Source organism: Somniosus microcephalus, chromosome 4, assembly GCF_052327205.1.
Source record: "Somniosus microcephalus isolate GS21.2 chromosome 4, FLI_Smic_1.0, whole genome shotgun sequence".
NCBI lineage: Eukaryota > Metazoa > Chordata > Chondrichthyes > Squaliformes > Somniosidae > Somniosus > Somniosus microcephalus.
The window spans coordinates 74815903-74960081 of record NC_140990.1 but is presented as its reverse complement, the minus strand read 5'-3'; the positions used below and the strand labels follow the sequence as shown (position 1 = coordinate 74960081).

The 144179-nt window shown below is 49.1% G+C and overlaps 1 pseudogene across 1 annotated transcript; it reads right to left on the bottom strand.

Annotated features, from left to right (window-relative positions):
* Positions 1 to 25266: 25266 nt before the first annotated feature.
* LOC147119246 (uncharacterized) lies at positions 25267 to 127650 on the bottom strand (annotated as a pseudogene). The gene is made up of 3 exons (XR_015077878.1): positions 127553 to 127650; positions 121674 to 122052; positions 25267 to 27330 (listed from the first exon to the last, which is right to left on the bottom strand). The product of XR_015077878.1 is annotated as an uncharacterized LOC147119246 (transcript).
* Between the last annotated feature and the right edge of the window lie 16529 nt (positions 127651 to 144179).

Sequence of the window (144179 nt, the reverse complement as noted above, 5' to 3'; positions counted from 1 at the left end):
GATCGGGTGATGCGAGGAGACGGATCACGGGTGTCAGACGCACCACCTGAGCTCCTACCTTACCTGTCGAGGGAAGGAGTTGTCTGTCACATCAGGTTGCCTGCTTTGGGGCATGCGAGTGATCATACCACCAAAGCTGCGGAAACATGTCCTGAACGAGCTGCACTCAGGACATTGTGGTATTGTCTGGATGAAGGAGCTGGCACGAAGCTACTTCTGGTGGCCCGGTGTGGATCATGAAATTGAAGTTGAAGCAAAATCATGCCCATCATGCGAGACAACCAGGGATACGCCAAGAGCAGCGCCACTGCATCCATGGGAATGGCCGGCAACACCGTGGCAACGGATCCATCTGGACTTCACGGGACTAGTGGAAGGAGCGATGTTCCTGGTCACGGTGGACTCTCATTCCAAATGGCCGGAGGTTGCAGTAATGTCCACTACCACTACGGAGAAAACCATTGAGACTCTGAGAGAGATGTTTGGGCGATTTGGTCTGCCGGAGCAGATCGTAACCGGCAATGGAACACAGTTCACATCCCAGGAGATGGAGGAGTTCCTCAAGAGCACACGTTCTCCGCGCCTTATCATCCATCCACGAATGGATTGGCGGAGAGATTTGTCAGAACGCTGAAACGCGCGTTGAAAGCGGCAAGAAGTGATGCTCCTCCTAAAGCAGTGCCTGAATGCTTTCTTGCTGAAATACCGAAACACGCCTCATGCTACGACTGGAGCATCTCCTGCTTACCTACTCATGGGAAGGCAGCTATGGACATGCCTTGACCTGCTGAGGCCAACATCCACAGAAGCAGTGGTGCACGCCAATCAGCAGGATCAAGTCAGCAGACGAGCTCAGAGGTCCAAAGAACGTCACTTTATGGTGGGGGGCAAAGTCCTCGCGCATAACTACACCACCCCGGAACGGTGGGTCCTGGCTACCGTCATTCAAAAGACAGGCCCCGTTTCATACCGAGTCCGCACCGGAGACGACCGAACATGGAGACGGCATGTAGACCAGTTACTGCCAAGACAGTCACCACAGGTAACCCAAGAAACAGAGGATCAAGGACCTGCTGGGGGCTCCAGCAGGGACTGGTCGTCCGACCCTGAGATGGTGGCACCATCTACTCTTGTGCCATCGAGGGAGGAAGCCACGCCTGCAGGGTCACGGGAGAGCCAGCCAGAGCCTGCTCCTGAGACTAGGCGTTACCCCCAAAGAGAAAGGTAGCCTCCAGAGTGCCTTAGTTACAGTTAGTGCTAACCTGTGTGCATGGGGCAGAATAATCCCCAGGGTTAGCGGAATGTAGAGGCAGTCTACCCTCTTCCAAAGTTATAGTCATTTTCAGTTATTCTGTTTTGTGGACATTCTATTTTAAGGGGGAGGAAATATGTTGTGTATTTTGAATGTGTATTAGAATTGTCCCACATGGGATACCGTAGTGGTGATTTGCAGTGCACTATGGGAAATGTAGTGCATTGAGTGAAGAAGCACATTGTAAATAAAATGGCCATTAACTGAACTCTCCACCCCGGAGTCCTCCTTAATTGTTATATAGGTAAGGGTATAAAACCCCTTGAGACACAATAGGGACTCTCGATTCTCCACCAATTCCCATTCCCCTTTAGTCTGGTGGATAATGGAGGTGCCACTGTGTGTAATGTGCAAGTCAGTAAGAATTGTCAGCGAGGATTAATCAGCACTTTCTAATTGGAGATGTTAATCAGCGGAACCTTTCAGACACTGAATTGTACCAAAGATTAATTTAGGATTGAAGTAAAATGTATAATTTTATTGTGAACTAATTTCTAATGAGAGTCCCTGAATGAAGCGGAAGGATTGCAGAGAGCGGTTCTTAAAGGGACACTGCAGTCCCGAGAACACAATCAGCTATATATCCAGAATATTAAACTCCAGCCCAGTTATAGGGGTTATTAACATCAGCAGAAACAAACCCCACTGTCAGAATAAACATGGTTCAGTCCTGGATGTCATTAACACCAGGAAAAGCAGCAGAATCCAACCTCTGCAGTCACTTGTGAACACGCTGGTGTCTCAGCAGGTGGGATGACCGAGTGAATCCCTTCTCACACACTGGGCAGGTGAACGGCCTCTCCCCAGTGTGAACTCGCTGGTGTCTCAGCAGAGTGGTTGACTTACTGAATCCCTTCTCACACATGGAACAGGTGAATGGCTTCTCCCCAGTGTGAACTTGCTGGTGTGCAATGAGGTTTGATGAACACCTGAACCTCTTACCACAGTGAGAGCAACTGAACGGCCTCTCATCAGTGTGAAATCTCTGGTGTGACTGAAGGCAGAATGACTGAGTGAATCCCTTCCCACACTCAGCAGGTGAACAGCCTCTCCCCGGTGTGACTCCGCCTATGATTTTCCAGCTGGGACAGGTAATTGAATCCCTTCCCACAGTCCCCACATTTCCACAGTTTCTCCATGGCGCGGGTGTCCTTGTGTCTCTCCAGGTTGGACACTCGGTTGAAGCCTCGTCCACACACACAACACGTGTACGGTTTCTCCCCGCTGTGAATGGTGCGATGTTTTTCAGGCTGTGTAACTAGTCAAAGCTCTTTCCACAGTCAGCGCACTGGAACACACTCACTCGGGTGTGGGTGTCTCGGTGCTGTTCCAGTCACACTGATGTTTGAAATCTTTTCCCACAAACACAACAGACAAACCTTTCTCCTTACACATTCAAAGGCTGATGATATTCGGGTCCTGATGAATGGAGAGACTGTGTCAGATCTTGCTGTGATGTTTGGTTTGAGTTTGCGGTGTGTAAATGCTGCCCTTGTCACAGCCTGTAAAAGGAGTTTACAAAAGCCATCACTGTGAGTCCAGGATAGAAATTGACAAGATTCTCTCCTCCTGGTTCCTGGCCAAGGGGGCCGTGCATGCGCCCTGCTGCCCCCAGAGCCTCTCAAGATGGTGGTTATTAACCCGGGCCTGTCACCGGGAGAAAGCCCTGCAGCTGCCACCCTGCTCGGGGCAAATGCCTGGCCAGGAGGCTCTTGTTCGGGGTCTGAGGCCCACCCCGGGTGTTTATAAAGCCTCCCCGCCGGTTCCATTGCTCCCCCGCGTTCCGCCATCTCCTCCCCGCTCCAGAATCTTCTCTCCACCTTCCGCCGCCATCACCCGACTGGCGGCACTGCGCACGCGCGGGACCCGCCCCGCACCGAGCCCTCCCCACGCCTGTGCACACCAGCCCCTGCAGCATTGATAGGGCCTATTCTCGCACGAGGAGTGTTCTGGGTAACAACCATCGCCATTTTAGGTCAACAACAAGGTGGCAGAAAAGTGAGTGGACTAGCTGAAGACATAAATTTGGAGGAGGGACTAGGAGGAGGATGAGCTGTGTGGCACAGAGCTGGAGAAGCTACTTAATGGAGTGGCTTGCTGAACAGGGTGGTAAGGGGAATTTGGTGATAATGGGAATTGGATGCTGAGGGGGAAGGAGGTGCTCAGTAATTTAAACCAAGGAGCAACAGTAAATAAATAATCGCACTGGAGGACACTGAAAAAGTGACGTTATAATCAACACACATCAGTGCAAATTAACATAAGTATATTGGTAAGTGCATCGATATACATTTGTGTGTTTAGTCTCTTTAATGGTTAGTGTTAAGCTTGAGTTAGTAAAGATTTATTCGTGCAACTAAGTCTAAGTCAAAGGAAAGCAATGTAAGTGACCACTTACGTTGTGACACCAAATCCTATAAATGGAAATCAGAGAGCCTCAGTATAGAGAGTGGTCATGGTGGTGAAAAGTGCTCTAGTGAGGGCGAAAGGCGGGTAATAGATGAAGATATGATGGTGGAATCAGATGGTGACAGGTTATTTTCAGAAGCCCATTTCAGACAGGCTGATGATTGGATGTAACCAGCCCAACACCTGGATCCGCCTGATCTTGTCCGCAAATCCCAAAGTATAATGTCCCTGATAGAAAGATAGGAGCAGGAGTAGGCCATTTGGCCCCTCGAATCTGTTCCGCCATTTAATGAGATCATGGCTGATCATTCAAATCCTGTACCCTGTCCCTGCTTTCTCCCCATATCCCTTGATTCCTTTAGCCTTAAGAAATATATCTAACGCCTTCTTGAATATATTTAAGATCCCCTCTCATTCTTCTAAACTCTAGCGAATATAAGCCTAATCGATCCAATCTCTCCTCATACGTCATTCCTGCCATCCCAGGTATCAGTCTGGTCAATCTTCGCTGCAATTTCTCCATGGCAAGAACATCCTTCCTCAGATAAGGCTACCAAAACTGCACACAATACTCAAGGTGTGGTCTCACCAAGGCCCTGTACAACTGCAGCAAGACATCCTTGCTCCTGTACTCGAATCCTCTCACTATGAAGGCCAACATACGATTTGCCTTCTTAACCACCTGTTGCACCTGCATGCTTACCTTAAGCAACTGGTGAACAAGGACACCCAGGTCTCGTTGCACTTCCCCTTTTCCCAATCAATTGCCGTTCAGATAATAATCTGTCTTCCTGTTTTTGCCACTGAAGTGGATAACCTCGCATTTATCCACATTGGGCAGATGCATGGCAGATGCAGTATAATCACCCAACCTGTCCAAATCATACTGAAGTTTCTCTGCATCCTCCTCACAGCACACACGCCCACCCAGCTTTGTGTCATCTGCAAACTTGGAGATATTACATCTAGTTCCCTCATTTAGATCATTTATATATATTGTGACTAGCTGGGGTCCTAGCACGATCCCTACGGTACCCCACTAGTCACTGCCTTCCACTCGGAAAAAGACCCGTTTATTCCAACTCTTTGCTTCCTGTCTGCCAACCAGTTCTTTATCCAAGTCAATACCTTGCCCCCAATCCCATGTGCCTTAACTTTACACGCTAATCTCTTATGCGGGACCTTATCGAAAGCCTTCTGAAAGTCCAAATACACCACATCCACTGGTTCTCCCTTATCTATTTTACCAGTTACATCCTCAAAAAATTCCAGTAGATTAGTCAAGCACGATTTACCTTTTGTAAATCCATGTTGACTTTGTCCAATCCCGTCACTGTTTTCCAAGTGCTCTGCCATTACATCTTTTATAATGGACTCCAGCATTTTCCCCACGACCGATGTCAGGCTTACCGGTCTATAATTCCCCGTTTTCTCTCTACCACCTTTTTTGAATAGTGGGGTAACATTAGCTACCCTCCAATCCATGGGAACTGTTCCAGAGTCTATAGAATTTTGGAAGATGACCAGCAGTGCATCTACTATTTCTAGGGCCACTTCCGTAAGTACCCTAGGATGCAGATTATCAGGCCCTGGGGATTTATCGGCCTTCAATCCCGTCAATTTCCCTAACACCATTTCCCTACAAATACTGATTTCACTCAGTTCCACCCTCTCATTAGACCCTATGTTCCCCAACATCTCTGGGAGGTTATTTGTGTCCTCCTTTATGAAGACCGAACCAAAGTATGTATTTAATTGGTCTGCCATTTCTTTGTTCCCCATTATAAATTCCCCTGATTCTGACTGCAAGGGACCTACGCTTGACTTCACCAATCTTTTTCTCTTCACATATCAATAAAAGCTTTTACAGTCAGCTTTTATGTTCCCTAAAAGCTTACTCTCATACTCTATTTTCCCCCTCTTAATTAATCCCTTTGTCCTCCTTTGCTGAATCCTAAACTGCTCCCAATCCTCAGCTTTACTGCTTTTTCTGGCCAATTTATATGTCCTCTCCTTGGATCTTATGCTATCCCTAATTTCCCTTGTTAGCCACGGTTGAGTCACCTTTTTTGTTTTATTTTTATGCCAAACAGGGATGAACAAATTCTGTAGTTCATCCATGTGATCTTTGAATGTTTGCCATTGCCTATCCACCGTCAACCCTTTGAGTAACATTCCCCCATCAATACTACCCAACTCGCACCTCATACCATCGTAGTTTTCTTTATTTAAATTCAGGACCCTAGTCTCTGAGTCAACTACTTCACTCTCTATCATAATGAAGAATTCTATCATATTTTGATCGCTCCGCACCAAGGGTCCTCGCACAAGATTGCTAATCAATCCTTTCTCATTACATAATACCCAGTCTAAGATGGCCTGGTCTCTAGTTGGTTCCTCGAGATATTGGTCCCGGAAACCATCCCATATACACTCCAGGAATTCCTCCTCCACAGTATTGTTACGAATTTGGTTAGCCCAATCTATATGTAGATTAAAGTCACACATGATAACTGTTGTGCCCTTATTGCACGCATCTCTAATTCCCCATTTAATGCCATCTTCAACCTCTGCATTACTGTTTGGGGGTCTGTATACCACTCCCACTAACGTTTTCTGCCCCTTGGTATTTCTCAGTTCCACACATACAGATTCCACATCATCAGAGCTAATATCCTTCCTTATTCAGAGTCAGCACTTTCAGGGGAGGAGAGGGAGGGGAACCACTGAGTGTAGAACTGAACCCAGCCAGAGTCAGCACCTTCAGGGGAGGAGAGAGAGGGGAACCAGTGAGTGTAGAACTGAACCCAGCCAGAGTCAGCACCTTCAGGGGAGGAGAGGGAGAGGAACCAGTGAGTGTAGAACTGAACCCAGCCACAGTCAGCACCTTCAGGGGAGGAGAGGGAGAGGAACCAGTGAGTGTAGAACTGAACCCAGCCACAGTCAGCACCTTCAGGGTAGGAGAGGGAGGGGAACCAGTGAGTGTAGAACTGAACCCAGCCAGTGTCAGTGTAGTGTATGTGTCTTTAAATCAGAACTACTTTTACAGCTCCTGTATACTGTAGTACCGGCAGTGACCACACCTGTATATAAGCTTTGCGCAAGGCTCTGTACCCCCAGTCTTGAGACTACCCTCCTCCAGTAACGACCTGTTTATTGTTAAGTTACAGCATCCATGTGATTATTGTATAACAGTATATCCTCAGAGTCACGGATCTAACAGTGGCGACGAGTGTCGATTCGATTCTACCTGCAACAAAAAAAAAGTCGAGGCCAGGAATACGGGCGTCGACCACGAGCAACCGCCCAGTCGTCAGGCAGAGCGTGAACATCGCAGTGGAGGCTGTGGAGAGCCGGGCTTGGTTCCCCAGCCATGACGATCAGCAAGAGACTGACGACAGGTCCAGCGCAGACCCTTCCCAAGCAGCGGCGGCTGGAGCCAACCGATGGTGGAGAGAAAGCCGAGCAGCATCGACGGGGTAAGACAGGGGGTGAAGTGCGCAGGGCGCAGCCGGGGGTTGAACACCGAGCGGCGTCGAGAAAAAGAAAATAACCGGAGAGAGAGAGGGTAAAGAAACAACCGGGTTCAAGACCGAGCGGCGTCGAATATAAAGAAAAACAAAGAACACGCAGAGCACAGCCAGGGCTCACGGGCTGAACAGGGTCCGCGGGGAGAAGAAGGGAGAGCGCGAGAGACGCCGTTGAGCTGCGGAGAAGAAGGAAGAGCGCGGGTGACGCCATTTTTAGAAGCCGCAGCGGAGAAGAAGGGCGAGCGCGGGAAGGAAGGAAAGCGCGGGAGACGCCATTTTGTGCCAGCGGAGAAGAAGGGGAAGCGCGGGAGATGCCATTTTTGACAGTTAACTCACACCCAGGGATGCCGAAGAGTGGCAGTATCTCTACGTTCGACAATGAAGTCGAAGATTGGGCAACATATGTGGAACGTATTGAATTGTACTGCAGGGCGAATGAAGTGCCGGATGCTAATAAAGCACTGGTTTTGTTAAATTCCATGGGTGCAAAAACTTATGGGTTACTGCGAAATCTAATAACCCCAGAGAAGCCGGTGAACAAGAATTTTGAAAGCATAGTAGAAATCCTACAGGACCACTTAAACCCCACACCGCTGCTGATAGCAAAATGATTTAAGTTCCATAAAAGGAACCAACACAAAGACGAAAGCAATGCTGAGTACCTAACGGAACTGCGCAAGCTATCGAAACATTGCCAGTTTGGAGCGGGACTAGCAGATACGTTAAGGGACAAGTTTGTGTGTGGGCTACAAAGTGAAGGAACACAGAAACGGCTTCTATCAGAAAAGGATCTTACGCTGGACAAAGCTTTCAGTATGGCAGTATCACTCGAAGCAGCCGCACGGGGCGCTGCAGAGATACAACGGAGACCACAAGAATATGGCACCAATGAAATGTCCTATGGAACAGGGAAGTGCTATTGCTGCGGCAGAACAACACATGACCAGAAAGATTGTTGGTTCAAGGACCAAGTGTGCAGACAGTGTGGGAAAGCAGGACACATAGCAAGAGTCTGCAGGTCTGGGAAGAAAACCAACAGTAAGAAATCTCCACAGGAGAAGTACAAAAAAGATACACCAGGTGATGGACAGTGGTTCAGACGAACAGAAAAGTGACACAGACTCCGGAAGCAAGGAGCTGGGTTGTCTGAAACTACATAAGGTAACCGAAATGGAGGATCACCAGACTATCTGGGTTACACTCAAGATAGACGGAGTCCAAGTGAAAATGGAATTGGACACAGGATCAGCCCTAACAGTCATAAATCAAAGGGACTACAAGCGGCTATTTTCACATATACCCTTGAAAGCTACAGAGATTGTCTTGAAGACGTATACGGGGCAAAAGTCTACCCCAAAGGATAAATAAGGGTGAAAGTGATATATAAAGGCCAGGAAATACCTAAAATGGATATATATGTATTGCCAGATGGAGGACCACCACTGCTAGGACGTGAATGGATCCGGAAGATACAATTAGATTGGCATTCCATACAGGCACTGAAGGTTGAGGCCAAAAAGGATGACGACGTCACACCTGGACGACTGTCAAAAATGCTAACTGACACAAAAGAAGTGTTCCAGGAGGGACTAGGAACACTAAAAGGCATAACAGCAACGATTAAAATAGAGGAAAATGCAAGCCCAAAGTTTCTTAAGGCCAGACCAGTGCCTTATGCGATCAGACCAGCTGTTGAAGCAGAGCTGGAAGGGTTGGAATGTTCAGGAGTACTGTCCAAAGTGGACTGGAGCGAGTGGGCTACACCCATCGTTCCTGTAATGAAGAGGTCGTTGAGTAATACGCCTGGGGAACCAAAGAAGGTCCGCATCTGTGGGGATTTTAAGGTGACAGTGAACCCAGTCCTTCACACGGTACAATATCCGCTTCCACGAATTGAGGATATTTTCGCCTCGCTATCTGGAGGTAAATGCTTCACCAAAATCGATCTAGCCCAGGCGTACTTGCAAATGGAGGTAGAAGAAGCTTCGAAACAATACCTTACGATTAACACTCATAAAGGCCTCTATCAATACAATCGGCTGGTGTTCGGAGTAGCCTCGGCTCCGGCTATCTGGCAAAGGGCGATGGATCAGGTCCTGCAAGGGATTCCAGGGACCCAGTGTTATTTGGATGACATCTTGGTCACGGGCGAAAATGACAGTGATCACCTCGCCAACTTGGAGAAGGTGCTCACCAGATTAAAGGAGTATGGGCTACAAGCTAATCACCACAAGTGTGAGTTTTTCCAGAAACAGATCTCTCATTGTGGCCACGTCATCGATGAAGAGGGGTTACATAAGTCCCCTGACAAGATTGAGGCAGTAGTCAAGGCTCCAGCACCGGGAAATGTGTCACAACTCGGGCTGGTAAACTACTACCATAAGTTCTTACCAAATTTGTCCACGGTATTACACCCACTGAACACCCTACTGCAAACAGGGATACCGTGGAAGTGGGATGATGAACGTAGACGAGCTTTCCAGAAGTGTAAAGAATTGATCACATCAGAAGAGGTGTTGGCCCATTTCAACCCAGCACTACCAATTCGTTTGGCATGTGATGCATCACCCTATGGTATTGGAGCGGTGCTGTCGCACAAATTCCCAGACGGGTTGGAGAGGCCAGTAGCCTTTGCGTCTCGGTCACTAACCTCAGCCGAGCGCAACTACGCCCAGATTGACAGGGAAGCCCTCAGCCTAGTATGGGGAGTAAAAAAATTCAACCACTATCTGCATGGGCAGAAGTTCACCTTGCTGACTGACCACCAACCACTTGTCTCCATCTTTAATCCTAAGAAGGGTGTTCCAGTAATGACAGCACAGCGGTTACAAAGATGGTCCCTGTTTCTAGGGGTGAATCAATATGAAATAGAATATAAAGGCACGAAACAGCATGGGAACGCTGATGGGCTATCGCGCCTGCCACTGCCTACTGTGGAGGAAGCACCAGCAGTGGACCCTATCGAGATATTTTATTCGTCAATAATTGAACAATTGCCAGTAATGAACGCGGATGTAGAGAAGGAGACCCGCAATGATCCGACGCTGTATCGGGTATATGATTTGACGGTGAGGGGATGGCCAACACATGGCGACTCACTGTTGCCAGCATTCTCATCCAGAAGAGAACAGCTGTCAGTATGCCAGGGGACAGTGATGTGTGGATCCAGAGTGGTGATTCCACCCAAGTTAAGGGAGAGAGTGCTAAATGAGCTACATGAAAGTCATCTGGGGGGAGTGAAAATGAAAAGCCTTGCTTGGGCTTATGTTTGGTGGCCGGGAATCGATAAACAAATCGAAGACCTAACTAAGAGCTGCTTAGGATGCCAGAAGGTCCAAAATGCACCACCACATGCCCCTCTACACCCGTGGGAGTGGCCCTCCTCTCCATGGCAACGGGTGCATATTGATTTTGCTGGTCCATTCATGGACTCAATGTTCTTAATAGCAGTGGATGCTCATTCAAAGTGGCCTGAGGTGATAAAAATGTCCTCAACCACTACAGAGAGAACGATTGCAGCCCTACGGACCATATTTGCCGGAAACGGTTTGCCAGAGCAGATTTGCTCTGATAATGGACCACAGTTTGTGTCCGACGAGTTTCAAAAATTTATGAGAAGGAATGGGGTAAGGCATTACACATCCGCCCCGTATCATCCAGCCACAAATGGATTGGCTGAGAGGTTCGTACAAACCTTTAAGAAGGCGATAAAGGCCATGTGCAACGATGAAATTCCACTACAGCATAAGATGGACAATTTCTTATTAGCCTACCGAAATGCGACACATGCAGTTACCAACCAGACCCCGGCCATGATGTTCTTTAACCGTAGGTTGAGATCTCGTCTGGACTTGCTCAGACGAAATGTGCGAAGAAATGTTGAGGACAAACAATTCCAGCACATCAATGAGAAGCCGACAAGGAGCTTCAATGTAGGGCAACCAGTCTTGGCCCGTGACTATCGAACAGAGAAATGGCAACCCGGAACGATATGCACAAGGCAGGGGCCATTAATGTACACAGTGGATGTCAGGGAGAACATTGTGAGATGCCACGTTGATCAGATCTTAGCGTCACAGGAACGCGTCAACCCCATGTCTCAAGTACCTGGGGATGAACCCGACATACCGGTAGCATCTACCTCAGAACCAGTAGCAGTGGAACCCGATGAACTACCCGATGAAAAGGGGTCAGAATCGCCACTGCACCAAGAACAAGAACCTCCGGAAAGGCGCTATCCCGAAAGGGTCAGGAAGCCGCCCCAAAGACTGAATCTATAAATGGACTATTGTTGTTTAATGTACATGTTAAAGTGTTAATTGTTATTTGAATATTAGGGGTACTGCTAATCTAAAAGGGGAGGAATTGTAGTGTATGTGCCTTTAAGTCAGAACTACTTTTGCAGCTCCTGTATACTGTAGAACCGGCAGTGACCACACCTGTATATAAGCTTTGCGCATGCCTCTGTACCCCAAGTCTTGAGACTACCCTCCTCCAGTAAAGACCTGTTTATTGTTAAGTTACAGCATCCGTGTGATTATTGTATAACAGTATATCCTCAGAGTCACGGATCTAACAGTCAGCACCTTCAGGGGAGGAGAGGGAGGGGAACCAGTGAGTGGAGAACTGAACCCAGCCAGAGTCAGCACCTTCAGGGGAGGAGAGGGAGGGGAACCAGTGAGTGTAGAACTGAACCCAGCCAGAGTCAGCACCTTCAGGGGAGGAGAGGGAGGGGAACCAGTGAGTGTAGAACTGAACCCAGCCAGAGTCAGCACCTTCAGGGGAGGAGAGGGAGGGGAACCAGTGAGTGGAGAACTGAACCCAGCCGGAGTCAGCACCTTCAGGGGAGGAGAGGGAGGAGAACCAGTGAGTGTAGAACTGAACCCAGCCAGAGTCAGCACCTTCAGGGGAGGAGAGGGAGGGGAACCAATGAGTGTAGAACTGAACCCAGCCAGAGTCAGTACCTTCAGGAGATGGAGAGAAGTTGACTGAAAGGAAAAATGTTGGAGATGGGTTTGGATTTCAGCACAGGGAGGAGGGAGAGTGTGTGGGACGGGGATTTACAGTCTGTTCTGAATTTCTATCCTGTTCTTAGCGATGACTTTAGCACACTCCTTTTACAGGGTATTAGAAGGGGAGGATTTGCAGATGGGAAACTCAAACCAATCATCAGTTCAAAATCTGACAGAGTCACTTCATTCATCTGGACCTGACTATCATCGGAAGGAGAAATGTTTGTCTGTTCTGTCTGTGGGAAAAGATTTCAAACATCAGTGTGACTGGAAAAGCACTGAGACACACACACCTGAGTGAGAGTGTTCCAGTGCACTGACTGTGGAAAGAGCTTTAACCAGTTACACAGCCTGAAAAAACATCGCACTGTTCACAGCGGGGAGAAACCGTACATGTGTTCTGTGTGTGGACGAGGTTTCAACTGATCATCCAACCTGGAGAGACACAAGGACACCCGCACCACAGAGAAACCGTGGAAATGTGGGGACTGTGGGAAAGGATTCAATTACCCGTCCCAGCTGGAAACTCATCGGCGCATTCACACTGGGGAGAGGCCGTTCACCTGCTCCGTATGTGAGAAGGGCTTCACTAAGTTGAGATACCAAAAATAGTGGGAAACCAAGGGGCTTAATGAGAGTGAGAAACTTAAAGTAATTAATATCAGTCACGAAAAAGTACTTGAGAAAGTAATGGGACTAAAAGCCGACAAATCCCCTGGACCTGACGGCCTACATCCGAGGGTTCTAAAAGAGGTGGCTGCAGCGATAGCGGATGTATTGGCCGTGATCTTCCAAAATTCACTAGATTCTGGAAAGGTCCTAGTGGAAGAGGGTAGAGTGGATACTGAGAGAATGATTCCACTTGTGGGGAAGAGCATAACTAGAGGCCATCAATATAAGATAGTCACCAAGAAATCCAATAGGGAATTCAGAAGAAACTTCTTCACCCAGAGAGTGGTGAGAATGTGGAACTCAGTACCATAGGGAGTGGTTGAAGCGAACAGTATCGATGCATTTAAGGGGAGGCTGGGAGAAAGGAATAGAGGGTTATGCTGATAGATTTAGATGAGGAAAGACGGTACGAGGCTCGTGTGGAGCATAAAGGCCGGCATGGACTGGTTGGGCCGAGTGGCCTGTTTCTGTGCCGTATATCCTATGTAATCCTGTGTAATTCTAACAATCTCAGTTTTGCAATTTTCAATTCACTATTCCCTGTAAACCGATTGTTAAAATCTGAGCCAGTGTGTTGTGAGACAAAGAGCCTTGTGTCCAATAAAGGGAATAAAGGCCACTGACCAGTCACCATTTCTCCTCCATTTACAGATGCTCCCTGACCAGTTCCCATTTCTCCTCCATTTCCAGACGCTCCCTGACCAGTCACCATTTTTCCTTCATTTACAAATGCTCCCTGACCAGTCCCCATTTCTCCTTCATTTACAGACGCTCCCTGACCAGTCCCCATTTCTCCTCCATTTACAGACGATCCCTGACTTCCTGTCTGTCCCGGAGTTTGGTGCGGGGCTCCTTTGCTGAGGGCGCAGGCGGGTGGATAATGTTCACTGTTTTTGTAATCGGGCCTGGGGCTGCACTCGGTGCAGTGAGGGAGGAAATGCAGTGGGTGTTGTGGAGATGGATTGTCAAAAGGTGTTTGATAAGGTGACGGACGGTAGGCTTGTTGATCAAATTAAGGCTCACGGTATTAAAGGGAGTGGGGCAGTGTGGATAGGAAGTTGGGTAAAGGGCAGAAAACAGAGAGTAGTGGTTAATGGATGTTCTTCAGACTGGAGATGTGTGAGGTAATAGATTTAGGAGGAAGAAAAACATAGGAAATGTACATGAAATGGTAAAACTTTGAAAGGAGTGGAGGAGCAGAGAGACTTAGGGTGTAAGATTCTAGCTAATGCCTCGTCTTGTTAACTTGCGGGTTCAAACACTCCCAGGGCAGGTACAGAACGGGTTAGATACAGAGTAAAGCTCCCTCTTCACTGTCTTATCAAACACCCCCAGAGCAGGTACAGCACGGGTTAGATACAGAGTAAAGCTCTCTCTACACTGTCCCATCAATCACTCCCAGGGAAGGTACAGCACGGGTTAGATACAGAGTAAAGCTCCCTCTTCACTGTCTTATCAAACACCCCCAGAGCAGGTACAGCACGGGTTAGATAGAGAGTAAAGCTCCCTCTACATTGTCCCATCAATCACTCCCAGGGAAGGTACAGCACGGGTTAGATACAGAGTAAAGCTCCCTCTACACTGTCCCATCAAACACTCCCAGGGCAGGTACAGCACGGGTTAGATACAGAGTAAAGCTCCCTCTACACTGTCCCATCAAACACTCCCAGGGCAGGTACAGCGCGGGTTACAGTCCGAGTAAAGATCCCTCTGTGATTCTGCAATTATTTACACAGGAGATCCCCAGTACCCACATTCCTGATTATCCAGCAGAATTTTCACAGGGATAAACCCTGCAAGAGACTTCACTGCATTGACACTAATCTCCTGTGTGATATACTCGCTGGAGTTTAGAAGAATGAGAGGTGATCTCATTGAAACATACAAGATTCTGATGGGGATTGAAAGGGTAGATGCTGAGAGGTTGTTGCCCCTGGCTGGACTGTCTAGAACTAGGAGTCATAGTCTCAGTATAAAGGGTCGGCCATTTAAGACTGAGATGTGGAGGAATTTCTTCACTCAGAGGGTTGTGAATCTTTGGAATTCTCTGCCCCAGAGGGCTGTGAATGCTGAGTCTTTGAGTATATTCAAGGCTGAGATCGATAGATTTTTGGACTCATGGGGAATCAAGGGATATGGAGATTCGGCAGGAAAGTGGAGTTAGAAATATAGAAACATAGAAGATAGGAGCAGGAGTAGGCTATTCGGCTCCTCGAACCTGCTCCACCATTCAATGAGATCATGGCTGATCATCCAAACTCAGTACCCTGTCCCTGCCTTCTCCCCATACCCCTTGATCCTTTTAGCCTTAAGCAATATATCGAACTCCTTCTTGAATATATTTAATGAATTGGCTTCTGTGGTAGAGAATTCCACAGGTTCACCACTCTCTGGGTGAAGAAATTCCTCCTCATCCCTGTCCTAAATGGCTTACCCCTTATCTTTAGACTGTGACCCCTGGTTCTGGACTCCCCCGCCATCGGGAACATCCTTCCTGCATCTAGTCTGTCTAGTCCTGTTAGAATTTTATAAGTTTCAATGAGATCCCCTCTCATTCTTCTAAACTCCAGCGAGTATAAGCCCAATCGACCCAATTTCTCCTCATACTTCATTCCTGCCATCCCAGGTATCAGCCTGGTGAATCTTCGCTGCACTCCCTCCATGGCAAGAACATCCTTCCTCAGATAAGGCGACCAAAACTGCACACAATACTCAAGGTGTTGTCTCACCAAGGCCCTGTACAATTGCAGCAAGGCATCCTTGTTCCTGTACTCAAACCCTCTCGCTACGAAGGCCAACATACCATTGGCCTTCTTAACCGTCTGCTGCACCTGCATGTTTACCTTCAGCGACTGGTGCACAAGGACACCCAGGTCTCATTGCACTTTCCCTTCTCCCAATCTATTGCTGTTCAGATAATCTGCCTTCCTGTTTTTGCCACCAAAGTGGATAACCTCGCATTTATCCACATTATACTGCATCTGCCATGCATCTGCCCAATCTCCTAACCTGTCCAAATCATACTGGAGTTTCTCGGCATCCTCCTCACAGCACACACGCCCACCCAGCTTTGTGTCGCCTGCAAACTTGGAGATATTACATCTAATTCCCTCGTCTAGATCATTAATATATATTGTGACGAGCTGGGGTCCTAGGACCAATCCCTGTGGTACCCCACTAGTCACTGCCTGCCACTCAGAAAAAGACCTGTTTATTCCAACACTTTGCTTCCTGTCTGCTAACCAGTTCTCTATCCAAGTCAGTACCTTGCCCCCAAGCCCATGTGCCTTAACTTTACGCGCTAATCTCTTATGCGGGACCTTATCGAAAGCTTTCTGAAAGTCCAAATACACCACATCCACTGGTTCTCCCTTATCTATTCTACCAGTTACATCCTCAAAAAATTCCAGATTAGCCAAGCACGAGTTGAGGTCGATGATCAGCCATGCTCTTATTGAAGGCTTGAGGGGCCCAATGACCCACTTCTGCTCCTATTTCTTATGTTCTTAACCCCACAGTCACTGACACCAATCTCCTCCTGTCTGATATAAACCAACCCCACAGTCACTGACACCAATCTCCTCCTGTCTGATATAAACCAACCCCACAGTCACTGACACCAATCTCCTCCTGTCTGATATAAACCAACCCCACAGTCACTGACACCAATCTGCTCCTGTCTGATATAAACCAACCCCACAGTCACTGACACCAATCTCCTCCTGTCTGATATAAACCAACCCCACAGTTACTGACACCAATCTCCTCCTGTCTGATATAAACCAGCCCCACAGTCACTGACACCAATCTCCAGTGTATGTCAGACTGAAGTTGTTTACAATCCTGATGAGCTTTTACGCTATTCCTAGTTGAGTTCGAGATCTCCAATGAAACACTCCACACCTTAATCATCCTGAGCACAGGCTTTATTTTTAATATGTAGATTCTACAGTAATACAACTCCTATACTAAATGAGTGCAAAATATTTACATGGGAGATTCTACAAAGGAATATTTATTGTAATATTTACAATATTATAGTTATATAGTAAGACTCATAATCTAACAAGCTGTGTCCAGCACGGTGGCATAGTGGTTAGCACTGTTGCCTCACAGCGCCAGGGACCCGGGTTCAAATCCGGCCTCGGGTGACTGTCTGTGTGGAGTTTACACATTCTCCCCGTGTTTGCGTGGGTTTCCTCTGGGTGCTCCGGTTTCCTCCCACAGTCCAAAAGATGTGCGGGTTAGGTTGATTGGCCTTGATAAAAAAATTTAAAAAATTGGCCCTTAGTGTTAGGGGGGATTAAATACGCGGGGTTACGGGGATAGGGCTTGGGTGGGATGGCTGTCGGTGTAGGGACCGGGTGCTAGGGTTTGGATGATCAGCCATGATCTCATTGAATGGCAGAGCAGGCTCGAAGGGCCGAATGGCCTACTCCTGCTCCTATCTTCTATGTTTCTATGTAACTCAGACTTTGATCATTGCCAAGCCTGAGAGGCACAAAAGGATGTTCGACTCTTTTAAAAGGCCAATTACACAGAATCACACAGAAACCCCACAGTGCAGATAGAGGCCATTTCGGCCCATCGAGCCTGCACCGACACATATCCCACCCGATCCCCGTAACTCCTACATATCCCACCCTATCCCCATAACCCCACGTATTTAATCCCCCTAACACTAAGGGTCAATTTATCATAGCCAATCAACCTAACTCGCACATCTTTGGACTGTGGGAGGAAACCGGAGCACCCGGAGAAAACCCACGCAAACACGGGGAGAATGTGCAAACTCCTGTAGAAGTGCCTTACTTCTTAGCTCTGGGTAATGACTCAATACACACTTGGATTCGTCAGACGGACAGGCCTTTTATTTAACTTGCAAGGGGAATCAGTACCTCCACTCAAGGGGTGAGGCTACTATTCCAATGATACAGCGTAAGCGTTCCATATTTATACAGTGTAACAAACAAGTTTAATTGACATTCCTTTGTTCCTCTATCAGGATACATTTTAGATTAATCATCAGGTATTAATGACATATTGACAGAAGGATCCTGGACACATAAGTCAACGGTTAAGATATAACAGGATATGAATCGTGTAACCGGAGGTCCTCCTTAATCTTAATCATGTATAAGTTATTAAGTCACTGGGTACTTCAAATGAAACCCATTGTTTCACTTCTACATTCTCATTAGGTGGGCAGACATCTGTTCTTGGCTGTAATACAAGTACGTGCAATAGCTCTAGTTACACATCGACTCTTGACCGGTGTCAAGTCTGAAAACTTTTACCTAGCAAGCACCTGAAATTAACCCCTTATATCATGTACATTTCCTCATTCCCCCCTTTTGTCCTTTCTAAGGACAATCTATTTCGCTAAGTTTAAGAAATTCTACATCAAAGGTCTCACCCTTAATATCCTCATATTCAGATATCATTGGTACTGGAGGAGTTGACGTTAATGAGGAAAGGACTTTTGTACACAATAATTTTAAACAACCAATCAATAAACTAATTAAAATTATAATCATCACAATCGCAATTAAGACTTCCAAAATTTGCTTTCCTAATGCTCCTCCCCCATCCTGAAATCCAATCCCACATGGACCACGGTTCAGGTTGACGTAGTTTCTCTACAGCCTCCTTTATGTGGTTTACCAGATTGGTGATATTTTCTGAGCTATCTGGGGTATAAGTGCAACATTCGGTTTTTATGATTGCACATGTGCCCCCTTCTTTTGCCAACAAATAGTCCAGAGCCATGCGGTTTTGTAAAGCAACAGTGCGCAAAGCCACCATTTCTGCGTTTACATCACTAAGAGCATCAGCAGTATCATTGGCTATTTGTTCCAACACTGCTGCCATGTTTATAGATTCTCTTGCTAGCTTCCCTGTTCCATACCAGGGAAATGCTATAGCAAAGAACCTTTCAGTTTCTGTAATGGCTCGTTTTACTCGTGTCCCAAGGTGGCTATCCAAAGATGAAATATGATGTATATAGGGCACTACATATCCCAAATAACATGACCCAGTCCAATTTTGTGGTAACCAAGGGTATGCACTAATAGACTCTCTGGATTCCTTCGATTATCATATTGGGGATGAAACCACCCTTCAAATTTTATAAGGTTGTATCCTGCATCTTTCTATTCATTTTCCAACTGATCTGGGTTTAAACTATTTTGAGTCTGAAATGTACTGGCTGCCTCCTTATTCCAGGTGGTATTAGACTGTAATAACCACCCTACCATCTCTTCTATTTCGAAGGGAATGGGCCTTAGAGGTATTCCACCCTCTGCATGCACAGGGATGTGGCTGCATATCCAGCATTTGGCAAGGTTCTGTCTTTTAGCGTACAGATAACTTGATGATAGTTATGAAAAGGATTATCACAAAACATTGACTTAGCTGTCAGGGCCAGTCCTCCCCTTGAATTACCATTGCAGATAACCCCTCCATTCGCAGTTTTGTCACTTGGTAATACAGTATCACGGCATGTGACCCATAGCTTATCAAGCTTCTGTCCACTATCTTCTTCTACTATCTTATTCTGCCTAATCCTAAGACTCGGGGTTGATACGGGGGTACCTGCATAGTGTGATCCTGAAGCTGAACCTTCATAGTCTCGTTATAGCATATAATATAAAAGAAATCACTGTTTAAAAGTACACATTCTTCTATGCATGGTTTGCCCTTCAGGGGATCTGATAAATCAATATGGCAGTTTCAATTATCGTTAACAAAGGGGACAGTCTTATTAGAGTCCAAATCCAGTTCATCTTGGCAGTGTATCGTCTTCAACTGATGCCTTCTTACAATGGGACACGTGTATCCATGTTGGTCGCTCCTTTACTTTTACAGCGGTGTTTGTGGTCAGGAGTACTTGGAAGGGTCCCTCAAATCTGGGTTGAAGGCCATTCTTTCGCTTGAAGATTTTTATGTAGACGTTATCTCCTGGCTCGAAAGTATGGCACTTTCCTTCAGCGGGATCGACCTGGGCTTCCTTCACCTGTTGATGGAAACTAGAAATGCATTTGGTTAGTGCAATGCAATAACTCAACATATCTTCCTCCATTTTATGAATGTCCATTTATTTAGCTGTTAAAGGTGCCGAAAAGGGCAATCTTTGTGGTCTTCCCATGACGATCTCGTGAGGCGACAATCCTGTAGTTCTGTTGGTAGCAGACCGCATTGTCATTAAAGCTATGGGTAACAAATCAACCCATTTAAGTCCAGTTTCTTTACACAGTTTTGCAAGCTTGTTTTTCAGCATCCCGTTATATCTTTCCACTAGTCCAGCCGACTGTGGATGATAACTGCAATGGAGGTGCTGGTTAATCTGTAAGGCTTTGCATAGTTCCTTAATCACTGTTCCCATAAAATGGGACCCATTGTCACTTGACAGTTTTGCTGGTATCCCAAAGCGCGGTACAATGTCCTTCAATAAACATTTAGCAACAGTAGTGGCGTCACTCTTTCTACAAGGAAACGCTTCAATCCATCTTGAAAACATATCAACAATAACTAATACATATTTAAAGCTCATACACAAAGGTAGTTCAATAAAATCCATTTGCAAGTGTACAAAAGGACCCATGGGGTGTGGATGGGATGCGGGCTGTACCTTCTTTATTTTTTTTCCTGCATTCATGGTCTGGCAGATAATACAATTTTCACATATTTGTTTTGCCAACTTTGAGATTCCTGGTGCATACCAGGTCTTGAGGATATAGTCCGCCATCCTCCTTTTGCCCGCATGGGTGAATTTATGAACACATCGGGCAATTGGTGATAGTAATGATTTGGGTGCCACCATGCGGCCGTCATGATGAACCCATAAGCCGTCAGTGTTTTTTAAAACAATGATTAACAACCCATTCCTTTACTTCATCAGAACTGGCCCTATCTTGATGGGTCAGCACATCATCTAAGGACGGGGGCTGCGGTATCTCTGGCTTTTCCCTAACAGGGAAGGCTGAAACTTGTCGTTCAGTACTTGATATAGCTACTGACTTAGCAGCGCTTTCTGCAGCAGCGTTTCCAAGCGCAACCTTGTCCAAATGCCCCGTGTGCGCTTGGCACTTAATAATTGCAATCTGTTTACGTCTCTGAATAGCTAGTAAAAGATTTTGCACTTCTTGTGCATTTTTAATCTGGGTTCCCGAGGAAGTCAGGTAACCGCGAATTTTCCAAATTTGTCATGCTCATGTCTGGTTATTTCTGAATAGTTCAATATCCATTGTCTACAATAGCCAGTCATTCCTAGAAAATGCTTCATTTCTCTTTTAGTTTTTGGCAACGATGTGTTGCAAACGACCTTTATTCTATCCGGCGTTAACTCCCTGTTTTAACAATGATTCCATCACTGGCTCAATTCCTTTTTCTGCTTTCTCTGACAATGGATACTGTGACCTTTTGGGTAATGGTGCAGCTGGATTAATTGTAACTTTATAGGGCTGTGCAGTCTAATAGTTAGGAGGTATTTTAAATTAAAAAACGGCTGATAATCTTGTCCTGTTTTGTCATAGCAGGCCGTGCAGTGCAATTTTGGATGCCATTTCCCTAGTTTCAGGGATTCCTGGTATTGTTTTATGGAGCTTGTAATGAATCCCCACGCTCCTAACAGACTGACAAGTTTGGGACTCAAACTTGGGTCGGCAATTTCCCATGCGTAAAGAACAGGGTGTTTTATTTCTGTTACTGGGTACGCATATGCCTTATCTACTGGGATTTCTACCATTACTCCTGATGCGGAGCAAATGATTGTCGCATTCATTTTGCACAGCAAGTCTCTTCCACATAAATTCATAGAGACATCTCCTGATAACAGAAAGGAGTGTTCTTCCTCAAATTCTTCTACTTTTACTGTGAGGGGAGTCGATTGATTCAAGCGTTGTAGTATTCCAGGCAATCCAGCTATCGGGGTCTTTTTCCCATTAATAGGCATTCCTTCAGAATATCCTTTCCCTAACACCGAAAAGGTTGCTCCTGTATCTACTAAAATGACATAGGTCTCCCAGCTATTTGCATTTTAATTTCAGGTTCACTGCGTGAATTTAAAGAAACAACGGGCATTTGGTGGTCTGTGGCGCCTGGGGCTGCTGGTGTCAGTCAGTAATTCTGATCTCTATTTCTCCTAAATCCCTGTCCGTTTGTAGGGTAACCTCCTGACTGGTCCGAAAAAGGGTTATGGACAGTGAAATTAGGACCTTTATTCTCTAACGGAGTTCCATTATTGGAGGTTTTGTTCTGACGATTTTTCGCAGGGCATTGGTTTGCCCAATGTCCGGGTTGTCCGCAATTGTAACAATTACCAGATCGTCCATACCCTCTTACTCTACCACGTCTTCCTCTATATTCCCCTCTATTCATCCTTCTATAGTTACCTTGTTATCCTACCATAATAGAGGAGAAAGGTGTTTCTTCGGGGTAATTTTTTTTTTCTGACTCAACAAACATAGAGGCAGTCTTTTTATCTGGCTGTTCTCTATTTCTCTCTTGTCCGTTAAACATTTCTCGAGGCAAGTAATTCTTTCTATGTTAAATGACTATCTGAGGGAAAGGGTCTAGTCTTATTTACAGTCCATTTGGACCAATTTGGTAGGTGATCAATGGATGATTGACCAGTTCTTTAACATAAAGGCTGCTGGCGTGCCTTTCTTGGGTGGCTTACTGGCGCTAGCACTCATTTTAGCAGCTTAAATGGTTCACTTAAAACAATCTAAACTCCCGTGACAATCCATGATCTGCGTTGTACGCCCCTACAGATCAGATTAATAAACTATACATACGTATAAAACTCGAGGGTTCTCAACCCTCGTGGAAGGTATTTCTAACTGGGGAAAATACTGAATCCACAATAGCTTAGTGGATCATGTAAAAGACATCACTATTTTCTCAACCATACATTCCGCCGCAGGACTCACTTCCCCGGCTTGGGTCTTTTCCAACCCCTTCTGCAGTTTTTTTTTCAGCTTAAATATTTTAGTTAAAACATACAACAATTCCGTAACACTCTATGATCTGCGTGGGACGCCTCTACAGATCAGACATGACTAAACATTAATACATATAACAATAAACAATAAACAATACACTTGTTAAACAACAACCAAAGTGTTACTAAATCCCCAACCTATGCAGCCTTACTGGACAAAGCTGCTAAGTTGATTGATAATAACAAGTAGTTAAATACTCACTCTCATAAACATTAAACATTAACACTGTGTTTCAGACAACCGCCCACTCTTCTCTCTTTTTTTTACCCTATTCCCTTTAGCCAAATCTTTAGCAAAAAGGGCCTTCAATTTGTCCCAGCTAACTTCAAGCTGGAACCTTGCTAGTTCAATTTCCAATAGATCGCTAGCTCCTTAGTTAATCAAATTCCTGACTTAACCTTCTCTCTCAGCAAGCTGGAACCTTGCTAGTTCAATTTCCAATAAATCGCTAGCTCCTTAGTTAATCAAATTCCTGACTTAACCTTCTCTCTCAGCAGGCTGGAACCTTGCTAGTTCAATTTCCAATAAATCGCTAGCTCCTTAGTTAATCAAATTCCTGACTTAACCTTCTCTCTCTGGTACCTTTATACAGTCCTTTTCTGCACGATCCTGTTCGCGGGGCGTCAGCGCCTCATGGCTGGTCCTCTGTTCCGTTTCTGAAAGGGAAGCAGTCACAACGGCAGTTTAACCTCCGAACCTTGTGAGTCAATTACCCGATGGCAGTACTGTCCAATGGAATAAACAGACTATGCGCAGCTATGCTTCTGGCAGGGAAAGTCCCAAAAATGTGGCAAAACACCACCTTCGGCCGATGGGATTTTCCCAACCGAGCAACGTACTCGGCGTCTGTTAACTCACCAATTGGTACAGCAAGCCATCTCGGTGGAACCTCCAAATTGTAGAAGTGCCTTACTTCTTAGCTCTGGGTAATGACTCAATACACACTTGGATTCGTCAGACGGACAGGCCTTTTATTTAACTTGCAAGGGGAATCAGTACCTCCACTCAAGGGGTGAGGCTACTATTCCAATGATACAGCGTAAGCGTTCCATATTTATACAGTGTAACAAACAAGTTTAATTGACATTCCTTTGTTCCTCTATCAGGATACATTTTAGATTAATCATCAGGTATTAATGACATATTGACAGAAGGATCCTGGACACATAAGTCAACGGTTAAGATATAACAGGATATGAATCGTGTAACCGGAGGTCCTCCTTAATCTTAATCATGTACAAGTTATTAAGTCACTGGGTACTTCAAATGAAACCCATTGTTTCACTTCTACATTCTCATTAGGTGGGCAGACATCTGTTCTTGGCTGTAATCCAAGTACGTGCAATAGCTCTAGTTACACATCGACTCTTGACCGGTGTCAAGTCTGAAAACTTTTACCTAGCAAGCACCTGAAATTAACCCCTTATAATATGTAGATTTCCTCACTCCACACAGACAGTCGCCCGAGGCCGGATTCGAACCCGGGTCCCTGGCGCTGTGAGGCAACAGTGCTAACCACTATGCCACCGTGCTGCCACTTTGTCATCAATCGATGTCACATTACCGAGAGAGCCCCCTGTTTAAAGGGGCACAAACAATCAACTCCCAATTATAATTAAATCAGACCCGAATACTGTTGCTGGTGTTGACAATTGACTCCAGTCCCTCCGGTGCCCACCGGTCACGGAAGGCCTCCAGCGTCCCGGCGGACACCGCGTGCTCCCTCTCCAGGGACAGCCCGAAGGATGTTCCACCTTGGCTGTAGCCGTCAGCTTTCTTCTTCCCGGGGTGCTCTCTGACCTGAGCTGCAAACTGTTCCTGTATTTAAAGCCCAATCAGGTACAGCCCATGTGACCCTGGTTACCGCGGCCAATCAAATCATTGAGCTGAAAGACATTTATCAAACAAAGCATTCCATTGGATGGCTGTTTAGGGTTCATCGAGTAACCGCTTCCTGTTCATTGGAGCTACGAGGAATCTGCGAGTCAGAACAATGTCAGAGTTTGCTTTTACTGGGGCATTTCAAGAAACAAATGGCCTTCACAGTTTGGCTGTCCACACAGGCAGAGTTCGCAGCTCTGCTGGTTCTGTTCACACGAGGTCTGTTTCAGCTTAAAAGGGATAATTAGAGCCTCTTCTGTCTGAGGTGATTACAAGCTAATAGTTCATTAGACACGGGTCTTTAATACAAAGTTTACTCATATTAAACATACATGTACATAAAACTAGGAAGACTTTACTTTTATGACTCTATTTCATATTAAATCTAATCTTCTAATAAAACCCAGCTTTCTTACCGTCCACTCCTGGAGGCCCCACTCCCTGAGCCTACAACCTTCAGCAGGGTCAGTGGTGGAGTTCCACAGCGGGAGTGATCCTAGAGTAACTGTCGGGATCGCACCCCCATGGATGCTCTGGTCATGTATTTTTAGTTATCCTGGTGTCTAACACACACACATCAATAAAACAGGGAATTCCTGGAAACACGCTGCAGGTCCTTCTTTATCTGGAGATTAAATGTCTGTTGTATAATTGTACCAGCAGTTAACAGGCTCCTGTGAACTCCTCCATCTGCTATTTTAATGTAGGCTTTAACCAATTTATTTTAAACGGGTTTATATTAAATGGGTTAATGCGTGCCTTAAAATGGTAGACTCAGGACTGTCACACAATCATGTTAAATCTTCGTGGAATAATTACCTGTGATTTTTAGACTAGAAACTTAAACCTGCCGTGTCACTTTCAGTCAGGAGCAGATCGCAGTTTTACACTAATCTCTGATTTGACAGCACGTTTCCAGCGTTCACCGTTGTTCTTCCTGACTCTTGTAAAGGGGCCTTCTGTTCCACGCCTAGGAGCTCTGAACCATGGAAGGGAGCGGCTGGGACACATTTCTTACAGGCCTCAAGATTAACTCACATGGGGACTTTGCTGTCAGTGAAGAGAGACAAGAAAGGCCAAAGTGCCGTTTGCCCCTCTCAGTGTGGCCCTGAAGGACTGTGTCCAGGCTGAAGTTCTGCTCCCGCCGTACGATCCTCCCCCAGATTGTCCTTTCTGAGCTCCAGCCAGGTGATACTAAACACACAGGTGGGAAAGAAGAAAATCTACAACAATGTGTTTTAAATAAAGCTGATTATTTGACAATTATAAAAGAAAGACTTGCATTTCTATAGCGCTTTTCACGACCTCAGGACATCCCAAAGCACTCACAGGCAATGAAGTACTTTTGAAGTGGAGTCACTGTTGTAATGTGGCAGCCAATTTGCATACAACAAGCTCCCACAAACAGCAACATGATGACGACCAGGTAATCTTATTTTTTTTGTTATGTTGATTGAAGGATAAATATTGACCAGGACACCGGGGATAACTCCCCTGCTCTTCTTCAAAATAGTGCCATGGGATATTTTACATCCACCTGAGAGCGCAGACGGGGCCTCAGTTTAATGTCTCCAGAATATTATCCAGAATATTAAATTCCAGCCCAGTTATAGGGGTTATTAACATCAGCAGAAACAAAACCCAACTGTCAGAATGAACACGGTTCAGTCCTGGGTGTGATTAACAGCAGCAATAACAGCAGAATCCAACCTCTGCAGTCACATGTGAATTCGCTGGTGTCTCAGCAGGTTGGATGAATCAGTGAATCTCTTCCCACACACAGAGCAGGTGAACGGCCTCTCCCCAGTGTGAACATGCTGGTGTTTCAGTAGTTGGGATGAATGGGCGAATCCTTTCCCACACATGGAGCAGGTGAACGGTCTCTCCCCAGTGTGAACTCACTGGTGTGTCAGCAGATCCTTTTTGCTTTTAAAGCACTTCTCGCAGTCAGAACATTTAAAAGGTCTCTCATCAGTGTGAACAAGCTGGTGTTTAGTAAGCTGGGATGACTGAGTGAATCCCTTCCCACACACGGAGCAGGTGAATGGCCTCTCCCCAGTGTGGGTGCGCTGGTGTACAGTGAGGTCAGATGATCGCCTGAACCCAGTCCCACAGTGAGAGCACCTGAACGGTCTCTCGTCAGTGTGAACATGTTGATGACACGTCAGTTCCCTGGAACTTTGATAGCACTTCGCACAGTCCGGGCATTTAAAAGGTCTCTTGTCAGTGTGAACTCGCCGGTGTTTCAGCAGGGCAGAGGAATGAGTGCATCCCTTCCCACACTCGGGGCAGGTGAACAGTGTCTCCCCGGTGTGACTGCGTCGATGAATTTCCAGCTCAAACGGGTAATTGAATCCTTTCCCACAGTCTCCACATTTACACGGTTTCTCCCCAGTGTGACTGCGCTTGTGTCTCGACAGGCCAGATGATCGACTGAAGCCTCGTCCACATTGAGGACACGTGTACGGTTTCTCCCCACTGTGAACGGTGCTTTTTGCTTCCATGCTCAAATCTGATGATATTCAGGTCCCAATGAATCAAGTGACTCTGTCAGATCTTGATGTGATGTTTTGTTTGAGTTTCCCGTCTTCAAATCCTCCCCTTCTAATACCCTGTAAAATGAATTTAAAACAGGAAAAAGGGAGCGTGAGAGAGAACACACAAAAACACAAAGGCAGGTTGTGATGAAATATTTCCATTCATCACTGCCTGTGACTGAGATCGGTTTCAGTGTCATTTCCCTTCCCCCAGACCTCATTGTATTGTGTACTGGAATGTGCTGTATTGTATACTGGAATGTGTTGTGTGTAGGGCTCCGCCCATACCTGGCCCCGTTTGTAAGCTAGCTTTCAGTCTAGCCCCAGTCTCCAGAAGGACGACATCTCTCTCGCTTACGTGTTTCGTTCTAAGTTAATAAAAGCCTTGTTTTGTTCTGCTACCTTCGAGTCTCGGAATTATTGAGGCACATCAATTTTATTGACTTATTTTCAACACTATGGATCAACTCCTGAAACCCGAACGTTTGGATTTGGATCAACATGCTCCGGACGCATCAGCACGCTTCGGACACTGGTTTGAGTGTATGGAATTCTTCCTGGACAATTCCGCAGCCGTCAAAGACGCTACGGACGCTGCAAGGATGAGACTCGGAATTCTGCGGAATTGGGTAAGCCACCGGGTTTACCCCCTCATCCAAGACGCCGAGACGTACCTGGCCGCCTGCGACATCTTAAAGGCGCATTACCAGCAGCCTACGAATGAGGTGTATGCTAGGCACCTGGGGAATCGGTGGAGGAGTTCCTAAGCACCCTGAAAATGCTTGGCAAAGACTGCAAGTGCCGAGATGTAAAAGCCGCAGTGTACACTGACGAGCTTGTTCGCGATGCCTTCATCACAGGCCTCAGCTCCACTTACATCCGGCAAAGGCTGCTGGAAAAAACGGGGTTGGACCTGAAACAGGCTGCGGACACCGCGCGATCCCTGGATGTGGCCCAGAGAAACTCGGACGCCTACTCTTCAGCCCGCGACATCCACGCCGCCACGTGTGCACCGAGGGCGCCGCCATCTTGGAAGGCATCTTCCCCGCCCGACAGCCCGACACCGGCTGGGCCCCGCTCTCCCCCCAGAAGCCCTACGACAGCCGCGACGCGTCAGGGACCCAACTGCTACTTCTGCGGGCAGCCAAAGCACACCAGAAACCTGTGCCCGGCGAAAGGCACCACCTGCTTTAAGTGCGGTAAGAAGGGGCACTTCGGGAAGGTGTGCAGAGGGAACCCCGCCGGAAAACCAACCGCCGGAAAACCCGCCACCGCCGCGTGTGCGCCGTGGGAGCGGCCATCTTGGACGCCATCTTGCCCGACCTCGTGGGGTCCGCCATCTTGTGAGCAGACAGCGTGGACGCCATCTTGTATCGATCAGGGCCCTACAGTGGCATCGGTCACAGTGGACCAGACCAGGCCGCACCCGCTATCCAGATCAATGGTGGACATCGAGGTAAACGGGTGCCGGGTTAAATGCTTAATTGACAGTGGAAGCACGGAGAGCTTTATCCACCCAGAACTGGCACAACAACTCTCCCTAAAGGTGGTCCCTACTCAGGGTACCATCTCTATGGCTGACAAAACCCAGACATCGACCATTCTGGGTTACTGCACGGTACAATTGTGCATTAACGGAACTGTATATGATCATTTTAAAGTATTAATCATGAAGAACCTATGTGCGAGCGTGATCTTGGGCCTGGATTTCCAGTGCAACCACCAAAGCATCACGCTCAAGTACGGTGGGTCCCAGCCGCCCCTCACAGTGTGCGGTCTGGCTACCCTGAAGATAAAGCCGCCTTCGCTATTCGCGAACCTTACCCCTAACTGCCGGCCAATAGCGACCAAAAGCAGGAGGTACAGCTGGGAGGACAGGCGGTTTATCGCGACCGAGGTAGACAGGCTCCTGAAAGAGCGCATTATTGAACGCAGCAACAGCCCGTGGCGCGCCCAAGTGGTAGTGGTAAGGGGTAGCGAGAAGAAACGGATGGTGATCGACGATAGTCAAACGATCAACAGGTACACCCAACTAGACGCCTACCCGCTACCCCGCATATCAGAAATGGTGAACCAAATCGCCCAATACCGGGTGTTCTCCACCATCGACCTCAAGTCAGCGTACCACCAGCTCCCTATCAGACCAGAGGACCGCCCATACACCGCCTTCGAGGCGAACGGACGCCTCTACCAATTCCTCAGAGTCCCCTTTGGGGTGACGAATGGGGTCTCGGTCCTCCAGAGGGAGATGGACCGCATGGTCGATGACCACCACTTGCAGGCAACCTTCCCCTACCTCGACAACGTCACCATCTGCGGTCACAACCAGCAGGATCACGACTCGAACCTCGAGAAGTTCCTGAAAACCGCACAAAAACTCAACCTCACTTACAACGAGGACAAGTGCGTTTACAACACCACGCGTCTCTGCATACTAGGCAGCGTGGTGGAGAATGGGGAAATCGGACCAGACCCCGACCGATTGCGCCCCCTACGGGAGCTGCCCCTGCCCAACACTCCCAAAGCCCTGAAAAGGTGCCTGGGGTTATTTTCTTATTATTCCCAATGGGTCCCCAACTACTCCGACAAAGCCCGCCCCCTTTTGAAAGCATCCTCTTTCCCGCTCTCTGCTGAGGCCCACGCCGCCTTCAAAAGCATTAAGCAGGATATTGAGCGGGCCACGCTACAGGCAGTGGATGAGAACACTCCATTTCAAGTGGAAAGTGATGCGTCTGACTTCGCCTTGGCGACCACCCTCAACCAGGCGGGGCGGCCCGTAGCTTTCTTCTCGAGAACCCTCCAAGGGCCCGAGATCAGACACTCCTCCGTGGAAAAGGAGGCCCAAGCCATCGTGGAGGCAGTGCGCCACTGGCGCCACTACCTAGCCGGCAAACGCTTCACCCTACTTACCGACCAGCGGTCGGTAGCGTTTATGTTCAATAATAAACAGAGGGGGAAGATTAAAAATGATAAGATTCTTAGGTGGCGGATCGAGCTCTCCACCTTCGAGTACGACATCATTTACCGGCCAGGGGCCCTTAACGAATCCCCTGACGCCCTCTCACGAGGGATGTGTGCCAGCACCACCGGGGATCGGCTACAGACCCTCCACAACGACCTCTGCCACCCAGGGGTCACGCGGCTGTTCCACTTCATAAAGTCCCGTAACTTACCCTACTCGATTGAGGAAGTTCGGTCCCTGACCAGGAACTGCCGCACTTGCGCTGAGTGCAAGCCTCGGTTCTACCGCCCAGATAGAGCCCACTTAATCAAAGCTACACGGCCCTTTGAGCGGCTCAGCTTAGATTTCAAGGGCCCCCTCCCGTCCGTCGACCGCAATGTTTACTTCCTGAACATTGTGGACGAATACTCCCGGTTCCCATTCGCCTTCCCCTGCCCAGACATGACCAGCGCCACGGTCATTAAATGCCTCAACAGCCTGTTCTGCCTGTTCGGTATGCCGAGCTACATCCATACGGATAGGGGGGCGTCCTTCATGAGTGAAGAGCTACGCCAGTACATGCTGTCCAGGGGGATCGCCACGAGCCGTACCACCAGCTACAACCCCCGGGGTAACGGCCAAGTGGAGCGAGAGAACGGGACAGTATGGAAAGCAGTCACTCTAGCTCTAAGGACCAAGGGCCTCCCTATCTCCCGCTGGCAGGAAGTCCTCTCGGATGTGCTCCATTCGATACGGTCGCTATTGTGTACGGCCACTAATACCACGCCTCATGAACGAATGTTTGTCTTTCCCCGGAAATCCACCTCAGGCGTATCCATGCCGTCATGGCTCTCCACCCCAGGTCCGGTACTCGTGCGAAGGCATGTGAGGGGCCACAAGACGGACCCTCTCGTGGAGCCAGTACACCTACTCCACGCCAACCCCCAATACGCATATGTCCGGCACGCCGACGGAAGGGAGGACACCGTGTCCATAAAAGACGTCGCCCCAGCCGGTATCGACAACAACCACGGCAATAGCGGCAACGACGATCACAGCAACTCTTACCCACCCACTACTCTTTCATCACCCCCGGAAGAACACCGACCAACGGCACCCCCACCAACTACCCCTTCAACAACCCTGGCGGCACCCCCGGCAGAGACCCAGGAGGCTACCGGGGACACCCAGCCGACACCCGCGGCACCGCAACAGCCACGTCGGTCGCATAGGACTATCAAACCCCTGAACAGACTAAATCTATAGAAGGGGTGAATGTGATGAAATATTTCCATTCATCACTGCCTGTGACTGAGATCGGTTTCAGTGTCATTTCCCTTCCCCCAGACCTCATTGTATTGTGTACTGGAATGTGCTGTATTGTATACTGGAATGTGTTGTGTGTAGGGCTCCGCCCATACCTGGCCCCGTTTGTAAGCTAGCTTTCAGTCTAGCCCCAGTCTCCAGAAGGACGACATCTCTCTCGCTTACGTGTTTCGTTCTAAGTTAATAAAAGCCTTGTTTTGTTCTGCTACCTTCGAGTCTCGGAATTATTGAGGCACATCACAGGTTGTGAAATTGAGCTCAATAAATCTGGTCATTTGTGGGGTCAGCACCAGAAAAAAGTGACCATGAAAGCGGCCGGATTGTCGTAAAATCCCAACTGGTTCACTGATGTCCTTCAGGGAAGGGAACCTGCCACCTGGTCTGGGCCTACACAAGACTCTGGCCTCTATGGGAGGAGAGAGAGAGAGAGGTGGGAGTGGGAGGGGTCAAAGGAAAGAGACTTTATACATCTGCAGCTCGACAACAACTTTGACAAAAACTCCCAAACCTGCAACCTCCCGCTCGTAGAAGGACAAGGGAAGCAGGTACATGGGAACACAATCACCACCAAGTTCCCCTCCCAGTCACTCACCATCCTGACTTGGACAAATATCACCGTTCGTTGCTGAGTCAAAATCTGGTAACACCTGGCATTGTGGGAGTATCTTCACCACACGGACTGCAGCGGTTCAAGAAGAAGGCCCACCATCACCTTCTCAACGGGACACTGGGGATTGGCAATAAATGCTGGCCTTGCTAGCGATGCCCATATCCCAAGAATTAATGTTTAAAATCTGTATGTAAAATGGATTAAAAGCCTTTACAGAAATAATTGTTCCTAAAACAATACTCTTTTACACTGTGCGAACAGTGTCTGCTTAGCAACCTAATCTCCCCCAGAATCCACCTCCCTTGACAGTCCCACATTGGAAATTATTGGGTCCTCCTGGGCTCAGAAGTACTGGGTGTTAAACCCAGCAGCTTCTCCTCCATCTCCACTCCAGCTCAAACTGAAGCAACAAAAAGACCTACACAGGCGGCCAGGAACCGACTTCCGTCAGCCTGCAATAAAACTCTTCCCCACAGCCGCTGACTAATGGCGGCCGCAGCACCCACAATTCCCCGCACCCCAGAAACCGCTCTGATTCTGATTGAGTTTTTTGATGAGGTAACAGAGAGGGTTGATGAGGGCAATGCGCTTAATGTGGTATACATGGATTTCCAAAAGGCGTTCGACAAGTGCCACATAATAGGCTTGCCAGCAAAGTTGAAGCCCATGGAATAAAAGGGACAGTGGCAGCATGGATACAAAATTGGCTAAGTGACAGAAAACAGAGAATAGTGGTGAATGGTTGTTTTTCAGACTGGAGGAAGGTACACAGTGGTGTTCCCCAGGGGTTGGTACTAGGACCACTGCTTTACTTGATATATATTAATGACTTAGACTTGGGTGTACAGGACACAATTTCAAAATTTGCAGATGACACAAAACTTGGAAGTATAGTGAACAGTGAGGAGGATAGTGATAGACTTCAAGAAGACATAGACAGGCTGGTGGAATGGGCGGACACGTGGCAGATAAAATTTAACGCAGAAAAGTGCGAAGTGGTACATTTTGGTAGGAAGAACGAGGAGAGGCAATATAAACTAAAGGGTACAATCCTAAAGTGGGTGCATGAACAGAGAGACCTGGGGGTATGTGTGCACACCAGTACTGGGACAGGAGGGAGCTGTTCTGTTGGGACGGACTCCACTTGGCCAGTGCTGGGACTAGAGTCCTGGCGAATCATATAACTAAGGCTGTAGAGAGGGCTTTAAACTAATTAGTGGGGGGGAGGTTTCTAGAGAGCAAATAATAGAAATGACAACAGCGAAGGTCATAGACTTAGGTAGCAGTGGGGGAATTAAAAAACAGAATGTGTCAGGAAGGGACAGAAGGTATGGAGTAAAAAGTAAAGTAATAAAAAGGGAAAAAACAGGAACTAAGTGTTACAAAACATATTTGAAAGTTCTTTATCTGAATGCACGTAGCATTCGTAACAAAATGAATGAGTTAACGGCACAAATAATGACATATGGGTATGATCTTGTGGCCATTACAGAAACATGGCTGCAGGGTGACCATGACTGGGAATTAAACATACCAGGTTATTTAACAATCAGGAAGGACAGGCAGGAAGGGAGAGGAGGTGGGGTGGCTATGTTAATAAAGGAAGGAATCACTATAATACAGAGAAATGATATTGGGTCAAAGGAGCAGGATAGTGAAACAGTTTGGGTGGAGGTAAGGAATAATAAGGGGAAAAAAACACTAGTGGGTGTAGTCTATAGGCCTCCGAACAGTTGCAACTCTGTTGGACGGAGTATTAATCAGGAAATAGTTGAGGCTTGTAATAAGGGAACAGCTATAATTATGGGGGATTTTAATTATCATATTAACTGGACAAATCAAATTGGGCAGAGCAGCCTTGAGGAAGAGTTCATTGAGTGTATTAGGGATGGGTTTCTTGAGCAGTATGTAACTGAACCGACCAGGGGGCAAGCAACCTTAGATTTGGTCCTGTGTAATGAGACAGGATTAATTAAAAATGTCCTAGTAAAGGATCCCCTTGGAATGAGTGACCATAACATGGTTGAGTTCCATATTCAATTAGAGGGTGAGAAGGTTGGATCTCAAACAAGCGTGCTGAGCTTGAATAAAGGAGACTATGAAGGTATGAGAGCGGAATTAATTAGAGTGGACTGGGAAAATAGATTAAAGGGTAAGACGGTACATGACCAGTGGTGTACATTTAAGGAGTTATTTTACAACTTCCAAAAAATATATATTCCAGAGGAAAAAAGGGTGTAAAAGAAAAGATAGCCATCCGTGGCTAAGTAAAGTAATTAAGGATAGTATCCGACTAAAAACAAGGGCATATAAGGTAGCCAAATCTAGTGGGAGGATGGAAGATTGGGAAGTCTTTAAAAGACAGCAAAAAATAACTAAAAGATTGATTAAGAAAGGGAAGATAGATTATGAAAGTAAATTAGCAAAAAATATAAAAACAGACAGTAAAAGTTTCTATAGTTATATAAAAAGAAAAAGGGTGGCTAAAGTAAATGTTGGTCCCTTAAAGGATGAGACCGGGAAATTAATGGTGGGAAACATGGAGATGGCAAAAACACTGAACAATTATTTTGTATCAGTCTTTACAGTAGAGGACACTAAGAATATCCCAACACTGGACAAACAGGGGGCTCTAGGGGGGGAGGAACTAAATACAATTAAAATCACTAAGGAAGTGGTACTTGGTAAAATAATGGGACTCAAGGCGGATAAATCCCCTGGACCTGATGGCTTGCATCCCAGGGTCTTGAGGGAAGTAGCGGTAGGGATTGTGGATGCATTGGTAATAATTTTCCAAAACTCCCTGGACTCAGCAAAGGTCCCGGCAGATTGGAAAACTGCTAATGTAACACCCTTATTTAAAAAGGGTAGTAGGCAGAAGGCTGGAAACTATAGACCTGTTAGCCTAACATCTGTGGTTGGTAAAATGTTAGAGTCCATTATTAAGGAGACAGTAACGGGACATTTGGATAAACATAATTTAATAGGGCAAACTCAGCATGGTTTCATGAAGGGGAAGTCATGTTTAACAAATTTGCTTGAGTTTTTTGAGGAAGTAACATACAGGGTGGATAAATGGGAACCAGTGGACGTAGTGTATTTAGACTTCCAAAAGGCATTTGACAAGGTGCCACACAAAAGATTATTGCTCAAGATAAAAAATCACGGGATTGGGGGTAATATTCTGGCGTGGGTGGAGGATTGGCTCTCTAACAGAAAGCAGAGAGTTGGGATAAATGGTTCGTTCTCAGATTGGCAACCAGTAACTAGTGGTGTTCCGCAGGGGTCAGTGCTGGGTCCCCAACTCTTTACAATCTATATTAATGATTTGGAGGAGGGGACCGAGTGTAACATATCAAAGTTTGCAGATGATACAAAGATGGGACGGAAAGTAGTGAGTGAGGAGGACATAAAAAACCTGCAAAGGGACATAGACAGGCTAAGTAAGTGGGCAGAGATTTGGCAGATGGAATACAATACTGGAAAGTGTGAGGTTATGCACTTTGGCAGGAAAAATCATAGAGCAAGTTATTATCTTAATGGCAAGAAACTGGAAAGTACTGTAGTACAAAGGGATCTGGGGGTCCTGGTGCACGAAACTCAAAAAGTTAGTATGCAGGTGCAGCAAGTGATTAAGAAGGCCAATGGAATGTTGGCTTTTATTGCTAGGGGGTTGGAATATAAAAACAGGGAGGTATTGCTGCAGTTGTACAAGGTATTGGTGAGGCCGCACCTGGAATACTGCATACAGTTTTGGTGTCCATACTTAAGAAAAGACATACTTGCTCTCGAGTCAGTGCAAAGAAGGTTCACTCGGTTAATCCCGGGGATGAGGGGGTGGTCATATGAGGAGAGGTTGAGTAGATTGGGACTCTACTCATTGGAGTTCAGAAGAATGAGAGGCGATCTTATTGAAACATATAAGATTGTGAAGGGGCTTGATCGGGTGGATGCGGTGAGGATGTTCCCAATGATGGGTGAAACTAGAACTAGGGGGCATAATCTTAAAATAAGGGGCTGCTCATTCAAAACTGAGATGAGGAGAAACTTCTTCACTCAGAGGGTGGTAGGTTTGTGGAATTTGCTGCCCCAGAAAGCTGTGGAAGCTACATCATTAAATAAATTTAAAACAGAAATAGATAGTTTCCTAGAAGTAAAGGGAATTAAGGGTTACGGGGAGCGGGCAGGAAATTGGACATGAGTCTAGGTTCGGAATGGTCATGGCCCTGTGGGTAGTGGAGTGGGCCCAGGGGCCGTGTAGCCTTGTTCTGCTCCTACTGTGTTCTAATTCTGTTAGATTTGAGGAGATGGTTTTATTCCTGTTCCTGGCTGGGGTGGAGATCGCCTTTACAGAAGGTAAGTACTGTAGAAAATATAGGGACAGAGTGATCTCCTGGAAGAATTTCGATCGCCTAGATGGGTCGGAGAGGAATTTCCCAGATTTTTTTCTCCCAAATTGGCCATTGGGTCTTTATCTGGTTTTTCGCCTCTCCCGGGAGATCACATGGGTTCGGGTGGATGCAGAGTGATAGAAGATTTGAGGTTAGGATCAGATCAGCCATGATCTTATTGAATGGTGGAGCAGGCTCGAGGGGCCGATTGGCCTACTCCTGCTCCTATTTCTTATGTTCTTATGTTCTTAAATCGTTGAAGGTGGCAGGGCAGGTTGAGAAAGTGGTTAAAAAAGCATACGGGATCCTGGGCTTTATAAATAGAGGCATAGAGTCCAAAAGCAAGGAAGTTATGATGAATCTTTATAAAACACTGGTTCAGCCTCAACTGGAGTATTGTGTCCAATTCTGGGCACCGCACTTTATGAAGGATGTCAAGGCCTTAGAGATGGTGCAGAAAAGATTGACAAGAATGGTTCCAGGGATAAGGGATGAGGGACTTCAGTTACGTGGATAGACTGGAGAAGCTGGGGTTGTTCTCCTTAGAGCAGAGAAGGTTGGGAGGAGATTTGATGGAGGTGTTCAAAATCATGAGGGGTCCAGACAGAGTAGATAGAGAGAAACTGTTCCCATTGTCGGAAGTGTCGAGAACCAGAGGACACAGATTTAAGGTGATTGGCAGAAGAACCAAAGGCGACATGAGGAAAAACTTTTTTATGCAGCGAGTGGTTAGGATCTGGAATGCACTGCCTGAAAGGGTGGTGGAGGCAGATTCAATCACGGCTTTCAAAAGGGAATTGGATAAGTATCTGAAGTAAAGAAATTTGCAGGGTTACGGGGAAAGGGCAGGGAGTGGGACTAGCTGAAGTGATCTTGCAGAGAGCCGGCACGGGCTCGACGGGCCGAATGGCCTCCTTCTGTGCTGTAACCATTCTATGATTCTATAAAATATTAGAAAGTTTGTGCCACAGAAGCACGAGGTTTATCTGCTTTTATTGATGAATTTAAAAAGTCTCTATTAAAACCTGAGCCAGTGTGTTGTGAGACAAAGGGCCTTGTGTCCAATAAGGGGAATAAAGGCCCACAGCCTCCCCTGGCCCTGGGCCCTGAACAAGGGACTGGAGAAACTCGCTGCCCTGCGGATCAGACAATCAGCCGGCGCCAGTCCCGCTCCTCGGGCTCCCCGATTGGTTGGAGGACCCGCCGCCGGCTCGCACCTCCAGCCCCGCCCCGCTCGCTCCCTATTGGTCGAAAGCTCCCGTCAATCAGGCCGCGGGCCCGGGTCGTGTCCCCGAGGAGATGACGTGCCCCGTCCAACTAACGCCGCTCGGTCCGGGGCCTCGCGGACTCTCAGGTTTTTCTATTTCTCTTTATTCTCTCCCGATCCCCCCCACCCCACACGATTCTCCACCCAATTGGAGTGGAGAAAACTCACTTTGCATCACCGATCGCGACTCTGTAACCGACACCAAGGCTTTTCCCTGGAATGCCCCGCGCCGACTCCGTCCGACAGGGTCCGAGTGCGCAGGCGCAGTTCCGAGTGGGTGAGGGGGTTGGTCTCCTCTGGGCATGCGCGGTTGTTACCCTTGGTGACCGGGAGGGGGCGCTGTGGCAGAGTCGGCGCAAACCGCCGTCCCGCATGCGCGGACTCCTGACTGTCAATCAACCATTACCCAGAAGAGGTCGCTGGTGAGACCAGTGAAGAAAGAAAGACTTGCATTTCTATAGCGCCTTTCACCACCACCGCACGACCCAAAGTGCTTTACAGCCAATGAAGTACTTTTTGAAGTGTAGTCGCTGTTGTAATGTAGGAAACGTGGCAGTCAATTAGCGCACAGCAAGCTTCCACAAACAGCAATGTGATATTGACCAGATAATCTATCTTTTTGTTATGTTACTTGAGGGATACACATTGGCTAGGACACCGGGGATAACTCCCCTGCTCTTTCCCACATTACAACTGTGACTACACCTCAAAAGTACTTCATTGGCTGTAAAGCACTTCAAGACATCTGGTGGTCATGAAAGGCACTATATAAATGCAAGTCTTTCTTTCTCGAAATAGTGTAATGGGATTTTTTATATCCACCTGAGAGAGCAGACGGGGCCTCAGTTTAACGTCTCATCTGAAAGACGGCACCTCCGACAGTGCCGCACTCCCTCAGCACTGCACTGGAGTGCCAGTCTGGATTTTTGTGCTCAATCCTCTGGAGTGGGACTTGAACCCACAACTTTCTGACTCAGAGGCGAGAGTGCTACCAACTTTTTCTAAAATGTTTTTTATTATACTTTTTAAACATTAAGAACATTTACAACATCATGATCATTACATTGTATGATACAAATCAATTCCACCGCCCTGCACAGCCATTCCGCCACCACATTTTAACATCAAAACCTGAAGTTTAGTTTGTCACCTGTAACATATATTAATCGATTGAGGGTGCTACCCACTTTTTTTAAATTTTTTTTATTAATATACTTTACTGAACATTAAGAACATTTACAACATCGTGATCATTACATCGTATGATACAAATCAATTCCACCACCCTACACAGCCATTTCGCCACCACACTTTAACATCAAAACCTGAAGTTTAATTTGTCACCTGCAACATATACTAATCGATTGAACTTTAAAAATTGGTTGTAAAATACTGTCCTTAAATTCCTTTCTGAATAAAACATCCACAGAGCCTTATAATGGTCTTTTAACTTATATTTAAAATACTCTCTTAGATTGATTCTCCGCCCCTTAAAAACAGAGCATTCCTTCTTTGCACAATCACGAATCTGGCCAAACTGAACATTAAATTAATTGCCGCTCCACTAGACTCTGGCAGACTCTCCTGCAATCCCCATCTCAAAATTGAATCCCACGGGATTCCCCTTCTTGCCGTTCGGTCCCCACCCAGCAAAAAAGCTTCACACAACTGTCGAACATAGTACTTAAAGTCATTTAACTGCGGACATAACACCAGTAAATGGGACAGAGTCTCATCCTGTGTCCCACACATTGGGCAAGTTGCCGCCTCCACACGTCCAATCTTGCACAAGACCATCATGGTAAAAATCCAGTTGTGAGCCAATTTGAAATCCAGCTCAATCCATTCTGGACATTTAAAATTCGCCCACACTCCTTTCCAAATCCTGTTAAAGTCCAGCAGTGGGTATATACTCTGCCAAAACTCCTGACCAGCAGGTGTCTTGAATCTCCATTCTCTAAATACCTCATAGAAATCTCGAGTAATACAGTTGTCAAATTGGACTAACTCTCCTCCTTTCTCCAGTACAAAGCTTGGAAAAGCAGGATGCATTTTACTTCCTTTGGAGATTTCCGCATTTATTTCTTCCATCCAATCCTGTGGCATTGCCCTCACAATCTTCTCATACATGATTCCTATTGCCTTTCCTTCTACCTCCTGATCCTCCTCCCACACCATGTCCCTCACAATCGCTTCCGGCAACCAACCTGGAATCGCCTCGTATAATACATCTTTCACCGATATAATCCCAGCTTTTATAAAAGCTTGATTAAATAAAACCTCTCCTTCGATGTTGACCCACCTGTTCAAAAATAAGGGCTGCTCTAAAAATTCCTCAGCCCCCTTGGGCATAAACCGCACACTTTTTAAAAATTGAGCCCAAGTCTCTACAACCCCCTTATAAAATCTAGGGAGGAGCTTAATCGATTTCAAAAACATATTATTGTATTCCATATACAATATCCCCTGCCCTCCTATCCCACTTTGTTTTAAAAAATGCTCAAAACAACTCTTCCAAAAACTTGAATTTGACTTCTGAAGAAATCTCTTCACCCATTTGATTCTAAAGGATTTTTTCTTCAAATCAATATCTGGGAAGTTGAGTCCTCCCTGATTTCTCCGTCCAATGATGGTATTGTAGGCCACCAAGGCTGGTTTCCCTTCCCATAAAAACCTCACACAAGCCTCTCGGATGGACTTTTCTGCCCACTCAGGAATATCCTCCACCGTCAATAAGTACCATAGCTTAGATAGCAGGAGAGCAGACACCACTGTCGCTCTTCCTTGCACTTTCAACCACCTTCTTTCCCACCTTCCCAAAATCTTTTTAATTTTCATAACCTTCTGTAAAGTCTGTGGGTTGTGCAGTTAATAAATACACAGACTTCAGAAGTAACAAACAAACAGGTCTTTACTATTCGAAGGTCCGGGCGAATCTGCCCCAGCAATCCTGCCACAACACTTATATACTGGTGTGGTCACTATCGGTATTACAGTATACAGAAGCCAAACAAATAGTGCCACACCTAAAGTAGTTCTCTTAAAGGTGAACGGTTACATTCAATAGTTCCCTTAAAGGTAGACGGGTACATACACTACAATCCTCCCTTTTTAGCTCATTACTTACAGAGTCTCCGTTAAACATACATATCTTCAACTTCCTATAAACAAATTACAGATATAATCTCGGTGGAGTCAATGTCATATAAAACAATTTACAGATATAATCTCGGTGGGAACAGTTCACAGGTTCAGTCTCTGCGGAAACAGTTCATAGATTCAGTCTCTGATCTTGACTCGTTCTGAACAACATTTCTTTGGTGTAGCCGGTTCACCTGGCTAGTGTGACTCCTCCATAGCCTTTTTCTTGACGTAACAGCTTGAACTTTCGTCCTGTTGAACCAGCAGTGCGGACTTTTACAACCAACTGGCTGTCTTGACATTTTCCAGTTTTTCAACTAATTTAGCTCCTTTCGTAGTGTTCCGCCTGAGATGGTAGAAGTGCTAATATTTTAGACAGTTATTATCTTCTGCTTCTTCTTTTTCTTTTCTGCCTTTTTGAAACTCTCGGAGCTCCTTTCTTGGCTGCCAGCTGTAGCGCCACCAACTCTCTATGTTCCTTAGACCTTAAGTGCTTCCTCCGGATTTCAGCACTTTGGGAGTTTTCATCACAAGCTGGGCAGACCACATCCTCGTAATATTCAGTGTCACTCAACAGGTCATGGTAATATTCGGGTTCGTCCTGAGTTAGGCCAGCGGGAGAGCCTTCTTCTTCCTCCTCACCCGTCTGGACGTTAGCTGACGGTGGTTCCTTCCCTAGACATCTTTCTTGAAAAGACTTCTTCATGCATTCATATTCATCCCGCTCTTCCTGGGTTGTCTGCCATTCCTTCACTACTGACCTCATTTGTGAGTTTAATACCTTCCCTTCCACCGGGGATTGCGGTATCAGGCTATTTAATCCTTCTACTGAAGCAGCTGTTTCAACATTCTTCTGTTCACATTGCCGTGATTCAACGAACTCTTCATAGAGTAAACTGTAACACAAAATCTGTGTTGCCACCTCAGTTATTTCTGTAACTTTTGGGAGCTCCGAATTCCTTCCCTTTGCAGATTGAAGCTTGTGTTCCCATTGTGGAGTCTTGTCTCTCAGCATGTGAAGGAGTTGGCTGACCGTTAACTCTTCCACGGGGACTCTGTGGATCAGAGTCTTCACCATTTCATCCACCTTTCCCTCCAATGCTTTCACCTTCCTTTCCTCTTGTACTTTGGTTTCAAGCGCTCGAAGAAGTTGCGCCTTGATGCTCCCAAGCTCATGTTCAGAGCCCATTCTTACAGTCTCTGTGTTTCTTACAGTTTCCTTCCCTTCCACTGAAAGGATTCCCAGTTGACTCTGCTCTTCAAGTCGTTGAACCTCGGTCATTGCCGCCTCATATTTGTCTTGGGTTTCCTCCAATATTTTTATGAGTTCTTGGACATCTTGTCTTTCATGTTCTGCCATGTCTTTCACCGCTAAATTCTCATCTATGGATGGAACTTCTACCGATGAGTCTGTCTTGGCCTTGAGCTCATCAAGAATTTCCTGCAGCCTTTGGACTTCTTGCTCATGTTCAACCTTTAGTTGTTCATATGCTTCTACTGAAACTAGCTTTTCGGAGGTTGCCGAGTTAATCCCCTCCAGAATTGTAGCCTGGGCCTGTTCATACTGTTCTTTCCACTTCTCACACTCTGCTTGTAAGGAGTCGTAGAGAAGAACTGGAATAAAATCCCGGCTTCCTGAAGATTCCTCTTCATTTGCTTCTTTCGCAATTTCCTGTTGGAGTTCAGCCAAGGCTGCTATGCTATCTGCCTCTTGAAGTCTCACTGCCATCAAATCTTCTTTATTCTTGCAGTCTATCTCAGTCATTTTCCCTTTATTTTCATTTAACTGAGTGATAAGCTCCTCTTGCAACATGGCCACATTATTCACATCAGGTAAAGAAGCGTTTCTCTTTTCCATGTCCAAGATTTTTTTTTGCATCTCTTTAAGTGCACACTGCGATTCAGCTTCTCTTAACCTTGCCTGCACTAGCTCCGTCTCCAATTGCAGAACAAAATCCTCAGTGTAGCGTGGTTTGCCTTTATGCTGTATCTCTAGATCATGCAAATATTCTAACTCCTGAACATCATAAGGGAGGTGTGATTGGTAATTGGTCACGATGGCTCTATGGTCGCTCTCTGCTTGAACCAGCAGGTTCTGTTGTCTTTCCAGACTCTCCCATTCGGTGCCATAGAACTTTTTCATTGTTTTCATCTCTTGTACGAGACGGTAACTTAATTGTTCGAATTGTTGTCGTACTTTGAAATAACGTTGAGTTCGAGCTCGGTGTTCCTCCGTAATGCATATGTCTGTGACTTGAACAGACTCAGAATTCTCTGTCTTTATGCATGCCATCGTTTTTCCAACCTTAGTCAGTGAGTTCATGTTAACCTTGTTTTTCATACGTGGGCTGGACTTATCGTCTTCCGGCTCAGAGTCTGAGCTGCTTGTCTGCACCGAGTCCTCACTCGTCATTGCTTGTAGGTAGTGCCATTCCATGTCTATTTTCTTGATCCACTCCCGTCCTAGAAGTGGTGGTCCTCCCTCATGTAGTACATACAAGTTCATTCTTGGGTGTTCTTTACCCCTATCTCTCACCTTGACTCTTATTTTTCCCATGGGGTATACTTTATGCCCCGTGTATGTCTGCAATACGAACTTGGTATCTCTTAAGGGTATGTGTGAGAATAGCCGGTGGTAATCCCCTCGATTTATGACTGATACAGCTGATCCAGTGTCCAACTCCATTTTCACTTGGACTCCAGCTATTTTTAGCATGACCCAGATAGTTTGTAGGTCAGCTTCCTTACTCACATGGTGGATACTCAGACTACCCAGCTCCTGGCCGTTTGGATCTGAGTCTGGATTCTGTTCGTCTGAACGCTTCTCAGCCCCCTTGTATACCTTGTTGTACTTTTCTTGTGATGGCTTCCTTTGGTTGTTGGTCTTCTTCCCTGACCGGCATACCTTAGCGATGTGACCCAGTTTGCCACATTTCCTACATTCTTGGTTCTTAAACCAGCATTGATTCTGGTCGTGTGTTGTCTTCCCACAACGATAGCATTTTGTTGTACTCGAGGTAATTTGGTCCACCCCGAGCGCCGCCGCCTTTAGTTGCATTTCCGCCGTTCCTTTCGCTGCGGCTTCGTGTGATGCGGCTATAAGGACAGCCCTGTCAAGTGTAAGGTCGTTCTCTTCTAGTAGGCACTTTTGCGTCCCTTCCTTGGACAATCCGCCTACGAACTTGTCTCGCAGTGCCTCTGTCAGATTCCCTCCGAACTGGCAATATTTCGCTAGCCTACACAGTTCGACCAAGTATTCTGCGTTGTTTTCGTCTTTCTGTTGCGTTCTTGCATAGAATTTGAATCGTTCAGCCAACATCAACGGTGTGGGGTTCAAGTGGTCCTTCAGAACAACCACAATCTCTTCGAAAGACTGATCCGCCGGTTTAGCTGGTGCTAGTAAATCCTTCAAGAGCCCGTATGTCTTTGCGCCCATCGAGTTTAACAATGTTATCGCCTTGTCGTCTTCCTCTATTTTGTTGGCTTCACAATAGATCTCGATGCGTTCCACGTACGTGGCCCAGTCTTCTATCTCAGAATTAAAATCATTAATATTCCCTCGCTTAGGCATCTTTCTTCCCTTGGGAGCAGCACCAGTATTTCTTTAAGTATTCTTATTTATTTGTTTATTTCTAAGATGGCGGTTTTCCCGCGAAATCGGCGGTTTCCCGCTCTTTCCTTCTCTCCCCGCCCACTTCAATGGCGGTATGTCAATCAAGATGGCGGTTTTCCTGCGAAAATGGCGGTTTCCCACTCTTCCTTTCTCGCCCCGCCCACTTCAATGGCGGTTTCCCGCTTCTGGCGTCTTCTCCACCTAATGGCGGCTTCCCGCGTTTCTTCCCGGTGGAAGGGGTACGCTTCCCCCACAGCGGACAGGTTCAGCCGCTGGCTGGCTACCGCACAGCTCCCCTTACTCGGCTATGTCTTTTCCTCCCGCCCGCACGGTTCTACCGGCGCTGGGTACACCCCGTTAACGGAGGACAGTTCAGCCGCTGGACTGGCTCTCGCGCAGTCTCTCTCTCCGTACCCGGCTCTGTCGCTCTCTCACCCGCACGTTCGGTGTTACCGGCCCTGGGTACCCCGTTGGTGGAGAACAGCTCAGCCGCTGGACTGGCTCTCACGCAGTCTCTCACCCCGTTTTCGGCTGTGTCTCTCACCCACTCCCGCACGTTCGGTTTTGCCGGCTCTGAGTACCCCGTTGGTGGAGAACAGCTCAGCCGCTGGACTGGCTCCTCGCAGTCTCTCTCTCCGCACCCGGCTCTCACCCGCACGGTTCCTGTTCGCCTCCCCAGCCCTCTCGCAGACCGGTGTTTCCCTCCCCGGCTGCGGCTGGGTTTCTCTTCCCACGCCTACTCGCAGGCTCAGCGCTTCGTGGCTGCGGTCGCTGCCCGGATTTTTCCCGCCGATCGCAGTCCGGCTGTCACCCGACGCCGTTGGACCCGACTTTTGGCCGGCACAGCTCCCCCTCGACCGAGGTCGAGTGCTCTGCCCTTATCCTCCGGATACTTCTACACCTTCCCCTACTCACAGTCTCTTCGGCCGCCTTGTTTCTTGCTGGTCGGCTCACTCCGCACCGTGGCAGAAGGGTAGTCAGTGCCTGTTGCTGATACAGCTTTTGTTGTTAGTCTTCCTGCTTTCTGTTGTTGCAGCCTCGTGTTTTCTTTTGGTAGCACGACGAGGGCGGTTGTCTCTCTTCGACGCTCTTCGTTGCTTTTGGTAATCTTGCCGCAGGGTACGATCGGACTCGTCGCCACTGTAAAGTCTGTGGGTTGTGCAGTTAATAAATACACAGACTTCAGAAGTAACAAACAAACAGGTCTTTACTATTCGAAGGTCCGGGCGAATCTGCCCCAGCAATCCTGCCACAACACTTATATACTGGTGTGGTCACTATCGGTATTACAGTATACAGAAGCCAAACAAATAGTGCCACACCTAAAGTAGTTCTCTTAAAGGTGAACGGTTACATTCAATAGTTCCCTTAAAGGTAGATGGGTACATACACTACACCTTCGGTTCCCAATTTAATCGATCCACTTCTTCCCTGTCTTTCTTGCACCCCATATGCACCCCCAGCACTTCCACAACCTCCACCACCTTAAAGGGACATTCCCCCAACCCTTCCCCCCTTCCCCTCCCTACAACCAGGCATTGGGACTTACTCTAATTCACTCTGGCACCTGAAGCTCTACAATATTCCTCCACTACCTCCATAGCTTTTCTCACTGACTCCCCATTTCTCAATGTTAAGGTTGTGTCATCTGCATATTGGTGTATCACCGAAACCAGCCCGGAACTGGGTACCACAATCCCACCTACTCCTTGTTTCTTTCGCATCATGTAACCTAATGGTTCTGCTACCAATGTGTACAGCAGTGGGGACAGGGGACAACCCTGCCTCACCGATCTCTGTATCGGAAAATACTTGGATAAAAAACCATTACATTTAACACAGCTAAATATGTTTGAATAAAAAATCCTTATCCACTGAATGAAATTTTCCTTGAAACCAAATGCTTCCAAAACCTTCAATAAAAACTCATGAGAGACCCTATCAAAGGCTTTCTCTTGATCTATCTTTAATACATAAGCCTCCCTCCCACTCTCTTCCATGAGTTCTATCGCATCTCGGATTGAGACCACAGAATCCGCGATGTCCCGGCCTATGACTCCATAGGACTGAGAGGGCCAAACTATCTCCGGTAACACCTCCTTCAAACGGTTTGCCATAACCCTCGCCAAGATCTTATAATCCACATTTAATAGTGTGATGGGCCTCCAATTCTTCAGATCCTGTCTATCCCCTTTATTTTTATAAGCTAAGCTTATGATACCTCTCCTCATAGATGGGGCCAGGCCTCCCTCAATTTCAATTTCCTTAAAAACTCCTAGAGCAATGGACTTAAAATCTCGAAAAATTCCTTATAAAATTCTGCACTTAGTCCATCGGACCCTGGGCTTTCCCCCCCCCCTTCATTCCACTTATTGCTACTTTTATTTCCGCTAATCCTACTTCTTTATCACACATGCTTCTCTCATCCTCCTTTAAACCCTTTTCAATAAAAGCAGTAACCCTCTCCACCTCCAAATTGGAAATGTCTTCTTTTGTATATAGCTCTTGATAAAAGCTGCTAGCTGCCTCCAAAATCTCCCCACTTTTATGAATAATCCTCTCCCCCACCTTCAATTCCTCAATTAACGATAATCTCTGTCGTCGCTTCTCTTGCTCTAGAAAATATCTAGTGCATCTTTCGCCCTCCAATGCATCTCTAGCCTTTGCACGGAGAATGGCCCCCTTGCATTTTTCCGCTTGCAGTAATTCCCACTCTTCCTCTAGCACCCGTAACTTAGTCTCAGCTCCCTTATCCCCTCCATCCACTGCTTTACAGACATCCATAAACCTTTTGTTTAAATTCTCTTCTCGATACCGGTTAGCTGCCGCCCTCTTTTTCCCATAACGCACCGAAAATATTTTAACCTCGTATTTAAAATTGTCCCACCAAACTCTTCTTTCTTTCAAGAACAAAAGTTCCCTCTGAGCATTCCTTATTATATTTAAAATCCCTTCTTTATAAGCACTTTCCTTCAGGTATTGATTGTTTAAAATCCACACCCCTGAACCAATCTTAACTCTGCTGTTCCTAATTCTAAGAACCAAAGCCGAGTGATCACTAAAAAATACTTTTTTATAAAAAATCTCCATCACCTCCGAACTTAACCCTTCCCGCATTAGCACAAAATCTATTCGGCTCTGTTTTAAAACCTCACCCACCCAACCTGCTCTGGAGAACTCCCTTTTTATGGGGTTCCGGTCCCTCCATAAGTCTCTCAAATTTAAATTTGCCATCATTTTTGTAATCATCCCTCTGGAGTTATCCTCTTTAAAAGTCATCTGGGCTGAAATGTCCTTCCAAGATAAAAATACATTAAAATCCCCCACAATACAAGGATTTTCCCCCTCTGCCACTTTAGTGAATAACCCCCGAAAAAACTCGCGACGCTTCCCATGGTCGTTCGGTGCATAGATATTAAAAAGATCACAGTTAAAACCTTCCAATTTTACCCTTAGCCATAAAAATCTTCCCTCAGTGTCCTTGTCCACCAAGGCAACATTCTCTTCTATGGACGGACTCACCAAAACAGCCACCCCTCTACGGTTGTTGTTCGCACAACTTGCAAACACCTCTCCCTTCCAAACCTTCTGAACTCTTTCCAGAATATCCTCATCCCAAAAGGTTTCTTGCAGACACAACAAGTCCGAGCCTTTAAAACCCTGCAACAACTGCTGTAATTTCTTCTCACCCCTCAGTCCGTTCACATTGATCGAGACCAATGTAATCATGGCTCCAAAGAAGGGAAGTATGCACAATAATCTCCCCATCATTTAATCTCTGGCTCTTCCCTCCTCTCATGCTCCTTCTCAACTTTTCGCCCAGCTGTTGCTTTTTCCTGCAGCCTCCGGCTCTTTTTGCCCTCCTGTTTGACCCCTCCCTGCTGTTTCAGCCTCTTCCTTGCCTTAAGTTTGGACCCATGAGCTGCCCTTTCTCCCTCCTTCTGCCCCTCACTAACCTTTCCCTTTCCACATGATGCCACCCCATCCCCGACTTCCATGTCTGTGTCCCCCTCTAATTCCTCACACTCAAGCTCTTCTGCAACCCCCTGTGCCTGCTCCCCGTCAGATACATAATCCTGCTCCCCGTCAGATACTTCATCTCCCATAGAGAGTCTTCCTGCTATCGCAGTTTCTCCCACTGTGCCGCCCCCTTCGACCACATCTCCACCTCTGACCCTTGCACCTTGTTCCCTCACTCCATGGGACAATGGCTCACCTAGGTTGCTCTCTTCTAACGTCTCCATCTCGCCGATCCCATTCTGCTGTCCCTTTAAGGCCTCTGCCTCCTGCACCCTCTCCCCGCCCTGCCCCCTCCCGCCCACCAAAATATCCGACTCCGCGCCTTTCCCCGGAGCACCCACATCCACCACACACCCCGCTCCTACCTCCTCTCCCCCCGCCGACACCAGACTCCCCAGGGGGAGCCGAACTGTACAAAGGCTCGAGTCTGCACTCGACCCTTGCTGCCCGCTGTTGTCTTTGTTCCCCTCCATAGCACTCGCCGTGTTTTCCGCCAATTCCAACTCCATCTCTGCTCCGCCAACCTCTGCCTCCTCCTGTGCTCCTTTTTCCTCCATTTTACCGGCTGTGTCCTCCGACTGCACCGCACCTCCGGCCGTTCCACGCTCCTCTCCTGCTCCTTCTCCCATCTCATCGCTCATTTCGCTCCCTTCCGCCACACACTCACAGCGGGCGGGGCCTTTACGACACACCCCATAGCTCGCTGCCTTGCAGCTCCGCGCGATATGTCCCGACTCACCGCAATTGTAGCAATACAAATCAGGGCAATGTCTCACGAGATGATCATGTCCCAAACAATAGTAACATACTTTTACTTGATTGTCGTGCAGCACCCGAAAGTATTGTACTCCCTCCAGAGTCTCGAACTTCATATTATAAGGCAAAGACCTTACCCCCTCCCGGAATCGCACCTTGACATACCGGGTTCCGTCTGCCACCCTTGTTCCCGGATAGTACCTCCTCTTGATTTCGGAACAGATTTTAATATCCCACGACTCCAATTTCTTGCTCAGCACTTTGTCCTCGATGTACACAGGCAAGTTCAAAAATGAAACCACCACCTCCTCAGAATACAGCAGGGTCACCTCCAAAAATTTCTCCCCAACTTTCAGACTGAGCAGCAGTCTTTCGACCTCCTCACGGCCACTCACCGTCACCTCAAATCCCTCACTTGGTTTCGGACGGCATGCAAAACAGCTTCCTTCACCACAGTCCTCCTGAACCGCCTGGATTATATCCCAGGCTCGAATCTTCCTGTCTTCACATTGTACTACGACGGTATTTTCTTTACCGAACCTTCTGAGGTCCCGGCCCAAATCTTTGGGCCTTTTTGTTCCCCTACCCACCACAGTTTCTTCCCGCATCAAATTCCTCTCGACAACATTGTCCTCCGAGGGGCCCGGCACTCCGGACCCCTCAGCAGCCATCTGGCTGTTCTTTGTGGGCCAAAAAGGCCCCAAAACCTGCAAACCACACCCCAAAACCCTCCACCAACTTTTTCCAAAACTCCCTCCAACACCCAGCTGCAATTAGGCAACCAGTCACACCTGGCTCACTCCTAGCCCCTCCCACCTAGAGAGTGCTACCCACTGAGCCACTGACTGACACGAAAGAACAAGCAGTTCTGACGAAAGGTCATTGACCTGAAACGTTAACTCTGTTTCTCTCTCCACAGATGCTGCCTGACCTGCTGATTCATCAGGACCTGAATATCATTGGCCTTTGCACATGGAAGGAGAAAGCAGCAATCACAGCAATGACAAACCGCACACGTGTTCGGTGTGTGGATGCGGATTCAGCCGATTGCCTGACCTGGTGAGACACGTGCGCCATTACACTGGGGAGAAACCGGGTAAAGGTGGGGACGGCGGGAAGGGATTCAGTTCCCCGTCTGCAATAGAAGTTCAACGGCACAGTCACACCAGGGACAGTCCGTTCACCTGCTCCGTGTGTGGAAAGGGATTTGTTCGTTCATTCAACCTGCAAACACACCAGAGAGTTCACACTGGGGAGAGACCATTTCAGTGTTCTGACTGTGGGAAGAGCTTTAAAAGCCCCGGGGATCTGACGCGACACCAGCTTGTTCACACTGACGAGAGAGCATTTCAGTGTTCTGACTGTGGGAAGAGCTTTAAAAGCTTCTGGGAGCTGAAGCGACACCAGCATGTTCACACTGGGGAGAGACCATTTAGCTGTTCTGACTGTCGGAAGAGCTTTAATATCCCGCAGGAGCTCAAGCGACACCAGCGAGTTCACACTGGGGAGAGGCCATTCACCTGCTCCGTGTGTGGGAAGGGATTCACTCAGTCATCCAACCTGCAGAGACACCAGCGCCTCCACACTGGGGAGAGGATATTCATCTGCCCCGAATGTGGGAAGGGATTCATTGTTTAATCCACCCTGCAGACACACCAGCGAGTTCACACTGATGAGAGATCCTTTAAATGTTCTGACTGTGGCAAAAGCTTTAAAAGCTCCGGGCGTTAAAGTCGCCAAGGAGGATCAGCTTGTCGCCCGTTGGGACTCGGGACAGGGATTGTTCGAGGCTGGAGTAGAATTCCTCTTTTGTCTCGTCTGTGGCTTCCAGTGTTGGGGTGTACGCGCTGATGACCGTAGCACACTGGTTCCGGGCTAGGGTGTCAGTGTTGGGGTGTACACACTGATGACCGAAGCACACTGGTTCCGGGCTATGGTGTCAGTGTTGGGGTGTACGCACTGATGACCGTAGCACACTGGTTCCGGGCTAGGGTGTCAGTGTTGGGGCGTATGCACTGATGACCGTAGCACACTGGTTCCGGGCTGGGGTGTCAGTGTTGGGGCGTACGCACTGATGACTGTAGCACACTGGTTCCGGGCTAGGGTGTCAGTGTTGGGGCGTACGCACTGATGACCGTAGCACACTGGTTCCGGGCTAGGGTGTCAGTGTTGGGGTGTACACACTGATGACCGAAGCACACTGGTTCCGGGCTATGGTGTCAGTGTTGGGGTGTACGCACTGATGACCGTAGCACACTGGTTCTGGGCTAGGGTGTCAGTGTTGGGGTGTACGCACTGATGACCGAAGCACACTGGTTCCGGGCTAGGGTGTCAGTGTTGGGGCGTATGCACTGATGACCGAAGCACACTGGTTCCGGGCTAGGGTGCCAGTGTTGGGGCGTACGCACTGATGACCGTAGCACACTGGTTCCAGGCTAGGGTGTCAGTGTTGGGGCGTACGCACTGATGACCGTAGCACACTGGTTCCGGGCTAGGGTGTCAGTGTTGGGGCGTACGCACTGATGACCGTAGCACACTGGTTCCGGGCTAGGGTGTCAGTGTTGGGGTGTACGCACTGATGCCCGAAGCACACTGGTTCCGGGCTAGGGTGTCAGTGTTGGGGTGTACGCACTGATGACCGAAGCACACTGGTTCCGGGCTAGGGTGTCAGTGTTGGGGTGTACGCACTGATGACCGAAGCACACTGGTTCCGGGCTAGGGTGTCAGTGTTGGGGTGTGCGCACTGATGACCGAAGCACACTGGTTCCGGGCTAGGGTGTCAGTGTTGGGGTGTACGCACTGATGCCCGAAGCACACTGGTTCTGGGCTAGGGTGTCAGTGTTGGGGTGTACGCACTGATGACCGAAGCACACTGGTTCCGGGCTAGGGTGTCAGTGTTGGGGTGTACGCACTGATGACCGAAGCACACTGGTTCCGGGCTAGGGTGTCAGTGTTGGGGTGTACGCACTGATGACCGTAGCACACTGGTTCCGGGCTAGGGTGTCAGTGTTGGGGTGTACGCACTGATGACCGAAGCACACTGGTTCCGGGCTAGGGTGTCAGTGTTGGGGTGTACGCACTGATGACTGAAGCACACTGGTTCCGGGCTAGGGTGTCAGTGTTGGGGTGTACGCACTGATGACCATAGCACACTGGTTCCGGGCTAGGGTGTCAGTGTTGGGGCGTACGCACTGATGACCGTAGCACACTGGTTCCGGGCTAGGGTGTCAGTGTTGGGGCGTACGCACTGATGACCGTAGCACACTGGTTCCGGGCTAGGGTGTCAGTGTTGGGGTGTACGCACTGATGACCGAAGCACACTGGTTCCGGGCTAGGGTGTCAGTGTTGGGGCGTACGCACTGATGACCGAAGCACACACTGGTTCCGGGCTAGGGTGTCAGTGTTGGGGTGTACGCACTGATGACCGTAGCACACTGGTCCCGGGCTAGGGTGTCAGTGTTGGGGTGTACGCACTGATGACCGAAGCACACTGGTTCCGGGCTAGGGTGTCAGTGTTGGGGTGCACGCACTGATGACCGAAGCACACTGGTCCCGGGCTAGGGTGTCAGTGTTGGGGTGTACGCACTGATGACCGTAGCACACTGGTTCTGGGCTAGGGTGTCAGTGTTGGGGTGTAGGCACTGATGACCGTAGCACACTGGTTCCAGGCTAGGGTGTCAGTGTTGGGGTGTACGCACTGATGACCGTAGCACACTGGTTCCGGGCTAGGGTGTCAGTGTTGGGGTGTACGCACTGATGACCGTAGCACACTGGTTCCGGGCTAGGGTGTCAGTGTTGGGGTGTACGCACTGATGACCGTAGCACACTGGTTCCGGGCTAGGGTGTCAGTGTTGGGGTGTACGCACTGATGACCGTAGTACACTGGTTCCGTGCTAGGGTGTCAGTGTTGGGGCGTACGCACTGATGACCGAAGCACACTGGTTCCGGGCTAGGGTGTCAGTGTTGGGGTGTACGCACTGATGACCGAAGCACACTGGTTCCGGGCTAGGGTGTCAGTGTTGGGGCGTACGCACTGATGACCGAAGCACACACTGGTTCCGGGCTAGGGTGTCAGTGTTGGGGCGTACGCACTGATGACCGAAGCACACTGGTTCCGGGCTAGGGTGTCAGTGTTGGGGTGTACACACTGATGACCATAGCACACTGGTTCTGGGCTAGGGTGTCAGTGTTGGGGTGTACGCACTGATGACCGAAGCACACACTGGTTCCGGGCTAGGGTGTCAGTGTTGGGGTGTACGCACTGATGACCGAAGCACACTGGTTCCGGGCTAGGGTGTCAGTGTTGGGGTGTACACACTGATGACCATAGCACACTGGTTCTGGGCTAGGGTGTCAGTGTTGGGGTGTACGCACTGATGACCGAAGCACACACTGGTTCCGGGCTAGGGTGCCAGTGTTGGGGTGTACGCACTGATGACCGTAGCACACTGGTTCTGGGCTAGGGTGTCAGTGTTGGGGTGTACGCACTGATGACCGTAGCACACTGGTTCCGGGCTAGGGTGTCAGTGTTGGGGTGTACACACTGATGACCGAAGCACACTGGTTCCGGGCTAGGGTGTCAGTGTTGGGGTGTACACACTGATGACCGAAGCACACTGGTTCCGGGCTAGGGTGTCAGTGTTGGGGTGTACGCACTGATGACCGAAGCACACTGGTTCCGGGCTAGGGTGTCAGTGTTGGGGTGTACGCACTGATGACCTTAGCACACTGGTCCCGGGCTAGGGTGTCAGTGTTGGGGTGTACGCACTGATGACCGAAGCACACTGGTTCCGGGCTAGGGTGTCAGTGTTGGGGTGTACGCACTGATGACCGAAGCACACTGGTTCTGGGCTAGGGTGTCAGTGTTGGGGTGTACGCACTGATGACCGTAGCACACTGGTCCCGGGCTAGGGTGTCAGTGTTGGGGTGTACGCACTGATGACCGTAGCACACTGGTCCCGGGCTAGGGTGTCAGTGTTGGGGTGTACGCACTGATGACCGAAGCACACTGGTTCTGGGCTAGGGTGTCAGTGTTGGGGCGTACGCACTGATGACCGTAGCACACTGGTTCTGGGCTAGGGTGTCAGTGTTGGGGTGTACGCACTGATGACCGAAGCACACTGGTTCTGGGCTAGGGTGTCAGTGTTGGGGTGTACGCACTGATGACCGAAGCACACTGGTTCCGGGCTAGGGTGTCAGTGTTGGGGCGTACGCACTGATGACCGTAGCACACTGGTTCCGGGCTAGGGTGTCAGTGTTGGGGCGTACGCACTGATGACCGTAGCACACTGGTTCCGGGCTAGGGTGTCAGTGTTGGGGCGTACGCACTGATGACCGTAGCACACTGGTTCCGGGCTAGGGTGTCAGTGTTGGGGTGTACGCACTGATGACCGAAGCACACTGGTTCCGGGCTAGGGTGTCAGTGTTGGGGTGTACGCACTGATGACCGAAGCACACTGGTTCCGGGCTAGGGTGTCAGTGTTGGGGTGTACGCACTGATGACCGTAGCACACTGGTCCCGGGCTAGGGTGTCAGTGTTGGGGTGTACACACTGATGACCGAAGCACACTGGTTCCGGGCTAGGGTGTCAGTGTTGGGGTGTACGCACGGATGACTGAAGCACACTGGTTCCGGGCTAGGGTGTCAGTGTTGGGATGTACGCACTGATGACCATAGCACACTGGTTCTGGGCTAGGGTGTCCGTGTTGGGGTGTACGCACTGATGACCGAAGCACACTGGTTCCGGGCTAGGGTGTCAGTGTTGGGGTGTACGCACTGATGACCGAAGCACACTGGTTCCGGGCTAGGGTGTCAGTGTTGGGGTGTACGCACTGATGACCGTAGCACACTGGTTCTGGGCTAGGGTGTCAGTGTTGGGGTGTACGCACTGATGACCGAAGCACACTGGTTCTGGGCTAGGGTGTCAGTGTTGGGGTGTACGCACTGATGACCGTAGCACACTGGTTCCGGGCTAGGGTGTCAGTGTTGGGGTGTACGCACTGATGACTGTAGCACACTTGTTCCGGGCTAGGGTGTCAGTGTTGGGGTGTACACACTGATGACCGAAGCACACTGGTTCCGGGCTAGGGTGTCAGTGTTGGGGCGTACGCACTGATGACCGTAGCACACTGGTTCCGGGCTAGGGTGTCAGTGTTGGGGCGTACGCACTGATGGCCGTAGCACACTTGTTCCGGGCTAGGGTGTCAGTGTTGGGGTGTGCGCACTGATGACCATAGCACACTGGTTCTGGGCTAGGGTGTCAGTGTTGGGGTGTATGCACTGATGGCCGTAGCACACTTGTTCGGGGCTAGGGTGTCAGTGTTGGGGCGTGCGCACTGATGACCGAAGCACACTGGTTCTGGGCTAGGGTGAGCCGAAGAGTCATGAGGCGCTCGTTTATACCACTAGGAGAGTCTCTGAGACGCCCAACCAGTTCATTTTTTATGGTAAAGCCTACCCCATGGAGGCGGCGTTCTTCTTCAGGTTTGCCTTTCCAGAAGAAGGTGTAGCCACCACCTTGCTCCTTGAGCTGGCCTTCCCCTGCCCGCTGGGTCTCACTTAGGGCGGCGATGTCAATGTCGAAACGTCCGAGCTCCCGGGCAACGATAGCAGTACGGTGTTCCGGTCTGTCACTGTTGGGGTTGTCCATGAGGCTCCTGACGTTCCAGGTCCCGAACTTCATTTTAAAGGGTGGGAGATGCCTGTGCGTGAATTCTTTTAACGTGGGGTGGCCGTTGCACACCAGCTACCACACGGGGAGGTGTGATCGGCAGAGAGGGTGTAGGGAAAGCCAACTCCAACGGTACCCTCTTCCTGTCGAAATGCTTAGAACATGGCCTTGTCATAACCAAAACCTTGTTCCGGCAGAGAGACAAGTACAAGGCTTCATGGCAGCACCCTCGCTCCAAGCACTGGCATCTGCTGGACTACGTCATCATCTGAGCAAGGGACCACAAGGACATCCGCATCACCCGCGCCGTGACAGGAGCCAATGACTGCTGGACAGACCGCTGTCATCTCCATCAGCGTAGCCCCAAAACAGCGGCGGCAACAGAAACAATGCCGCAGGAAAATCAATGCTGGAGCTCTCAAAGACCCTGCCAAGAAAGCCCTATTCAGCCTGCGCCTCACAAACAACCTGACGACTCCCAGTGATGCAGAAACACAGAGTGTCCACAGCGCCTTGTCTGCACTCAAGGCCTCCAAAATCAGCACCTGTGAAGAGACGCTCGGTCACTCGACCAGGAAACACCAAGGATGGTTCGACGAGAATGACCAGGAGATCCAGGAACAAATAAGCCGCAAGCGCAAGGCATTCCTGATCTGGAAACAGTAACATAACTTGAGAGTAAGAAAGCAGCTCTACAGACGCCTGAAGGCCGACATCCAACAAAAAACTCGTGACCTAAAGAACAGGTGGTGGTGGAGAAAGTGTAGGAGATCCAGCAGCTAGCCGACAACCACGACGTGTGTGGATTCTTTAGTGCAGTCAGGATCATCTACAGCCCAAGCACCCAAGGCCCTTCCCCACTGCGGGCCAAGAACAGAGAGGTACTCATCAAGGACAGAGAGGCAGTCAGTGCCCTCTGGAAGGAGCACTTCGAAGATCTCCTTAACCGCGACTCTGTCTTCAATGCGAGTGTCCTCAACTCCATCCCGCAGCATGCTACCCACCACCTTCTCAGTACAACCCCAGTCCGGCATGAGGTTGCAAAGGCCATCTGACAACTGAAGAACAACAAGGCCTCAGGAGCAGATGGAATCCCCACCGAGGCACTAAAGCATGGCGCGAATTCATGAACTCATTTCTCTTATCTGGAAGGAGGAGAGCATGCCAGGGGATCTCAGAGATGCCGTAATTGTGACCATCTTCAAGAAAGGTGACAAGTCCGATTGCGGTAATTACAGAGGAGTTTCCCCGCTGTCTGCCACAGGGAAAGTCATCGCAAGAATCCTCCTCAATCGCCTTCTCCCAGTGGCCGAAGAGCTCCTCCCAGAGTTGCAATGCGGATTCCGCCCACAAAGGGGCACAAAGGAAATGATCTTCACCGCACGTGAATTACAAGAGAAATGCAGGGAACAGCACCAGCCACTGTACATGGCCTTCTTTGACCTCACAAAGGCCTTTGACACTGTCAACCGTGAGGGATTATGGAGTGTCCTCCTCAAATTCAGCTGCCCTCAAAAGTTTGACACCATCCTCCGCCTGATCCTGACCAATGGTTCCACCACAGACCCTATTCACGTACGAACCGGGGTCAAGAAAGGCTGTGTGTTCGCACCAATGCTCTGCTCGATCTTCCTTGCTGCAATGCTCCATCTCACCCTCAGTAAGCTCCCCACTGGGGTGGAGCTAATCTACAGAAAAACGGGGAACCTCCATCGCCTCCAGTCCAGATCCAAGGTCATCCCATCCTCTGTCGTCGAATTACAGTATGCAGATGACGCTTGCATCTGCACTCACTCGGAGGTCGAACTCCAAACCATCGTCAACACCTTCACCGAAGCATACGAGAGCATGGGCCTTACACTAAACATCCGTAAGACAAAGGTCCTCTACCAACCTGCCCCCGCCACACAGTACTGCCCCCCGATTATCAAAATCCACGAAAAGGCCTTGGACAACGTGGACCATTTTCCATACCTCAGGAGCCTACTGTCAACAAGGGCAGACGTCGATGACGAAGTCCAACACCGCCTTCAGTGTGCCAGAGCAGCCTTCGGTCGCCTGAGGAAGAGAGTGTTTGACGACCAGGACCTCAAACCCAGCACTAAGCTCATGGTCTACAGAGCAGCAGTGATACCCGCCCTGCTTTATGCCTCAGAGACATGGACCATGTACAGCAGGCACGTCAAAGCACTAGAGAGGTACCACCAATGCTGCCTCTGCAAGATCCTGCAAATCCATTGGCAGGATAGGCGCACCAACGTCAGTGTTCTCGCTCAGGCCAACATCCCCAGCATCGAAGCTTTGACCACGCTCGATCTGCTCCGATGGATGGGTCACATCGTCTGCATGCCCGATATGAGACTCCCAAAACAAGCGCTCTACTCGGTGCTCCGACGCGGCAAGAGAGCCCCAGGTGGGCAGAGGAAACGCTTCAAGGACACCCTCAAAGCCTCCTTGAAAAAGTGCAACATCCCCACCGACACCTGGGAATCCCTGGCCCAAGACCGCACAAAGTGGAGGAGAAGCATCCGGGAAGGTGCCGAACACCTCGAGTCTGTTCGCCAGGAGCAAGCGGAAGCCAAGCGCAGGCAGCGCAAGGAGCACACGTCAACCCAAGCACCCCACCCACCCGTCCCTTCAACCACCATCTGCCCCACCTGTGACAGAGACTGTGGTCCCACATTTGACTCATCAGTCACCTGCGAACTCATTTTTACTGTGGAAGCAGGTCATCCTCGGTTCCGAGGGACTGTCTAAGAAGAAGAAGAAAAGCTCCGGGGAGTTGAAGTGACACCAACAACTACACACTGGGGAGAGGCAATTCACCTGCTCCGTGTGTGGGAAGGGATTCGCTCTGTCCTCCAACCCGCTGTCACATCAGCGAGTTCACACTGATGAGAGACCCTTTAAATGTTCTGACTGTGGGAAGAGCTTTAAAAGCTCAAAGAGCATTAAGAAACATCAGCGTCTTCACACTGATCATAGAATTTAACAGCACAGAAGGAAGTGATTCGGCCCATCGTGTCTGTGCCGGCTCTTTGAAAGAGCTGTCCAATTTAGTCCCAAACCCCAGCTTTATCCCCAGAACTCTGCAAACTGGTCCTCTTCAAGGACATGTCCAATTACTGTTTGAAAGTTCCTGTGGAACCTGATTCCAGCATCCTTTCAGATGGTGCGTTCCAGATCTTAACAACCCTCTGTATGAAAACAATTCTCCTCATTTCCCTCTAGTTTTTTTAGCAACTATTTTAAATCTGTGACCTTTGGTTACCGACCCACTTGCCAGAGTGAACAGTTTCTCCCTACTTGCTCGATCAAAACCCCTCATCATTTTGAACACCTCTATTAGGTCTCCTCTTAACCTTCTCTGCTCTAAGGGGAACAATCCCAGCTTCTCCAATCTCTCCACATAACTGAAGTCCCTCATCCCTGGTACCATCCTGGTCAACCTCCTCTGTACCCTCTCCAAGGCCTTGACATCCTTCCTAAAGTGTGGTGCCCAGAACTGTACACAAGACTCCAGCTGAGGCCAAAACCCTGCAGCTGTACAAAACCCTGGTTAGACCACACCTGGAGTACTGTGAGCAGTTCTGGGCACCACATCTTAGGAAGGATATATTGGCCTTGGAGGGAGTGCAGCGTAGGTTTACCAGAATGATACCCAGACTTCAAGGGTTAAGTTACGAGGAGAGATTACACAAATTAGGGTTGTATTCCCTGGAATTTAGAAGGTTAAGGGGTGGTCTGATCGAAGTTTTCAGGATATTAAGGGGAACAGATAGGGTAGATAGAGAGAAACTATTTCCGCTGGTTGGGGATTCTAGGACTGGGGGCATAGTCTAAAAATTAGAGCCAGACCTTTCAGGAGTGAAATTAGGAAACACTTCTACACACAAAGGGTGGTAGAAGTTTGGAACTCTCTTCCGCAAACGGCAATTGATGCGAGATCAATTGTTAATTTTATATCTGAGATTGATAGGTTTTTGTTAACCAAAGGTATTAGGGATATGGGCCAAAGGCGGGTGTATGGAGTTAGGTCGCAGATCAGCCATGATCTCATTGAATAGCGGAACAGGCTCGAGGGGCTGAATGGCCTCCTCCTGTCCTATGTTCCTAACTAGTGATTTGTAAAGGTTTAGTGTAACTTCCTTGTTTTTGTATTCAGTGGCCCTATTTACAAAGCCAAGTATCCCATACGCTTTCTGAACCGCCTCACCAACTTGCCGTGGCACTTTCAAAGATTTGTGAATATGGACCCCCAGGTCCCTCTGCTCTTGCACCCCCTCAAAATAGTCCCATTTAGATTATACGGCCTCTCCCTGTTGTTTCTCCCAAAGTGCATCACTTCACACTTATCCTCATTTAATTTCATCTGCCTTGTGTCTGCTCATTTCACAGTCTGCCTCTGTCCTTCTGAAGTCTGCTACGACTGTGCTCACTATTTACTACGTTGCCAAGTTTTGTATCATCCGTAAACTTCAAACTTGTACACCTATACCCAAGTCCAGGTCAGTTATATGTAATACCCACTGGAAATGTTATGTACGCTAAGTATGGTTATCAATCTTTAACTTAGACACTGTATTATCATTGTTATAAATCCCTGGGTTAAAGTTTCCCATGTGAAGGTACGGCAAGAACTTTTAAGGACACAATGTGACTAAGAGCAGACTTTCCATAATTCTGCACCAGTATCAACTGTTGCAGACAGTGAGGCTGCGCAGTCTCCAGGCAGGAACCCCAGGAGGAAGGGGTGGAGTCGGGATTTTTCGAGCGGGAAACAGGAGCGACTGGAAGAAAAGAGGGCAGGAGCTCTGAAAAGAGGGCTCAGGAGGCAAATGGCTGCCGCATCCCGTCCCGGGCTTCCAAACTCGGCCGCCGCCCTTCGTATTAGTAGCTCTGCATCCAGAACTCAAAGTGGGATTCAGTGATCGTGAAGAGAATTCAACGAAGGGGTTCGGAGTCGTAAGTCTTGCAGACATTATACATACCATGAGCTCCAACTTAAGCGCGCCAACGAAAGAGTGCACTCGAATTTGGACACAGGGACAGATTCTCCTTTGAATCCATATAAATGGAGAAGGTATGTTTATTATGTCTAGATTCATTCTAATGTATGCAAATGTCTAATTTAGTTCATTGACCTGTAATCTTCTTATACTGTCTGACGTTAAGACTATAAAGTAAGATAATTAGAATTAAGCCATTGTAGCAGTGATCTCCTTACTGGACTATAGAATACTGTCTACAACAGAGACCACATCTCACATATATCTAGAGAACCGTGAAGGGGTTACATATATATAACAAGAAAAGGAATCGTCCTAATCCCGACCCCTGGGGGAACCCACTGCATACTTCCCTCCAGTCAGAAAAACATCGCTCAGCACTGCTCACTGCCTCCTCTCCCTTAGCCAATTATATACCCAAACTACCATCAGCCCTTTAATTCCCTCTGCTTCTATTTTCCGAGTAAGTCTCTTATGTGGTACTTTATCAAATGCCTTTTAAAAGTCCCTATAAACAACATCTGCTGCACTACCTTCATCAACCCTCTGTTACTTCATCAAAGAACTCGATCAGTTTAGTCAGAAACGATTTACCTTTAACAAATCCATACTGGCTGCCCCTTATTAACCCATGCTTCTCCAAGTGAGAATTAATTTTGTCCTTGACAATGGTCTCTAGTCGTTCACCCATGACTGACATTAGACTGATTGGCCTGTAGTTACCAGGTTTATCCCTCTCCCCTTTTTTAAACAGGGGTGTAACATTTGGAATCCTCCAGTCTTCTGGCACCACTCCCATATATCTGAGGGAGATTGAAAGATTGTGGTCAGAGCTTCTGCTATCTCCACCCTAGCTTCTCCCAGCAACCTAGGGTGCATCCATCTGGACCGGGTGACTTGTTAACTTTGAGTGGTGACCACCTATTTAGCACCTCCTTTCTATCCATTTTTATCCAATTTCTCTACTCCCCCCCTCCTCTACTGCGACATTAACTTCATCCTCTTCTTTTGTGAAGACAGATGCTAAGTACTCATTCAGTACCTCAGCCACGCCCTCTGCCTCCGTATGATGAGCTCCTATTTGGTCCCTAATCGACCCCACCATTCCTTTAAATATCCTTTTACTTTTCATACATTTATAAAAGATTTTTGGGTCCCCTTTTACGTTACCCACTAATCTTTTCTCGTACTCTCTCCCCTGTGTCAGCTGTGGCTCAGTGGGTAGCACACTCGCCTCTGAGTCAGAAGGTTGTAGGTTCTAGTCCCACTCCAGGGACTTGAGCACATAAAGCTAGGCTGACACTCCAGTGCAGGGCTGAGGGAGTGTGGCACTGTCGGAGGTGCCGTCTTTCTGATGAGACTTTAAACTGAGGCCCCGTCTGTTCTCTTGGGTGGATGTAAAAGATCCCATGGCACTATTTTGAAGAAGAGTAGGGGAGTTATCCCCGGTGTCCTGGCCAATATTTATCCCTCAACCAGCATAACAAAAACAGATTATCTGGTTATTATCACATTGCTGTTCGTGGGAGCTTGCTGTGCGCAAATTGGCTGCTGTGTTTCCCCCATTACAACAGTGACTCCACTTCAAAATGTACTTCATTGGCTGTAAAGAGCTTTGAGATGTCCGGTGGTTGTGAATGGCGCTATATAAATGCAAGTCATTCTTTCATATATCCTTTTTCAATTTCCCCCGCGCTCTCTGTATTCTCCTGGTTTTTGACTGTATTCTGTACCTGACATTTGTTGTAAACCTTCTTTTTCTGTATTATTCTAACCTCTACATCCTTTTTCATCCAGGGAGCTCGAGCTTTGGATGCCCCATCTTTCGTCCTTATGCTTGGTTTGTACCCGGTGTCAAATTTTATTTTATAATGCTGCTGTGAAGCGCGTTGGGACATTTTACTACTTTAAAGATATTATATAAATACAAATCGTTGTTATTGTCTGAAACTAACAAATTCCACAGAGAAAAAATAACAGTATTTTTACCCCCAAATATTAAATATTTTGTTCCACAAGATTTAACTGCCTTTATTCATGAATTTAAAAAGTCCCTATTAAAAGCTGAGCCAGTGTGTTGTGAGACAAAGAGCCTTGTGTCCAATAAGGGGACTAAAGGCCCACAGCCTCCCCTGGCCCCGGGCCCTGAACAAGGGACTGGAGAAACTCGCTGCCCTGCAGATCAGAGAATCAGCCGGCGCTAGTCCCGTCCCTCGGGCTCCCCGATTGGTTGGAGGACCTGCCGTCGGCTCGCTCCTCCAGCCCCGCCCCGCTCGCTCCCTATTGGTCGGAAGCTCCCATCAATCAGGCCGCGGGCCCGGGTCATGTGTCCCCGAGGAGCCCATGTGCTCCATCCAACTGAAGCCGCTCGGTCCGGGGCCTCGCGGACTCTCAGGTTTTTCTATTTCTCTTTATTCTCTCCCGATTCACCCCTCCCCCCACCCCACACGATTCTCCACCCAAATATTTTGTATCAGTCTTTACAGTAGAGGACACTAAAAATATCCCAACACTGGTCAAACAGGGGGCTATGGGGGGGGAGGAGATAAACATGATTAAAATCATTAAGGAGATGGCACTTGGTAAGATAATGGGACTAAAGGTGGATAAAGCCCCTGGACCTGATGGCTTACATCCTAGGGTCTTGAGAGAAGTAGCAGTAGGGATTGTGGATGCATTAGTGGTAATTTTCCAAAACTTCCTGGATTCAGGAAAGGTCCCAGCAGATTGGAAAACTGCTAATGTAACGCCCTTATTTAAAAAGGGAAGTAGACAAAAGGCTGGAAACTATAGACCAGTTAGCCTAACATCTGTGGTTGGTAAAATGTTGGAGCCCATTATTAAGGAAGCAGTAACAGGACATTTGGATAAGCATAATTTAATCGGACAGAGTCAGCATGGTTTTCTGAAGGGGAAGTCATGTTTGACAAATTTGCTCGAATTCTTTGAGGCCATAACAAATGGTGGATAAAGGGGAACCAGTGGATGTGGTGTATTTGGACTTCCAAAAGGCATTTGACAAGGTGCCACACAAAAGATTACAGCACAAGATAAAAAATCACGGGATTGGGGGTAATATACTGGCATGGGTGGAAGATTTGAAGGTCGAGAGCTGGGGAGACAGTTTGAAGGACGAGAGCTGGAGTGACAGTTTGAAGGACGAGAGCTGGAGAGACAGTTTGAAGGTCGCGAGCTGGAGTGACAGTTTGAAGGTCGCGAGCTGGAGTGACAGTTTGAAGGTCGAGGGCTGGAGAGCCAGTTTGAAGGTCGAGAGCTGGAGAGACAGTTTGAAAGTCGAGAGCTGGAGAGACAGTTTGAAGGTCGAGAGCTGGAGAGAGGACAGTTTGAAGGTCGAGAGCTGGAGAGACAGTTTGAAGGTCGAGAGCTGGAGAGACAGTTTGAAAGTCGAGAGCTGGAGTGACAGTTTGAAGGTCGAGAGCTGGAGAGAGCAGTTTGAAGGTCGGGAGCTGGAGAGAGCAGTTTGAAGGTCGAGAGCTGGAGTGACAGTTTGAAAGTCGAGAGCTGGAGTGACAGTTTGAAGGTCGAGAGCTGGAGAGAGCAGTTTGAAGGTCGAGAGCTGGAGAGACAGTTTGAAGGTCGAGAGCTGGAGAGAGGACAGTTTGAAGGTCAAGAGCTGGAGAGACAGTTTGAAGGTCGAGAGCTGGAGAGACAGTTTGAAGGTCGAGAGCTGGAGTGACAGTTTGAAAGTCGAGAGCTGGAGTGACAGTTTGAAGGTCGAGAGCTGGAGAGACGGTTTGAAGGTCGAGAGCTGGAGAGACAGTTTGAAGGTCGCGAGCTGGAGAGAGGACAATTTGAAGGTCGAGAGCTGGAGTGACAGTTTGAAGGTCGAGAGCTGGAGTGACAGTTTGAAGGTCGAGAGCTGGAGAGACAGTTTGAAGGTCGAGAGCTGGAGCGGACAGTTTGAAGGACGAGAGCTGGAGAGACAGTTTGAAGGAGCAGAGCTTGAGACACAGTTTGAAGGTCGAGAGCTGGAGTGACAGTTTGAAGGAGCAGAGCTGAAGTGACAGTTTGAAGGTCGAGAGCTGGAGAGACAGTTTGAAGGTCGAGAGCTGGAGAGACAGTTTGAAGGACGAGAGCTGGAGTGACAGTTTGAAGGTCGAGAGCTGGAGTGACAGTTTGAAGGATGAGAGCTGGAGAGACAGTTTGAAGGTTGAGAGCTGGAGTGGACAGTTTGAAGGTCGAGAGCTGGAGAGACAGTTTGAAGGTCGAGAGCTGGAGTGACAGTTTGAAGGTCGAGAGCTGGAGTGACAGTTTGAAGGTCGAGAGCTGGAGTGACAGTTTGAAGGTCGAGAGCTGGAGAGACCGTTTGAAGGTCGAGAGCTGGAGTGACAGTTTGAAGGAGCGAGAGCTGGAGAGGACAGTTTGAAGGACGAGAGCTGGAGAGACAGTTTGAAGGTCGAGAGCTGGAGAGACAGTTTGAAGGTTGAGAGCTGGAGAGACAGTTTGAAGGTCGAGAGCTGGAGTGACAGTTTGAAGGTCGAGAGTTGGAGAGACAGTTTGAAGGCCGAGAGCTGGGGCAGACAGTTTGAAGTTCAAGAGCTGGAGTGACAGTTTGAAGGTTGAGAGCTGGAGAGAGCAGTTTGAAGGACGAGAGCTGGAGAGACAGTTTGAAGGAGCAAGAGCTGGAGAGACAGTTTGAAGGTCGAGAGCTGGAGCAGACAGTTTTGAAGGATGAGAGCTGGAGAGACAGTTTGAAGGAGCAGAGCTGGAGTGACAGTTTGAAGGTCGAGAGCTGGAGCGGACAGTTTGAAGGACGAGAGCTGGAGAGACAGTTTGAAGGAGCAGAGCTGGAGTGACAGTTTGAAGGTCGAGAGCTGGAGAGAGCAGTTTGAAGGTCGAGAGCTGGAGTGACAGTTTGAAGGTCGAGAGCTGGAGTGACAGTTTGAAGGTCGAGAGCTGGAGTGACAGTTTGAAGGATGAGAGCTGGAGAGACAGTTTGAAGGTCGAGAGCTGGAGTGACAGTTTGAAGGTCGAGAGCTGGAGAGACAGTTTGAAGGTCGAGAGCTGGAGTGACAGTTTGAAGGACGAGAGCTGGAGAGACAGTTTGAAGGTCGAGAGCTGGAGTGATAGTTTGAAGGTCGAGAGCTGGAGAGACAGTTTGAAGTTCGAGAGCTGGAGAGACAGTTTGAAGGTTGAGAGATGGAGAGAGCAGTTTGAAGGACGAGAGCTGGAGCAGACAGTTTTGAAGGATGAGAGCTGGAGAGAGGACAGTTTGAAGGTCAAGAGCTGGAGTGACAGTTTGAAGGATGACAGCTGGAGCGGAACTCGGTTACCAGGACGCCAAGTTGGACAGCCAGGGGTAATGTGCAGGCCAGGTGTGTGGAAGAAACCGAGGGGAAACATCGAGAAAAACTGAGAGGAAACATCGAGAAAGACAAAGGAAACATCGAGAGAGAGAGAGGGGAAACATCAAGAGAGACCAAGATGGAAACATCGAGAAAGACTGAGGGGGCACTTTATTTATTTAATTTAATTAATTAATTAATTAATTAATTAATTAAATTTATTTAATTATAAGTTGTGAGTTCCTCACGATGCTCTCCCAGTGCGGCCACCCTATAACCAGAGATTATTCTAGAAGCCTGGGTAGAAATATCAATGTAATTACTGTAAAAATTACTTTTTTTACATTATTGCTTGTTCATTTTATGTGCTGTCTTTTTATGTCTTTTATTTATTTTATGTCTGCTTTATTTATATTTAAAGTATGTATGCGTGTATATGTCGGTATGTGTTTTTTTGTGATGGCGCCGATGAAGATGGCTGCCGTCCTTGCGAGCTCTGTGCGTACATAAGAACATAAGAAATAGGAGCAGGAGTAGGCTGATCTGATCCTAACCGCCAATCTACTATCACAGAACCATCTCCTGAATCTAACAGAAGTAGACACACAAAATAGGAGCAGGATCAGGCTACACGGCCCCAGGGCCCGCTCCACTACCCACAGGGCCATGTCCGATCCGAACCTAGTCTCATGTCCAAATTCCTGCCCGCTCCCCGTTACCCTTAATTCCCTTTACTTCTAGGAAACTGTCTATTTCTGTTTTAAATTTATGTAATGATGTAGCTTCTACAGCTTTTTGGGGCAGCATATTCCATGGACCTACCACCCTGAGTGAAGTAGTTCCTCCTCATCTCGGTTTTGAAAGAGCAGCCCCTTATTCTAAGACTATGCCCCCTAGTTCTAGTTTCACCCATCATCGGGAACATCCTCCCCGCATCCACCCGATCCAACCCCTTCACAATCTTATATGTTTCAATAAGATCGCCTCTCATTCTTCTGAACTCCAATGAGTAGAATCCAGGCAGCTAAGTGTTCTTGCTGCTTGATGCTCTCGGCTCGTCAAGAAAAAAGCATTTCACTGACTAGATTACACTTCTTGTATTTAGTTATGTGACCAATAAAATTGAAATTGAAATTGAAATTGATTGGCTACCTCACAGAAAACAGAGTTGGGATAAATGGTTCATTCTCAGGTTGGCAATCAGTGACTAGTGGTGTTCCGCAGGGGTCAGTGCTGGGACCCCAGCTCTTTACAATCTATATTAACGATTTGGAGGAAGGGACCGAGTGCAACATATCCAAGTTTGCCAATGATACAAAGATGGGAGGGAAAGCAGTGAGTGAGGAGGACATAAAAAACCTGCAAAAGGACATAGACAGTCTAAGTGAGTGGGCAGAAATTTGGCAGATGGAATATAATGTTGGAAAGAGTGAGGTTATGCGCTTTGGCAGAAAAAATCAAAGAGCAAGTTATTATCTAAATGGATAGAAACTGCAAAGTGCTACAGTACAAAGGGATCTGGGGGTCCTGGTGCATGAAACACAAAAGGTTAGTATGCAGGTACAGCAGATGATCAAGAAGGCCAATGGAATCTTAGCTTTTATTGCAAGGGGGATGGAGTATAAAAGCAGGGAAGTCTTGCTTCAGCTATACAGGGTACTGGTGAGGCCACACTTGGAATACTGCGTGCAGTTTTGGTTTCCATATTTAAGAAAAGATATACTTGCTCTCGAAGCAGTTCAGAGAAGGTTCACTCGGTTGATTCTGGAGATGAGGGGGTTGACTTATGAGGAAAGGTTCAGTAGGTTGGGCCTCTACTCACTGGAGTTCAGAAGAATGAGAGGCGATCTTATCGAAACATATAAGATTGTGAGGGGGCTTGATCGGGTGTGTTAGATCCGTGTGTTAATGGAGACATGGAATGCAGGAGTTGATTTAACAAGTGTTTACTGAACAAAGTCTGGAGGTGAACTAACTACACAAGACGCTACACAGTCTTATATACCCTAGTGGTCACTACTGGTACTACAGTATACAGGGGCTTCAAAAACATAGTTCCTCTTAAAGGTACATACACTACAATTCCTCCCCTTTTAGATAAATAGTACATAACATTTTAAGTAATCATTAAATAAAATTTTTACAAGAACAATAATATACACATTTGCTGAAGTTAATCAATTACAAATTCAGTCTCTCTGGAGGCTTCCTGACTCGGTCCGGATAACGCCTCGGTGGTGTAGTAGGTTCCTTTGGCAAGGTCGATTCGGCTTCAATGCCAGTGTCGGGTTCCTCTGGTTCCAGTATCACCGGATCGGAGGTAGATACTATGGGTATCTCTGCTTCATCACTAGGCGTATAGAGTTGTGGTGTAGGTTGTCCTTTTTCGGATGACTCTATGATCTGGTCAGCATGGCGCCTTATTATGCTTTCTCCAATGTCCACGGTATACATCAGCGGTCCTAGTCATGTGCAAATAGTTCCAGGCTGCCATTTGTCGGTACGGTAGTCCCGGGCCAAAACTGGTTGACCTATCTGGAAGGTTCTAGTTGGCCTTTCATTCATGCTTTGAAATTGCCGGTTCTCTACGTCCCTTCTGACGTTTGGCTTGACCAAATTCAGCCGGCATCTTAGGCTTCTATTGAAAAACATCATGGCGGGGGTTTGGTTTGTAACCACATGTGTTGCATTCCTGTACGCAAACAAGAAGTTATCTACCTTATGTTGTAGATTTATGTCTTCATTACCCATGGCCTTTATGGCCTTCTTGAAGGTCTGGACAAACCTTTCAGCCAATCCATTGGTGGCGGGATGGTATGGGGCAGACGTGTAGTGCTTAACCCCATTGTTTTTTAAGAACTTCCTGAATTCTTCGGATACAAATTGCGGTCCATTATCAGAACAGATCTGTTCAGGCAGCCCATTCCTGGTGAATATGGTCCTTAATACTGTGATGGTTTTTTCCGTGGTGGTGGAGGACATCTTTATTACCTCCAGCCACTTGGAGTGTGCATCCACCGCGATTGAGACCATAAATGGACCAGCAAAGTCGATATGTACTGTGGTAAACCACTTTTATCGTTACACGATAGTTATCACTGTTGTATTGTTATCACCGTTATCACTTGTATCACGATACGAGGTCGCCTCTTGTCGCGCTGTTATACCTGGGCTGACCACCTCCGACTCCGCCCATGGCTCCACCTACCTGCCCAGGTATAAAGGTAGTCGACTGGCTGGTATTCCTCCTTGTTGGACCCGATCACCCACGAGGGTGGGCTCTGTTATTTAGTCAATAAAAACCTTTAGTTACGTTCCTAACTCGTCGCTTTTTATTGGACGAATTGATAGGTATATCAATTTTATTGACTAAATTTTAAAGATGTCTACTACTGGCCAGCCAGAAGCCCTCCCAGAAGCACAGCCACACCAGCCGGCTTGGCTGCAAGCCCTCAAACCACCGTACCTGGATCTAAACCCACAGGCAGCAAACGCAGCCCTCAACTTCAAACACTGGCTGGACTGCTTCGAATCCTACCTGGAAGAATCCGGCGCCCCGCAGAGATCCAAACTAAGACTTCTGAACGCCCAAGCGAGCCCGAGAGTATACGCACTCATCCAGGACACGACTACGTACGAGGCCGCTATCAACCTACTGAAACAGCAGTACCGCAGCCCGGTAAATTACATGTACACCAGGCACCTCCTAAGATCCCGCCCGCAACAGCCAGGAGAGTCTGTAGCTGAATTTTTACGGGCGCTAAGAGCACTCGGCAGGAACTGTGACTTTAAAGCGGTGACGGCTGTTGAAAATACGGAAGATAATATCCGCGATGCCTTTGTGAAAGGCCTACGGTCCGACTACTCACGGCAAAGACTGCTTGAAGCTAAAGACCTCGACCTGGACAAAGCTGAAGCCCTCGCTCTCTCCCTGGAGGTGGCCCATCATGACCAGGAGGCGTTTTCCAGGTAGTGCTCGCGACCCTGGGACTCGGGCCCGACCCCTACCGCAATACCCTTCGCAGCGCCGCCCCCGGGACCTACCTCAGCGTCGGCGTCCCGGACGCGACCGGGCCCGCCACCCCCGGTACCGGCTCCGACATCGGGCACCCGCGATCGGGCCGCCGGCTGCTCCTTTTGCGGCCAGGAGAAGCACCCGAGGTCGCGCTGCCCAGCCAGGAACTCTACCTGCGCAACCTGCAGGAAGAAAGGCCACTTCTCTAAGGCCTGCAGGAGCGGATCTTCAGAGGCCAGCAGTGCCTCATGCGAACTGTGGGGGCGGCCATCTTCTTTCACGGCAACTGAGGCCAGTATCCCCACACGTGAGTCATGGGGGCGGCCATCTTTGATCAAGGCAACCGACCCCAATAGTGCCTCATGTGAGTTATGGGGGCAGCCATCTTCTCCGCCATTTTGTCCTACCTCGTGGGAGACGCCATTTTACCCACCACGCCCGACTGCCACCGGGCCCCCGGACCCGACGACCGCCTCGCCCGCAGACGACAACGACTCGCTTACCTACACGCTAGCCTCCGTCACTCTGGATCAAGCCCGCCCACACCACCTGTCCAAGTCGATGATGGACATCAAAGTAAACGGCCACGCCACGACCTGCCTGTTCGACAGCGGAAGCACGGAGAGCTTCATCCACCCAGACACGGTGAGCCACTACTCCCTCCCTGTCCTGCCAACGCGCAACCAAATCTCGATGGCATCGAGGTCCCACGCCACGGACATTAGCGGCTACTGTGCTGTGACCTTGTCGGTTAAGGGTACAGAGTATAAAAACTTTAAACTCCTCGTCCTCCCCCAGCTCTGCGCTGCCTTCCAATCCCACCTCCAAAGTGTAACCCTAGCATACGGTGGACCCCTCCCCCCACTCACAGTCGACAACCAGCGAAGGTTAAACCGCCCACCGCGTAACACCTGCAGCCTATCCACCCTCAAGGTGCCGCCACCTTCCCTGTTCGCTAACCTCACCCCCGACTGCAAACCCGTCGCTACCAAGAGCAGGCGGTACAGCGCTGGGGACAGAACTTTCATTAGCTCTGAGGTGCAGCGTCTCCTGAAGGAGGGCATCATCGAGGGGAGCAACAGCCCCTGGCGTGCCCAGGTCGTGGTCGTTAAGACCGGCGATAAAAATCGCCTGGTCATCGACTACAGCCAGACCATAAACAGATACACCCAGCTGGACGCATACCCCCTTCCCCGCATATCTGACATGGTCAATCAGATTGCACAATACCGCGTATTCTCGACCATCGACCTTAAGTCGGCCTACCACCAACTCCCTATCCACCCCGAGGACCGCCAGTACACCGCCTTCGAGGCGAATGGGCGCCTATACCACTTCCTTAGGGTCCCCTTCGGTGTCACCAACGGGGTCTCGGTCTTCCAAAGGGAGATGGACCGGATGGTTGACCAGAACGGACTGCAGGCCACATTCCCCTACCTAGATAACGTCACCATCTGCGGCCGCGACCGGCAGGACCACGACGTGAATCTGGAGAAATTCCTCCGTACAGCCCAACGGCTGAACCTCACCTACAATAAGGAGAAATGTGTGTTTAACACCTCGCGCCTTGCCATCCTTGGCTGTGTAGTAGAGAACGGACTCATCGGCCCCGACCCCGAAAGAATGCGCCCCCTCATGGAGCTACCCCTCCCCCACTGCCCTAAGGCACTTAAGAGAACCCTGGGGCTCTTCGCCTACTATGCCCAATGGGTGCCCAATTATGCGGACAAAGCCAGACCCCTCATGAAGTCCACATCCTTCCCCCTTACGGAGGAAGCGTGCGCAGCCTTCTCCCTCATTAAGGGAGACATTGCCAAGGCCACTATGCACGCAGTGGATGAGTCCATCCCCTTCCAAGTCGAGAGCGATGCATCCGACTTCGCCCTAGCCGCCACCCTTAACCAGGAGGGGAGACCGGTGACCTTCTTCTCAAGGACCCTACAGGGCCCTGAGATCCGACACTCGTCGGTCGAGAAGGAGGCCCAGGCGATTGTGGAGGCGGTACGACGCTGGAGGCACTACCTGGCAGGCAAACGATTTACCCTCCTTACCGACCAACGTTCGGTCGCTTTTATGTTTAATAACAAGCTGAGGGGCAAAATCAAGAATGACAAGATCTTGAGGTGGAGAATCGAGCTCTCCACCTACGATTATGATATCTTGTACCGGCCAGGTAAGCTGAACGAACCCCCCGATGCTCTGTCACGAATTACATGCGCCAGCGCGCAAAGTGATAGACTTCAGACCCTCCACAACGACCTCTGCCACCCCGGGGTCACCAGACTTTACCACTTCATTAAGGCCCGCAACCTGCCCTACTCCATCGAGGAGGTCAGGACCATAACCAGGAACTGCCAGACCTGTGCCGAGTGCAAACCGCACTTCTTTAGGCCGGACAGAGCAAGCCTGATCAAGGCCACCCGCCCCTTCGAGCGCCTGAGCATCGACTTTAAGGGGCCCCTCCCGTCCTCTGACCGTAACGTGTACTTCCTCAACATTGTTGATGAGTACTCCCGTTTCCCCTTTGCCTTCCCCTGCCCAGACATGACCAGTACCACGGTCATTAAATGCCTGAACGACCTCTTCGCCTTGTTCGGGTTCCCAAACTATATACATAGTGACCGGGGCTCCTCTTTCATGAGCGAGGAACTCCGTCAGTTCCTACTAGCGAGAGGTATTGCAGCAAGTAGGACCACCAGCTACAACCCCCGAGGGAACGGCCAGGTGGAAAGAGAGAACGCGACGGTATGGAAGGCCGTCCTCTTAGCCTTAAAGTCTAAGGGCCTCCCAACCTCCCGCTGGCAGGAAGTCCTCCCGACAGCGCTGCACTCCATCCGGTCACTACTTTGCACTGCCGTTAACGCCACCCCCCATGAACGAATGTTTGTTTTCCCCAGGAAGTCGACTACGGGAACCACTCTACCAACCTGGCTGACCTCTCCGGGGCCCGTCTTGCTGCGAAAGCACGTGAGGGCCCATAAAACAGACCCCCTGGTCGAGAGGGTGAACCTCCTGCACGCCAACCCCCAGTACGCCTACGTGGCTTACCCAGACGGGCGGGAGGACACTGTCTCCTTACGAGACCTCGCACCCTCGGGCACTCCGGAGACACCACCTTTACCCCCCCCCACCACCCCCCCAATTCCAGCCCAGGTAGACGGCATGCCGGAACCCCACGAGCCTTCGCCGACCACGCAGACACCAGCACTAACACCGGATAATGCAGCACCGCCGCTGCAACGATCGGAGAGGCTTACGAGGCCTCCGGACAGACTGACATACCAGAACTGGTAGTACACTTCACCCCGCCGGACTCAAATCTAAACAAGGGGTGAATGTGGTAAACCACTTTTATCGTTACACTATAGTTATCACTGTTGTATTGTTATCACCGTTATCACTGTTGTATCACGATACGAGGTCGCCTCTTGTCGCGCTGTTATACCTGGGCTGACCACCTCCGACTCCGCCCATGGCTCCACCTACCTGCCCAGGTATAAAGGTAGTCGACTGGCTGGTATTCCTCCTTGTTGGACCCGATCACCCACGAGGGTGGGCTCTGTTATTTAGTCAATAAAAACCTTTAGTTACGTTCCTAACTCGTCGCTTTTTATTGGATGAATTGATAGGTATATCATGTACCCTTTGCCATGGAGATGAGGGCCACTCCCATGGATGTAGAGGGGCTTGTGGTGGCGCGTTTTGGACCTTCTGGCATCCTAGACAGTTCTTGGTCATTTCTTCGATGTCTCCATCGATACCTGGCCACCACACAAACGCTCTGGCTAAGTTCTTCATTTTCACTCCACCCAGATGCCCCTCGTGAAGCTCCTTTAGCACTCTATCCTTGAGTTTGGGTGGAATCACCACTCTGGATCCACACATCAAGATTCCTCGGCACACTGACAGCTGTTCTCTTCTTTGCGAGAATGCTGGCAACAGTGGTTCACCATGTGCTGGCCATCCCTTCACCGTTAAATCGTAGACTCATGAGAGAGTTGGGTCATTTCGCTTTTCCTTTTCAATGGTAGAATTTGCCACTGGTAGACATTCCACTATGGTCGAGTGGAACATCTCCACTGGGTCCACTGTCGGCGCCTCTTCCACCGATGGCAACGGTTGGCGCGATAAACCGTCAGCATTCCCATGCTGTTTTGATCCTTTGTATTCTATGTTGTATTGGTGTGCCCCTAGAAAAAGGGACCACCTCTGTCGCCTTTGCGCTGTCATAATGGGAACACCCTTTTTAGGGTTGAATATGGAGATGAGGGGTTGATGGTCAGTCAACAAGGTAAATTTTTGTCCGTGTAGGTAATGGTTGAATTTCTTCACTCCCCATACCAGGCTGAGTGCTTCCCTGTCGATTTGGGCATAGTTACGCTCAGCTGAGTTCAATGAGCGTGACACAAAAGCTATCGGCCGTTCCGAGCCATCAGGGAATTTATGCGATAATACTGCTCCTATGCCGTAAGGGGATGCATCGCACACCAGTCTGATTGGCAGTGATGGGTTGTAATGAGCCAAAACTTCTTTGGACGTGATTAAGTCTTTGCATTTATGGAAGGCACGTTTACAGTCTTCGCTCCATTTCCAAATTACTCATGTTTGTAGCAGTTCATTAAGAGGGTGTAGAAGAGTTGATAAGTTCGGTAAAAATTTATGATAGTAATTTATTAATCCCAGGAACGACCTTAATTTTGAAACATTTTCAGGTGCTGGGGCTTTTATGACCGCTTCAATTTTTTCAGGTGACTTATGCAACCCTTCCTTATTAATTATGTGGCCACAATATGATATTTGATTTTGGAAAAATTCGCACTTGGGGCGATTTGCTCGTAGGCCCCGTTCTCTCAGCCTAGTGAGCACCTGCTCCAAATTGGCAAGGTGCTCGTTGTCATTTTCTCCTGTTACAAGGATGTCGTCTAGGTAGCATTGAGTCACCGGAATCCCTTGGAGGACTTGCTCCATAGCTCTTTGCCAGATAGCTGGAGCGGATGCTACTCCGAAAACCAGTCGATTGTACTGGTACAGACCTTTGTGTGTATTTATCGTGAGATATTTTTTAGAGGCCTCTTCAACCTCCATCTGTAGATATGCCTGTGCCAAGTCAATTTTGGTGAAACGTTTCCCCCCGGATAGTGAGGCGAAAATATCTTCTATCCTCGGAAGAGGATACTGTACCGTGTGAAGGACCGGGTTTACCGTCACCTTGAAGTCTCCACAGATGCGAATTTTTCTCTGTTCTTCAGATTTATCATTATTCAATGCTTTCTTCATGACTGGAAAGATGGATGTTGCCCACTCGCTCCAATCTATTTTGGATAAAACGCCTGCATTTTCCAAATTCTCCAGCTCTGCCTCAACTGCTGGACAAATTGCGTATGGCACTGGTCTTGCTTTAAAAAACTTGGGAATTGCCGCATCTTCCACTTTTATTGAGGTGGTGATGCCTTTCAAGGTTCCTAGTGTCTCTTGAAACACTTCTTTGGCGTTGGCCAAGATGTCTTTTAATCGTTCAGGTATGACGTCATCATCGTTTTTTTTCTTACTGGTCACCGTCAGTGCCTGAATGGAGTGCCAGTCAAAACGTATTTTCCTGACCCATTCACGTCCTAACAGCGGTGGGCCACCATCTTGTAGAATGTATAAATACAACTTTTGTATTTCCTTGCCATTGTATACAACAGGCACCCTTATTTTTCCTTTGGGGTATGGTTTCTGCCCCGTATATGTTTTCAAGTTAATGGATGTGTCTTTTAAAGGTATATGCGGAAATAGCCTCTCGTAATCCCGTCGATTTATGATGGTCAGAGCTGATCCTGTATCTAGCTCCATTTTAACTGGGGACCCTGCTATCGTGAGGGTAACCCAAATGGTCTGGTAATCATCTTTGGCAAGTACATTATGTAATTTGAGACAGCTTAGTCTCTTGTTTTCGGAGTCGCTATCGCTCTTCTGATCTTCGGAGCTACTGTCCGTCATCATTTGTACCTTTCTGTACTTTTCTTTATTGATTTTTTTTTTCCTGTCTGTGGATTTATTTTGTCCAGATCGGCATACCCGTGCAATGTGTCCAATCTTTCCGCATTGCCTGCATGCTTTGTCCTTGAACCAGCAGTCCCCCTGGTCATGGGTGGATCTGCCGCAGCGATAACATCTCTCGAAACCCTGTGTCATTTCATGGGTGCCGAAGTCCTGTTTCTTTTGTTGTATTTCTGCAGCTCCTCTTGCGGCTGCTTTGTATGATACAACCATACTGAAAGCCTTGTCCAGTGTTAAATCTTTTTCAGAAAGCAGCCTTTTCTGTGTTCCTTCACTTAAGAGACCGCAGACGAATTTGTCTCGAAGATAATCTGCTAGTCCTGCCCTGAATTGGCAGTGTTTTGATAGCTTTCTTAATTCGGTGAGGTAATCAGCGTTACTTTCATTCTTGTGTTGATTTCTCTTGAAGAATTTGATTCGTTCCGATATCAGCAGCGGTGTTGGGTTTAAGTGCTCCTGTAGGGTATCAACAATTTCTTTAAAATCCTTGTCCTTTGGTTTGGCTGGAGTGATTAAATTTCGTAACAGCCCGTATGTCTTTGCGCCCATTAGATTCAGCAGTACCGAAGCTTTTTTTTCTTCTTCTATTCCATTTGCAGTGCAATATACCTCCACTCTTTCCACATATGTGGTCCGATCCTCTATCTCGCTATCAAAAGCATCAATATTGCCAGACTTAGGCATCTTAGAAAAGATATGGCGCTTCCCGCACTTTTCTTTCTTTTCTGCAGAAAAGACATGGCGCTTCCCGTGCTTTCCCGCCGCTGCTGCCGATGACAACGCTGTTTCCCGCGGTTTCCGTTCTTTTTTAATTTATTTATTTACAGTTGGAGACTCATTCCCGCTGGACTTTCTCTCTAGGTCTGAACGCCGACCTGTTTGCAGCGCCGGCCATCTCCCGAGTGCTCCCTCCCCGTCTGTTACTGCTTGCCTCTGCTTTCGCTGCTTGGCCCAGCTGTAAAACCAACCGCTGGAGCCCCAGCCTGATGCCCAGGAAGGATTAGCGCAGTACCTGCCACCAGCTTGGCCAGCTGGTGAAACCACAGCTTTTTTCACTTTCTTGATTCTTCTGGACGCCAGAGGAATCGATGTCCTTGAGGTGCTGCCGAATTGCAGGCAAGCCTGTTTCCACTTCGTCGCCACTGTTGTGTTTGTGTGTTGATAGAGACACTGAAGACAGGAGTTGGTTTCATAGGTGTTTACTAAGCAAAGTCTGGAGGGGAACTAACGGATATAACACAATATACAGGCTTATATAGCCCGAGTGGCCATTACCGGCATTACAGCACACATGGGGCTCTTAAAGGCACATACACTACACAATCTACCTTGGATAACACGCCTGCTTTTTCCAAATTCTCCAGCTCTGCCTCGACAGCTGGACGAATTGCGTATGGCACCGGCCTTGCCTTAAAAAACTTGGGAATTGCCGCATCTTCCACTTTTATTGAGGCGGTGGCGCCTTTCAGGGTTCCTAGTTCCTGTTGAAACACTTCTTTGGCGTTAGCCAAGATTTCTTTTAATCGTCCAGGTATGACGTCATCATCGTTTTTTTTCTTACTGGTCACCGTCAGTGCCTAAATGGAGTGCCAGTCTAAACGTATCTTTCTGATCCATTCACGTCCCAACAACGGTGGACCACCATCTTGCAGAATGTATAAATACAACTTCTGTATTTCCTTGCCGTTGTATACAACAGGCACCCTTATTTTCCCTCTGGGGTATACTTTCTGCCCCGTATATGTCTTCAAGATAATGGATGTGTCTTTCAAAGGTATATGCGGAAATAGCCGCTCATAATCCCGTCGACTTATGACGGTCAGAGCTGATCCTGTATCTAGCTCCATTTTGACTGGGGACCCCGCTATCGTGAGGGTAACCCAAATGGTCTGGTAATCTTCTTTGGCAATTACATTATGTAATTTGAGACAGCTTAGTCTCTTGTTTCCGGAGTCCCAACGCTCTTCTGGTCTTCAGAGCAACTGTCCATCATCATTTGTACCTTTCTGTACTTTTCCTTATTGACCTTTTTACTGTCAGCGGATTTCTTTCCAGATCTGCATACACGTGCAATGTGTCCCATCTTTCCGCATTGCCTGCATGCTTTGTCCTTGAACCAGCAGTCCTTCTGGTCATGGGTGGATCTGCCGCAGCGATAACATCTCTCGAAACCCCGTGTCATTTCATGGGTGCCGAAGTCCTGTGGCTTTCGCTGTATCTCTGCAGCTCCTCTTGCTGCTGCTTAAATGATACAGCCACACTGAAAGCCTTGTCCAGTGTCAAATCTTTCTCAGAAAGTAGTCTTTTCTGTGTTCCTTCGCTTAGGAGGCCGCAGACGAATTTGTCTCATACAGAATCTGCCAGTCCTGCCCCGAATTGGCAGTGCTTTGACAGCTTTCATAATTCGGTGAGGTAATCAGCGTTACTTTCATTCTTGTGTTGATTCCTCCTGAAGAATTTGAATCGTTCCGCTATCAGCAGCGGTGTTGGGTTTAAGTGCTCCTGTAAGATATCAACAATCTCCTTAAAATTCTTGTCCATCGGTTTGGCTGGAGTGATCAAGTTTCGTAACAGCCCGTATGTCCTTGCGCCCATCAGATTTAGAAGTACCGATGCCTTTTTATCATCCGCTACTTCATTCGCCTTGCAATATATCTCCACTCTTTCCACATATGTGGTCCAATCTTCTATATCACTATCAAAAGCAGTAATATTGCCAGTCTTCGGCATCTTGAAAATCTAAAATGGCGCTTCCCGCGCTTTTCCTCCATCCCCGATGGATCAAAATGGCGCCTCCCGTGCTTTTCTTTCTTCCCCGCCGAGTTAAGATGGCGCCTCCCGCACTTTCCTGCCGCTGCCGCTGCTGCCAACACTGTTCTCCGCGGTTCCCGTTGCGACCTGCAGCTTTTCGCGGTATTTCTATTTTTTTTTTTTATATAGCGCTTCAATAGTTTCTCCGTTACTTGGAGAACCATTCCCGTCATGGAGCGGACCCTCTGGGACTTTCCCCTCCCTCTGCTCGGTCTGAACGCCGACCTGCTTTGCAGCACCGGCCGCGCCCTGAGTGCTCCACCCTCTCTCTCTCTTTGCTTCTGCCTCCCGACTCGCTGCCCGGCCCCGTTGCAGTGCCACCCGATCGAGCTCTAGCCCGCCGCAGCCCAGGAAGGATCAGTGCACTATCTGCCACCAGCCCGTTTAGCTGGTGAAACCACAGTTTTTTTTTCTTGCTTCTGGCTTCGACCTTCGTCTGAGGAATCGATCCCCTTGAGGTGCTGCCGAATTGCAGGTAAGTTTGTTTCTAACTCGTCGCCACTGTTAGATCCATGTGTTAATGGAGACACGGAATGCAGGAGTTGATTTAACAAGTGTTTACTGAACAAAGTCTGGAGGTGAACTAACTACACAAGACGCTACACAGGCTTATATACCCGAGTGGTCACTACTGGTACTACAGTACACAGGGGCTTCAAAAATATAGTTCCTCTTAAAGGTACATACACTACAGGGTGGATGCGGGGAGGATGTTTCCACTGATGGGTGAGACTAGAACTAGGGGGCATAACCTTAGAATAAGGGGCTACCCTTTTAAAACTGAGATGAGGAGAAACTTTTTCACTCAGAGGGTAGTAAATCTATGGAATTTGCTACCTCAGAGAGCTGTGGAAGCTGTGACATTAAATAAATTTAAAACGGAGATAGACAGTTTCCTAGCTGATAAGGGAATTAGGCGTTACGGGGAGCGGGCATGGAAGTGGACGTGAGTCTAGGTTCGGATCAGCCATGATCCGATTGAATGGCGGAGCAGGCCCGAGGGTCCGTATGGCCTACTCCTTATGTTTATGTTCTTATGTTCAATCGGAGCGGAGAAAACTCACTTTACGTCACCGATCATGACTCTGGAACCGACACCAAGGCCTTTCCCTGGAATACCCCGCGCCGACTCCGAGCAACAGGATCCGAGTGCGCAGGCGCAGCTCCGAGTGGGGGAGGGGGGCTTGGTGTCCTCTGGGCATGCACGGTTATTACCCTTGGTGGCCGGTTTGGGTCGCTGTGCCGGACTCGGCCCAAACCGCCATCCCGCGTGCGCATGCGCGGACTCTCGGCTGTCAATCAACCATCAGCCAGAAGAGGTCGCTGGTGAGGCCAGTGAAGAAAGAAAGACTTGCATTTATGTGACAAAGGGTTTTGACCCGAAACGTCGACTCTAATTTCTCTCCTCGGATGTTGCCTGGGCTGCTGAGCTTTTCCAGCATTCTATAGTGATTTTGGATTTCCAGCATCTGCAGTATTTTGCTAAAGTACTTTTGAAGTGTAGTCACTGTTGTAATGTAGGAAATGCCGCAGTCAGTTAGCGCACAGCAAGCTCCCACAAACAGCAATGTGATAATGACCAGATAATCTATCATTTTGTTACATTGATTGAAGGATAACCATTGACTAGGACACCGGGGATAACTCTTCTGCTCTTTCCCACATTACAACAGTGACTACACCTCAAAAGTACTTCATTTGCTGTAAAGCACTTCAACACATCTGGTGGTCATGAAAGGCACTATATAAATGCAAGTCTTTCTTTCTGGAAATAGTGCCATGGGATCTTTTATATCCACCTGAGAGGGCAGACGAGACCTCAGTTTAACGTCTCATCTGAAAGACGCCACCGCCGACAGTGCTGCACTTCTTCAGCACTGCACTGGAGTGCCAGCCTAGATTTTGGTGCTCAAGTCTCTGGAGTGGGACTAGAACCCACAACTTTCTGACTCAGAGGCGAGAGTGCTACCAACTGAGTCACAGCTGACACTAAAGAACAAGCAGTTCTGATGACAGGTCACCGACCTGAAACTTTAACTCTGTTTCTCTCTCCACAGATGCTGCCTGACCTGCTGAGTATTTCCAGCATTTTCTGTTTTATTAAAGAAACGAGGGAGTGATTGCTGACAGGAGGAATGTTGGATCGTCCTGCACATGCGCACCTCCCTGACAGCTGAGGCGAAACACCGACTCGCCCCCACCTGAGCTGTGCACACGTACCAGATGTTGCGGCTCCGCATGCGCACCTGATGTTCCAACCGCGGGGTTTTGTGCGCTGAGCATGTGCGTTGTGGACCAAACGGGACGGGCGATTGTGGAGCAGGAGGGACAGCGCGGGGGCCATGAGCACATGCGCGGGATTCAGAGTCAACAGAGCACTTTCTGGAGCGCCGGGTCTTGTGGGTATTAAAGCCACCATTACTGCTGATCCTTTCAACCAACCTGTGCAGCAGCTGGGGCCTGAAAATCAGCTTCACTGCCCCTAGGTTCGGAAAGGGGAAAATTAAACAACAGTTTGCCTCTGATCCTTTTCTGATCTCAATTTACAGGGTTACAGAAGTGGAGCAGTTACAGGTAGGAAGCTCAGACCAAACATCACATCAAGATCTGACAAAGTCGCTCGATTCACCAGGACCTGAATATCATCGGCCTTTGCACATGGAAGGAGAAAGCAGCGATCGCAGCAATGACAAACCGCACACGTGTTCAGTGTGTGGACGCGGATTCAGCCAATCGCCTGGCCTGGCGAGACACATGCACCGTCACACCGGGGAGAAACCGGGTAAAGATGGGGATGGTGGGAATGGATTCAGTTCCCCATCTGCAATGGAAGTTCAATGGCGCAGTCGCACCAGGGACTGTCCGTTCACCTGCTCCGTGTGTGGAAAGGGATTTGTTTGTTCATCCCACCTGTAAATACACCAGCTTGTTCACACTGACGAGAAACCATTTCAGTGTTCCATCTTTGGGAAGAGCTTTAAAAGCTCCGGGGATCTGAAGGAACACCAGCTTCCTCACACTGGCGAGAGACCATTTCACTGTCCTGACTGTGGGAAGAGCTTTAAAAGCTCTAGGGATCTGAAGGGACACCAGCTTGTTCACACTGATGAGAGACCCTTTAAATGTTCTGAGTGTGGGAAGAGTTTTAAAATCCCCTGGGAACTCAAGCAACACCAGCGAGTTCACACTGGGGAGAGGTTGTTCACCTGCTTCGTGTGTGGGAAGGGATTCACTCGGTCCTCCAACCTGCTGACACATCAGTGGGTTCACATTGGAGAGAACCCCTTTAAATGTTCTGACTGTGAGAAGAGCTTTAAACGCTCTGGGGATCTGAAGAGACACTGGCTCCTCCACACTGGGGAGAGGCCGTTCACCTGCTCCGTGTGTGGGAAGGGATTCACTCAGTCATCCCACCTGCTGACACATCAACGCCTCCACACTGGGGAGGGGAAATTCATCTGCTCTGTATGTGGGAAGGGATTCACTGAATCATCCACCTTGCAGAGACACCAGTGAGTTCACACTGACGAGAGACCCTTTAAATGTTCTGACTGTGGGGAGAGCTTTAAAAGATCCGGGGGTTTGAAGGGACACCAGCGAGTTCACACTAACGAGAGACCCTTTAAATGTTCTGAGTGTGGGAAGAGTTTTAAAAGCTTCAGGGATCTGAAGAAACACCGGCTCCTCCACACTGGGGAGAGACCATTCACCTGCTCCGTGTGTGGGAAGGCATTTGCTCGGCCATCAAACCTGCTGGCACATCAGCGAGTTCACACTGACGAGAGAACCCTTTTAAATGTTCTGACTGTGGGAAGAGATTTAAAAGCTCCGGGGATCTGAAGAGACATCGGCTCCTCCACACTGGTGAGAGGCCGTTCACCTGCTCTGTGTGTGGGAAGCGATTCACTCAGTCATCCCACCTGCTGACACATCAACGCCTCCACACTGGGGAGGGGAAATTCATCTGCTCTGAATGTGGGAAGGGATTCACTGAATCATCCACCCTGCAGAGATGGTGTGGAGATGCCGGAGTTGGACTGGGGTGGACAAATGTAAGAAGTCACACAACACCAGGTTATAGTCCAACAGCTTTATTTGAAGTCACAAGCTTTCGGAGCGCTGCTCCTTCGGCAGGTGAAGTGGAGAGATGCATAAAGACACAGCTTATACAGTCAGAGATTAATGTCAGATGTTTACAGGTAATCTTTCTAACTGCCATTTATCACACCTCGGCAGAGAGATAATCACAGCAATCAAAGGTGTGAATGGTGTCCAAACAGGTCAGTCAGGAAAACATTACATCAAAGAACAATGTGGTGGGGTCACAAGGGGTCAAATGTTGCAGATGCTGGGGTCTGTGTGAAAAACAAAAAAACAAACAAAAAACATTTTTTTTTTGTTGGAAATCACAGCAGGTCCGGCCGCATCTGTGTAGAGAGAACAAGCCAGCGACGACTCAAGTCTGGATGACACTACGTCAGGTGGGGTTACATGTAGCATGACATGAACCCAAGATCCCGGTTCAGGCCGTCCTCATGGGTGCGGAACTTGGCTATCAGTTTCTGCTTGACGATTTTGCGTTGTCGTGTGTCTCGAAGGCCGCCTTGGAGAATGCTTACCCGAAGATCGGAGGCTGAATGTCCTTGACTGCTGAAGTGTTCCCCGACTGGGAGGGAACACTCCTGCCTGGTGATTGCTGCGCGGTGTCCGTTCATCTGTTTTCGCAGTGTCTGCATGGTCTCGCCGATGTACCATGCTCCGGGGCATCCTTTCCTGTAACGTATGAGGTAGACAACGTTGGCCGAGTCACATGAGTATGTACCATGTACCTGGTGGGTGGTGTCCTCACGTGTGATGATGGTATCTGTGTTGATGATCTGGCATGTCTTGCAGAGGTTGCTGTGGCAGGGTTGTGTGGTGTCGTGGTCGCTGTTCTCCTGAAAGCTGGGTAATTTGCTGCGAACGATAGTCTGTTTGAGGTTAGGTGGCTGCTTGAAGGCGAGTAGTGGAGGCGTGGGGATGGCCTTAGCGAGGTGTTCATCGTCATCAATGACATGTTGAAGGCTGTGAAGAACATGGCGTAGTTTCTCTGCTCCGGGGAAGTACTGGATGACGAAGGGTACTCTGTTGGTTGTGTCCCATGTTTGTCTTCTGAGGAGGTCTATACGATTTTTCGCTGTGGCCCGTCAGAACTGTCGATCGACGAGTCGAGCATCATATCCCGTTCTTACGAGGGCGTCTTTCAGCGTCTGTAGGTGTCCATCGCGTTCCTCCTCATCTGAGCAGATCCTGTGTATTCACAGGGCTTGTCCATAGGCGATGGCTTCTTTAACGTGGTTAGGGTGGAAGCTGGAGAAGTGGAGCATTGTGAGGTTGTCCATGGGCTTGCGGTAGAGTGAAGTGCTGAGGTGTCCATCTTTGATGGAGATTCGTGTGTCCAAGAATGAAACCGATTCTGAGGAGTAGTCCATGGTGAGTTTGATGGTGGGATGGAACTTGTTGATGTTGTCGTGTCGTCTTTTCAGTGGTTCTTCGCCATGGGTTCATAGGAAGAAAATGTCGTCGATGTATCTGGTGTATAGCATTGGTTGGAGGTCCTGTGCAGCGAAGAAGTCTTGCTCGAACTTGTGCATGAAGATGTTGGTGTATTGGGGTGCGAATTTGGTCCCCATGGCTGTTCCGTGTGTTTGGGTAAAGAACTGGTTGTCAAAGGTGAAGACATTGTGGACAAGGATGAAGCAGATGAGTTGTAGGATGACGTCTGGAGATTGGCTGTTGTTGGTGTTGAGTACTGAGGCTGTCGCAGCGATGCCGTCATCGTGGGGGATACTGGTGTAGAGTGCCGAGACATCCATATTGGCGAGGAGTGTTCCTGGTTCAACTGGTCCGTGGGTGCTGAGTTTCTGTAAGAAGTCTGTAGTGTTGCGACAGAAGCTGGGGGTTCCCTGTACAATGGGTTTCAGGATGCCCTCAACGTATCCAGAGAGTTTCTCACACAGGGTTCCATTGCCTGATATGATAGGACGTCCAGGTGTGTTGGCTTTGTGTATCTTTGGGAGGCAGTAGAAGTCTCCCACGTGGGGAGTACATGGGATGAGAGCGTGTAGGATGCTTTGAAGGTCTGGATCGAAGGTCTTGATCAGTCTGTTGAGTTGGCGGTTGTGTTCTTTGGTTGGATCTGCGGGTAACTGTCTGTATTGTTCCTGGTTGTCCAGTTGTTGGTATGCTTCTTTGCAATAGTCCGTTCTGTTTGACAATGGCTCCTCCTTTGTCTGCTGGTTTGACGACGATGTTGCGGTTGGTCTTGAGAGCGTGGATGGCGTTGCGTTGCACTCGGGTGACATTCTGAACTGTCTTGTGAGTGCGGCTGATGAATCTGGCGTTGATGCATCTCCTGACAGCTTGAGGATACATGTCAAGCTTAGGGCAGCGACCCTCCAGAGGGATCCAATTTGACTCTTTCTTCTTCGGTTGCTGCACTGCGGATCCCTCTGTCTGCTGTTCCAGATCATTGACTGTCTCATTGGGTTTGCTGCTGACATCTTAGGGAACACTTCAGCAGTCAAGGACATTCAGCCTCCGATCTTTGGGTAAGCATTCTCCAAGGTGGCCTTCGAGACACACGACAACGCAAAATCATCGAGCAGAAACTGATAGCCAAGTTCCGCACTCATGAGGATGGCCTGAACCGGGATCTTGGGTTCATGTCATGCTACATGTAACCCCACCTGATGTAGGGTCATCCAGACTCGAGTCGTCATTGGCTTGTTCTCTCCACACAGATGCGGCCGGACCTGCTGTGATTTCCAACAAAAAAAAAAAAATTTTTGTCTGTTTTTTTGTTTTTCACACAGACTCCAGCATCTGCAACATTTGACCCCTTGTAACCCCGCCTCATTGTTCTATGATGTAATGTTTTCATGATTGACCTGTTTGGACACCATTCACACCTTTGATTGCTGTGATTATCTCTCTGCCGAGGTGTGATAAATGGCAGTTAGAAAGATTACCTGTAAACATCTGACATTAATCTCTGACTATATAAGCTGTGTCTTTATGCATCTCTCCACTTCACCTGATGAAGGAGCAGCGCTCCGAAAGCTTGTGACTTCAAATAAAGCTGTTGGACTATAACCTGGTGTTGTGTGACTTCTTAAATTTACCCTGCAGAGACACCAGCGAGTTCACACTGATGAGAGACCCTTTAAATGTTCTGACTGTGGGAAGAGCTTTAAAAGATCCGGGGGTTTGAAGGGACACCAGCGAGTTCACACTAACGAGAGACCCTTTAAATGTTCTGAGTGTGGGAAGAGTTTTAAAAGCTCTGGGGATCTGAAGAAACACCGGCTCCTCCACACTGGGGAGAGACCGTTCACCTGCTCCGTGTGTGGGAAGGGATTTGCTCGGCCATCAAACCTGCTGGCACATCAGCGAGTTCACACTGACGAGAGAACCCTTTTAAATGTTCTGACTGTGGGATGAGATTTAAAAGCTCCGGGGATCTGAAGAGACATCGGCTCCACCACACTGGTGAGAGGCCGTTCACCTGCTCTGTGTGTGAGAAGGGATTCACTGAATCATCCACCCTCCGGTCACACCAGCGATTTCACACTGACGAGAGACCCTTTAAACGTTCTGACTGTGGGAAGAGCTTTAAAATCTCTAAGAACCTTAAGCGACACCAGCGTCTTCACACTGATCATCGAATCTAACAGCACAGAAGGAGGTGATTCGGCCCATCGTGTCTTTGAAAGAGCTGTCCAATTTAGTCCCAAACCCCAGCTTTATCCCCAGAACTCTGCAAACTAGTCCTCTTCAAGGAAAAGTCCAATTACCGTTTGAAAGTTCCTGTGGAACCTGATTCCAGCATCCTTTCAGATGGTGCATTCCAGATCTTAACAACCCTCTGTGTGAAAACAATTCTCCTGATTTCCCTCTAGTTCTTTTAGCAACTATTTTAAATCTGTGACCTTTCGTTACCGACCCACTTGCCAGAGTGAACAGTTTCTCCCTACTGGCTCGATCAAAACCCCTCATCATTTTGAACACCTCTATTAGGTCTCCTCTTAACCTTCTCTGCTCTAAGGGGAACAAGTCCAGCTCCTCCAATCTCACCACATAACTGATGTCCCTCATCCCTGGTACCATCCTGGTCAACCTCCTCTGTACCCTCTCCAAGGCCTTGACATCCTTCCTAAAGCGTGGTGCCCAGAACTGTACACAAGACTCCAGCTGAGGCCAAAACCCTGCAGCTGTACAAAACCTTGGTTAGACCACACCTGGAGTACTGTGAGCAGTTCTGGGCACCACACCTTAGGAAGGATATATTGGCCTTGGAGGGAGTGCAGCATTGGTTTACCAGAATGATACCCGGACTCCAAGGGCTAAGTTACGAGGAGAGATTACACAAATTAGGGTTGTATTCCCTAGAATTTAGAAGGTTAAGGTGTGATCTGCTCAAAGTTTTCAGGGTATTAAGGGGAACAGATAGGGTAGATAGAGAGAAACTATTTCCGCTGGTTGGGGATTCTAGGACTGGGGGGCATAGTCTAAAAATTAGAGCCAGACCTTTCAGGAGTGAAATTAGGAAACACTTCTACACACAAAGGGTGGTAGAAGTTTGGAACTCTCTTCCGCAAACGGCAATTGATGCGAGATCAATTGTTAATTTTAAATCTGAGATTGATAGGTTTTTGATACCCAAAGGTATTAAGGGATATGGGCCAAAGGCGGGTGTGTGGAGCTAGGTCGCAGATCAGCCATGATCTCATTGAATGGCGGAACAGGCTCGAGGGGCTGAATGGCCTCCTCCTGTCCTATGTTCCTAACTAGTGATTTGTAAAGGTTTAGTGTAACTTCCTTGTTTTTGTATTCAATGGCCCTATTTGCAAAGCCAAGTATCCCATACGCTTTCTGAACCGCCTCACCGACTTGCCGTGGCACTTTCAAAGATTTGTGAATATGGACCCCCAGGTCCCTCTGCTCTTGCACCCCCTCAAAATAGTCCCATTTAGATTATACGGCCTCTCCCTGTTGTTTCTCCCAAAGTGCATCACTTCACACTTATCCTCATTTAATTTCATCTGCCTTGTGTCTGCTCATTTCACATTCTGTCTCTGTCCTTCTCAAGTCTGCTACTACTATGTTCACTATTTACTACGTTGCCAAGTTTTGTATCATCTGTAAACTTCAAACTGGTACACCTATACCCACGCCCAGTTCCTTTATATATAACAAGAAAATCAATGGTCCTAATCCCGACCCTTGGGGGAACCCACTGCATACTTCCCTCCAGTCAGAAAAACATCCCTCAGCACTGCTCACTGCCTCCTCTCCCTTAGCCAATTATACCCAAATTACCATCAGCCCTTTAATTCCCTGTGCTTCTATTCTCCGAATAAGTCTCTTATGTGGTATTTTATCAATTGCCTTTTAAAAGTCCATATATATAACATCTACTGCAACCCTCTGTTACTTCATCAAAGAACTCAATCAGGTTAGTCAGACACGATTTACCTTTAACAAATCCATACTGGCTGCCCCTTATTAACCCATGCTTCTCCAAGTGAGAATTAATTTTGTCCTTGACAATGGTCTCTAGTCGTTCACCCACCACTGACATTAGACAGATTGGCCTGTAGTTACCAGGTTTATCCCTCTCCCCTTTTTTAAACAGGGTGTAACATTTGCAATCCTCCAGTCCTCTGGCACCACTCCCATATATCTGAGGGAGATTGAAAGATTGTGGTCGGAGCTTCTGCTATCTCCACCCTAGCTTCCCTCAGCAATCTAGGATGCATCGTATCTGTACTGGGTGACTTGTTAACTTTGAGTGATGACGTCCTATTTAGCACCTCCTTTTTATCCACTTTTATCCAATTTCTCTACTCCCCCCTCCTCTACTGTGACATTAACTTCATCATCTTCTTTTGTGAAGACAGATGCTAAGTACTCATTCAGCACCTGAGCCATGCCCTCTGCCGCCGTATGATCATAATACAGTCAAGCAGAGTCAGCATGGTTTTATGAAAGGGAAATCATGTTGACAATTTTGCTGGAGTTCTTTGAGGGTGTAACGAGCAGGGTGGATAAAGGTGAACCAGTGGATGTGGTGCATTTGGATTTCCAGAGGGCATTCGATGAGGTGCCACATAAAAGGTTACTGCACACGATAAGAGCTCATGGGGTTGGGGGTAATATATTAGCATGGATAGAGGATTGGCAAACTAACAGAAAACAGAGAGTCAGGATAAATGGGCCATTTTCCGGTTGGCAAACTGTAAGAAAAACAAAAAAGCAAATTATTATTTAAATTGAGAGAGATTACAAAATGCTGCAGTACAGAGGGACCTGTGGGTCCTTGTTCATGAAACACAAAAATTTGCATGCTGGTACAGCAAGTAATCAGGAAGGCAAATGAAATGTTGGCCTTTATTGCAAGGGGGCTGGAGTATAAAAGCAGGGAAATCCTGCTACAACTGTACAGGGTATTGGTGAGACCACACCTGGAGTACTGCGTACAGTTTTGGTCTCCTTGTTTAAGGAAGGATATACTTGCATTGGAGGCAGTTCAGAGAAGGTTCACGAGGTTGATTCCAGAGATGAAAGGAGTTGACTTATGAAGAAAGGTTGAGCAGGTTGGACCTATACTCATTGGAGTTTAGAAGAATAAGAGGTGATCTTATTGAAACATATAAGATACTGAGGGGCTCGACAAGGTGGATGCAGAGAAGGTGTTTCCCCTCGTGGGGAAATCTAGAACTCGGGGGTACAGTTTCAGAATAAAGGGTCGTCCTTTTAGAACTGAGATGAGGAGGAATTTTTTCTCTCAGAGGGTCGTAAATCTGTGGAGTTCTCTGCCCCAGAGAGCTGTGGAGGCTGGGTCATTGAATATATTTAAGGTGGAGAGAGACAGATTTTTGAACAATAAGGGAGTGAAGGGTTATGGGGAGCGGGCAGGGAAGTGGAGCTGAGCCCAAGATCAGATCAGCCATGATCTCATTAAATGGCGGAGCAGGCTCGAGGGGCCAAATGGCCGACTCCTGCTCCTATTTCTTATGTTCTTATAATGAGCTCCAATTTGGTCCCTAATCGGCCCCTCCATTCCTTTAACTATCCTTTTACTTTTCATATGTTTATCGAAGATTTTTGGGTTCCCTTTTATGTTACCCGCTAATCTTTTCTCATATTGTCTCTTTGCCCTTCTTATATCCTGTTTCAATTTCCCCCGCACTCTCTATATTCTGCCTGGTTTTTGACTGTATTCTGTACCTGACATTTGTCGTAAACCTCCTTTTTCTGTTTTATTTTAACCTCTCTATCCTTTGTCATCGGGAGCTCTAGCTTTGGATGGCCCATCTTTCCTCCTTATGGGAATATGTTTGGTTTGTACCCGAACTATCTCAGCCTTGAAGGCCTGCCGTTGGTCATTCACTGTTTTCCTGGACAATCTTTGTTTCCAGTCCACCTGTGCTCGATCCCTTCGCTAATCACTGAAATTGGCTCTCTTCCAGCTGGGTCTTTTCACCGTTGATTTTTCTTTGCCCCTTTCCATAACTACTTTAAATCTACTGATATTGTGATCACTGTTAACCAGATCCCTCCTGCCCCAGAACCAATTAGAGACCCTTTAAATATTCTGACTGTTTAAAGAGGTTTCAGAGTTCATCCAACCTGCTGAGTCACCAGCGAGTTCACACAGATCCTCAAAGACAGGAAGATGTTTTAGAAAGGCTGGTGACACTAAAAGTTCACAACCATCTCAGAGTAGTGTCCCTTTAATTACAATCTCACAGAACAAGAAGAATCATTGTCCCTTTAACTACCACAAATCCCTGTGTGGAGGAGAGGGGGAGATACAGTCTGTCCCAGTAACTGTCGCAGAACAGAATTAGCGACCCTGTCCCATAAGGGCTTGACCCTCCCCCACTCCCTGCTTTTCCTCAAGTGTCTCATTCTTAACATTCTCATCCTTGTTTTCAAATCCCTCCATGGCCTCGCCCCTCCCTATCTCTGTAATCTCTTCCAGCCCCACAACCTTCCGAGATATTTGCGCTTCTCTAATTCCGGCCTCTTGAGCATCCCCGATTTTAATCGCTCCAGCATTGGTGGCCATGCCTTCAGCTGCCTGGGCCCTAAGCTCTGGAATTCCTTCCCTAAACCTCTCCATCTCTCTACCTCTCTCTCCTTCTTTAAGATGCTCCTTAAAACTGACCTCTTTGGCCAAGCTTTTGGTCGTCTGCCCGAATATCTCCTTATGTGGCTCGGTGTCAAATTTTGTTTTACAACGATCCTGTGAAGCGCCTTGGGAGGTTTTACTACATTAAATGCGCTTTATAAATACAAGTGGTTGTTGTTGTTTCCTGAAACTAATAATAAATTCTCCAGAGGGAAAAAAAATTGTACTTTTACTCCCAAATATTAAAAAGTTTATTCTTCAGAAGCACAAGGTTTATCTGCTTTTATTGATGAATTTAAAAGTCTCTATTAAAACCTGAGCCAGTGTGTTGTGAGACAAAGAGCCTTGTGTCCAATAAGGGGAATAAAGGCCCACAGCCTCCCCTGGCCCCGGGCCCTGAACAAGGGACTGGAGAAACAACAGAAAATGCTGGAAAAACTCAGCAGGTCAGGCAACATCCGTGGAGAGAAATTATAGTCGATGTTTCGGGTCGAAACCCTTTTTCAAAACTGGAAAGGAAATGAAATAGATCGAAGGCAGGGCTGCAATACAACAAAAGAACTAAAAGAGATATTAAGAGCTATTCAAAACCAGACGAGATGGTAATAGGACAGTGGAGACAAAAGACGGCTCAGATTAGGTGTGAAGTGTACCGGCAGGATAAGAGACAGCTGCCATGTGGGGGAGAGAAAAATAAGGAAAGCGGGGGGAAGGGAAGACCCAAAACAAAGGCGTGGATAAAAATATAAGTAAAAATGTAATAGGGGCCGAGGTTATGATGTGAACTTGTTGAACTCGATATTGAGTCCGGAAGGCTGCAAAGTGCCTAATCGGAAGATGATTTGCTGTTCCTCGAGCTTACGTTGAGCTTCCGTGGAACAATACAAGAGGCCAAGGACGGTGAGGTCCGAGTGGGAATGGAGCGGTGAATTAAAATGACAGGTGACCGGAAGCTCGGGGTCACCCTTACAGACTGAACGGAGGTGTTCCGCAAAGCGGTCACCCAATCTGCGTTTGGTCTCCCCAATGTAGAGGAGACAGCATCATGAGCAGCGAATACAGTATACTAGACTGCAAGAAGTACAAGTAAATCACTGTTTCACCTGGAAGGGGTGATTGGGGCCCTGCACAGTGGGAAGGGGGGAGGTATAGGGGCAGGTGTTACATCTCCTGCGCTTGCACGGGAAGGTGCCAGGTGAAGGGGAAGGGCTGTTGGGGGTGATAGAGGTGTGGACTAGGGTGTCTCAGAGGGAGCGGTCCCTACGGAATGCTGAAAGAGGAGGGGAGGGGAAGATGTGTTTGGTGGTGGGATCACTTTGGAGGAAGCAGAAATGGCGGAGGATGATCCGTTGAATGTGGAGGCTGGTGGGGTGAAAGGTGAGGACAAGGGGAACCCTATCGTGGTTCCGGGAGGGAGGGGCAGGGGTGAGGGCAGAAGTGCGGGAGATAGAACGGACACGGTCGAGGGCCGTGTCAACCACGGTAGAGGGGAATCCTCGGTTGAGGAAAAAGGAAGACATGTCGGAAGCACTGGTGTGGAAGGTGGCATTGTCGGAGCAGATACGGCGGAGACGGAGAAACTGGGAGAATGGAATAGAGTCCTTACAGGAGGTGGGGTGGGAGGAAGTGTAGTCCAGGTAGCTGTGGGAGTCAGTGGGCTTGTACTGAATATTGGTCGATAACCTATCCCCAGAGATGGAGACGGAGAAGTCGAGGAAAGGAAGGGAAGAGTCAGAGATGGACCATGTGAAGGTGAGGGAAGGGTGGAAATTGGAGGCAAAGTGAATGAAATTGTCTAATTCGGGGTGAGAGCAGGAAACGGCACCAATACAGTCATCAATGTATCGGAAAAAGAAGTGAGGGAGGGGACCTGAGTAGGACTGGAACAAAGAGTGTTCCACAAATCCCACGAAAAGGCAGGCATAGCTAGGACCCATGTGGGTACCCATTGCAACACCTTTGATTTGGAGGAAATGAGTGGAGTTAAAGGAGAAGTTGTTCAATGTGAGAACAAATTCAGCCAGGCAGAGGAGGGTGGTGGTGGATGTGGACTGGTCGGGCCTCTGTTCAAGGAAGAAGTGGAGCGCCCTCAGGCCATCCTGGTGGGGGATGGAGGTGTAGAGGGATTGTACATCCATGGTGAAAAGGAAGCGTTTGGGGCCAGGAAACTGGAAACTGTTAAAGTGGCGGAGGGTGTCCGAAGAGTCGCGGATGTAGGTGGGAAGAGACTGGACAAGGGGAGAAAAGATAGAGTCGAGATAGGAAGAGATAAGTTCCGTGGGGCAAGAACAGGCCGAAACGATGGGCCTACCAGGGCAGTCCTGTTTGTGGATCTTGGGAAGGAGGTAGAAGCGGGCTGTGCGGGGTTGGGGAACTATGAGGTTGGTGGCCGCGGGGGGAAGATCTCCAGAGGAGATGAAGTCAGTGACAGCCTTGGAAACGGTGGTTTGATGTTCGGTAGTGGGGTCATAGTCCAGGTGGAGGTAGGAGGAGGTGTCGGAGAGTTGGCGTTCAGCTTCCGCTAGGTAGAGGTCAGTTTGCCAAACAACAACAGCACCACCCTTGTCAGCGGGTTTAATGACAATGTCAGGGTTGGATCTAAGAGAATGGAGTGCTGCAAGTTCAGAGGGAGGTAGGTTGGAGTGAGTGAGGGGAGCAGAGAAATGGAGACGGCCGATGTCGCGGTGGCAGTTAGCGATGAAAAGATCTAGAGAGGGTAAGAGGCCAGGGGGAGGGGTCCAGGTAGAACGGGAATTCTGCAAGCGGGAGAAAGGGTCAGTCGTGCGGGGGGAAGAATCCTGGCCAGTGAAGTGGGCACGGAGACGAAGGCGGCGGAAAAAGAGCTCAACAACTTGACGAGCTCGAAATTCATTGAGGTGGGGGCGTAAGGGGATGAAGCTCAGGCCTTTGCTGAGGACTGATCGTTCGGGGTCAGAGAGGGGAAGGTCAGAGGGGATAGTGAAAACGCGGCAGGGGGTGAGATTGGGAGAAGGGGGGTCAGAGGAAAGTGAAGGGGAAGAAGGTTCCGGAGGGGCGTTGGTGTCCAAGAGTTGATGAAGCTTGTGATCCTTGACATCGGAAAGGAAGAAAAAAAGTTTTTGTTGAAGCGTTGGATGAGTCGAAGGATGAAATGGAACTGTGGACCCGGACAGCTTTGAGATAGAGTGGGCAGGTGCTGCTGAATAGAGAGGTCGAGAGTGTTCATGTGGCAGCGCATGGCGTTGAGCGTGGATCTCAGGATGCGTTGAGAGCAGTAATTCGAGGAACATTGAATATCTTGGAGATATTTGTAATCCTGGGTGGATCCGAAACATGAAGGGTGGAAGTTTAGTTGGAATCCACGTGGAATAAGTCGGAACCGGAGACAGTTGCTGAGGAAAATTATGTGGCTGTGAAACCGAGTCTTGGCAGATGCCTGATCAAACACGAGAAGGGAAACTGAAAGTAATGAAGATGAACAAGGTTGAATAGACAAACGGAAATCCCGTCAAAGGGACTGGAGAAACTCGCTGCCCTGCGGATCAGACAATCAGCCGGTGCTAGTCCCACCCCTCGTGCTCCCCGATTGGTTGGAGGACACGCCGCCGGCTCGCTCCTCCAGCCCCGCCCCGCTCGCTCCCTATTGGTCAGAAGCTCCTCTCAATCAGGCTGTGGGCCCGGGTCACGTGTCCCTCACCGACTTTACTGAGAAAGCCTCACGCGGTCGCCGGGCGGAGCTGCAGGTCAGCGGGAGCGGGATCGAGAGATTAATAAACTGCGGGTAGGTCACGCTGCAGGGTTTATAAAGTTGGAAAACGACCTCAGGCCCAAATGAGATCCAGTGGCCGAATGGGTTCTGCCGGGCGGCAGCTGTGAGGCTTTTTCTCGTTGACAGGCCCGGGTTAGGCGCCGCCATCTTGGTGGAGGAAAGACAGACCTGTTGCCCCTGCAGCACGGCGCATGCGTGGCCATCTTGGTACAGGAATAGCGAGTGGGCGGGGCTTCAGGGTCCCAGTGACCAGGAGAGACAAGCATTGACTCATTGATTTTATTCTCACTCTGCACACAGCGGGTGTAGAACTGAACCCAACCAGAGTAGAGGGAGGGGGAAAACTGGGAGTGCAGGAAAGAAATGTTGGAGATGGTGCGATGGGTTTGGATTTCAGCACAGGGAGGAGGGAGAGTGTGTGGGACGGGGATTTACAGCTTTGGGGGAACAAGAGAGGAAAGAATGTTCCATAGAAACTAGAATTGTCTGTTCTGAATTTCTATCCTGTACTTACAGTGATGACTTTTTTAAACACCTTTTACAGGGTGTTAGAAGGAGAGGATTTACAGACAGGAAACTCAAACCAAACATCACAACAAGATCTGACAGAGTCACTCAATTCATCAGGACCTGAATATCATCAGCCTTTTTCTCTGTTCTGTCTGTGGGAAAAGATTTCAAACATCAGTGTGACTGGAAAAGCAGCAAGACACACACACCCGAGTGACAGTGTTCCAGTGCACTGACTGTAGAAAGAGCTTTAACCAGTTACACAGCCTGAAAAATCATTGCACCATTCACAGCGGGGAGAAACCATACACGTGTTGTGTGTCTGGATGAGGCTTCAACCGATCATCCAACCTGGAGGGACACAAGGACACCCGCACCACAAAGAAACCGTGGAAATGTGGGGACAGTGGAAAGGGATTCCATTGCCCATCCCACCTGGAAACTCATTGACGCAGTCACACCAGGGAGAGGCCGTTCACCTGCTCCGCATGTGGGAAGGGATTCGCTCAATCATCCTACCTGATCAGACACCAGCGAGTTCACACTGGAGAAAAACCGTTCTCCTGCTCCGTGTGTGGAAATGGATTCACTCAGTCAACCACACTGCTGAGACACCAGCGAGTTCACACTGGGGAGAGACCATTCACCTGCTCCGTGTGTGGGAAGAGATTCACTCAGTCATCCACCCTACGGAAACACCAGCTTGTTCACTCTGATAAGAAACCTTTTAAATGTTCTAAGTGTGAGCTGAGCTTTAAAAGTGCAAGTCATCTGCTGAGACACCAACACACTCACACCAGGGAGAGGCCGTTCACCTGCTCCGTGTGTGGGACTGGATTCATTAATTCATCCAACCTGCTGACACACCAGCTAGTTCACACTGACGAGAGACCTTTTTAAATGCTTGGGCTGTGGGAAGGGCTATAAAAGTTCCAGGGAACTGACATTCCATCAGCGTGTTCACACTGACGAGAGACCGTTCAGGTGCTCTCACTGCGGGACTGGGTTCAGGCGATCATCTGAACTCACTGTACACCAGGGCACCAGCACTGGAGAGAGACCGTTCACCTGCTCCGTGTGTGGGATGGGATTCACTCAGTCATCCACCCTGCTGAAACACCAGCGAGTTCACACTGATGAGAGACCTTTTAAATGTTCTGACTATGAGAAGAGCTTTAAAAGCAAAAGGAAACTGATACAACATGAACGCACTCACACTGGGGATTGGCCATTCACCTGCTCCGTGTGTGGGTAGGGATTCACTCAGTCATCCACCCTGCTGAGATGCCAGCGAGTTCACACTGGGGAGAGGCCGTTCACCTGCTCCGTGTGTGGGAAGGGATTCACTCAGTCATCCACCCTGCTGAGATACCAGCGAGCTGCTGTTAATCACATCCAGGACTGAACCATGTTCATTCTGACAGTTGGGGTTTATTTCTGATGAGGTTAATGACCCCTATAACTGGGCTGGAGTTTAATATTCTGGATATGTGTCAAATAAATCAGCTTTGTTTTCAATGCATTTTTGTAGATTTTTGTCATCTCACCTGAGTGTTTAGCATCACCTGGCTGGAGCTCAGAAAGGACAATCTGGGGGAGGATCGTATGCTGGGAACAGAACTTCAGCCTGGGCACAGTCCTTCAGGGTCACACTGAGAGGGGCAAACGGCACTTTGGTCTTTCTCGTCTCTCTTCACTGACAGCAAATTCCCCGTGCGGGTTAATTTTGAGGCGTGTAAGAAATATGTCCCAGCCGCTCTCTTCCATGGTTCAGAGCTCCTAGACATGGAGCAGAAGGCTCCTTTACAACTGTGCTTAGAGTCAGGAAGAACGGCGAATGCTGGAACTGTGCTGTCAAATCAGAGATTGGGGTCAAACTGCGATCAGTTCCTGACTGAAAGTGAAACGTATGAGCGCCTCATGACTCTTCGGCTCACCCTAGCCCGAAACCAGTGTGCTACGGTCATCAGTGCGTACGCCCCAACACTGACACCCTAGCCCGGAACCAGTGTGCTTCGGTCATCAGTGCGTACACCCCAACACTGACACCCTAGCCCGGAACCAGTGTGCTTCGGTCATCAGTGTGTACACCCCAACACTGACACCCTAGCCGGGAACCAGTGTGCTACGGTCATCAGTGCGTACACCCCAACACTGACACCCTAGCCCGGAAACAGTGTGCTTCGGTCATCAGTGCGTACACCCCAACACTGACACCCTAGCCCAGGACCAATGTGCTATGGTCATCAGTGCGTACACCCCAACACTGACACCCTAGCCTGGAACCAGTGTGCTTCGGTCATCAGTGCGTACACCCCAACACTGACACCCTAGCCCGGAACCAGTGTGCTTCGGTCATCAGTGCGTACACCCCAACACTGACACCCTAGCCCGGAACCAGTGTGCTACGGTCATCAGTGCGTACACCCCAACACTGACACCCTAGCCCAGAACCAGTGTGCTACGGTCATCAGTGTGTACACCCCAACACTGACACCCTAGCCCGGAACCAGTGTGCTACGGTCATCAGTGCGTACACCCCAACACTGACACCCTAGCCCAGAACCAGTGTGCTTCGGTCATCAGTGCGTACACCCCAACACTGACACCCTAGCCCGGAACCAGTGTGCTACGGTCATCAGTGCATACACCCCAACACTGACACCCTAGCCCGGAACCAGTGTGCTACGGTCATCAGTGTGTACACCCCAACACTGACACCCGAGCCCGGAACCAGTGTGCTTCGGTCATCAGTGCGTACACCCCAACACTGACACCCTAGCCCGGAACCAGTGTGCTACGGTCATCAGTGCGTACACCCCAACACTGACACCCGAGCCCGGAACCAGTGTGCTTCGGTCAACAGTGCGTACACCCCAACACTGACACCCTAGCCCAGAACCAGTGTGCTACGGTCATCAGTGCGTACACCCCAACACTGACACCCTAGCCCAGAACCAGTGTGCTTCGGTCATCAGTGCGTACACCCCAACACTGACACCCTAGCCCGGAACCAGTGTGCTACGGTCATCAGTGTGTACACCCCAACACTGACACCCTAGCCCGGAACCAGTGTGCTTCGGTCATCAGTGCGTACACCCCAACACTGACACCCTAGCCTGGAACCAGTGTGCTTCGGTCATCAGTGCGTACACCCCAACACTGACACCCTAGCCCGGAACCAGTGTGCTTCGGTCATCAGTGCGTACACCCCAACACTGACACCCTAGCCCAGAACCAGTGTGCTACGGTCATCAGTGCGTACACCCCAACACTGACACCCTAGCCCGGAACCAGTGTGCTTCGGTCATCAGTGCGTACACCCCAACACTGGCACCCTAGCCCGGAACCAGTGTGCTTCGGTCATCAGTGCGTACACCCCAACACTGACACCCTAGCCCGGAACCAGTGTGCTTCGGTCATCAGTGCGTACACCCCAACACTGACACCCTAGCCCGGAACCAGTGTGCTTCGGTCATCAGTGCGTACACCCCAACACTGACACCCTAGCCCGGAACCAGTGTGCTACGGTCATCAGTGCGTACACCCCAACACTGACACCCTAGCCCCGAACCAGTGTGCTTCGGTCATCAGTGCGTACACCCCAACACTGACACCCTAGCCCGGAACCAGTGTGCTTCGGTCATCAGTGCGTACACCCCAACACTGACACCCTAGCCTGGAACCAGTGTGCTTCGGTCATCAGTGCGTACACCCCAACACTGACACCCTAGCCCGGAACCAGTGTGCTTCGGTCATCAGTGCGTACACCCCAACACTGACACCCTAGCCCGGAACCAGTGTGCTTCGATCATCAGTGCGTACACCCCAACACTGACACCCTAGCCCAGAACCAGTGTGCTACGGTCATCAGTGTGTACACCCCAACACTGACACCCTAGCCCGGAACCAGTGTGCTACGGTCATCAGTGCGTACACCCCAACACTGACACCCGAGCCCGGAACCAGTGTGCTTCGGTCATCATTGCGTACACCCCAACACTGACACCCTAGCCCGGAACCAGTGTGCTACGGTCATCAGTGCGTACACCCCAACACTGACACCCTAGCCCAGAACCAGTGTGCTTCGGTCATCAGTGCGTACACCCCAACACTGACACCCTAGCCCAGAACCAGTGTGCTACGGTCATCAGTGCGTACACCCCAACACTGACACCCGAGCCCGGAACCAGTGTGCTTCGGTCATCAGTGCGTACACCCCAACACTGACACCCTAGCCCAGAACCAGTGTGCTACGGTCATCAGTGCGTACACCCCAACACTGACACCCTAGCCAGAACCAGTGTGCTTCGGTCATCAGTGCGTACACCCCAACACTGACACCCTAGCCCGGAACCAGTGTGCTACGGTCATCAGTGTGTACACCCCAACACTGACACCCTAGCCCGGAACCAGTGTGCTTCGGTCATCAGTGCGTACACCCCAACACTGACACCCTAGCCCGGAACCAGTGTGCTACGGTCATCAGTGCGTACACCCCAACACTGACACCCTAGCCCAGAACCAGTGTGCTTCGGTCATCAGTGCGTACACCCCAACACTGACACCCTAGCCCGGAACCAGTGTGCTTCGGTCATCAGTGCGTACACCCCAACACTGACACCCTAGCCCGGAACCAGTGTGCTATAGTCATCAGTGCGTACACCCCAACACTGACACCCTAGCCTGGAACCAGTGTGCTTCGGTCATCAGTGCGTACACCCCAACACTGACACCCGAGCCCGGAACCAGTGTGCTTCGGTCATCAGTGCGTACACCCCAACACTGACACCCTAGCCCGGAACCAGTGTGCTTCGGTCATCAGTGCGTACACCCCAACACTGACACCCTAGCCCGGAACCAGTGTGCTTCGGTCATCAGTGCGTACACCCCAACACTGACACCCTAGCCCGGAACCAGTGTGCTATAGTCATCAGTGCGTACACCCCAACACTGACACCCTAGCCCGGAACCAGTGTGCTATAGTCATCAGTGCGTACACCCCAACACTGACACCCTAGCCCGGAACCAGTGTGCTATAGTCATCAGTGCGTACACCCCAACACTGACACCCTAGCCCGGAACCAGTGTGCTATAGTCATCAGTGCGTACACCCCAACACTGACACCCTAGCCCGGAACCAGTGTGCTTCGGTCATCAGTGCGTACACCCCAACACTGACACCCTAGCCTGGAACCAGTGTGCTTCGGTCATCAGTGCGTACACCCCAACACTGACACCCTAGCCCGGAACCAGTGTGCTATAGTCATCAGTGCGTACGCCCCAACACTGACACCCTAGCCCGGAACCAGTGTGCTACGGTCATCAGTGCGTACACCCCAACACTGACACCCTAGCCCGGAACCAGTGTGCTATAGTCATCAGTGCGTACACCCCAACACTGACACCCTAGCCCGGAACCAGTGTGCTACGGTCATCAGTGCGTACACCCCAACACTGACACCCTAGCCCAGAACCAGTGTGCTTCGGTCATCAGTGCGTACACCCCAACACTGACACCCTAGCCCGGAACCAGTGTGCTTCGGTCATCAGTGCGTACACCCCAACACTGACACCCTAGCCCGGAACCAGTGTGCTACGGTCATCAGTGCGTACACCCCAACACTGACACCCTAGCCCGGAACCAGTGTGCTTCGGTCATCAGTGCGTACACCCCAACACTGACACCCTAGCCCGGAACCAGTGTGCTTCGGTCATCAGTGCGTACACCCCAACACTGACACCCTAGCCTGGAACCAGTGTGCTTCGGTCATCAGTGCGTACACCCCAACACTGACACCCTAGCCCGGAACCAGTGTGCTATAGTCATCAGTGCGTACACCCCAACACTGACACCCTAGCCTGGAACCAGTGTGCTTCGGTCATCAGTGTGTACACCCCAACACTGACACCCGAGCCCGGAACCAGTGTGCTTCGGTCATCAGTGCGTACACCCCAACACTGACACCCTAGCCCGGAACCAGTGTGCTACGGTCATCAGTGCGTACACCACAACACTGACACCCTAGCCCGGAACCAGTGTGCTACGGTCATCAGTGCGTACACCCCAACACTGACACCCTAGCCCAGAACCAGTGTGCTTCGGTCATCAGTGCGTACACCCCAACACTGACACCCTAGCCCAGAACTAGTGTGCTTCGGTCATCAGTGCGTACGCCCCAACACTGACACCCTAGCCTGGAACCAGTGTGCTACGGTCATCAGTGTGTACACCCCAACACTGACACCCTAGCCTGGAACCAGTGTGCTACGGTCATCAGTGCGTACGCCCCAACACTGACACCCTAGCCCGGAACCAGTGTGCTACGGTCATCAGTGTGCACACCCCAACACTGACACCCTAGCCCGGAACCAGTGTGCTACGGTCATCAGTGCGTACACCCCAACACTGACACCCGAGCCCGGAACCAGTGTGCTTCGGTCATCAGTGCGTACACCCCAACACTGACACCCTAGCCCGGAACCAGTGTGCTACGGTCATCAGTGCGTACACCCCAACACTGACACCCTAGCCCAGAACCAGTGTGCTTCGGTCATCAGTGCGTACACCCCAACACTGACACCCTAGCCCAGAACCAGTGTGCTACGGTCATCAGTGCGTACACCCCAACACTGACACCCGAGCCCGGAACCAGTGTGCTTCGGTCATCAGTGCGTACACCCCAACACTGACAACCTAGCCCAGAACCAGTGTGCTACGGTCATCAGTGCGTACACCCCAACACTGACACCCTAGCCAGAACCAGTGTGCTTCGGTCATCAGTGCGTACACCCCAACACTGACACCCTAGCCCGGAACCAGTGTGCTACGGTCATCAGTGTGTACACCCCAACACTGACACCCTAGCCCGGAACCAGTGTGCTTCGGTCATCAGAGCGTACACCCCAACACTGACACCCTAGCCCGGAACCAGTGTGCTACGGTCATCAGTGCGTACACCCCAACACTGACACCCTAGCCCAGAACCAGTGTGCTTCGGTCATCAGTGCGTACACCCCAACACTGACACCCTAGCCCGGAACCAGTGTGCTTCGGTCATCAGTGCGTACACCCCAACACTGACACCCTAGCCCGGAACCAGTGTGCTATAGTCATCAGTGCGTACACCCCAACACTGACACCCTAGCCTGGAACCAGTGTGCTTCGGTCATCAGTGCGTACACCCCAACACTGACACCCGAGCCCGGAACCACTGTGCTTCGGTCATCAGTGCGTACACCCCAACACTGACACCCTAGCCCGGAACCAGTGTGCTTAGGTCATCAGTGCGTACACCCCAACACTGACACCCTAGCCCGGAACCAGTGTGCTTCGGTCATCAGTGCGTACACCCCAACACTGACACCCTAGCCCGGAACCAGTGTGCTATAGTCATCAGTGCGTACACCCCAACACTGACACCCTAGCCCGGAACCAGTGTGCTATAGTCATCAGTGCGTACACCCCAACACTGACACCCTAGCCCGGAACCAGTGTGCTATAGTCATCAGTGCGTACACCCCAACACTGACACCCTAGCCCGGAACCAGTGTGCTATAGTCATCAGTGCGTACACCCCAACACTGACACCCTAGCCCGGAACCAGTGTGCTTCGGTCATCAGTGCGTACACCCCAACACTGACACCCTAGCCTGGAACCAGTGTGCTTCGGTCATCAGTGCGTACACCCCAACACTGACACCCTAGCCCGGAACCAGTGTGCTATAGTCATCAGTGCGTACGCCCCAACACTGACACCCTAGCCCGGAACCAGTGTGCTACGGTCATCAGTGCGTACACCCCAACACTGACACCCTAGCCCGGAACCAGTGTGCTATAGTCATCAGTGCGTACACCCCAACACTGACACCCTAGCCCGGAACCAGTGTGCTACGGTCATCAGTGCGTACACCCCAACACTGACACCCTAGCCCAGAACCAGTGTGCTTCGGTCATCAGTGCGTACACCCCAACACTGACACCCTAGCCCGGAACCAGTGTGCTTCGGTCATCAGTGCGTACACCCCAACACTGACACCCTAGCCCGGAACCAGTGTGCTACGGTCATCAGTGCGTACACCCCAACACTGACACCCTAGCCCGGAACCAGTGTGCTTCGGTCATCAGTGCGTACACCCCAACACTGACACCCTAGCCCGGAACCAGTGTGCTTCGGTCATCAGTGCGTACACCCCAACACTGACACCCTAGCCTGGAACCAGTGTGCTTCGGTCATCAGTGCGTACACCCCAACACTGACACCCTAGCCCGGAACCAGTGTGCTATAGTCATCAGTGCGTACACCCCAACACTGACACCCTAGCCTGGAACCAGTGTGCTTCGGTCATCAGTGTGTACACCCCAACACTGACACCCTAGCCCGGAACCAGTGTGCTACGGTCATCAGTGCGTACACCACAACACTGACACCCTAGCCCGGAACCAGTGTGCTACGGTCATCAGTGCGTACACCCCAACACTGACACCCTAGCCCAGAACCAGTGTGCTTCGGTCATCAGTGCGTACACCCCAACACTGACACCCTAGCGCAGAACTAGTGTGCTTCGGTCATCAGTGCGTACGCCCCAACACTGACACCCTAGCCTGGAACCAGTGTGCTACGGTCATCAGTGTGTACACCCCAACACTGACACCCTAGCCTGGAACCAGTGTGCTACGGTCATCAGTGCGTACAACCCAACACTGACACCCTAGCCTGGAACCAGTGTGCTACGGTCATCAGTGCGTACGCCCCAACACTGACACCCTAGCCCGGAACCAGTGTGCTACGGTCATCAGTGTGCACACCCCAACACTGACACCCTAGCCCGGAACCAGTGTGCTATGGTCATCAGTGCGTACGCCCCAACACTGACACCCTAGCCCGGAACCAGTGTGCTACGGTCATCAGTGTGCACACCCCAACACTGACACCCTAGCCCGGAACCAGTGTGCTACGGTCATCAGTGCGTACACCCCAACACTGACACCCTAGCCCGGAACCAGTGTGCTACGGTCATCAGTGCGTACGCCCCAACACTGACACCCTAGCCCAGAACCAGTGTGCTTCGGTCATCAGTGCGTACGCCCCAACACTGACACCCTAGCCCGGAACCAGTGTGGTACGGTCATCAGTGCGTACACCCCAACACTGACACCCTAGCCCGGAACCAGTGTGCTACGGTCATCAGTGCGTACGCCCCAACACTGACACCCTAGCCCAGAACCAGTGTGCTTCGGTCATCAGTGCGTACACCCCAACACTGACACCCCAGCCCGGAACCAGTGTGCTTCGGTCATCAGTGCGTACACCTCAACACTGACACCCTAGCCCGGAACCAGTGTGCTACGGTCATCAGTGTGTACACCCCAACACTGACACCCTAGCCCGGAACCAGTGTGCTTCGGTCATCAGTGTGTACACCCCAACACTGACACCCTAGCCCAGAACCAGTGTGCTTCGGTCATCAGTGCGTACACCCCAACACTGACACCCTAGCCCGGAACCAGTGTACTTCGGTCATCAGTGCGTACACCCCAACACTGACACCCTAGCCCGGAACCAGTGTGCTTCGGTCATCAGTGCGTACACCCCAACACTGACACCCTAGCCCGGAACCAGTGTGCTACGGTCATCGGTGCGTACACCCCAACACTGACACCCTAGCCCGGAACCAGTGTGCTACGGTCATCAGTGCGTACACCCCAACACTGACACCCTAGCCCGGAACCAGTGTGCTAAGGTCATCAGTGCGTACACCCCAACACTGACACCCTAGCCCGGAACCAGTGTGCTAAGGTCATCAGTGCGTACACCCCAACACTGACACCCTAGCCCGGAACCAGTGTGCTACGGTCATCAGTGTGTACACCCCAACACTGGCACCCTAGCCCGGAACCAGTGTGCTACGGTCATCAGTGTGTACACCCCAACACTGACACCCTAGCCCGGAACCAGTGTGCTACGGTCATCAGTGCGTACACCCCAACACTGACACCCTAGCCCGGAACCAGTGTGCTACGGTCATCAGTGCGTGCACCTCAACACTGACACCCTAGCCCGGAACCAGTGTGCTACGGTCATCAGTGTGTACACCCCAACACTGGCACCCTAGCCCGGAACCAGTGTGCTTCGGTCATCAGTGTGTACACCCCAACACTGGCACCCTAGCCCGGAACCAGTGTGCTACGGTCATCAGTGCGTACACCCCAACACTGACACCCTAGCCCGGAACCAGTGTGCTACGGTCATCAGTGCGTACGCCCCAACACTGACACCCTAGCCTGGAACCAGTGTGCTACGGACATCAGTGTGTACACCCCAACACTGACACCCTAGCCCGGAACCAGTGTGCTATGGTCATCAGTGCGTACACCCCAACACTGACACCCTAGCCCAGAACCAGTGTGCTTCGGTCATCAGTGCGTACACCCCAACACTGACACCCTAGCCCAGAACCAGTGTGCTTCGGTCATCAGTGTGTACACCCCAACACTGACACCCTATCCCGGAACCAGTGTGCTACGGTCATCAGTGCGTACACCCCAACACTGACACCCTAGCCCGGAACCAGTGTGCTTCGGTCATCAGTGCGTACGCCCCAACACTGACACCCTAGCCCGGAACCAGTGTGCTTCGGTCATCAGTGCGTACACCCCAACACTGACACCCTAGCCCAGAACCAGTGTGCTTCGGTCATCAGTGCGTACGCCCCAACACTTGAAGCCACAGACGAGACCAAAGAGGAATTCTACTCCAGCCTCGAACAATCCTGAGTCCAAACGGGCGACAAGCTGATCCTCCTTGATGACTTTAACGTCAGAGTTGGAAAGTACACAGACCTCTGGGGAGGTGTGATCGGCAGAGAGGGGGCAGGGAAAGCCAACTCCAACGGTACCTCCTCCTGACAAAATGCTTAGAACATGGCCTTGTCATAACCAAAACCTTGTTCCAGCAGAGAGACAAGTGCAAAGCTTCATGGCAGCACCGTCGCTCCAAGCAGTGGCATCTGCTGGACTATGTCATCGTCCGAGCGAGGGACCGCAAGGATATCCACATCACCCGCGCCATGACAGTTGATGACGACTGCTGGACAGACCATCGCCTAATCCACTCTGTCATCTCCATCAATGTAGCCCCAAAACAGCAGCGGCAACAGAAACAATGCCACAGGAAAATCAACACTGGAGCACTCAAAGACCCTGCTAAGAAAGCCCTATTCAGCTTGTGCCTTACACCCAACCTGACGACTCCCAGTGATGCAGAGACACAGAGTGTCCACAGCGCCTGGTCTGCACTCACGGCCTCCATAATCAGCACCTGTGAAGAGACGCTCGGTCACTTGACCAGGAAACACCAAGACTGGTTTGACAAGAACGACCAGGAGATCCAGCAGCTAATCCGCAAGCACAAGGCATTCCCGATCTGGAAACAGCAACACAACTCAAGAGTAAGAAAGCAGCTCTACAGACGCCTGAAGGCCGAGGTCCAACAAAAAACTCGCGACCTAAAGAGTAGGTGGTGGGTGGAGAAAGCGCAGGAGATTCAGCAGCTAGCCGACAACCACGACGTGCGTCGATTCTTTAGCACAGTCAAGACCGCCTACAGCCCAAGCACCCAAGGTCCTACCCCACTGCGGGCCAAGAACGGAGAGGTACTCATCAAGGACAGTGAGGCAGTCAGTGCCCGCTGGAAGGAGCACTTCGAAGATCTCCTTAACCGCGACTCTGTCTTTGACGAAAGTGTCTTCAACTCCATCCCGTAGCATGCTACCCGCCACCATCTCAGCACAACCCCAGCCCGGCATGAGGTTGAAAAGGCCATCCGACAACTGAAGAACAACAAGGCCTCAGGAGCAGATGGAATCCCTGCCGAGACACTAAAGCATGGTGGAGAAGCACTTCTGGCGCGAATTCATGAACTCCTTTCTCTTATCTGGAAAGAGGAGAGCATGACAGGGGATCTCAGAGATGACGTAATTGTGACCATCTTCAAGAAAGGTGACAAGTCCGATTGTGGTAATTACAGAGGAGTTTCCCTGCTGTCTGCCACAGGGAAAGTCATCGCAAGAATCCTCCTCAATAGCCTTCTCCCAGTGGCTGAAGTGCTCCTCCCAGAGTCACAATGCGGATTCCGCCCACTAGGGGGCACAATGGACATGAACTTCACCACGCGCCAATACAAGGAACAGCACCAACCGCTGTACATGGCCTTCTTTGACCTCACAATGTCCTTTGACACTGTCAACCATGAGGGATTATGGAGTGTCCTCCTCAAATTCGGCTGCCCTCAAAAGTTTGTCACCATCCTCCGCCTGCTTCACGACGACATGCAAGCCATGATCCTGACCAACGGTTCCACCACAGACCCAAATCACGTACGGACCGGGGTCAAGCAAGGCTGTGTCATCGCACCAACGCTCTTCTCAATCTTCCTTGCGGCAATGCTCCATCTCACCCTCAGTAAGCTCCCCACTGGAGTGGAGCTAATTTACAGAACAAACGGGAAACTGTTCAACCTCCATCGCCTCCAGTCCCGATCTAAGGTCGTCCCTTCCTCTCTCATCAAATTACAGTATGCAGACAACGGTTGCGTCTGCGCACACTCGCAGGTCGAACTCCAAACCATCGTTAACACCTTCACCGAAGCGTATGGGAGCATGGGCCTGACACTAAACATCCGTAAGACAAAGGTCCTCTACCAACCTGCCCCCCCCACACAGTACTTCCCCCTGATTATCAAAATCCATGACAAGGCCTTGGACAATGTGGACCGCTTTCCATACCTCGGGAGCCTACTGTCAACAAGGGCAGACGTCGATGACGGAGTCCAACACCGCCTTCAGTGTGCCAGTGCAGCCTTCGGTCGCCTGAGGAAGAGAGTTTTTGAAGACCAGGACCTCAAACCCAGCACCAAGCTCATGTTCTACAGAGCAGTAGTAATACCCGCCCTGCTGTATGCCTCAGAGACATGGACCATGTATAGCAGGCACCTCTAAGCACTGGAGAGGTACCACCAACGCTGCCTCTGCAAGAATCTGCAAATTAATTGGCAGGATAGGCGCACCAAAGTCAGTGTTCTCGCTCAGGCCAACATCCCCAGCATCGAAGCTTTGACCATGCTCGATCAGCTCCAATGGACAGGTCAAATTGTCCGCATGCCCGATACGAGACTCCCAAAACAAGTGCTCTACTCAGAGCTCCGGCACGGCAAGAGAGCCCCAGGTGGGCAGAGGAAACGCTTCAAGGACACCCTCAAAGCCTCCTTGAAAAATTGCAACATCCCCACCGACACCTGGGAATCCCTGGCCCAAGACCGCACAAAGTGGAGGCGAAGCAGCCGGGAAGGCGCCAAACACCTCGAGCCTCTTTGCCGGGAGCAAGCGGAAGCCAAGCGCAAGGAGCGCACGTCAACCCAAGCACCCACCCACCCGGCCCTTCAACCACCGTCTGCCCCACCTGTGACAGAGACTGTAGGTCTCGCATTGGACTCATCAGTCACCTGAGAACCCATTTTTAATGTGGAAGCAAGTCATCCTCGGTTCCAAGGGACTGCCTAAGAAGAAGAGGTGTAAAACTGCGATCTGTTCCTGACTGAAAGTGAAACATGTGGTGTATGTAACCTGTTCCACCTTAAGAGAACTTAAGCCTGTTCCACCTTAAGAGATGTACTACTTTCTCTGGCTGCTGTATACGTAATACCGGTGGTGACCACCGGTATATAAGCACTGTGTAGTAAGATGTATTGCAGATCGTCCTGACCTCCAACCAGTAAAGACCTGTTGAACTTTAAGCTTGTAGCCTGTGTGTTATTAATTACAACTAGAACACACAGACTTTACAGTGGCGACGAGTCAGATTCTTACCCTGCGGCAGTTATATCCACGGCGGCTTCGTCCACTGAACGGACGTCGAAGAGAGGTTTCCACCCTCATCACCCTGCTGGAAGACACGTCGTGCGGCAGACATCGAGAAACCAGAGAGCAGAAGACACCCTGAACTCGAAGCCTCCATCAGCGGCTGTCAGCTATCTTCTTTCTACCTCGGTAGTGGGTAAGCCGGGCAGCGACGCGACCAGAAAATCGGCCACGTTGGCTGTACAGACGGGGAGGGAAGACGGAGGAATAAGGGCGGTGAGATCGATCGCGACCGGAGATAAGGGCCGGGCCGCATTCGGGCCGAAAGGCGCAGCGCGGGGACATCGATCGCGGCTGGTGATAAGGGCCGGGCCGCATTCGGGCTAAAAAGGCGCAGCGTCTGGGGGTAACTGAAGGCGCGAGAGCCGTGGTGAAGCGGAGACAGCGTCGGGGGAAGGGTGAAGACTGCCAAGCGTGGGAAAACCGCCATTTTGTAGGCGGAGGACGAAGAAAAGAGCGCGGAAGCCGCCATCTTGGATAAAAATAAAAATTAATTAAATTGCAACGATGCCTAAACATGGGAACATTAATACCTTTGCTAGCGACATCGAAGATTGGGCTATGTATGTAGAACGCATACAAAATTATTGTAAAGCAAATAAAATCCCAGATGTAGAGAAAGCACTAACATTATTAAACTTAATGGGTGCGAAGACATACGGGCAATTAAAACACCTTGTATCACCCGATGAACCGGCGGATAAGACGTTCGAGGAGATTGTTACTGTCCTGAAAAATCACCTAAACCCCACGCCGCTGATGCTAGCGGAATGATTTAAATTTTACAGCAGAAGGCAGCTGAAGGATGAAAGCAATGCTGAATATTTAATGGAATTGTGTAAGCTAGCAAAGTACTGTCAATTCGGAACGAGATTGACAGAGGCGTTACGAGATAAATTTGTGGTTTATTAAAAGAAGATACACAAAAGCGATTGCTCGAGGAGAATGAGCTGACGCTTGAGAAAGCGGTCACTATGGCAGCAGCACACGAAGCCGCAGCGAGAGGCACGGCAGTAATGCAGCTACGGTCACCGGAACTCAGTACAAATAAATTGGGTTTGAGTACTGTAAAATGTTATCGTTGCAGAAAGACAACGCACGATCAGAACCAGTGTTGGTTTAAAAACCAAGAATGCAGAACGTGTGGCAGGCTTGGCCACATAGCTAAAGTATGCCGGTCAGGAAAGAAGACCAGCAACAAAAAGTCACCGCAAGGAAAATACATAAAGGTACACAAGGTGACAAAGAACAGTTCGACCGAACAGAAATCAGATTCAGACGCTAGCAGTAATGAACTGGGTAGCTTAAGAGTACACAACGTTGGTAAGGATGCAGATCTCCAGACAATTTGGGTCACCCTTCAGATAGCAGGAGTCCAAGCAAAGATGGAATTGGACACTGGATCGGCATTGACGGTCATGAATAAGAAAGATTACAAAAGGTTATTCCAACATATTCCCCTACGGGATACGGAGATTATATTGAAAACATACACGGGGCAAAGAGTGTACCCCGTCGGAAAGATAGAGGTAAAAGTGGTCCACAAGGGCGAAGAAAGCCAAGTAATGGACTTATATGTGCTACCTGAAGGAGGTCCACCACTACTGGGACGGGAGTGGATTAGGAAAATGAATATGGACTGGCACTCCTTGAAGGCACTAACGGTAGATTCCGGGGAAACAGATGTCAAACCTAAACGATTGTCCAGAATATTGGATGATGCTAAAGAGGTGTTCCAGCAGGGACTGGGAACACTGAGAGGAATTACGGCAAACATCAAGATTGATGAACATGCACAACCAAAATTTTTTAAAGCCAGACCGGTACCCTATGCAATACGACCTACTGTAGAAGCGGAACTGGAAGCGCTAGAACGTTCAGGTGTACTGTCTAAGGTAGATTGGAGTGAGTGGGCTACGCCCATTGTTCCCGTTATGAAACGTCCTTCGAGCAACAAGCCAGGAGAACCAGGGAAGGTTCGCATCTGTGGAGATTTCAAAATCACCGTTCTTCCGGTGCTTCACACGGTGCAGTATCCGCTTCCGCGGATTGAGGATATTTTTGCTTCGTTGTCTGGAGGGAAACACTTCACCAAGATAGACCTGGTGCAGGCGTACTTGCAGATGGAGGTTGAAGAAGAGTCACGCCAATACCTCACGATCAACACGCATCGAGGTTTGTACCGGTACAATAGACTGGTTTTTGGAGTGGCATCGGCTCCAGCAATTTGGCAGAGGGCCATGGAGCAGGTATTACAGGGAATTCCAGGCACACAATGTTACCTGGACGATATTCTGATTACAGGTGATGGTGATGAAGAACACCTCGCAAACTTGGAACTGGTGCTCAACAGACTGAAAGAGTATGGACTTAGAGTTAATCGGCAGAAATGCGAGTTCTTCCAGAAGCGGATCTCGTACTGTGGTCATGTCATTGACCGGGAGGGGCTTCATAAGTCTCCTGACAAGATAGAGGCAGTTGTAAAGGCTCCCGCTCCGGATAATGTCTCTCAATTGAGGTCGTTTCTAGGATTGATTAACTATTACCATAAATTTCTACCAAATCTATCCACGGTACTGCACCCGCTAAACGCTCTTTTACAGAAGGGGGTACCATGGGAATGGAGCGAAAACTGTAAGAAGGCATTTCGCAAAAGCAAAGAATTGATCACCTCAGAGGAAGTGTTGGCTCACTTCAACCCGACACTGCCTATTCGGTTGGCTTGTGATGCTTCTCCATATGGTATTGGGGCAGTACTCTCACACAAGTTGCCAAATGGCACGGAAAGGCCAGTCGCGTTTGCATCCAGATCATTGACCTCCGCTGAGCGTAACTATGCACAGATCGATAGGGAGGCTCTCAGCACTTCTGACAGACCATCAGCCGTTGGTATCCATTTTTAACCCGAAGAAGGGTGTTTCAGTGATGACAGCACAGCGTCTCCAGAGATGGTCCCTTTTCCTAGGGGCTCATCAATATCAAATAGAATTCAAAGGTACGAAGCAGCATGGCAATGCTGATGGGCTGTCGCGCCTGCCACTACCTGAAGAAGAAGAAACGACGAAAGTTGACCCTGTTGAGTTATTTCATTCGACCATCATCGAGTGTTTACCAGTCACCAATGCAAGTATTGAAAGGGAAACCAGGAACGACCCGACACTGTCCAGAGTCTACGAGGTGACAGTGAAAGGATGGCCAACACGTGGTGATCCTCTGTTACTGGCATTCTCGGCAAGGTGAGACCAGCTGTCCGTCTGCCATGGTACTTTGATGTACGGGACAAGAGTGATTATTCCTCCCAAGTTAAGGGAAAGAGTTCTAAAAGAACTGCATGAAGGTCATCTGGGGGGAGTTAAGATGAAAAGTCTTGCTAGGGCTTATGTATGGTGGCCGGGTATTGACCAACAGATAGAGGAGTTGACGAAAAGCTGCGCTGGGTGCCAAAAAGTGCAAAATGCACCTCCGATCGCACCACTACACCCATGGGAATGGCCTTCAGCCCCATGGCAACGCATACATATTGACTTTGCTGGTCCATTCATGGACTCCATGTTCCTAATTGCGGTGGACGCACATTCCAAATGGCCAGAAGTGATCAAGATGAATACCACTACTTCAGAAAAGACAATTGCGGTGTTAAGAACAATATTCGCAAGGAACGGATTGCCAGAACAGATCTGTTCGGACAACGGACCACAGTTCGTGTCGGAAGAATTCCAAAAATTCTTAAAGAAGAATGGGGTGAAACATTATACCTCTGCCCCATATCACCCGGCAACAAACGGGTTGGCCAAGAGATTTGTCCAAACATTCAAAAAGGCAATAAAGGCCATGAACGATGATCAGATTCCGCTACAGCAGAAGGTGGACAATTTCCTAATGGCGTATCGAAACGCCGCTCATGCAGTGACGAACCAAAGTCCTGCCATGATGTTTTATAACAGGAGGTTGCGGTCCAGGTTGGACTTGTTAAAACCAAATGTGCGGAGGGAAGTGGAAAACAAACAGTTCCGGCATATTAATAACAAGTCCACGCGAAGTTTCGAAGTAGGACAACCAGTGTTGGCAAGGGGCTATGGAAACGAAAAATGGCAGCCCGGAACAATTCGGGCCAGACAAGGACCTCTGATGTACACAGTAGATATTGGTAACAATGTGATAAGGCGTCATGCGGATCAATTGGTAGAATCAAGAGCAAGAGTCGAACCCATGGTTGCGACAGAGACAACTGTGGAAGACGTTAATGAACCTGAAGCATCTACCTCGGCAGGGACTGTACCTGATGATGACGTCCAATACATAGGAAACCAACAAGCAGAGTCACCTCAGCAACAAGAATCAGAGACCACTGAAAGGCGTTATCCAGATCGAATCAGAAGGCCTCCTGAGGGACTGAACCTTTGAACTGTTTATACCTGAAGTTATATATGTATATATGTTATGATGTTATGTTAAATGGGGATATGACTATTAAGCTAAAAAGGGAGGATTGTGGTGTATGTAACCCGTTCCACCTTAAGAGAACTTAAGCCTGTTCCACCTTAAGAGATGTACTACTTTCTCTGGCTGCTGTATACGTAATACCGGTGGTGACCACCGGTATATAAGCACTGTGTAGTAAGATGTATTGCAGATCGTCCTGACCTCCAACCAGTAAAGACCTGTTGAACTTTAAGCTTGCAGCCTGTGTGTTATTAATTACAACTAGAACACACAGACTTTACAAAACAGGTTTAAGTTTCCAGTGTAAAAATGACTGGCAATTATTCTATGAAGATTTAAAGTGTTTGTGTGACAGTCCTGAGTCTACCATTGTAAGGCAGGTTAAAATATAAATTGGTTAAATTCTGCATTAAAATAGCAGACAGAGGATTTCACAGGAGCCTGTTAACTGCTGGTACAATTATACAACAGACATTTGATCTCCAGATAAAGAAGGACCTGCAGCGTGTTTCCAGGAATTCCCTGTTTTATTGATGTGTGTGTGTTAGACACCAGGATAACTAAAAATACACAACCTGGAACACCCATGGGGTGCAATAACGACAGTTACTCTGGGATCACTCCCGCTGTGGAACTCCACCACCGACCCTGCTGAAGGTTGTAGGCTCAGGGAGTGGGGCCTCCAGGAGTGGACAGTAAGAAAGCTGGGCTTCAGTATCCTGACAAATATATGGCGAGGAACCAGAGGAATCCTTACTGAGGAACCGTCTGGGGTTTTACTGGCCAGCGTAGGTCTAGGGGTGAATGATTCCTGACTCCCCGAACTGTCTTACATTGAACCCAGTTCAGATCGAGGAGAGTTCAGTTTATAGGAGAATAGAGACAAATATCACCCACAATTGAGGGAGTCAAAAGCAGCCATTAGAGAAGCTCAGAGGTCTTTGGAAATGAAGATGGTGTACAATTGTGGTAATAATAGTAAAAGCTTTTCCAGCTACGTCAGGAGTCAGAAGACATAGTTACACATAGTTACATAGAATTACAGAGTCTACAGCACAGGAACAGGCCATTCAGCCCAACTGGTCAATGCCGGTGTTTCTGCTCCACACGAGCCTCCTCCCACCACTCTTCATCTAACCCTATTAGCATATCCTTCTATTCCTTTCTCCCTCATGTGCTTATCTACCTTCCCCATGAATGTATCTGTGTTATTCACCTCAACTACTCCTTGTGGTAGCACGTTCCACATTCTGACCTCTCTTTGGGTAAAGAAGTTTCTCCTGAATTCCCCATTGGATTTATTAGAGACTGTGTTATATTTATGACCTGTAGTTTTAGACTCCCCCACAAGTAGAAACATTTTCTCCAGGTCCACCCGATATAACCTTTTCATAATCTTAAAGACCTCGATCAGGTCACCCATCGGCCTTCTCTTTATTCTAGAGAAAAGAGCCCCATCCTGTTCAGCCTTTCCTGATAAGTATATCATCTCAGTTCTAGGATCATCCTTGCAAAGCCTTTTTCCACCTTCTCCAATGTCTCTATATCCTTTTTATAATATGGTGACCAGAACTGTGCACTGTACGCCAAGTGTGGTCTAACCAAGGTTCGGTACAAGTTTAACATAACTTTTCTGCTTTTCAATTCTATCCCTCTAGAAATTATCCCCAGTCCATTGTTTGCTCCTGTTATGGCCTCATTAACCTGCGTCGCTACTTTTAGTGATTTGTGTATCTGGACCCCGAGATCCCTTTGCTCCTCTACCCCATTTAGATTCTTATTTTCCAAGTAGTGTGTGGCCTTCTTATTCTACCTACCAAAATGCACCACCTTTCTTAAAATTAATTTGCTAATTACCCTCCCATTCTGCAAGTTTATTAATGTCTTCTTGCATGTTGTCAGTCTTCCTCAATATTAACTCTACCTCCCAATTTGGTGTCATTGATAAATTTTGAATTTGTACCTCTGATTCCCAAGTCTAAATCGTTTTTGTAAATGGTGAACAACAGTGGTCCCAGCACCAATCCCTGTGGAACACCACTTCTCACCTTTTGCCACTCTTAACCCCTACTCTCTGTTTCCTGTTGTGTAACCAGCTTGTTATCCATAACAGTTTGTAAGATCTAAAAGATGACCCAGGTCAGGCCGTGTGGAGTGAAGGGCCAGGCAGCAGAATGGATGGAAAGATGGCTACAAAACAGAAATCAGGATGGGTGGGGCCCATGGGGGGTCACTCTGACTGCCTGCCTCTCTCCCGTGGTCTTGTCCCTGCCCGGGTGGCCCTGGAGAGGGAGCAGGCGGCGTCCACCGGTTCACTTGATACCTTCCTCGAATGGTGGGCACGGAAGGTATCAAGAGGCGATAATCGATCCTCACAATCACATTGTGATTTAATTATTAATTGTGTGTGTGTCACAATTATATTTTGATACAAAAGCTCTACTAGACATGTTAAACTAGTAGTTATTTAATCAGGGCTGCAGCTGCTGAAAGGTTGACTGTACTGAGGTTTGTGGCCAGAGCTGGCAGACGTGTTGTTCTGAAGTCTGATGTCTCACACCTGAAGAGTCTGTTTATGTCGTGTTGTAATGACCTTTTTCTGTTGCCTGGTGTCAGAAATAGAAATCAAAGGGAGATGATGCCCCACTCTGTTAATCAACTCTTTGACACATTTCCATGCTTTTCCTTTCTTAATTTACAAAGATCACAACTCCATTAGTGAACAATGGATTGCCAGTTTGCCACTTTTTAGTGAGGCTTGAAAGGATTCGCTGTGAAGCTACACCTGACCATCTGTCTGTGTGTCACTGTGTTTGGATTGTGTTAGACAACAGCCCTAATATCTCGCCTACGTCCATTACAATTTTTGAAATGTTAGATTGCACTTGGAAGAAGTTGAGTTTGAATCGGACAATTCTGAAATTGGGAGCTGTTAATGATTTCTGTTTTTCACATAACTATATAGTGATGTGATCAGTCAAAGCAAATTAAAAGATGCTGCTATTTACTGAACACAACTGAATAATTCTACAAGGATGTCATCGCAGTCTTCCTCAGTATTAACTACACCCCCCAATTTAATGTCATCTGCAAATTTTGAAATTGTACTTCTGATTCCCGAGTCCAAATCATTCATGTAAATGGTGAACAACAGTGGTCCCAGCACCGATCCCCGTGGAACACCACTTCCCACCTCCCGCTCGTCTGAGTAAATACCTTTAACTCATCCTGTTACTATAACTGGACTTGTCTCCATTACCGTGCCGAGGGGATTGCTGTACCAGATGAGAGGGGCAACATTTGGGGACTCTCGATTCTCCACCAATTCCCATTCCCCTTCTTTCTGGTGGATAATGGAGGTGCCACTGTGTGTAATGTGCAAGTCAGTAAGAATTGTCAGCGAGGATTAATCAGCACTTTCTAATTGGAGATGTTAATCAGTGGAACCTTTCAGACACTGAATTGTAGATTTTGTACCAAAGATCAATTTAGGATTGAAATAAACGTTCATAATTTTGCTGTAAAATAATTCAGGGACTCTCATCAGAAATTAAGGGGAAAGATCAGACAGCGGTTCTTAAGTGAACACTGCAGCCCTGACAACTCAATCAGCTATATATCCAGAATATTAAACTCCAGCCCAGTTATAGGGGTTATTCATATCAGCAGAAAAAATCGCAATTGTCAGAATGAACATGGTTCAGTCCTGGATGTGATTAAGAGCAAAATCCAATCCCTGCAGTCATATGTGAACTCGCTGGTGTGTCAGCAAGTTGGATGATCGATTAAATCCCTTCCCACACACGGAGAAGGTGAACGGCCTCTCCTCAGTCTGAATTCGCTGGTGTGTCAGCAGGTTGGATGAACAATCAAATCCCTTCTCACACACGGAGCAGGTGAACGGCCTCTCCCCAATGTGAACTCGCTGGTGTGTCAGCAGTTTGGATGATTGATTAAATCCCTTCCCACACATTGAGCAGGTGAATGGCCTCTCCACCATGTGAACTTGCCGGTGTGTTACATAGAAACATAGAAGATAGGAGCAGGAGTAGGCCATTCGGCCCCTCTAGCCTGCTCCGCCATTTAATGCGATCATGGCTGATCATCCAAGTTCAGTACCCGGTCCCTGCTTTCTCCCCATACCCCTTGATCCCTTTAGCCTTACGAAATATATCAAACTCCTTCTTGAATATATTTAATGAATTGACCCCTACTGCCTTCTGTGGTAGAGAATTCCACAGGTTCACCACTCTCTGGGTGAAGAAATTCCTCCTCATTTCTGTCCTAAATGGCCCACCTCTTATCCTTAGACTGTGACCCCTGGTTCTGGATTCCCCGACCATAGGGAACATCCTCCCTGCATCTAGTCTGTCCAGTCCTGCCAGAATTTTATAAGTTTCAATGAGATCCCCTCTCATTCTTCTAAACTCCAGCAAGTACAAGCCCAATCGCCCCAATCTCTCCTCATACGTCATTCCTGCCATCCCAGGTATCAGCCTGGTGAATCTTCGCTGAACTCCTTCCATGGCAAAAATATCCTTCCTCAGATAAGGCGACCAAAACTGCACACAATCCTCAAGATGTGGTCTCACCAAGGCCCTGTACAACTGCAGCAAGACATCCTTGTTCCTGTACTCAAACCCTCTCGCTATGAAGGCCAACATACCATTTGCCTTCTTAACCACCTGCTGCACCTGCATGCTTACCTTCAGCGACTGGTGCACAAGGACACCCAGGTCTCATTGCACTTCCCCTTCTCCTAATCTATTGCCATTCAGATAATATTCTGCCTTCCTGTTTTTGACACCAAAGTGGATAACCTCACATTTATCCACGTTATATTGCATCTGCCATGCTTCTGCCCAATCACCCAACCTGTCCAAATCATCCTGTAGTTTCTCGGCATCCTCCTCACAGCACACATGCCCACCCAGCTTTGTGTCGTCTGCAAATTTGGAGATATTACATCTAGTTCCCTTGTCTAGATCATTAATATACATTGTGAATAGCTGGGGTCCAAGGACCGATCCCTGCGGCACCCCACTAGTCATTGCCTGCCACTCGGAAAAAGACCCGTTTATTCCAACTCTTTGCTTTCTATCTGCCAACCAGTTCTCTATCCAAGTTGAGACGGTTAACAGGTGGGATGACCGAGTGAACCCCTTCCCACACACGGAGCAGGTGAACTGCCTCTCCCCAGTGTGAAGTCGCTGGTGTAGAATGAGGTTGGATGACTGCTTGAACCTCTTCCCACAGTGAGTGTAGCTGAATGGTCTCTCGTCAGTGTGAACTCGCTGATGTGTCTGTAGAATGCACAAGCGAGTGAATCCCTTCTCACACACGGAGCAGGTGAACGGCCTCTCCTCAGTGTGACTGCGTTGATGAGTTTCCAGCTGAGACGGGTAATGGAATCCCTTCCCACAGTCCCCACATTTCCACGGTTTCTCCATGGTGCGGATGTCCTTGTGTCTCTCCAGGTTGGACAATCGGTTGAGGCCTCGTCCACACACAGAACACATGTACGGTTTCTCCCCACTGTGAACGGTGCGATGTTTTTTCAGGCTGTGTAACTGGTTAAAGCTCTTTCCACAGTCAGTGCACTGGAACACTCTCACTCGGGTGTGTGTGTCTCGGTGCTTTTCCAGTCACACTGATGTTTGAAATCTTTTCCTACAGACAGAACAGACAAACATTTCTCCTTCCACATTCAAAGGCTGATGATATTCGGGTCCTGATGAATGGAGTGACTCTGTCAGATCTCGATGTGATGTTTGGTTTGAGTTTGTGGTCTGTAAATGCTGCCCTTCTCACAGCCTGTAAAAGAAGTTTACAAAAGCCATCACTGTGAGTCCAGGATAGAAATTGACAAGATTCTCTCCTCCTGGATCCTGGCCAAGGGGGCCACGCATGCGCCCTGCTGCCCCCTGAGACTCTCAAGATGGCGGCCGTTAACCCGGGCCTGTCACCGGGAGAAAGCCCCGCAGCTGCCGCCCCACTCGGGGCAAACGCCCGGCCCAGAGGCTCTTGTTCGGGGCCTGAGGCCCACCCCGGGTGTTGGTGAAGCGGATAATGTTGAGTATTTTAATAATGGGGCCTGGGGCCGCACTCGGGGTGTGAGCAGCCCGCGTCCCCCCGGGGTTCATGAACCCGGTCCCTGAGCTCTCTCACCCGATGTGTCAGCGGCTGCTGCCTAGGTCCGCGCATGCTCAGCTCACACTACCCGGGTGATTGACGGGAGCTTCCGACCCAAGTGAGAGTGTTCCAGTGCACTGACTGTGGAAAGAGCTTTAACCAGTTACACAGCCTGAAAAAACATCGCACCATTCACAGCGGGGAGAAACCGTACACGTGTTCTGTGTATGGACGAGGCTTCAACCGATCGTCCAACCTGGAGAGTCACAATGACACCCACACCATGGAGAAACCGTGGAAATGTGGGGACTGTGGGAAGGGATTCAATTACCCATCTGAGCGGGAAACCCATTGGTCCTTCTTTATCTGGAAATCCAATGTCTGTTGTACAATTGTACCAGCAGTTAACAGGCTCCTGTGAACTCCTCCCTCTGCTATTTTAATGCAGACTTTAACCAATTTATTTTAAATGGGCTTATGTTAAATGGATTAATGCTTGCCTTAAAATGGTGGACTCAGGACTGTCACACAAACATGTTAAAGCTTCGTAGAATAATTACCAGTCATTTTTAGGCTGAAAACTTAAACCTCTTTCATTTTCAGTAAGGAACAGATTGTGGTTTTACACCAATCTCTGATTCAACAGCACGTTTCTAGCATTCACCGTTGTTCTCCCTGAACCTGCGACCGTACCTCCCAAACCCACGACCTCCACCAGCTAGGACAAGGGCAGCAGGCGCATGGGAACACCACCACCTCCAAGTTCCCCTCCAAGTCACACACTTAGAAGTATATCAACGTTCCTTCATCGTCGCTGGGTCAAAATTCTGGAACTCCCTCCCTATCAGCACTGAGGGAGCACCTTCACCACACGGACTGCAGCGGTTCAAGAAAGCGGCTCACCACCACCTTCTCAAGAGCAATTATGGATGGGCAATAAATGCTGGATTTGCCAGCGGCGCCCACATCCCAGGAACGAATAAAAAAAAACTAAATACAGTTGGAAAGGAGCCTTCTGTTCCATGCCTAGGAGCTCTGGACCATGGCAGAGAGCGGCTGGGACACATTTCTCACACGCCTCGAGATTACCCACACGGAGTCTTTGCTGTCAGTGAAGAGAGACGAGAAAGACCAAAGTGCCATTTGCCCCTCTCAGTGTGGCCCTGAAGGACTGTGTCCAGGCTGAAGTTCTGTTCCCACCGTACGATCCTCCCCCAGATTGTCCTTTCTGAGCTCCAGCCAGGTGATGCTAAACACTCAGGTGGGAAAGAAGAAAATCTACAACAATGTGTTTAAAACAAAACTGATTTATTTAACATATATCGAGGATATTAAACTCCAGCCCAGTTATAGGGGTTATTAACATCAGCAGAAACAAACCGTAACTGTCAGAATGAACATGGTTCAGTCCTGGATGTGATTAACAGCAGCAAAAACAACAGAATCCAACCCCCACAGTCACTTGTGAACTCGCTGGTGTGTCAGCAGGTTGGATGATTGAGTGAATCCCTTCCCACACAGGGAGCAGGTGAATGGTCTCTCCCCGGTGGGACTGCGCCGATGAGTTTCCAGCTGGGACGGGTAATTGAATCCTTTCCCACAATCCCCACAGTTACACGGTTTGTCCGCGGTGTGACTGTGCTTGTGTCTTGACAGGCCAAGTGATTGGCTGAATCCTCGTCCACACGCACAACACGTGTACGGTTTCTCCCCACCGTGAATGGTGCTATTTGCTTCCTTGTTCAAAGGCCGATGAAATTCAGTTCCTGATGAATCGAGTGACTCTGTCAGATCTTGATGTGATGCTTGGTTTGATCTTCCTGTCTGCAAATCCGCCCCTTCCAATACCCTGCAAAATGAATTTAAAACAGGAAAAAGGGAGCGTGAGCAAGAAGCCACAATAAAACAAAGGTAGGCTGTGAAATTGAGCTCAATGAATCTGGTCATTTGTGGGGCCGGCAGCAGAAACAAGTGACCATGAAAGCTGCTGGATTGTCGTAAAACCCAACTGGTTCACTGATGTCCTTCAGGGTAGAGAAAGCGCCTCCTGGTCTGGGCCTACACAGGACTCTGGCCTCTATGGGAGGAGAGAGGTGGGAGGGGCGATGGAGAGGGACTTTAAACATCTGCAACTTGATAAGGATTCTTTGACAGAACCTGCCAAACCCACGACCTCCACCACCTAGAAGGACCAGGGAAGAACGTGCATGGTGTAAGATCCCAGAGGAACCCCGGTTCCTAATGATTCGAGGTTGACCCGTATTGGGGGCAGTGATTTAACTTTATTCAGCACAAGCAAGACTTAATACATTACAGTGTTCGAGCAGCAGTTTACAGAGAATAATTGAGACTTATATTACCACTTATACTCTGGGTAGAAGCGCAGCTGTGAGCAGGCTGCACCCTGTCTCTCTCTCTCTCCGTCTCCCGGGTGTAAGAATCCTGAGAAATCTCCATTTCAGATTCCCACTAGCTAACATGGATGAAATAAGCATTATTAGTTGTAGGTTTAAGTGTGTATTATGGAACTGTTAGTCAATGCACGCTGATTCTTGAATAATCATGCTTTTAAACTAGTGTAATATGCCTTGGGTATCCATCTTGTGGATAATTCTTACTAAGTATGATCTCTCCAGCCCTCAATTGTCCCAATCCGAATTCTATGTCACTCTCTGCTTCAACTTCAGTTTCAATCCCTCTGACAGGTACCAGAGTCTTTAACTCTATGCTGATTGTTTCATGAATTAGATAGTTTCTCGATGGAGTTTGTGTCAGTGCTTTAAAAGTTGTCTCACTCTCCTGAGCCACATTAACCATTTCATGTCGTGCTGTTGTCAATAACTGAATATGTCCGAGACCCGTTCTTCAGTGTAAATTCACCACACATTTCCACATGCTAATTGCTTCCTATGTAACAAATCACATCTGTCCACACACAATATCCTGCCACACGTGCCATCTGATACGAACCATTCATGGGCTTTCAGGAGATCTCATCAAAAGATGGTGAGGTGTCTGGAGATCTTTGCTCATCTCCCACTGTATGGTCCCGATGTCTCGGATAGTGGCCAGTCTATCAAATGAAGTTTTCTTACAAAGTTCACAGGCAAGGACACAAACCTCTCCAAGAGAAAACTATCAATTGATTCTTTTCAACTGCATGTTCCTGCCTTTGCCGAGACTGTTCATTAATCCCAGATTGAGACCTTTCGGTGAATCGTACACAGGTGATTTATTCCAATTCAACTGAGGAAATGATTCCCATTTGGTGGTGAATGAAACATTTCCTGTTTCTATCTGACATCCTCAATCACTTCCTCTCATTCCATTTTACACATCCCATTAATTACCATTCTATCTCATTCATGAGCCCTGGAGGAACTTTCCTGTCCAATACACTATTAAAGATAGGAAACAGATCAAACCTTCCCACTTGGTCCCAGTTATTAACGCATTTTGGGTTTTTTAATTCTTTATTTTAGAGGACCTTTTTATTTCCCAAAATAATCCGATGCATTGTGCCTGAGTCCATTTTATCATTGCAGTATTGTTGGGCTGACAGCCCTGTTCCTGGGACTAGGGACAGGGTCACTGGCAAGGCTTGGAAGCTAAGCAGAGCCAGGCCTGGTTAGTACCTAGAGGGGTGACCATCAGGGAAGACCAGGTGCAGAAGGTCACGGAAGGAGCCCCGAGAAGGGGCGGTTGGTGAGAAGGTCACGGAAGGAGGAGCGGCTGGTGAGCAGGCCTGGGCGTTGGGCTGAAGATTGTCGGACAGGAGGAATGGTGGAAATGGAATGGCGGCGCGCACCGACGCAGCGGCTTTGCTTCTCCCAGTCATGGGAGCTTGCAAGATCACATTTCGTTGTTCATGTACTTGTGCAATGACAATAAAGTTTAATTATTATTAATTTCGTCAATGTTCAATTTTATTTCCCCAAAAATTTCTTCCCTGATACACAGCAATTGGCAGGACCACCTTAGACTGCTTTCCACCAGTTTCTTTTAATGAAAATTTGACTATCCCCTTAAACTTCAGGTAAATTTTTCCTTCTTGAATGCTTGTAACAGCAACTTATATCAATTTTATTTTTATCAATTCATCTCATCAATTCCCATTTCAGAAACAAGTGATGCCCAGGCTTGCTGGTTTACATGCTGGTTTCATATTAGAAACAGAAGTGCTTGGAATTAGTTTGGAGGTAACTTCCATATCTCCCCTTCTCGAGAACTCTGTCTCGGGAAATAACACCTGACCCTGAATGGGTTAAGTCCGAGTCTTTGACAGGCAAAGCCTTTCGTCCAAATCGTCACCATGCTGGGATTTATTTTAAATGTCTGGCGATGTCTGCAGATAGGTTCTTAAATTCTTTAAACTGCTGGATCTCTTGTTAAGGCATCAATATTCAGTTTGATATATATAAATGACCTGGATATTGGAATACAGAGTAGAATTTCTGAATTTGCCAATGACACCAAACTTGGGGGTGTGGCAAACAGTGAGGATGATACCAATCGACTGCAACAGGACATAGAAAGGCTAACAGAATGGGCAGACAAGTGGCAGATGGAATTTAATACAGAGAAGTGTGAGGTGATGCATTTTGGCAGAAGGAACAGGGAGAGGCAATATACACTTAATGGCACAGTTTTAAACAGTGTGCAGGGACAGAGGGACTTGGGAGTTAATGTGCATAGGTCCCTGAAGGTGGCGGGACATATTGAGAGAGTGGTTAAAAAGCATATGGGATCTTGGGCTTCATAAATAGAGGTATTGAGTACAAAAGTAGAGAAGTTATGCTGAACCTTTATAAAGCGCTGGTTAGGCCACAACTGGAGTATTGCGTCCAGTTCTGGTCACCACACTTTAGGAAGGATGTGAAGGCCCTTGAGAGGGTGCAGAGGAGATTTACCAGAAAGGTTCCAGGGATGGGGGACCTTAGCTACAAGGACAGGTTGGAGAAGCTGGATCTGTTTTCATTAGAGCAAAGGAGGTTGAAGGGTGATTTGATAGAGGTGTACAAGATTATGACGGGTTTGCCAAGGCTAGACGGGGAAAGGCTGTTCCCACTAGTTGATGGTACAAGGACTAGGGGACACAGATTTAAGGTTTTGGGCAAGAGATACAGGGGGATGTGAGGAAAAACGTTTTTACACAGCGAGTGGTGATGACCTGGAATTCGCTGCCAACGGACATGTTGGAAACGGAGACACTGAATGTTTTCAAGGGGAGACTGGATAGGCACTTGAGGGAAATAAACTTGCAGGGCTATGGGGATAGAGCGGGGGAATGGGACTGACTGGATTGCTCGACAGAGAGCCGGAACAGACTCGATGGGCCGAATGGCCTCCTTCTGTGCCGTTATGACTCATGCGGTCTGGAAAACCATGGTCACCTGTTTAAAAGAAATGAAAACAGAGAATCCATTGTGGCTCCGTTTAAACACCCATGGGGCTCATTTGTGAAATCAGAATTTTCCTTCTGCACCGTGGGGAAATATTCACTTCAAATTAATAATGTCCAATGTTTTTAAATTTCATTCAGCAATACAAAAGTTGTTGCTTGGTGAATAAAAAACGACAGCTGTCAGCAGACAGGGTTAACTCCTTTGCAGGTTTATAAGAAGGCGGAGTGAAACATTGTCAGACACATGCAATTGCATCACTTCACGCAAAAAATGTTTTAAAAGCTTTCCCGATTGAAACTTTTTTCCAAGTTTTTGTACCTTCAAAACTTTCTTCAGTATTAAAAATCCATTAAAACAGCAGAAATCATTAGTAACATATTATTAACTCTAAATAAAAGATTCTCATCAGGGAAGGCAGCCTTTTAGATTAAGCTCCAATTCTTTTTAAACTTTTTAGCGTTTTGTTTCAGAGGTTCCCAACCCCAGGATTTTCCAGTACAACCAAAATGTTTAACAAGCAGAATCACCTCAAATATCACAAAATTCCAGTTCAAAGCATTAAACATTTAAGAAATTCAAAACTGCCAATGTGAAAGTCTCACATCCGGAACTAGAAACCCTCACATAATTAAAAATAATAACCAGAATTTCATTGAGGCCGCAATGAAAGGTGGTTTTTCACAATTTAATAATTAACCTCAATAATCCCAATTTAATTCAGACCAATATTTCAAAAAAATAAACACGATGCAGAACAGACAAAATAATCAAAAAAGGCAGCTGTCAGCAGACAGGGTTAACTCCTTTGCAGGTTTATAAGAAGGCAGAGTGAAACATTGTCAGACACACGCAATTGCGCCACTTCACGCAAAAAATGTTTTAAAAGCTTTCCCGATCAAAACTTTTTCCCAAGTCTTTGTACCTTCAAAACTTTCTTTTAAAACATTTTTTGCGTGAAGTGATGGATTTGCGTGTGTCTGACAATGTTTCACTCCGCCTTCTTATAAACCTGCAAAGGAGTTAACCCTGTCTGCTGACAGCTGCCTTTTTTGATTATTTTGCTTACAAAAAAAAACAGTAAATGATGTCATCTTTCTCGTTGTTCTTCAGGCACCTTTCCAAATGACTGTAAAAATACAGAATCTAACTGGAAAAAATAGTTTTCACATTGAAAGAAATCAAATCAAAGTGCTTTGGAAATTCAAATTAAGTGCCAGGCACCATGGCAACTGCTACTCCAAGGTTAAATCTTAGACTGAAACTTATCTTTTGTTAAACAAACTTTTTTGTTTTTGCTGTTCTCATCCTTTTCACACCAGAGTTTTTAACTGAAATTGTAGTTCAAAGTTCTTTTTTCCCCAATTCTGGGTGCACAATCTTAAATTGAAATGAACATGCTCAACATTTTCACACATTTACGCAACTTAGAAATATTGATCCCTGTAATGGATTATGAACTCCAAGAGTACCAAATGCTTCCAACATCCAAGACAAGATTACAAAAGCAGATTGGGTGACCGCTTTGCGGAACACCTCCGTTCAGTCCGTAAGGATGACCCCGAGCTTCCGGTCGCCTGTCATTTTAATTCACCGCTCCATTCCCACTTGGACCTCACCGTCCTTGGCCTCTTGTATTGTTCCACGGAAGCTCAACGTAAACTCAAGGAACAGCAAATCATTTTCCAATTAGGCACTTTGCAGCCTTCCGGACTCAATATCGAGTTCAATAATTTCAGATCATAACCTGGCCCCTTTTACTTTATTCCTTTAAATTTTTTCCACCCCTTTGTTTTGGGCCCTTTTTTTTCTCCCCGCCCCCGTCCTTTCCTTTTGTTTCTCTCTCTCACCTGGCAGCTGTCTTTATCCTGCCAGTACACTTCACACCTAATCTCAGCTGCCTTTTGTCTCCACGGGCCCATTACCATCTCATCTGGCTTCGCATACCTTTTATTGTCTCTTTTTCTTCTTTTGTTCGATCGCAGCTTTGCCTTCGATCTTTTTATTTTCTTTCCAGTTTTGAAGAAGGGTCTCAACCCGAAACGTCAACTCAAATTTCTCTCCACGGATGTTGCCTGACCTGCTGAGTTTTTCCAGTATTCTCTGTTGTTATTTTACAAAAGGTTAAATGGCTTTTAGTTCTGTGCACAGAATAGTGGGTGGAGCTAAAAAAAAGACACTTTTTTAAAGACAGACTTTCAGACAAAAGAAATACTGTAACTTCTTAAAGATTCAGTCAGGAAAACTTCCACACTTTCACACAAACTGAAATTCCAGCTTCCTTTAAGGTTCCTTTCACTCAGTAATCTTGTGTTTTATTTTTCTCGGTACAGAAGCTGACAGCTTCAGTGATAGTTTCAACTTTACCTTTCTTTTTTCACCCTTTTAAACTATCGTCTCAGCAGCTTGTCCTGGCTCTCCCAGTTTTTTCCCTTCATTTGCTGAGTTCCCAGATTCCTGGTTTCTAGCTGCTGGAGTTCTTTCTCTATTATATTCCGCATTTCTAAATGTTCCCCTTCTCTTATTCTCTGTGCTTCTAAATGTTCCCCATCTCTTATTCTCTGTGCTTCTAAATGTTTCCCTCCTCTTACTTCACCGCGCTGTGCACAGAAATGTGCTGCATAGCCTGACGAGTGTTTCCCTTTGTCTAATTCGACCTTTCCCAGAAACACTTGGCTCTGGACCCTCTCTCTCCCCTTCTGATATGAGTCTGCTTCTGGATTCATCAGAAATTATACTAATTCAGTTACACTTAATTATCTGAACTCTTTATCTCTGACATGCTCAACTTCTGTCAAGCCCGCCATTTCTACTAACTGTTGCTATGACTACTGGTAGGTCGCAGTGTCCCACACCCTCCCGAAGGCTTTCCTTCCTTAAATGACTCGGTCGCACTAACCACGTCAGTCCTAGGATCTTACTTGTACCGAATAATTTATAAAAGAATCAACTGTCAATCAACCTCCTGGCTAGGCTCACCAGTTTATAAGATCCCAGAGGGACCCTGGTTCCAAATAATTCGAGGTTGACCCGTATTGGGGACAGTGATTTAACTTTATTCAGCACAAGCTAGACTTAATATATTACAGTATTCGAGCAGCAGTTTACAGGGTATAATTGAGACTGATATTACCACATATACTCTGGGTAGAAGCGCAACTGTGAGCAGGCTGCACCCTGTGTCTCTTGTCTCGCTTCATCTCCCAGGTGTCTTCTTGATTATTCCTGAAATCCTCTACTCCTGAAATATTCTACAATTTGTGGCTGTTAAGACCCCCTTCCTACACTCTTACTCTCATTCAAAACCTATGGAGTCCTCTTGAACCAATCACTGGCTGACACCCAGACCCAAAATCCAATCATAAAGATGCCACATTTGCAGCACCCTGGTTTACACAGGCGTTAGTCTGCTGACACTTTTACATCATCTGCTTTTCTTTAAATCCGTGAATCTTGAGGTATGGTGTTCTTCAATAAATAGACGGAGACTGCAGATGAACAATCAACAGGTGTTTACTGGATGAGGGTATTCTAAAAACTAACAGTACAGATCCCTACTCAGGGTTTATATACAGGTGTGGCCACTGCCGGTACTACAGTATACAGGAGCTGTAAAAGTAGTTCTCCTCTTAAAGGTACATACACTACAATTCGTCCCCTTTTAGATTAACAGTACCATAACATTCATTTAACAGTTAACACTTAACATGCACATTAACTGAAATAGTCCATTTATAAATTCAGTCTTTGGGGCGGCTTCCTGATCCTTTCTGGATAGCGCCTTTCCTGAGTGTCTTGCTCTTGGTGCGGAGGCGATTCTGGCCCCCCTGTCGTCGGTTAGTTCATCAGCTTCCGATGCTACTGTTTCTGGGGTAGATGCTACCGGTATGTCGGGTTCATCACCAGGTATGCGAGACATGGGGTTGACTCGTTCCTGTGACGCTAGGATCTGGTCGACATGGCGTCTCACAATGTTCTCCCCAACATCCACTGTGTACATTAGTGGCTCCTGATGTGTGCATATCGTTCCTGGTTGCCATTTCTCTGTTCGGTAGTCGCGGGCCAAGACTGGTTGTCCTACATTGAAGCTCCTTGTCGGCTTCTCATTGATGTGCTGGAATTGCTTATTCTCAACATTTCTTCGTACATTTGGTCTGAGCAAATCCAGACGAGATCTCAACCTTCGGTTAAAGAACATCATGGCCGGGGTCTGGTTGGTAACTGCATGTGTCGCATTTCTGTAGGCTAACAGGAAATTGTCCACCTTATGCTGCAGTGGAATGTCGTCATCGCACATGGCCCTTACTGCCTTTTTAAAGGTTTGTACGAACCTCTCAGCCAATCCATTTGTGGCTGGATGATATGGGACGGATGTGTAATGCCTTACCCCATTCCTTCTCATAAATTTCCGAAACTCTTCGGACACAAACTGTGGTCCGTTATCAGAGCAAATCTGCTCTGGCAAGCCGTTCCTAGCAAATATGGTCCGTAGGACTGCAATCGTTTTCTCCGTAGTGGTGGAGGACATTTTGATCACCTCAGGCCATTTCGAGTGCGCATCCACTGCTATTAAGAACATTGAGTCCATGAATGGACCAGCAAAATCAATATGCACCTGTTGCCATGGAGAGGAGGGCCACTCCCATGAGTATAGAGGGCCATGTGGTGGTGCATTTTGGACCTTCTGGCATCCTGAGCAGCTCGTTGTTAGGTCCTCGATTTGTTGATCGATCCCTGGCCACCACACATAAGCCATAGCAAGGCTTTTCATTTTCACCCCTCCTAGATGGCCTTCGTGAAGCTAATTGAGCACTCTCTCCCTTAACTTGGGTGGAATTACCACTCGGGATCCACACATCAAGGTCCCCTGGCATACTGACAGCTGTTCTCTTCTGGATGAGAATGCTTGCAACAGTGAGTCGCCATGTGTTGGCCATCCCTTCACCGTCAAATCATATACCCGAGACAGTGTCGGATCATTTCGGGTCTCCTTCTCTATATCCACGTTAGTTACTGGCAAGCGTTCAATTATAGTTGAATAAAATATTTCGACAGGGTCCACTGCTGGTACTTCCTCCGCAGTAGGCAGTGGCAGGCGTGATAGCCCATCAGCGTTTCCATGCTGTTTCGTGCCCTTATACTCTATTTCATATTGGTGCGCCCCTAGAAAAAGGGACCATCTTTGTAGCCGTTGCGCAGTCATCACCGGAACGCCCTTCTTTGGATTAAAGATGGAGACAAGTGGTTGGTGGTCAGTCAGCAAGGTGAACTTCTGCCCGTGCAGATAGTGGTTGAACTTTTTCATTCCCCACACTAGGCTGAGGGCCTCCCTGTCAATCTGGGCATAGTTGCGCTCGGCTGAGGTTAGTGACCGAGACGCAAAGGCTACTGGCCTTTCCAAACCGTCCGGGAATTTGTGCGACAGCCCCGCTCCAATATCATAGGGTGATGCATCACACGCCAACCGAATTAGTAGTGCTGGGTTGAAATGAGCCAACACCTCTTTTGATGTGTTCAATTCTTTGCACTTCTGGAAAGCTCGTTTACATTCGTCATTCCACTTCCATGGTACCCCAGTTTGCAGTAGGGTGTTCAGTGGGTGTAATACTGTAGACAAATTTGGCAAGAACTTATGGTAGTAGTTCACCAGCCCGAGGAACGACCTCAGTTGTGACACATTTTCCGGTGCTGGAGCCTTGACTACTGCCTCAATCTTTTCAGGGGACTTATGTAACCCCTCTTCATCAATAACGTGGCCACAATACGAGATCTGCTTCTGGAAAAACTCGCATTTGTGGCGATTAGCTCGGAGCCCATATTCCTTCAATCTAGTGAGCACCTGCTCCAGGTTGGCGAGGTGATCACTGTCATTTTCGCCCGTGACCAGGATGTCATCCAAATAACACTGGGTCCCTGAAATCCCTTGCAGGACTTGATCCATTGCCCTTTGCCAAATAGCTGGAGCTGATACCCCGAACACCAGCCGGTTGTATTGGTAGAGACCTTTATGTTGATCGTGAGGTATTGTTTCGAGGCTTCTTCTACCTCCATTTGCAGGTACGCCTGGGCCAGATCAATCTTAGTGAAGCATTTTCCTCCAGGTAGCAAGGCGAAAATATCTTCAATCCACGGAAGCGGATATTGTACCGTGTGAAGGATTGGGTTCACTGTCACCTTAAAGTCCCCACAGATGCGAACCTTCTTTGGTTCTCCAGGCGTATTACTTAACGACCTCTTCATTACCAGAACGATGGTTGCAGCCCACTCGCTCCAGTCCACTTTGGACAGTACTCCTGAACGTTCCAAACCTTCCAGCTCTGCTTCGACGGTTGGGCGGATCGCATAAGGCACCGGTCTGGCCTTAAAAAACTTTGGGCTTGCATTTTCCTCTATTTTGATCGTCGCTGTTACGCCTTTTAGTGTTCCGAGTCCCTCCTGGAACACTTCTTGTGCGTCAGTTAGCATTTTTGACAGTCGTCCAGGTGTGACGTCGTCATCCTTTTTGGCCTCTACCGTCAGTGCTTGTATGGAATGCCAATCTAACTGTATCTTCCGGATCCATTCACGTCCTAGTAGTGGTGGTCCTCCATCTGGCAATGCATATAGGTCCATTTTTGGTGTTTCCTTGCCATTGTATATCACGTTCACCCTTATTTTACCTTTGGGGTAGACTTTTTGCCCCGTGTACGTCTTCAAGACAATCTCTGTATCTCTCAAGGGTATATGTGAGAATAGCCGCTTGTAGTCCCTTCGGTTTATGACTGTTAGGGCTGATCCTGTGTCCAATTCCATTTTCACTTGGACTCCGTCTATCTTGAGCATGACCCAGATAGTTTGGTGATCCTCCATTTTGATTACATTATGTAGTTTCAGACAACCCAGCTCCTTTCTTCCGGAGTCTGTATCACTTTTCTGTTCGTCTGAACTACTCTCCGTCACCTTATGTACCTTTTTGTACTTCTCCTGTGGAGATTTCTTGCTGCTGGTTTTCTTTCCTGACCTGCAGACTCTTGCTATGTGTCCTGCTTTTCCACACTGTCTGCACACTTGGTCCTTGAACCAACAATCCTTCTGGTCATGTGTTGTTCTGCCACAGCGATAACACTTCACTGCTCCATATGACATTTCATTGGTGCCATATTCTTGCGGTCTCCGTTGTATCTCTGCAGCGCCCCGTGCGGCTGCTTCATGTGATACTGCCATGCTGAAAGCCTTGTCCAGCGTAAGATCCTTTTCTGATAGTGAAGGAACCCAGAAATGGCTTCTTTGAAGCCCACACACAAACTTGTCCCTTAACGTATCTGCTAGTCCCACTCCAAACTGGCAGTGTTTCGATAGCTTGCGCAGTTCCGTTAAGTACTCAGCATTACTTTTGTCTTTATGCTGGTTCCTTTTGTGAAACTTAAATCTTTCTGCTATCAGCAGCGGTGTGGGGTTTAAGTGGTCCTTTAGGATTGCCACTATGCTTTCAAAATCCTTATCCACTGGCTTCTCTGGGGTTACTAGGTTTCGCAGTAAGCCATACATTTTCGCACCCATGGAATTCAACAATACCAGTGCTTTCCTGGCATCTGGCACTTCATTCGCCTTGCAGTACACTTCAATGCGTTCTACATATGTCGCCCAATCTTCGATTTCATTGTCGAACGCTGTGACACTGCCACTCTTCGGCATCCCTGGGTGTGGTTAGACTGGCTAAAATGGCGTCTCCCGCGCTCTCCCTTTTTCTCCGCTGGCTAAAATGGCATCTCCCGCGCTCTCCCTTTTTCTCCGCTGGCTCAAAATGGCATCTCCGGCGCTTCACTTTCTTCCCGCGCTCGCCCTTCTTCTCCGCTGCGGCTTCAAATATGGCGTCTCCTGCGCTCTCCCTTCTTCTCCGCTGCAGCTCAAATGGCGTCTCCCACGCTTCCTTTCTTCCCCCGCGGACGCTGCTCAGCCCTTGAGCACTGGCTGCGCTCTGCGCGTTTTCCTGCACGCCTCTATTGTTGACGCCGCTCGGTCCTGAACCCCAGCTGTGCTTTACCCTCTCTCTTTTTGTTTTCCGTCGATGCCGCTTGGTCTTCAACCCCCGGCTGCGCCCTGTGCGCTTTACCCTCTCTCTTACCCCGTCGACACTGCTCGGCCTTTTCTGTGCCGTCGGTCGGCTGCAGCCGCCGCTGTCCGGGAAGGGTCTGCCAGCCTGTTGCGCTGGATCGTCGTGACTGGAGAACCAAGCCCAGCTCTCAACAGCCTCCCCTGCGATGCTCAATCTCTGCTGGATGACTGGGCGGTTGCTCGTGGTCGACGCCCGTGCTTCTGGCATCGACTTTCTTCCACTGTCCTCCAGGAGCGAATCCTTGGGAGGAAATGCAGAGTTGCAGGTAGGTTCAAATCTGCCTCGTCGCCACTGTTAAATCCGTGAATCTTTAGGTATGGTGTTCTTCAATAAATAGACGGAGACTGCAGATGAACAATCAACAGGCGTTTACTGGATGAGGGTATTCTAAAAACTAACAGTTCAGATCCCTACTCAGGGTTTATATACAGTTGTGGTCACTGCCGGTACTACAGTATACAGGAGCTGTAAAAGTAGTTCTCCTCTTAAAGGTACATACATTACAAGAGGGACGATGCAGACATTGCAATCAAGGAGGAGGAGTGTTGCAGTGGGGAAAGAGTTAAACGGACATCGCTGGCAGTTTAACTAAATGGTGTAATAAAGACCATACTTTGCAGTAATAAGCTTTTTCTAAGTTGCTGAATTGGCAGTGGAGATAACATAGCCGTACATAGAACCAACAGAGGTCAGAGGTGCAACAAAAGCTTGACATATACTTTTCCAATAATAAAGGCGGTACTTTAATGTAACGCAGCATAGGCAACCAATCAGTGAAGATGCATGTGGGCCACGGTCCAATCGAGTGGCAGGAATGAATTGTGCATGAGATGACCATGTGTATTGTAATGTATAAAAATGTAGTGTTTACTGTGGCAATTTGGAAAGGTCTGGCTAAGACAGAGCAGACTGTTTCCCCACTGGTGCAATAAAGACAACTTGACTATCGATCTAAAACCTTGTGTCGAGTGTTGGTTTAAAATACTCCACAACAATTGGAGTCACAAACAGGATTCGAACCTGTGCGGGGATAGAGAGTATACATGGACCAGGGTCCCACAGGGGTTCCACAATAGTCCAAATATATTCCACCGTGTACTGAGTCAAGCCTTAGACGGGTTGGACCTATCAAAGTACCAGAGCGCCCTACTCCAATATGTCGATGACATAATGATTGCATCAGAGGATGCCAAAGGACACATGGGAGCAGTACTAGCCACCCTCCAGACACTTAAGAAAGCTGGCTTTAAATTGAACCCCCAAAAAAAAGGCACAGGTTGGACTGTCCAAAGTAAAGTATCTGGGGCACGAAATGAGCCAGGGGAATAAGGCACTCCCGCAGGAATGAAAAGCAGCCATAAAAGACATGCCAAGGCCAGTGACCGTCCGGGGAGTGAGGAAAGTGTTGGGACTGTTTAACTACTGCAGGAATTTTATATCAGACTTTGCAGGGAAAGCAGAGCCGATTCAATGGTTAGTTAAAGGGGGAGACCCGCCACTGATAAGATAGAATGGGAATCGGAGCAGGACGAGGCTTATGCAAAATTAAAAGCAGCCCTGACGTCCACACCCACACTAGGATTGCCAAATATAGTCAAACCATTCCATATCTATATATAAATGGATCGATCTGTCTGTCTGTCTGTCTGTCTATCTGTCTGTTTGTCTGTTTGTCTGTCTATCTGTCTGTCCTTCGGTGTGCATCTGTCCGGCTATGCACTCTAAAGTTATAGAGTGTACCTACATGTGCGTTGCATCAAAAGAAAGCTTACGATTCCAAAACGGTCGTAAGCGTATTTACGTTTCGGCCAGACAAAAATTGCGCCCGCGGTATCCAAAAAACGTTCAAAATTCCGCTCATTAGCATCTCATTATCCGCTCATTAGCAATAGAGTGACGTCGAGGTCCACCAATCGTACGCAGGGTTCCTGGCGCGTGCGGGCGGGCCCTCCTACAGTCGAGTGACGGGACGATTGACCAATCCTACGCTTCGGTGACCTGACGGTCGACCAATCAGTGCGTGTGTGGGCGGGCCTTATCGTTCTGAACCGAGGTGAGTCGCCACCATCTTGCTTCCACTCTTTTTCCCGCTTTCTGCGCCTTTCTTTTCAAATATACTTTCCCAGCAAAAAAAAAAGTTGCTTTTAAAAGACAAATTGTTTTTAAAAAAAGTTAATTAATTTGTCAATCTTTTGTCTAACCTCTATAATTTTCCTACCTTTCACCATTTTTGTAGGCCTCGAAGCCTCGGCCTCTCCTCCGCACCCAAGCCCGAGCTAGGCACCTCCCGGCCCCAGTCAACAAGCGGCCCCCGATCGCCGCCATCTTTGTGAAGGCTGGAGGGGCGGGACTCAGCCGAGCGTCGCTACCGCCGCCATCTTAGTAAAGGCGGGTGGGGGAGGAGTCAGTGCGCGTGACTTGAGTCCGGCCCGGCCTCACGCGGTAGGTTGCGCGGTGGCGTCTCTCTCTCTCTGCTCTTGAAGCCGGCTCGGGCAGGGGGCAGAGTCTCTCTCTCTCTGCTCTTGAAGCCGGCTCGGGCGGGGGGCGGGGTCGCTCTCTCTGCTCTTGAAGCCAGCTCGGGCGGGGGGCAGGGCTCGGGAGATCGGGCCTCCAGAGATCGGTTGGGGGGGGCGAGCCTCGGGAGATTGGGGGGGCGGGGCGAGCCTCGGGGGGGGGGCGAGCCTCGGGGGGGGTGGCGAGCCCCGGGGGGGGGGCGAGCCTCAGGGGAGGGCGAGCCTCGGGAGGCGAGCCTCAGGGGCGGGGGGCGAGCCTCGGGGATGGGGGGTGAGCCTCGGCGGGGGGGGGAGGCGAGCCTCGGGGGGGGGCGAGCCTCGGGGGTGGGGGCGAGCCTCGGGAGATCGGGGGGGGCGAGCCTCGGGAGATCGGGGGGGGGCGAGCCTCGGGAGATCGGGGGGGCGAGCCTCGGGAGATCGGGGGGTGGGGGGTGAGCCTCGGGAGATCGGGGGGTGGGGGGCGAGCCTCGGCAGATCGGGGGGGGGCGAGCCTCGGGAGGTCGGGGGTGTGGGTTGGGGCTCGGAAGGGGCGGGGCTCGGGAGATCGGGGTGGTGGGGCTCGGGAGATCGTGGGGGGGGGCGGGGCTCGGGAGATCAGGGTGGGGAGCCTGGGGGGGGGAGCCTCGGGGGGTGGGGGGGGAGCCTCGGGAGAGCGGGGCTCAGTGACGCCCCAGCCCCCTCCCCCCTTCCCCCACCCCTCCCCTCCCCCCCTTCCCCCACCCCTCCCCCCCACCCCTCCCCTCCCCCTTCCCCTCACCCCGCCTCCTCTCCTCCCCTCCCTCCCCTCCCCTCCTCCCCCCACCCTCCGCTTCCCCCCTCCCCCCTCCCCTTCCACCCCCCCTCCCCTTCCCCCCTCCCCACCTCCCCCCTCCCCTTCACCCCCTCTTCCCCCCCTCCCCTTCCCCCCCTCTTCCCCCCCAGTCGCTCTCTCTCTTCCCCCCAGTCGCTCTCTCTCTCCCCCCAGTCGCTCTCTCTCTTCCCCCAGTCGCTCTCTCTCTTCCCCCCAGTCGCTCTCTCTCTTCCCCCCAGTCGCTCTCTCTCTTCCCCCCAGTCGCTCTCTCTCTTCCCCCCAGTCGCTCTCTCTCTCTTCCAACAACAACATGCCCTCAAAAAAGCCTCGGCACCGCCGGGCACTCCAGCTATCATCTCTATATATATAAATGAATACATCTGTCTGTCTGTCTGTCTATCTGTCTGTCTGTCCTTCGGTGTGCGTCTGTCCGGCTATGCACTCGAAAGTTATAGAGCGTACCTACGCGTGCGTTACATCAAAAGAAAGCTTACCATTCCAAAACGGTCGTAAGCATATTTACGTTTCGGCCGGACAAAAATTGCGCCCGCGGTATCCAAAAAAGGTTCAAAATTCTGCTCATTAGCATCTCATTATCCGCTCATTAGCAATAGAGTGACTTCGAGGTAAACCAATCGTACGCCGGGTTCCTGGCGCGTGCGGGCACGCCCTCCTACAGTCGAGTGACGGGACGATTGACCAATCCTATGCTTCGGTGACCTGACGGTCGACCAATCGGTGCGTGTGTGGGCGGGCCTTATTGTTCTGAACCGAGGTGAGTCGCCGCCATCTTGATTCCAAACTTTTCATTTCTTTTTCCCGCTTTCTGCGTGTTTCTTTTCAAATCTACATTTCCAGCAAAAAAAAAGTTGCTTTTAAAACACAAATTGTTTTTTAAAAAAGTTAATTAATTTGTAAATCTTTTCTCTAACCTCTATAATTCTCCTACCTTTCACCGTTTTTCCAGGCCCGGGGCCTAGGCTTCTCCAACTGCCATCAGCGCAACTCTAGACCCAGGCTCCCGGCCTAAACAGAGACAAACACTGGCAGAGGGGAGAGGGTGTGCTGCCTCAGCTCCATTCCTGGGGTCAGTTGGTGGGGAGGCTTCATAAGCAACTGGGGTAGGTCGCAAGCCCCGAATAATAATCTGAAGATCCTGTGTTTGCAGCTGAGGAAATTTCTTCTGCTGACAGCCCCAGGTTAACGGCAGCCATCTTTGTCAAGGAGGGCAAAAAGTTTCAGTGCGACGCCATTTTGATTCAGTGTGTAACAGAGTGCATGCGCGGCCATCTTAGTACAGGAAAATAGAGTGGGTGGGGCTTCAGTGCTTCCAATCGGGTCCTGGTGACCGGGACAGACAATCGACTGTGTGGGCGGGGCCTAATCTTTCCAACTGAAAAGCAAGCAGCGGCCATTGTTTGTGATACAACACACTGAGAGGTGAGGACCCCTTTTTTAATAAAAAGATTGGTGAGGTTGTAAAGTGTATGTTTAGAAAGATTTACCAAAAATGTTTTATAAGTACTTTAAGTTTCATGTTTCCCCACCCCTTGCTCCCCCACCCCTTGCCATGTCAGTGCAGGGGCCCGAGGCCTAGGCTTCTCCAACGGCCAGCAGCGCAACTCCAGTCCCAGGCTTCTGGCCCAGACAGGGACCAACACTGGGAGAGGGTCTGCTGGCTCCCCCCCTCCCTTTCCCCCCCCATCCCTTTCCCCCGCTCCTCCCTTTCCCCCCCTCCTCCCTTTCCCCCCTCCTTCCCCCACACCCCCATCCCCACCAACCCCCCCTTCCCCCTCCCCTCCCTCTCCCCCTCCCTTTCCACACTTCCCCCCCCACAGCCCCTTCCCCTTCCCCCCCACCCCCCCTTCCCCCCACACTCCCCCTAGCCCCCTTCCCCACCTCACTTCCACACCACCACCCCCCTTCCCCCCCACACACACCCCTTCCACCCCCCACCCCCACCCCCCTTCCCCCCCCACACCCCCTTCAAACCCCCCCACAAACCCTTGCCCCCCCACCCCACCCACACACCCTTCCCCCCACCCCCTCCCACCTCCCCCTTCCCTCCCCCACACCCCCTTTACCCCCCCCACACCCCCGTTCCCCCCACCCAACCCTTTCTCCTCCCCCACCCCTTGCTCCTCCCCCCCACCCCTTGCACCCCCAGCCCTTTCCCCTTTCTCTCCTTCCCTCTGTCTCTCTCTCTCTCCCTCCCTCTGTCTCTGTCTCCCTCTCTCTCTCTCTCATTCCCTCTCTCCCTCCTTTGCCTTCCCTCTCTCTCTCCTTCCCTCTCTCTCTCCTTCACTCTCTCTCTCCTTCCCTCTCTCTCTCCTTCCCTCTCTCTCTCCCTCCTACCCCTCTCTCTCGCCTTCTCTCTCTCTCTCCTTCCCTCCCTCCCCCTCCTTCCCTCTCTCTCTCTCCTTCCCTCCCTCTCTCTCCTTCCTCCCTCTCTCTCCTTCCCTCTCGCTCTCTCCTTCCCTCTCGCTCTCCTTCCGTCTCTCTCTCTCTTTTCTTCCCTCTCTCTCTCTCTCTTCTCCCCGTCTCTCTCAACCCCCCCATCACTCTCTCTCTTCCCCCCCATTCGCTCTCTCTCTTCCCCCCCAGTCGCTCTCTCCCTTCCCCCCCAGTCGCTCTCTCTCTTCCCCCCCAGTCGCTCTCTCTTCCCCCCCTGTCGCTTTCTCTCTCCCCCCCGTCGCTCTCTCTCTCTTCCCCCCAGTCGCTCTCTCTCTCTCTCTCTTCCCCCCCAGTCGCTCTCTCTCTTCCCCCCAATCGCTCTCTCTCTTCCCCCCCGTCGCTCTCTCTCTTCCCCCCAGTCGCTCTCTCTCTTCCCCCCAGTCGCTCTCTCTCTTCCCCCCAGTCACTCTCTCTCTTCCCCCCAGTCGCTCTCTCTTCCCCCCCAGTCGCTCTCTCTCTTCCCCCAGTCGCTCTCTCTCTTCCCCCCCAGTCACTCTCTCTCTTCCCCCCCAGTCGCTCTCTCTCTTACCCCCACAGCCCCCAGTCGCTCGCTCTCTCTCTTCCCCCCCAGTCGCTCTCTCTTTCCCCCCCAGTCGCTCTCTCTCTTCCCCCCAGTCGCTCTCTCTTCCCCCCAGTCGCTCTCTCTCTTCCCCCCAGTCGCTCTCTCTTCCCCCACAGTCGCTCTCTCTCTTCCCCCAGTCGCTCGCTCTCTCTCTTCCCCCCAGTCGCTCTCTCTCTCTCTCTTCCCCCCCAGTCGCACTCTCTCTCTTCCCCCCCCAGTCGCTCTCTCTCTCTTCCCCCCGTCGCTCTCTCTCTCTTCCCTCCAGTCGCTCTCTCTCTCTCTCTTCCCCCCCAGTTGCTCTCTCTCTCTTCCCCTCCAGTCGCTCTCTCTCTTCGCCCCAGTCGCTCTCTCTCTCTCTTCCCCCAGTCGCTCGCTTTCTCTCTTCTTCCCTCCCCAGTCGCTCTCTCTCTCTCTTCCCCCCCAGTCGCTCTCTCTCTCTCTTCCCCCCAGTTGCTCTCTCTCTCTCTTCCCCCCCAGTCGCTCTCTCTCTCTCTCCCCCCCCATCGCTCGCTCTCTCAATCTTCCCCCCAGCCCCCAACCCCCCCCCCCCACCCGCCCACCCCCTCCCCCCCCCCCGCCCCCCCCCCCCTCTCTCTCTCTTCCCCCCCAGTCGCTCTCTCTCTCTCTTCCCCCCCAGTCGCTCGCTCTCTCTCTTCCCCCCCAGTCGCTCTCTCTCTCTTCCCCCCCAGTCGCTCTCGCTCTCTTCCCCCCCAGTCGCTCTCTCTCTCTCTTCCCCCCAGTCGCTCTCTCTCTCTCTTCCCCCCCAGTCGCTCTCTCTCTCTCTTCCCCCCAGTTGCTCTCTCTCTCTCTTCCCCCCAGTCGCTCTCTCTCTCTCTTCCCCCCCAGTCGCTCTCTCTCTCTCTTCCCCCCCAGTCGCTCTCACTCTCTCTTCCCCCCCAGTCGCTCACTTTCTCTCTTCCCCCCCAGTCGCTCTCTCTCTCTCTTCCCCCCCAGTCGCTCTCTCTCTCTTCCCCCCAGTTGCTCTCTCTCTCTCTTCCCCCCCAGTCGCTCTCTCTCTCTTCCCCCCCAGTTGCTCTCTCTCTCTCTTCCCCCCCAGTCGCTCTCTCTCTCTTCCCCCCCAGTCGCTCTCTCTCTCTGTTCCCCCCAGTCGCTCGCTCTCTCTCTTCCCCCCCAGTCGCTCTCTCTCTCTTCCCCCCCAGTCGCTCTCTCTCTCTTCCCCCCCAGTCGCTCTCTCTCTCTCTTCCCCCCCAGTCGCTCTCTCTCTCTCTTCCCCCCCAGTCGCTCTCTCTCTCTCTTCCCCCCCAGTCGCTCGCTCTCTCTTCCCCCCCAGTCGCTCTCTCTCTCTCTTCCCCCCCAGTCGCTCTCTCTCTCTCTTCCCCCCCAGTCGCTCTCTCTCTCTCTTCCCCCCCAGTCGCTCTCTCTCTCTCTTCCCCCCCAGTCGCTCTCTCTCTCTCTTCCCCCCCAGTCGCTCTCTCTCTCTCTTCCCCCCCAGTCGCTCTCTCTCTCGCTTCCCCCCCAGTCGCTCTCTCTCTGCCGAGGAAGGGGGGAAAAAGAGTGGGAGAGCAATAGTGGTCGGGGATTCTATAGTAAGGGGAACAGATTGGCGTTTCTGTGGCCGTAGACTTGAATCCAGGATGGTTTGTTGCCTCCCTGGTGCCAGGGTCAAGGATATCACTGAGCGGCTGCAGGGCATTCTGAAGGGGGAGGGTGTTCAGCCAAAGGTCGTGGTCCACATTGGTACCAACGACATAGGTAAAAAGAGGGATGAGGTCCTGAAGCAAGAATTTAGGGAGCTAGGTGAAGGATTAAAGAGCAGGACCTCAAGGGTTGTAATCTCTGGATTACTCCCGGTGCCACGTGCTAGTGAGTATAGGAATAGGAAGATAGAACAGATGAATGCGTGACTAAAGGGATGGTGCGGAAGGGAGGGCTTTAGTTTCCTGGATCACTGGGTCTGCTTCTGGGAAAGGTGGGACTTGTACAAGTCGGACGGTTTACACCTGAACCAGAGGGGAACCAATATCCTTGCGGGGAGGTTTGCTAGCACTGCTGGGGGGGGTTTAAACTAACTTGGCAGGGGGATGGGGTACAGAGTGGAGCTATAGTAGGGGGTGATTTACAGCCAAATACAGAGGAAAAAACAAGTCAGCTGGGAAGGCAGAGCAAATATGTGAAGGCAAAAGGGAATATGGCAGGGCTGGAAGGCATTTATTTTAATGCAAGGAGTCTTGCAAATAAGGTGGATGAACTGAAGTTGTTGTTGAACACATGGGAGTACGATATTGTTGCTATCACGGAGACATGGTTGAGGGAGGGTCAGGACTGGCAGCTCAATATTCCGGGGTATAGAATCTTCAGGCGAGACAGAGGGGGGTGTAAAAGGGGAGGGGGTGTTGCAATATTAATTAAGGAGTCAATTACTGCTGTAAGGAGGGATGATATATTAGCGGGTTCCTCTAATGAGGCCATATGGGTAGAACTTAAAAACAGAAAGGGGGCAAGCACTTTGCTGGGAGTGTACTATAGGCCCCCAAACAGTCAGGGGGAGATAGAGGAGCAGATATGTAGGCAAATCTCAGAAAAGTGCGAAAATAATAGGGTAATAATAGTGGGGGATTTCAACTTCCCCAATATTAATTGGGATAGTCAGAGTGTGAAAGGCTTAGAGGGTGCAGAATTCTTAAAGTGCATCCAGGAGAGCTTTTTGAGCCAACATGTAGAAAGTCCTACAAGAGAGGGGACGGTACTGGACCTAATTCTGGGGAATGTAGCCAGGCAAGTGGTGGAAGTGTCAGTAGGAGAGCATTTTGGCGACAGTGACCATAATTCGGTGAGATTTAAGGTGGTCATGGAAAAAGACAAAGACGGCCCGGAAATAAGGGTTCTAAATTGGGGGAAGGCCGATTTTAATATGATAAGGCAGGATCTGGCCAAAGTGGACTGAGAGCAGCTACTTATAGGAAAATCCACATCAAAACAGTGGGAGACTTTCAGAAGGGAAATAGAGAGAGTACAATGCCAACATGTTCCTGTAAAGGTCAAGGGTGGGACCAACAAGCAAAGGGAACCTTGGATGACAAGGGATATACAAAAATGCATTAGAAATAAAAGGGGGGCTTTTGGCAGTTACAGAAGACTAAAGACGGAAGAAGCCATAGAGGAGTATAAAAAGTGCAGGGGCATACTCAAAAAAGAAATTAGGAGGGCGAGGAGGGGCCATGAAATAACACTGGCGAGCAAAATAAAGGAAAATCCTAAGATGTTTTATAAGTATATTAAGGGCAAGAGGATAACCAGGGAAAGGGTAGGGCCCATTAGGGACCAAAGTGGCAATCTGTGTGTAGAGCCAGATGATGTAGGCGGGGTTTTAAATGAATTTTTTGCATCTGTGTTCACTATGGAGAAAGACGATGCAGAAATAGAAATCGGGCAAGGGGACTGTGACATACTTGAACATATTAGCATCGAGAGGGAGGAGGTGCTAGCGGTTTTAGCAGGCCAAAAAGTGGATAAATCCCCAGGCCCGGACGAGATGTATCCCAGGCTGCTGTGGGAGGCAAAGGAGGAGATTGCAGGGGCTCTGGCACAAATTTTCAGAACCTCTCTGGCCACAGGGGATGTACCAGAGGACTGGAGAACAGCTAATGTAGTACCATTATACAAGAAGAGTAGCAGGGATAAACCAGGGAATTACAGGCCAGTAAGCCTAACATCTGTGGTAAGGAAATTATTGGAAAAAATTCTGAGGGACAAAATTAGTCTCCACTTGGAGAGGCAAGGATTAATCGGGGATAGTCATCATGGCTTTGTCAAGGGTAAATCATGTCTGACAAATCTGATTGAATTTGTCGAGGGGGTGACTAGGTGGGTGGATGAGGGAAATGCTGTGGATGTGGTTTACATGGACTTCAGTAAAGCTTTTGACAAAGTCCCGCATAGGAGACTGGTCAAGAAGGTAAGAGCCCATGGGATCCACGGTGCCTTGGCGCGTTGGATCCTAAACTGGCTGAGTGGCAGGAGGCAGAGGGTGATGGTCGAAGGTTGCTTTTGTGACTGGAAGCCTGTGTCCAGTGGGGTACCTCAGGGATCGGTGCTGGGTCCCTTGTTGTTTGTGGTCCACATAAATGATTTGGATGAGAATGTAAAAGGTATGATCAGTAAGTTCGCAGATGACACGAAAATTGGTGGGGTGGTAAATT